At 36.9% G+C, this 102155-nt stretch overlaps 1 protein-coding gene across 4 annotated transcripts; it reads left to right on the plus strand.

Annotated features, from left to right (window-relative positions):
• The first annotated feature begins 3210 nt into the window (after window positions 1-3210).
• GREB1 (growth regulating estrogen receptor binding 1) lies at window positions 3211-98289 on the plus strand. 4 transcript variants are annotated; one of them, XM_084515699.1, is made up of 33 exons: window positions 3211-3352; window positions 38631-38787; window positions 45544-45663; window positions 46415-46591; window positions 52899-53081; window positions 53382-53525; window positions 54829-54954; window positions 56947-57069; window positions 57854-57991; window positions 58251-58436; window positions 58878-59228; window positions 59920-60048; window positions 61510-61635; window positions 62100-62297; window positions 62380-62560; window positions 64317-64509; window positions 65161-65297; window positions 66627-66966; window positions 68441-68556; window positions 69276-69475; window positions 71218-71307; window positions 72669-73279; window positions 79516-79618; window positions 80345-80503; window positions 82917-83059; window positions 83846-84007; window positions 85673-85877; window positions 86989-87163; window positions 88107-88325; window positions 91098-91233; window positions 92035-92235; window positions 93591-93729; window positions 95414-98289. In XM_084515699.1, the coding sequence occupies exons 2-33, from the start codon at window positions 38631-38633 to the stop codon at window positions 95575-95577; spliced, it is 5832 nt and encodes a 1943-aa protein (XP_084371825.1). In that variant the 5' UTR covers window positions 3211-3352; the 3' UTR covers window positions 95578-98289. The 4 variants fall into 4 exon arrangements, 3 of the variants coding, with proteins under 3 accessions (XP_084371825.1, XP_084371827.1, XP_084371826.1); XM_084515700.1 differs by lacking the exon at window positions 3211-3352 and adding an exon at window positions 27102-27215; XR_014691883.1 differs by lacking the exon at window positions 95414-98289 and having other exon boundaries at window positions 92091-92235; window positions 93591-93727.
• The last annotated feature ends 3866 nt before the right edge of the window (window positions 98290-102155 follow it).

The raw sequence follows: 102155 nt of genomic DNA on the forward strand, positions 1-102155 counted from the left end.
TCTCATAGCTGACCCTTTTTGACTGTGTGACTGGACTAGAGACCTCCTGTTGTCCCTTCCAACGTGAATCATCCTGTGATTCGATGACCAGATAGTCATGCATTATACAAGAAGTCTGTAGGTGTAGACTAATGCAATGTCAAACTGGTATTTTCTTTTTTATTCTCTGTTCTTCACAGAAAAGGCACTGTACGTGCCTTTTTGACAACTGCTGAACATTTAGCTGATGTTTTCAGAAAACTGTCTGCAGTTCTCAAAGACCTCTTTGCTAAGTAGGTAAGTGTCTATTATGCACATACTGTTACCAGCTGTAGCAAAAGCAGAGCGGAAAGAGCATCAAAAAGTGGTGTTGTGAAGGGCGGCTTTGACAGCAACATCTTTCCATTCTCTCTGCTGAGCTACTTCACTGAACTTAGACAAAAGCAGATAGCAAGGAGAAAAAATCTTTCTTAGAACCATAGAGTATCCTGAGTTGGAAGGACCCACAATGGTCATTGAGTCCGACTCATGGCTTCACCCAGGGCCACCTTAAAATCAAACCATGTTTCTGTGAGCATTGTCCAAATGCTTCTTGAACTCTGGCAGGCGTGGTGCCATGACCACTGCCCTGGGGAGCAACCCCTTTGGGACTGCCTGGTTCTGTGGCTGCTGCTGTTTGCTGACACTCTGGCAAAGTCACTGAAAGTGAAAGCTATTAGCTGTGAGGGCAAAGGATTGCACTCTGTGCCACTAGCATGCCTTTGCTATGCTCCTGGACTCTGAAGAGCTGGACATTTCTTTAGTTCCCTGATCAGCACTGGTAGCTGCTGCCTTCAGCCTGAACAGCCTCGTGCCATCCTTTCCTCCCCCTCTCCCTAGACAGGTGCCAAAGGCCAACTGCCTTTGCTGTTTCACTGATCTCCAGACCTCAGCAGGCTATTTGTGCTGTCAGCATCATGCCTCTGACTTGTTCCTTCCCGGAGCGCTCCTGTGGCTTGCTAGAGCTATAGGGCAGATCTTTTATTGCACATCCATTAGTTTTCATTTATTAGTACTTAATTGAATCTGCCTTTTAAATCATCCATTATTAGGAGATATACCTGCAACATTTTGCAGTCTGATTTTGGGCATCTTAAACAATATTCTGACATTTCACTATTCTGTGCTGTACAATCTATCAAGCTCTTTCACAACATTATTCACCTCCTTCTCCATATCATTGGAGACTATACCGAGAGTCACAGTCCCTCAGTTAGGCATTGGTATCCCACTCATATTTACCATTCCTCTGGTGCCGAAGTTGGTTTAAGCTATAGGTCACACGCCTTAGCCCTATAGATAGTAGTCCAACAGCTTCATATTTGGGTAAAAAATCTCTGGCCCTGGTGATCTGTTACTTCCAAATGACCTGTTTCATTCAGAAGTTTCCTTTGCTGACCATCAGGAAAAAGTTCTGACTTTCCGACATTGTGCTGATGTGTGACACCTCCAGAATGCCCCACAAAAAAGCATTTAGCTGATTCGTAGAGATCCTCATAGCACCAAAATATAAGATATGACATTTGATTCTCTCTCTTCATTTTTTTTCCCCTTTTTCTTTTTAACTTTATCTGCTATTAAATTAAAGACTTAACCAGGTTGTGAGCTCTGAGATGATTATGAAGGAGTAACTAGACCAGTTCCTTAATTACCTGCACTTCAGTCATTATGTTATCATTCTCAAAGTGGATCAAATCTGTATTGGTTGCACTCGTTACTTAGCTTGTCCTAGCACTGAATGAAGATGAAGGCTACGTTCTGATTCTTCTCACATTGATCAAGACCTTTACTAAGGTTGATCAGTAGATTGTTTTGGTATGGTTGATGTTGGTGTTGTGCACAGAGTCTCCTTAGAAAGTCTCTTTCTTTTATCTGTGAAATGATCCAGGGAATGCAAGCAGTTGTTTCTCTGCCCCATGGACCACTTTCTTCTGACCACTGATGGATCATGCCTGCTGTTTGCCATATGAGGCCACCAACATTGAAGAAACATGGGCTAAGAAAGCTAAATCTTCAAGATAACTTCTAGTTACTACACCTTCATTGTATCTGGCCTTAGTCATGCAGCAGTTAGTGTGCTGTTTTTTTTTTTTTTTTTTTTTTTTTTTTTAAATGGTATCCAGTAAAATAGACCTCTTGAAGTGCCTAATGCATCTTCTCACATCACTAGAGCAAGTCAGGTGCCTCTCAAGGCCTCCAGAGGGAGATCCTGTCCATGTAACTTTTTAACTTTAACCTTAGGCAAGATCTTTTAGAAGTTTTCAGCATCATCTACCTCCCTTCATAGTCTCTGTAACAACATAAACACTTTTCAAGGACTGTTTTTTTAGGTGTCTAAGATTAGGTCCTTAAGAAGAAATGTTGGCTAGCTGGAATTTTAGGTGAAGTTTTGACTGGTTTCCCAAAGGTGCTTCCAGTCTTCATAACTACTGAAAGTGAAAAAAGACCACTTGAATACATTTCATCCAAGCAGAAAAGTCAGAGCTTATTACTGTGCTTACCATGCGATTAAAGGCGATTATTTCATAGCTCATAATCTTTAAAGAATGCTACTAGTCACTTTCACCATTGCTGGCTATTGCATCATCAGATTATACTGGTATTTAAGTCTGGCTTTGCAGGGGAAAAGTTTGGAAGCTTCTTTTAAAAAGCTGTTTATAATAAAGATAGGGAAGCAAAGAGCTTGAACAGTGTATTAACTGGATTTGGGAGATAACTAGCAATCCAAGGCACTCTTCTTTAATCTGTATAGATTTTTAAAAACTAATCTCCAAGTAGCAGGCTTTGGCTACTGTGACTAGATTTCTTTCACACACAAATAATCCCCAAAAGTTTCCAGTTTTTCCAGGAGATTTCCTCTTTCCCTTCATATCCCTGGTCTTTCCAGTGCATCTTCTGTTTTATAACTCTGTTTTATTTTTTTTTTCCCCTAGGGCTGCTGAAATTGTCTGCGCTTTAGACCCTGGAGCCAAATAAGGCACGTCTAGTTGGGAAGATACCATATTCAGTGGGAAGCAGGGGTGAGGATGCATGAGGCTGGAGAGGAAAAGGCAGGGGGGAGGGCGAAGGGTTTGTATTCTTGACCTTAGGTAGCTGGTGCTGAGAGGTAGCGTATTGTGTTGAAGCACAGACAGAAGTAGAGTTTGTGGATGGAAAGGAGGGAGGAGGGAGGAGGAAGCTGGGACAGCGAGGGGGGAGGAGGAGAGAGCAGCATCTCTATCTTTCTTTGCAGACCACGCTGCTAAACAGCCAGGGGAGGCTCATGCTTCCCTAATATCCATCACTGCCTGCTTCCAACGTGGTCACAGACAGAGCAACAAAGAGGGTCTCAGAGGTAAGATCCATGCAACTTGCAAAACTGTAGCATCTGCTGAAATAAAGAGAAGGAACAGCAACAATACAGAGAAAAGATTATCAGCACCTGGGAATGCTGAGAGGCAGCGGGGGGGTGCAACTGGAAGCCCAGGTCCCCAGAAGGCTAAGAAAGTGTTAGCAGTAGCAGTGAGCAACAAGAATAGAGTAACAGGGGCACAGATCAGATCCGAGGGGATCAGGATACCAGCTAGCAATATTTAGCAGTGGGTAGTTTGTGTCCCAGCTGCCTGTGTAGGAAGAGGAGAAAATATGGTAGGAGAGCCATGAGAGCAAATAGTCTGTTACCTGAAATATATGGCTAAATAAGGCTTAACAAAATATATGAATGGATAGTTTATTTACCCAAAATGTAGTCTGGGAGTGAACAAAATATTTCATTAATTTGTGCATGTCAGAAGAAAAGATGTAAATTAAATGCAAAGCTTAAGCCTGCATATTGTTTTGACTTTTTATGTGAAAGTTTGATTTTTTACTTTAGGACTGTATTTCATTTCAGAAATGCACTTAATAGCAACAAGGAGAAACAAATGAAAAAAAAAAAAAAAAAAAAACACCTAAATGAAATGTGTATTGTTGAGTCAAACAGAATGTGCTGTTGTATTATTGTAACAAAATACTTGTGATACCAAGGCAAGGTATGGTGTTTGACCTGAGAAATTGTCTTTTTTTTTTTTCTTTTTTTTCATCTAGAAAAACACACACACACATACACAAACCTATAATTTCTTACTGGCCTGAAATGAAATTTATAATTATGTTTGATCCATCCCCATAGAGTAAAAAGCAATTTGGATAGATGTCTTTATAAAGTAAACTGTTTATTTTTAGTTGCTGGTTCTGGATGCACAGATCAAAGAGGCAGAAATGCTATCATGTATATATTGGAGAAAATGTTGCTTGCTTTTTCCCCTTTGCTTTGTCTCATTTACTTTGCTTTTTGAGGTATGAGCTACCTCGGTTTTGATCTAATAACTCATAGACCCTTCTGAAAATGATTAACAAGTAATGTCAGTATTAGTCGGCTCAACGTGTTTAACAACCATAAACAAAATTAACAGTCTTGTATGTCTTATGAATAAGATTCTTAAGGATTTAATTATTTTTTTTTTCCACTATGAAACACTGAAATCAATCTCCAAAGGTGGACATTCTGTTATTCTTATGCCTAACTGGAAGTTTCTGTTTACCTCCACTCTAAGTAACCAAAATAGTTCTAGTGAGTTGGTCGATCTGTGGTGTGAGTGAGGAAGTTAGAAGCACCATTGTCTGCTGCCTTAGGGAACTTGGTGGTTGTGGACATGATTTGGATTTGAATTTTCATCAGCATAAATTTCCTGGCACAAGAGTACATGGGATTAGTATTGGGTTGTGTACTACTAAATCATTTTCTGTTTTTTTTTTTTTTTTTTTGTTTTTTTTTTTTTTTTTTTCTTAGAGAAGTGAGCCACAAACTTTACAATAGGGCTTTTATTTTACTAGTTTTCACAATTATGTTAATTACCATTTCAGGGTTTACAGTTCCATTATTTATTTTAAACAATAAACAGCAGCCTGACTTTGGTCCTTGTGTGGTGTCGTTGTCAGCCATAGCTTTGAAATTGACTTCATTCACTAGAAAATCAGGGGTTTTATTAAAAAAAAAAAAAAAAAAAAAAAGGAAAACAAAAACACTAACCCAAAATAACTTATTTTCCTGTCAGCCTGCTGCTTGCTTACACATTTTTTTGTTTGTTTTGTTTGTTTATTAAATCTATCTTTTGGTTTAGTAGCTAGAGGAATGCCTAGTATATTTTTTAAACCTCATGTTCTGTCTTGTCCTTGATGTGCATACATCTAAGAAAACCTTTAATTTGAGGCCTTGAAAGTGATCTTTTACTTCTTGAGAAAAACTAAACTTACTACATACAAAATTGCTTTACTCCTGTCGGGGGATGGGGTGGGATGGGGTATTTGACTACTGTTGATTTTCTTTGGCTTCTATTTAGGAAATGGAATGTTCTCACTTTGGAAAGGTTTATCTGTGGTATGCGCAAAAAAAAACAATAACAAAACATCTAACAGTAAGAACCTACCACAGCAGGTAAATTTCATTTGAAGCTAATATTCTTTTCCACTTAAACAATAATTAGCTATTGTTCTCTTAAGACAACCTTCTATGAAATGTATTGTTCTTGAAGTTTATATGGGCTGGATGCAAAGCTCCCTGAAGTCAGGAAGAGACATTCCAGTGACTTCAAATAGCTTTGGATCAGGCCTGTCACGTGAGATTAGCCCCTGACAGGAGATGTTACAAGCACAGGCACAGAACAGAGAGATTTGGGGATGGAATTTCACTTATGCCCTGATCATCTTTGCCTTGTGAATATTTGGTAGACACAATGTTTTGAAGCAATGTTTCATTTATTTTGTATTACAAATGTCTGTAATTTGAGGTGACTATATAGTTTTACAGAAATTGTCATCTAACTTATGTTTTAGACCTATTGTCTATGTCTATATTTAACGGCTTCTGTTAGGGGAGTATGTTGTTGGATATGAGAGTCCAGAATCTCTTAGATGAGTTTTTTTATAACCTCAGGAATGCTATGAATGATATGCATAAAGTTAAGGGAAGAGTTTTCTAATGTGAAATGGCAAGTCAAAACCAACAGTTTGAATTCTATTTTTCTTGTTAAAGAACATGTTCTATATAAGAAACAAATGGCTTCCAAAGTTTCTCTTTAAAATACGAACCCCCTAAAAAAAAAAAAAAAAAAAAGTAGAAGAGATTGCTCTATAATTTGTGACAAGTGGCAGTCAGTTTGACATTTTCAGTTGTTCTGCAAATAAGTTTCTCATTTGAAACTTAACGCAACTTACAGAGTTTGAAAGTAACCCCAAGAAGACCTGTGTAATTTTGTAGGACAAAACAAAACAGAAGCATTTTATAGCACTCCATAGGTACAGCCAAATTCTTATTAAGAAGTTGTAAACTTTCAAAGGTGATTTGTGTCAATAAATGAAAGCCTATCAGACTCCTAAGCACTCTAGTGATGCTAGGCATAATTATCTTTAGGGAAAAATTGCCTTTGGTTCTTATTGATTGTGGCTCTTCTAATGAATACAAAGTCTGCACGGTGAATGATAAGTGATGTGTCACTCCTTTTCCACTCTCACACAAAATAAAGCATTTACTCTCATCTGAGATCAGGCACAACCTTGGGTTTATTTCATGTGAATAAAAGGCACCATTAAGGGTCATAAAAGGCCAGTGTAACTAACAGCCACCAAAATATACGCATAAACATCCCTACTTACACAAATATGTGAATGCATTCATGTATTACGTAGTTGCACAGGGAAAGCATTACATATTTGAATTCAGCTGAAATTCTTTGCTTTTTTTCCACTTAGACTGTGGTTAATGATTCAGTCAGCTGCAAGTCTAACTCTTCAAAATGTCTGTTATGACTGTGGCAGGAGATTCTGTTATTTACTAAGGAAATTTAAATATGTCACTTATGCTCATGTTGTAGAGATTTGTTGCTGTCCCTACATAATTACACGTAAGGATTCCAAAGAACTCTAGTTTGATTTTCAGTTTGCCTTAATTTGCCATTATCCATGTGTTGCATTTCATGCTTAAATGTTTATGTGAGGAATAAAGAGAGTTTAAGAAGCAACATGAGCAGTGATATATTTTTGAGGAAACAGGAAAGGATAATTGCCCTTTAGACATTGTGTATCTTAGAAAAAAATGCTGTTAAAAGAAATACTGATTGAGTGATGCGTGAAGAAAATTTCCTTTTTCTAGCTAAACAGCATAGCAGTATTTTATGCACTAAAAGCAATCTGTAATGATGTTGGAGGCATGTTTTACATAAATTTGTGGTAAATTAAAATTTATTTGTAGAAAGTGTATTTACATCACAGTCATAAAAATAAGCAGTACTGACAAAGAATTGTCATCAAAGACATAGGTAGGAGAATTCATCCTGATGCTTTGCTTATTGACTCTTTTTATGTTAACACTTTTTGTGTTGTTTTAAATGGTTGCCTGCAAAATGTATCCTTGTATGCCTAGCTCTCTTAGTTTTTAGAGTGCCGTTGTAGGAAATCGTGGTCTTCTAGGTCTTCTGTTTTTATGAAAAGGTTTTTCATTTATAGGTTTTTATTTCTGCCACTTTTCTGTCTGAGGATAAGCATTTAAGTAAAATCAAAATAATGATCCGATCCTGTCTGATGAAATTTTAGTGTCGTGATAAAGTGCTTTGAAATTTGATTATGTTTGAATTATGTTTGTGCTTCCGAGAATTATGTTTGCAGTACTATTATGATTTTATTATAGAGGTCCTCATCTACGGGCTATATGTATCAGTTCCAAGAAGACTCAAATGGGTTTATAGACAGGTTTAAATCACTGTTGCTGCTTCTATCAATTAGATGTTTATTATAGTCTTTTCTGATTTGGAACCACATTTTCAGAGCCTCTATGCCTTCCAGTTTTCTCTGTGAACTTAAGATTAAATTTATAAAGTAATACCTCATATACAAAGTGATCAAAAAACACACAGAGAATAGTGGATAAAATCATAGTTATTACTGGTGCAATAATTGGGGATGTTACTTGTAATAACAGCAATAAAATTATTTTCAGACACAAGAATGATTGTGAAGTTAATGAAAACTTCCAAAGATCATTTCATTCTCATCTGACAGCTGTTTTCATTATTTTTACCCCAGAGGTAATGAAATGGTTGATTTATGATGTAAGTGCATTTGTTTTTAAAGAAAACATTTGTGACTTGCTTGACTGCAATGTGACTCTGGTTAAGTGAGTGAGCCAGATCTCAGTGGTGTTTTGTACAGATGGAACTATAAATGGTTTGTGCCCTAACCGTTCGAAACCCATGCATGAATATGCTGTGGAGATATGCACAGACACACAGATGTCAATTTTGCTCAGTCTTTCCTGCCATCCCTGAAGAAGTCGCTTGTCACTCCTTTTAGAGGAAGAAATGCATCTTGTCACTTGCCAGTTCAGACTTACTTTAATAAGTAGTTTACAGTTTTATTTTTTTATTCAGCCGAAAATCTTTTATCAACAGGTGTTTGCTATACACTTCATTATTTCCCCCTTGTTCTGTTCTTTCACTTTTTTTGTCATTTGTCATCTTTTGTGTAAAGAAGAGCACGGTGTTAAAACCAGTGGTAATTATGTCTCTGCTGCTCAGAAGGTCCACGAGGCAAAAAGGCCTTAAAAAGAAAAGAGTCATTTGATCTGGTATCCAGCTCTCCAGCCAAGATTCTAGCATTTTACATGTTTACAGCACACCATTTTAATTTATCTCCTGCTTTGAAGTGCACCTGATGCTGGCAGGAAAAGCAGGAGGGGAATGTCACTGTAGTTGGTACTCTGCCTCACAGTAAGGTCCCCATTTAGAAGGGGATTTAGACCGAGTGTTCCCTAGGCAGCAAAAATACTCCAATCCCATGACCCAGCATGGTGGGGTTATCGTAGAATCATCAAGGGTGGAAAAGACCTCCAACATCATCTGATCCAACCATCACCCCACTACCAATGTCACCCACTAAACCATCTCCCTAAGCACCACGTCCAGCCTTTCCTTAAATGCTCCCAAGGACAGTGACTCCACCACCTCCCTGGGCAACCCTTTCCAATGTCTAACCACTGTTACTGAGAAGAAATTTCTCCTAATTTCCAACCTGAACCTCCCCTGGTGCAACTTAAGGCCATTCTCTCTAGTCCTATCACTAGTTACCTGTGAGAAGAGGCCGACACCCAGCTCCCCAAAACTTCCTTTCAGGTAGTTGCAGAGACCAATGAGGTCTCCCCTGAGCCTCTTCTTCTCCAGACTAAACAACCCCAGTTCCCTCAGCCGCTCCTCACAGGACTTGTGTTCCAAGCCCTTCACCAGCTTTGTAGCCCTTCTCTGGAAATGTTCCAGGGCCTTGACGTCCTTCTTGTAGTGCGGGGCCCAAAGCTGAACACAGTACTTGAGGTACTTGAGGTACTCACCAGAGCCGAGTACAGGTGGATGATCACTTCCCCAGTCCTGCTGGCTACACTATTCCTGATACAAGCCAGGATGCTGTTGGCCTTCTTGGCCCCCTGGGCACTCTGCTGGCTCATGTTCAGGGAGCATCGACGGACACCCACAGATCCTTTTTCTCTGCACAGCCTTCAAGTCACTCTGCCCCAAGCCTGTAGCTTTGCATGGGGTTGTTGCGAACAAAGTGCAGGACCTAGCACTTAGTTATGAGATACTGAACAGGCCTACTCATGTGAGAAGGTGACTGAGCAAAAAGTGACGTACTGTGCACATTCTGTGCTTCATTCTGTACTGAAGAGCATACAGAGACCTGCAAAATTCTGTGAAGCAAATCTGGGTGCAGAATCAGAGAAATGGTATTTGGAAAGCCCTGGTCTTCCACCAATGCTGCAATCCATTCTCTAGGGGCAAGTAGGCATCTGCAATGTGAAATGATGTGGCTCCACAAGGAGAAGCTGCTACAGTTGCTGTATTATTTATTACCTCATATAATCTGTGTATATTAGAATGTGTTGTATCCTACCATTTAAAACTTTGCTTAAAAAGTTGATTTTATTAATAAATTGAAAATTTGTTTTGGTCTAACCATGCTTGTCTAGGTCTTGCTCAGACTGAAAAAACAAGTGGGAAGTATCCATCCTGTAGTAAACTCAGTCTCAGTATGTTGGGCACAAGGCATAAACTCAAGAAAGATTTTATTGTGTAGCTTAGTAAATCTTCTGTTTTAATTCTTACCACTGAGGTGGATGTGGTGTACTGTTGCTCCAGGCCATACAAGATGGCAGTGCATAGTTCTTGACAGCTTTGCACGGCTGAGTACTGATCATGTACAGAACTACTGGTAAGATCCTTGTGTCTTACTGAGTTTGGTACCAGGCCTCAGAATTCATCAATAAATATTGGGTGTTGCTCACTAGGTTCAAATTCCTAGACTTTTATCTGTGATGTCAGGAGCATTTGATGACAAGCAGGCTCTTTGAAAGTCCATTTCTTTTTATGTAATGTGTGGGAGAGGCACTGTACCTTATGCTTCCTTGCTTATGGAACTCTTTAGAGGAAACCTGGATACAGGAAAGAAGCTATACAGTACAGCATGTCATCGTGTCTTCTTGATTTTGAGAAGTTTCTCCTCAAAAATAAAAAAACTTTTTTTTTTTTTTCTTTATAAACAGAACTTGTCCTGTAAAGTTACTGTATCTTGACCGCCTGTGAACAGCCAGCTGTAAATTTCATGGTATTGTAACTTAGAAAAAGCAACCAGCCTTTTTCTCCCTGCCTAAAATAGCAATAAAATTAACAAAACCATGAATAAATTATAACAACTTCAATATTTGGAGTATCTTCCATTTGCCTACTCTAGCCCACAAGTGAACATTAGTACTAACATCGCCAATAAAGTTCACAGTCTGAATCGTAGACTGCTTCTTTTACAAGCTGTATATGCGTAAACTGGAGCTCACAGTTTAAACAACCAAGGTGTGGCATGGATGTGTGTGTAAGTTACCATGGTTTAGCTGCTTGCTCAATCAACTGCTATGTGATAGTTACCCATAACTACAACCTTTTGTCTGCAAGGCTTTAATACAGAAGTAGTGTTACTTTGCACCAAGAATTTACCATAGACAACTAACCAGTATGGATAACACAATTATTACTTAATCCCACGTGGCTTTCTAATGCTATTTCAGTAGGCCTTGTAGCATGAGTGTACTGTGATGCCACATCCTGGTTTGTGTATGACATGCTTCAAGTTCCACGCCAAAAAATCAAGCTCTGCTGAAAGCTGCAATACAGCTTTCATAATAATTAAATTGGCTGGAGAAAGAGCATACACAAATAGTTATGTCAGGGCCAAAGATGCACTATAGAGGCCCAAAGACGCTTTGGCCAAACATCAAATAGTGTGAACATGGTCCTTCCAGTGACTAGACCTGAACAATATAGACACAATGGTTCTGCATCCCTTGGCTTAAAGGCATCTCTTCCTAGGCCAGGGCTTTTAGCAGTAGAGGTGCCACGTTGACAGGCCAATCTGGATGGGAAGTAATGCTGTGTAGGATGGCAACAAGAAAGCAAAATGTTGTGGGTCACTCTATTCCCCTTTCAAATTAGCTATGCAGCTTCACATAGCCTTTTCACTGCTAGATTACATTGCTTTGCATGTAATTTGTTTTCTTTGGTAATGTGTTCACTTTCTAAAGAAAAAAGGCTATCTTGAAATTAAGCTAAGTCTTACTATGTGTTAGAGCAATCCATTTACATTTTTCTAAGTGAGGTCTTCATCTCCAGGTAAAGGTTGCCTTAAGGTTTTGTTGCTGTTGTTTTCACTCTGTGTTTCTGTGGATCCAGGATGAAGTACATTTTTCTTTTTAAAGCAGCTTTTTGAATATATCCAGTTAGAAATTGCCTACACAGTTGTGTTTGTTGGGTTATGTGATGAAAGTCTGGCAACTTATAACAACACTGACATAATGAAGAAAGATTACTGGCAAGTGTACCAAGTAGCAGTATTGGAAAGGAATAATCTATGTGATCTTATATTTTCTACCTACAACAGAATAAAGTGTAACTGCAGCAATAACATTTGCTACACCAAATTCAGGGCCATGTATAAAACCATGCACATGAAAATCTAATGTGTTTTATGAAGGCTTTATTCACAGATCCTCTTCCAACTGCAACTGTGCTGGTTAAAAAGGTTACTGCCCCCAGTACCTCATTATGGCACTTCTGTCAGAGGTTATCACAGTCGACTCTGCCAGCTGAGCTGCTCACATGCACAATTCCTAATCTGTTTCTCTTAAAATGAATGGGGGTGATCAAGATCTATGATGTTAATAGTTTATTTTTATTTTTATTTTTTGACTAAAGAGGGACAGGGCTTGCTCACAGGAGTGACTGAGTGTGTAAAGCTAGCAGGACAATAATTTCCACCAGAGCAGTAATGAGCCTCTATAAAAATTATTGTAATCTTTTTAGGGGGACACTCCCAGATTTGTCTATGGCCTTATGTGCATTGGATTTGCATCACAGAATGTTTAATCTTTTCATATTGCTGTATAGATATAGCCTTAGGCTGGAATATAGCTTGTATGTTTGCATGTCGTTTGTCCTGTCCTGGACAGGATTCAGTTAAATGAAAATATTTACAGACTTGTGCCTCAGAAGAGGCACGTTTTTGTATTATTATTTTTTTTTTGGATATCCGTTTATATTCTTTTTTTTTTTTTTTTTTTTTTTTTTTTAGATATCTGTTTTATATTTATGCTGGGTCTGCTCTAGGGGCTCTATACTGATTCAGAATCTTCTGTTCTACCTGAAGACATGCTTTTTTTTAAAAAAAAAAAAAATTATTATTATTATTTATTTTAAAACAACTGCAAAAATGCTTTGGTTTGGTTCAAAACCCATTGAAACCAAGAGGTTCAATTCTAATAACCTTTGCATGGCCACCATTAGATTTTTGTCTGTGCACCTTCTGAATTCTAAAACATTATTATTTTTTTTTAACCTTCTACTGTTTGCTTGTATTTGCCTTCATTTTTATGGTAGTGATTTAATATAGAAGAGAGTTTCTAAAAGTGGCAAGATTCTTGATAATTCTAATAGCACTCTATTCTTTTTGTAAACTGAATTTTCTTGTTTTAGGTAACTAAATTTAAGCAAGTAAATGTTGGTTGAGTTGAGTAGATTGTATTAGGTGATTTAGAACTGTCTTTAAAACAAGCATTGTGAATCCAAGTGTTTGCATTATAAATTATGTATTACTTTATTTTAAAATGTTGACATGTATGCTTTGTGTGTTGTGTTATTGCTGATAATGTCATTGACTTAAAAATTGGGAAAAACATTGTTAGTGTAGGAAAAAAATTTATTAATGTCAGTTTGGGAAAAAAAATCAATACAAAACAGCTTACCATTTGGTCACAGATTTTTAAATTTAAGTTTAGAACAATATAAATTGAGAACGGTGCATCTCGAGGTGTTTTCCTGGCTGAGCTTATGCAGAAAATGTTTAAATGCTGCAGGGAACATATTGTGTTGTTAGGATTTTAGGGGACTCCCAGTGTTGTGGTTATATATTGAGCACTTTTATTTGATCAATTTGTTCAATTTTAGTTCCTCAGAAAGAGGAAAAATTCAACTGCTTGATTAAAAATACTGATGATCATCTCAGATTGTTTTGTGGAAAATTTTTCTCTAAAAGTTTTGGAAGGCAATGGGGCCACTTATCCATCACACCATTTAGGGAGGAAAATACTTTGAAAGCCATTAAAATCATGTTTTTTTTTTTTTTTTTTTTTTTTTTTTTTTTTTTCTGAAAAATATAAACAAAAAATAGAAATTGATATCAATTCCTAAGGTATGCACAGAAATTAAAATGCGTGCATTTATTGGGTGAAGTTACATTAGCAAGCTCATATATCTGTCTGTTTAAAGTGGACTTCTGTATAATAGAGAGTAGGTAGAAATACTGTGGGTGTGAGTAGACAGTGAGGTGTCATCAAAAAACTTTAGACAGAATGGTTTGTGAAATAAAGTAGGTGTTTGAGAGCAGTTTCCAAATCAGAAAATTGAAACAATTTTTTCTTGTTGGCATTTTCATTCCCCCATGTTTGTAAAACCTTCTTAGTGTCCTCACTGGTACATTAGGACACAAAGCAATTATGAAAAGCAAAAGAAATCCTGAGTTTCTTGGCTAAATTTGGAAAGATTTTTTTGACATGGCTGACCATCCTTCGAATAAGATCTTTGTGTCAGGGTGCAGAGGTCAGGGTATAGAAGCCTTGGGATATCAAAAGGTGGTGAGAAGAATGGCTGGGATTTCCAGCAGCCAAAGAGTGCTCTTTTGTCTCTGGTGGTCAGTTGTCGAGGATGATGCCTGTGGACATCAAAGAAATGTCTAAACAGTGTTATCTAGGCCTGTCCTTTGCCCCCTGCCATGTAATGGGCCTCTTTTCAGGAAAACATTGGGAAAGCTGAGAAAGCGAGTTGTCCTATGCTACTGCTATTAATTCAGCAAGAAAGCAGATCAATAACATTTGCAGCAACCAGTAAAACAATCTGTTAGTTTTAAAAAGTACAGATTAGTCAAGCCTATAAATTATATATTGCACATCCAAGATTTGATTTTAATGTGTGTTTTTTTTTGTTTGTTTTTTTTTCTTTTCGTACTCCACATGCTGTGAGACCGTATTCCTTTAAGAATTCAATTTCTGCTTGCTTTGACATATTATGGAGAACTGTTCTGAGAAAACAGACAAACAAAAATAGTCATAAATGAACTGATATTTTATGCATTATGTGCTTAAAAATTGATTTTGATGCCTGGAAGAGTGATGCCATCATTTTCAAGAAGGATGTGCTTTCCTCATCAATGAATGAAAGTTACAGTACTGAAGCAATCCTGTACCTGATATTTTTCAGCTCCTGTTTTGCCTGCTATTGAAGGAATAACAGCTGCTTGCTGTTCATTTGTGCATTCTGAATGTAATACAAAAATATATTCTGAAAATGTTATGAGGAAAGAAAAAAAGCCTATTATGAATATTTTCTATTTTGTCCAGGTGCAAAAGCAAAACACAGTGCTCTTTGTTCTTTTTTACATTTCTTTTTAAGGGTAGGAACTCTTTAAAATCCTACTTTTGCAAAGAGATCCTGGCTACTGCAGGGTTTAATGGTGAAAAAACAGGGGCCTGAGCCATGTGGGAGCTCATTGGACTGAAGTAGGTGGCAACTGGGAGGAAGTCAGACTAGAAATGGACTTTTTCTTCTAACTCCTGTAAATCTAACTCTGGCTTTTTGTTGATTCAAAAGGAACAATAGTGCCTATGTACAGAATACACTGATATACAGAATTGCATTATTGTCTTAAGAAGACTACGTGATCTCAATATCAGGAACTCAAGCCAAATGGCAATGTAGATATTAAAAATGAAACGAAGCTGTGGTTGAATCAATGACACTTTCTTAAAACAAACAAACAAACAAACAAACAAAAAAACACAGAAAATTGGAGCTGGGATTTGTCAGCAAATAGTTGTGTAACATCTTTAAATATAACTAAAAATGTAAGTGCAACATGTTTTCAAAAGTCTGAAATTAAACTGTTTAATGAGAATGTGTTTCTGTATCATATCTCATTCTTATGTAAATTAGGTTTATAGACAAAACTTTGATAAAAATGTCTGAGTTAACTTTAACTAGAATACGTATAATGTCACTGTTGCAGGTTAGAGAGCTAAACTTGAAACAATGGTAAGTAACAGATGTACCGAGATAATCATTATATATTTGGACAGATACTGCACTTGAAAACTGATACTTTGGGCTGCTAGATGATTCACCGTTACTTACTTTCCCGTATCCTCATCTAGTAAGGAAGGTGAAGAGCTAGATATTTTGCTATCATGCCTCAGTGATAGCAGGGAGGCTAGGTGATTGTATTCATCTGCACCACTACATTGAGAGTTCAAAGTCCTTCTCACTTCCAGAATATGGATCTTGAACATTGATACTATGGTCTCTAGATAATATATTTTATAATTTAATACATAATATAATATTATTTTAGAAAAACACAGAAAACAAACCTTTGCATCTCCTATATTATTATTATTATTATTTATTTATTTTTTTATTTTTTACTATACCTGCACTATTTTTTTCTGATCAGAGTTGTATCCTGATTTTGCAAATATATCTATCCCTAACTTTATTGAAGAGAATAGTTCATATAAGTGGAGAAGGACAAAATCAACAAAAAAATAGGAGTGTCTGCAGAACTGAAATCGTGATTCTGTAGTTAAATTGTGATTCTGTGGCAAAATGGATGAATTAAAGTTGTCATCAAAAGTGATTCATGTCTTCAAGCATCATATTTCAGCACTGGTTTAGCTAATAGACTTAGCTAATGAATAGGTCACTGTTTGCTAGCATAAGGCATATCCAGTTATGTCATGAATGCATAATTTATAAGTAAGGATAAGAAAGCAGAAGTCAAGGAAACAGGAGAAAAAATAAATTTCTCTCTTAAAGAGAGAAGTCAGACCATCTTTGATGTTTGCAGAATTGCCTCTTTATTTATCTGTACTGGACACTTATTCAGAACTTTCTGCTATCCAAATTTATGAACATTCCTTCCAGACAACTATTCAAAAATATATTAAAAATAAGTAAATGAATATATACAAGAAGCAGAAATTGTTTTGTGAGAACCATCCTGCTTAAAAGTTTCTCCTTGGACTGGAAACTTTTAAAATTAAGTTTGTTTTTACATTTTGTTTTGCCCAGTTGCTGTCAGGAGAGATGAAACTCACTCTGTGTTGCAATGCAATGACAACTCCTTTTGAAAGTCAGGCTTAAAAAAGAGGGGTCCAGTGGGGAGGACTTTTGTGTTGAGGGAGCAGGACAGCTTCTCCTGAAGCCTATAAGGAAAAATGTATGCTCTCACTTCCTTACTCTTGTGTGAAAAGAAATGCACCCATCATGGGACCAATCTGCTGTCATCTCCATATGCATGTCTTGGCTGGTTGTACAAGTTGTCCCTATTACACAACCTAACACATAAACACACATCCAATACAGCATCGGATGTGCACTGTCCTCTGCTGGGGAGCAGTTTTATTTTGGTCATACAATGGCTGAATTTTCAGAGTCTAAAGGCTGATGGGTAAAGGGTGATTAGGGAGCTGGTTTCCAGAATAATTCATATAGCCCATGAGATCGTCACTACTGGGTTCCCTGGAGAAGAGGCTGGAACAGAGCAGTCATGCTGGCAGAATGGGTCTAGCCATTTGCCGTGAGGTTGGTTGCTACCACTGAAGCTTAGACAAAAAACTGCCTCGTGGTATGTATGTGTAGTACACTGTCTGTGGTGAAGCTCTAATCTGAGGTTGTCTTGAAATACTTCGTTTTAGCAAAAAGTAGTACAAATAGGTACTATTAAAATAATAAATATTTAAATTTGTGAGGATAAGATTAATGATCCATTTTTTAGGATTATCACAAACCTCATTTTAAGGAATCTGAAACCTGTGATTTCACTTATATTTTCTTGGGAAACTCTTCCAAAAAAAAATCAGCTAGCATTGTACAATTAGTTCTTAATGATACAGCATAATGACTGGACAGAATAACAGATGAAATAAAGACAGTTAACATTTGCAAATGAATAAGATTATATGGAGAATATTGATGCATAGAAAGAATATGTGAAACTATTTGTGAGGAGAATGGGAATAGCTTTAAGAAACATATCGCTGAGTGGTCTGAGTGGCATGTCACAATCCAAGGTGCTGTGTGTGACTAAAGGCAAGACTTAAACCATAGGTTGGACAATCCACACACAGAAAATCAAGAGTTGATGTACAAAACTTACTGCTTTAAAGAAGGCAGATACTCAACTTGCTACTAAATACATATATTTATTTAGTCTATGCAGTTTAAGGGTAAACAGAATTTTTAGGATGTGTTATAACAAGCTAGGATAATCTTAAGCTTCCCAAAATCAGACATACTGAACAAAGACATGGGAGCAAGTTGCCCTGTGGTGGACAGGTAAAACAACCTGCTCAGAATCAAATTTAAATGTAATTTTCAAAGTTTGAATTAGAAGTCTAAACTTCTTGCCTTCTAATCTTGTGCTACCATTTCTGAATGCATCTTCCTCCTCCTTTCAAATTATATTATAATGCTAGTCTATATTTTTCTGAAAGAGCTTTTATCAAATGTCTAGGAAAAAGACTGGCCTTTGTAAGAATTTTTTACTGCTGTTGGACATGTGTGTGTGTAAAGTATCCTTGGTGCATAATTACAGGGAAGTGGAAGCTGGCAGATGTGAGAGAGTCACCCCTTTAAGCAAAGAATTTTGCTCTTACACAAATTACAGGATAAATGGATGCTTGCAGATATGAAGAGTAAGCCCTTAAAGGCAAGAATTTTGCTGTTACATAAAAGCTTGTTCCTAACATGTCAATTGGTACAATATGTCCAGTTGTGGTGTTTCAGAAATACCATTTTGTACTGTTCATGCTGTCTGTTAAGAGTGCTATTCCATTCTTTCATCTAGTCACATTAACTCTGTTCTTTTAAATCTTTCCTGATCATGAGAGACTGTTCTCTGCTACAGGGACAAAGTAATATTAAAATGTGAGAGCAATGCCCAGTTTATTTAAAAAATATGAAGATCTATCAACTAACTGAAGTAATGGGGCTAAAAATAATATACATGAGATAGACCCTTGAATTTTATACTGGAAGATACAGTAAGCTATCAGTCCTTATGCACTGTTGATGTATCAGTCATTATTTTGTTAGACTTCTAGCAAAGGTGCCTGTGTCACCTTTTTTTATGTGCTGAAGAATCTCCACCAAATAGATAGTCCTGAAGCTTGTTAACTCCTTTGGTGTTCGTTCTTGTCTTTCATTGAACCTTTTCAAGTTCTACAATGTCCTTTTTGACAAAGTGGACCCAAAGTACACACAGTGCAATCCAGTGCAAGCAGATTATGGATTTATCCAGTGGCATAAGAACATTCTCTGTTTTAGTCTCAGCTCCTTTCTTCTAAATTCTTAAAATCTGATTTGCGCTTTTTGTATTTGCTAATGAAAACAAAAAGAAAAATCAAATTTAATGTTAGAATTCACTAATATAGTCACTTAATATACTACTGAGGTTGCTTTTCTCAACCAAGGTATTGATGTTCTAGGTAATTTCTTACTACAGGAGTATATTGAGAAAATAATTTCAGGTACAAATAAATCATTCTTGAAAGGAATTTTCATTGATGACTATAATTACAAATTTAAATACCATAACCATTAGGATTATACAATGCACATTCAGAGAGAGAGAAGGTATATAATTACCATTATGTAGTAAATAACTGGCATTGTGCTATCTTGAGATTTTTATGGTGGAAAATAATTACTACTTGTAATTTGTATTGCTTTTGGTATAGATCTATTTTTCTGGGTTGCCTTTCGTATTAATGCATTTCATATTTGTGTTGTATAACTTGCAGTAATGATTTCCTTTCCAAACAGAATAAGACAAAATGTCAAATAAGGCATAATGTCATAATGACAGTGTTGTTTGTCTTCAGCTACAGCTTCTTTTCTGTATTATGAGGTTAAAACAATAGTAAGGATTTTAGCATTGCTTTCCACAAAACGTTAGAAATTATGCTTCTGACAAATTTGGTTATAATATTTTGAAGAATTCATTATCATCATGGCAGATTACTTCAGAACTGTTTTTTGAAAAATTCTGAGGATGAAAGAGCAAACATTATACTTAATCATTTCATTTTTATAATAAATCTTTTTTTTATTTTTTAAACTGATTTTATTATTATTATTTTTTTTAGAAGTCAACAGCATAATATATACGTGTTATACTATTTCAACACCAAATTTTGGACATGCAGAATATTAGGCTAGAATAGATTTTGTAGGACCTTTGTCTTAACAACTCGTCACTCAGTATTTTGTTAAAAGCTAAGTTTTGAGGCCTTTGGAAACTGCATTAAAACTTAAATACTTAAAGTATTTTCACATTGTTCATACTATGCATACAACTAATAATTTTTATGTACTCAGTTGAAAAGTACATTGATGTTAATATGTGAGAAAACTATGCGAAGCTTATTCTTTTATTTATTTATTTATTTATTTATTGCTCATTGATAGACCTTGTCAATTGTTTAAATGTCTGTGGTTTGAATTAGGTATAATAAAACCTACAGTAATGATGAGTTGATTCTCAGGAAGAGAATATGAGAAAAGAGATCTACATTTTGCAAAATAGTGTCCATTATTTCTCTGATTTTAGTTTTTAGACAATGAAAAAACAGGCAGCTAGATTCTCAGTCTGCTAATAACATTGTATGCTATTTGCAAATACCAGACCTGTTCTATAAAAAAAAAAGGAAAAAAAAAAAGAAAAATCCCTTTATCCAAGCAGCTGTACTGTCAGCTACAGAATTTTAATAAATGATGATGTAGGTTTTAATGATGTAGGTTCTCTAAAACTGTTTCATCCAACATGACATTTAAAATAAATATGGAATCCTTTATACTTGTCTTTTAGTTCTTTCATTTTCACCAAACAGTTATGTAAAACTGATGATATTTGTGTCATGTACTGTTGTCCTGTTTCTAGGGAGAGGGAAGAAGATATTTCAGCAGGGCTGGAGATGACATGCTTAGCTGAAATGCATTTAACCTTTTTTTTTTTTTTCCTTCTAATTTTTAGCACCAACAGGTGGGTCTCCACCTGCTAGAATTTACTCTGCAAAAGAGTTCTGAGTAAATAATTTTATTAACCTTTCTGAACTCACATGTTAGGATATTTGCATTTGGACTTCATTGTGTTGGGTGCTATTCTACTGAGCATTTCCAGGCATTACCAAAGGCAGCTAGTGTTGGGATTGTTCATAAGGAGGTCATGGATGCTGAGAGGGTCAGCATTTATATTGTCTGATGTATATCCTGTTTCTTATGTTAGAACTTGCTTCACTTTACAGGTGCAAATGGAAGCCAATTTAGCTGCTTACCAATCTTTATGTATCGATACTCAGTTCAGCAGGACCTAGCTGTATAACACCCAGTAGAAGAGCACACCTGGAAGACTACAGTCTGGCTGGGTTTACATGTCACGTACATAAGCTAGTAGGTTGTTTGAGACCTAAGCTGGCTTTCCTTGGAGTCAGGTTGAGGGCCACTGGCACAGGCAATGTCCAAAGCAGATAATACTTGCATGGATATTTGAGAGTTGCTAACTTTTTGACATTGTGTTTTGTATTTTTTCAACATTGCATGATTCCAGTATTGTTAATATTCGCAGATGTAATTTTCAGCATAAAAAGAATGTGGGATTGATTCATCTGTTTGCTAATGGAACTGTGATGACTGATAACTATGAGAGTTTCAAAACCAAATGAATTAGATGCTAGCTATGTAACTAACCAAATGCATTACAGAGGAGAACCTTTTCCTAAATTTCTGTAACACTTTTAGAAAGTCTGATATGATGATGAATTTTCATTGGAACGTACAATGTTTTAATGAATGAAAATCAATGAAGTTGTTAAGATCTGAGGACACTCATAAAACGTTTAAAAAAAACATCAGCTTTGACACAAACTGCTTGACAGAACTGTTGATTACACTGGGTTTTGATCTCTCCTGTTATTGCAGATCAGTTAAGAAACTCTAGAGGAAGAAGACAGGAGAAAAGAAAGCTGCGTGCTGTATTTTTCTTCAGCTATAGCTTACAACAATTTAGAAGCTGCAGGGAACTTCTTGTACCATTTACCTTAATAAGAAAAAAAAACACTTTCTATCAGAAAATATATTTCACAGGTTGTTTCTACATGACTCTATCTTTGAGTATTCCAAATGGAACTATAGAAAACTGAAAGATTAACTCCTCCACACCCTCCAAAGGTCACACATTTAATAGGAGTTTAAAATAAATAGCTAAATATTTATTAAGAGGCAAGAACAGATGATGATCCAGTACAAAGAGGTGTTGCAGGAGAACTACGTTAAAATCTGGGCTTTGCCACTGTTCTTATGTGACTTCGAAATATTTGAACTCTGTCTCTTAAAATTATTTAGCTAAAATTACCTGTGATGGACTTCGGTTGTAACTAGGGACTCAGAGGCTCATGGGATCTGTGCAAAGATCACTTCAGCCCTGTAATTTCCCATCAGTAAAATGGAGAAGGAACATATCTTGGCTTCCCTGCAGTTTTCCAAGGGTGTTATTAAACATTGAGCTGCTTAGGAATTACAGTACATAGGCCATGAATGAAAAACTGGAGATTCTAGTACTTCTAAAAACTAAGAAGGAGCAGTTTTTATTTAAGTGAGACTGAATTTTTTACTATTTTTAACATTATCAATTGATGCATCTAAAATGCACCAGTAAGCTCTTTTGTATCAGTTTTTAGTGCAAATGACCAGATGAGAGAGTTAAGAAATATATATATTTAAAATCAAGGTAAAAAAAATAAATTTAAACTCCAATGATTTCTAGTAATTAAAACAAGTTGTTCGGATAGCAAGTTGTGCACTAGTACTATACATTTGTTTTGCTTAGAAACAGAGATCTGTATTTATTTTTAAGTCATTAAATATGAAAAAAGCCATCCCTTGGCATTTGCATAGACATACTTTCCTAAAGGTATGTGAGGATTGGGAGCATACGTAAATGGCAGATTGGGAAGTAGGTACAAAACGTGGAGATGAAAATGGAAAATGTGTAAGCATCTGTAATAGTTTGTAATCGTTTGCAGGGGAATAGCACCATCAGTCTTTGAATTTAAAGATATGTGGTGAGTTAAAACAAGTGTATCAAACTGCACACAAAGCACAAGATTTGTGCAATCAGTTTTGCATCATGTTCCCCAACAGAGTGTGATGTGCCTGTTCCTCAGCTGTAAGACGGTGCCACTTCTTGTCTCCTGACCCAATGTACTGTACAGAGTCCTGCATCACATGGCGTGGTGTGTCAAGTCTTACACGCTGAGACTGAGGAAAGTTGAGAGTTGTCAAGAGGTGTTTTTCTGAGCACTCAGATGTTTCTCAGCCTGGAGGGTATTTTTTTTTTTTCATTTTTATTTTTATTTTTTTTTTCCCAGTATGACCAGATGAAGGAACACTCTTAAGGAAGCGTTTTGAACAGTTAGACCTGCTAATAGCTACAGAAGCATCAGTCAGGCTGCAGCTTTTAAGCTTTTAAAAAATGGTCTTTGAGCATTCATTTAAGATTTTTACACAGGTACAGCATGACTGAACAAGTGGCTGGTGCTTTTGTGCGGTGCATGAATCAGAATGAAATGTGAGTGAGATATGACAGTAGCAACAGTTTCTTTTATGGTTGAGAGTGGAGAGGAAACGGTTGTGACATTCTGAAATGTTCCTGTTGTGCACTGAGAAAACCAGGGCTTTTTTTTTCTGGCGTAGGTTGTGCAAGTTGTAAAACAATGTGTCAGATTAATAAAGCATCCTATTGAGAAGGAATGGGAGGTTTGGTGAGGCATGATTCATCCTCGTCTGGTGCAGTAATTAAGTCTGTTGCTTGCCTTGAGGTCAGTGTGACCCTGTTTATTTTAATTTTTCAGTCCCAAAGATCTGTGCAGTGGGTGTATAAGGAGGAATTAGCAAGAGATAGAAATTTATTGGTTTCTGTAGTTTTTGGCAAGTGTGTGTTTCCATTCATTATTTTCATTTTCTCTTCTCATTCATTATTGAAGCACTTAGCTGTTTTATAAAACCTGACTGACCATTTATTTTACTCTTTAATAACATTTTTTTTTTTGGAGATATTAAAAAACATATACCATCATGCTTAGGACCGTTGTAAATTCAGTGATAGGAAGAACAAAAGTATTTATATGACTTTAAACACAAAGCAATATTTAATAAGTATTTTAGGTTCTTTTAATACATTTTCATATGAAAGATAAATCTATTCCAGGTATCCTGTTACTTCTTAAGAAGCAGTTCACAACACTTGCTTCCTCAGTTTCCTTCACATTTGTAAGTATTTCACAATAGCAGTCCATAAATTATTTTGCAGTTCTCCTTAAGACTTTTTTTTCCCTATTTGTTTTGTTTTCATTTTTAATATCTACAAAAAATGAAGAGGAGTCTCTACAAAAACTGATAAGTGATCTCTTGACATGCCGTTTTTTTTTTTTTTTTTCTGACAGCACTGTTGGGATAGCTCACAATGTTGAGTGTAACTGTTCTCCATGCATTAGACAAGTGATATATAAAGGTATATACTCACATAGTGGAAGGACATAAGGGTTACAGAACAAGCACCTAAATAAATACATAAATAAAAAGCAGGCAAAAGGACTTAGAAAACTTTGTACAGAATGCCCCACATTGAAATGCTTGGAGCCCTGATCAGCTGTAGCAACCCCAGGTGAACCCATGCCATCTTTTAGGACAGACAACAGCCCAGGATGATGTAGCCCGTGGGCCATGCTGTGCAGTGGCTCTTACCCACATGGCTCAGGGTAGCGTTTTTCAGAATGGGCTGGCTGCTTCTGCTGCCCCCTTCTCCTGACTTTCGTGCCTCTGAGACAGTGTTTGCATGTGTGAAGGGTGCTTCAGTTCAGATGGCCAAACTGCTGTGGGGTGTGCTTTACAAGAATGGACTCTTTGACACCCCGGAGGTAAGGGATGCTATCCAGACAGACCTTGGTAGGTTTGAGAGGTGGACCCTGCAAACCTCATGAAGTTCAGCAAGGCCAAGTGCAAAAGCCTGCACCTGGATCAGGGCAATCCTGTTTTGTTTTGTTTTGTTTTTTAATGTAAGATCTTGTATACATAACCTCCATGTTTATCACCCATTCTTGGCATTCCTGCTCCAGGTACTAATCAATATGCCCTTCTGTGTTTGCTTGCCCTTCCTATTTCTCTTCTGGAACTTCTGCTCCATGCCTATACCCAAAGCAGACAGCTTCTTTCTCATTCTGCATTCTATCACTGAACATCAGATTAACTTATTTTTACACCTACATTCTGTTGATATTCTTTGAGTAGTGTGGTGCTTCCAACCCCAAAGGAAAGCTAGAGATAGGTGCTGAAACATCCTAGCCTTCATTCTAGATAGCACCCCATGCAGCTTCCTACAGAAATTTGTTTTGTGAATGCACTACAGTTATGGAGCAAGAATGCCTAGCTGGCATTAATCAAGTTATACCTCTTTAAAATGGGTATTTTCTGGCTTACGTTATTGTTGACCTGATTAAAAGTGACTCTTCCAAAAATCCCATGCATTCACACACACACACGTATTTCTTTCAGTGTTTGTTTTCCATCTGGATTCCTCTAAACTTTATACGCCAATAAAGTCTTTTAAGTGTCATCTGGTGAGGTTAGTATGTCTAAGGCGCACAACTGTGCACTGCTAATAGGAAATCAGACAGTTTCTGTGTTCCCCATCCAAACGATTTTGTATCCTACTTGAAAAATTGATGTAATAGGTCTCCCATACTTGGCACTAAGAGCATCCAGTTCTCTTGCATATGACAGAATAATGTGCTAGTCTCTCTCCCAGAGTATTACTTACTGCTTCCTGTACAGTTTGTTTTTCACATCATTTCATACAGTGCATGGCTTTAAGTATTGGATGTATAACTTTAATTTCCCAAATAATCAGTGAATGCTTTCCATTCTAGTTGAAAATTAATGTGAAAAATGTTTTGAATGAAAACAGTAAATCACCCAAGTCTCCAAGTGATTCCGAATCAGGCTTTAAAATTCAGATTTTTATTCCCAGAAAACTCTCAGAGGTTTTGCAATTTAAAAATGTTATTTAAAACAATTTAAATTGTCTCTGGAGAGAAAGTTTCTGTTCTCACCAGCATCCCTAACCATTTGTTTCTTTTGCAATGATTAATGGTTGTATACTTCATGCATAGATAGATGAGGGGTGTGATCTAGCTGAACATAACCTTGCAAAAGTGGCAAGTTTTCAAGCATATCAGCTCAGATCCATGCCACCGAACAACAACAGAGGGGGAATATATGGAAGAGAGTGGGAGACGTTGCTTTTCAGCTCTAACCGGATTTCAGAGCAGCTGGAGCCAGTCATGAAACTGCACCCTGAGGGTAAAGCTATATGCAAACTGAAAAGAAAAAGAAATACTCACTTCTTGTTGTTCGGTGCATCAAACATGCTAAGATTATATAGAACCTTAATTCCACTGAGCACCTAGGTAAGGGTTTAATTTTACTAATTTCATTGTTATTTAACTGAGTTCAAAATCAAGCACATGCATGAATAGTTCTTGGCCTAGAAAAGGCATAAACAAAGAAAATTAGAATTTCAGAATTGCTTTAATCTTTTGGAGGGATGTGCTACAATTTGTGACATAAGGAAATGTTTAGTAAGTCCACCCAAAATACACTTTCTCAGTGCAGGTGCTCTAGATGTGTGTTTAAGAGATGTAGCATTTGTTTAAATGTAATAGCTGTTTCTTTGTGTATCCAGAAGTATATTGAACATGATCTCTCACATATTGTTTTATTTCATATCCTTTTATTCAGAAGATAGAGGCAGAGCACCAATACAAAGATAATGTTGATACATATGTAATCTCTTTTCTGTTCATTTTATCCTCTATTAGCAAAATGAAGTACCCATAATATACACCTATGCATGCTTTCTTTAGTGGTTTTGTTATCAGAATAATGCAAAGGGCTCCCCTATTTCTTTAAAAAAAGCCACCCATAGTCCTTTCAAAACCTGCAACAAAACTGTTGACGTTAATAATGCTTCAAACCGACAGATTGATATGTGCCTGCCCAGGAGCACCATGACCCAGCACAGCACTTCTGTATTAATAAGACACAAAGTCAGGCCATTTATCATTTAGTATAGCCAGCACACAAATTATAGGACAGCTTGCCAGGTTATATTGTGGTCTCATTACTTTGTTTTTGCTGTAGCTGCAGAATAGATAGCTTTGAAACCTTCCTGTGTTCTACTGTGCCAGGAGAGTGTTCGTGTCATGGCGACCTGACTGAGTTGTTCAGTTGCGTACAGTACTGACTCAGGAGCCTTAAGTGTCCTAACCAATTCTTCAAGCAGCAGCCTCTTCTAAATCAAAAGGAGGAAAATGTCATAAAGATATAATCACTGGCAGTTGCTGCGGGTGTAAAATGTTCAGCAGATTTCAGAATATGAAATTTGGGGAGTAACTTACTGGATGTAATTGAGGAACACATGCTTTCATTACGGTACGGTATATTTTTTATTACATAGCTAGTATTGCCATGCTGAAAAATACTGTTAATGTTTAATGGAAACATTAACATAAGATAGATATGCTAATGGTAGATTCTCACACTGCCTTATACTGGTGACTGTTCAAATGCTGGTGTTGAGAGGAATTTTTAACAGTTGATATATTTTAAGTACATGCATTTGTCTACATTTTGTGTCCCTCCTGCATAATCAATTATGTGCTGTCTTTGGTGTGAATGATTTCCCTTCAGGATAACTTTGATGTATTTTGAAAAATACAGAAAAAAATAATTTTTACTTCCTTAAGATTGGCAATTTAGATCTCAAACTGCTGAGTTTACTTTCTTAAATGTATGAAATTTAAGCATTGTAGTGGTTCTTTAAGTAAAAATGCTTTTTTTTTTTTTTTTTTTTTTTTTTGGGAGGGGGGGGATTACACGTTTGTGTTTAGGAATTTTTCTGATTTGATGTATTTTCAGCATGCTGTACATGTGCAACTGATCTCCTGATTGAGTATACTTTGATGCTGAGTTTTGTCTTCACTTGTAATAAATTTACCTAAAGATGTATGTGGTATCTTCTATTATAACTCCAGAGATGGTGAAGTGTTTTTTTTGGACTCTTCCCATTGTATTTCTGTCTTCTTTTTGTTCATTTTGTAGCAAATATGATCCAGTTTTATCATAGTGTACTCTGTCAGAAGAAATCATCAAAGATCTCTATTTCAGTCAATGAGGCCCTTCTCCATGAAAGCAGTAAAGCTTCTAAACCTGTGCATGGAGAACTATATATCCATGGAGAGCTGTCAGAGACTGTCTGGCTATGGCTCTGCTGCTCTGAAAGAGATTGCTCCGAAGTGTCTTTAAGCCATGCACCCTGCTCTGCTTGTGTGCCTGTGGCTGCCCCATGGGCAGTTGCTGCGCTGCTTCCACTAATGAGCCTAGAAAGTTAGGCTTCGGTTAAGGAAAAATAAAAGCCTGGCTTTGAGGATGGCTCAAAAGCTAACCTTTACAATCAGCATAGGGTTACTCTGTATACTCGCGTTGGATTCTGAAGATTCTCCAAAACAGTCTCTAGCACCCATAATCTTAAAACACTGTATTGTACTTGATGTGGTGATTTCCAAAGAATTTTCTTTGGGAAACATGCATTTCAAGATAATCTCTTTGTGATGCACCAGTTTGTTTCCTACTGCTTTGCTCTAAGATCTCAAGTGCTGCTACACTCAAAAGGAACAGAGAACACGTGCGAGACAATTCTTGAGGAGACTTTTATCCCTGTCCTGGGTAACATTGAGAAAGCATTTGCACTGCCAGTGCTGGGAAAGGGAATGACCTAGACCTGTACAACTTAGGGAACATTTTTTACTAATTTTCCACTTGCCACTTTGATCATCGTTTCCTAGTGCTGATTTGTGGCACCTCCTTCCCTCCCTTTCTCCTCCCTCTACTTGGCTTCTTCCTGCTGCTTAACAAGCTCAATTGGTTTTATGTATGTAATTTTTTTTTTTTTTTTTTAAGAGAGTTTGAAGGTGGTCTCTAAAAGAATTGCTTTCATCCAGAGCCAGGAGCTGATCAAAGCAACACACAAAAGCCGAAGGGAAGCCAAAGCAGAGCTGCCTGACCAGCAGTAGGGTCAGGGTTCTGCGCTGTAGAAATAGTGAGGCATATCAGTAGAGCTACACTGGAAGCTGCTGATAAGGGATTTTCCCTCCAGTAACACCTGCAAAGTTTATGAGATCCTGCAGGAAAATCAAAGAAATCTGCATCAGAATGCATTGTTTCCTGCAGAGAAGAATGTGGAAGTGTTTACATTGAAGTGCCATTGCCTAAATGTATTTATAGCCATATAATATATTAGGCTTAGTCTGCACGATGATTACAGCACTGGAGTATCACCTAGCTCCATGTTTACTTTTAATTAGTTGGTCCAGTTGTCAGGTTATTAAGGAGTGACATGCATGATTGTCTATGAAAATAGGGTTCACCTTAAATCAAAAAAGCAAGAAAATGAAAATTGATGTGAACATTTTGTCTGAAAATAGATTTCCAGTGAAAGTCACAATTGCCAAGCAAGTTAATAATGGATGTTCTGTCATCTGTAAAAACTCTAATTAAGATTCTTTCTTTCTCTCTTTCTTTCTCTCTTTCTTTCTCTCTTTCTCTCTCTTTCTCTCTCTCTCTCTCTTTCTCTCTCTCTCTCTCTTTCTCTCTCTCTCTTTCTCTCTCTCGCTCTCTCTCTCTCTTTCTCTTTCTTTCTCTCTCTCTTTCTCTCTCTTTCTCTCTTTCTCTCTTTCTCTCTTTCTTTCTCTCTTTCTCTCTTTCTTTCTCTGTCTCTTCCTTCCTTCCTTCCTTCCTTCCTTCCTTCCTTCCTTCCTTCCTTCCTTCCTTCCTTCCTTCCTTCCTTCCTCTCTCTCTCTCTCTCTCTCTGTCTCTCTCTCTCTCTCTCTCTGTCTCTCTCTCTCTTCCAGTTATAGGTGTTTATCAGGCATCAGTCCCAATTATGATGGTTATGATTCTCTTTAAATTTGACTAGTAATCTGATGTATGACTTTCCACCAAGGGCTCTACTACAACCAGTTTGAACTTTGTCTGGCATTTTTACTTCTTTATTAAGATAAGCTAAGTTAGATAGACTGCTGTTTTTAAACAAATCATTATTTTAAATTTCTCAGAACAATTCAACTCAGGTTTGACAGTAGGCATAGAAGTTTATAGGGTGAAGGATGTTTACGTTTTTTTTTCTACTTGTAAAGAAGATTAAACTATGTCTTAAAATCAAAACAACCTTTCATCCTTAACTAATTAAAGGAATTTGGTTGTCATTGGAGTTTTCTGTTTCCCCAGAAAGCGACAATGTAAGCTGTCACAGTTTAGATTCCTTCTCACTAAATTGCCAACATGCCTGAGTCCGGATCTCCAAGCCTAATGCATAGCTGTATATTTTAATGAGTTTATGGCAAGTTAGAGTGCTCTGTGTTTAGTGGAGCTTTATTTTTTTTGGGTTCAAAGTAAAGTTGAATTTGTATACGAAGTTTAAAAATACATATAGGGTTTTCTTGTAGACGTAGTCTGGACATTCATTTTTTCCTTTGTCTATAGATAATATTTGTGTGTGATTTTTTGATAGTATTCTCTGCATGAATTATAGGATTTTAATTGAAAAATGGAAACTTTCTCTTCAAAATAATGAATGTTGGTATACAGTTGAAAATTTTCAGCAAAAATAAGAAAATACTTGTTTTTAGCTGAAATTCCTGTCTTTCTAATGGCCAAAATGAAAGTGAGATAATTTCGTATTAAGGGTGATTCATTAAATAGTTGGATTTTTTTCTCTGCCCAAAGAAAAAAGAAGGAAGCAACAGCTTGCTAATAGTGCTTTTACTAAGACTGCTTACCTCTGATTTGTTCCAGTCTGTTTTCATACCTATTGATATGGATCAGTATGGGCTTTTTTTTGGTTTGTTTGTTTTTTCCTGAATGCACAAAGGGCAGTTAACAAATTGGGCTTATTTTTTTCAATAGATGGGGAAAATACATACATTTGATTTCATTGCAGAGGTAACTGTATTAGTCTTTGCAGAGATCTCCTGATAATAAAGACATCTCCCTGTTATTTACTGCTGAATTGAGTGAGGGAACTGATTTCAGTGATTCATAGAAGCAAATTGGCTTGGGAGGTAAAGTTGCCAAAAAGCTTGGTGACTTCTTCCCACTCTTCCTAGTGCACTCGAGAGCTTGGCACCTTTCAGTCAGCACTCTTGTTCCAAGCTCCTGTTGCTTGGAAACATGAGTCATTGGAGGAAATCATCTCACCGTTAATGCAGGAGAAATCCTGTGCCTGGAGTCAGCCTAATTTTCCAAATCAAAGTAAGATGTCAGATAAAAATTAAAAGCAAGAGCAGAAGAAAAAGAAAAAGAAAAAAAAAAAGGTGGTATAGAGGTCTGGGCAGTAGTTTTCTTTCAGTATATTCTCTTTATGGAAACAGTAGCAGAATTGTTTTTGGCTGTATAAAGATGGTAGAGTTATGTTCTCTGTGACCTGTCATCAACCTTAATCAGCGCCTCTGTTTTTAATCATGAACCGCTTTCCAAAGTGGCATTATTAGGAAACCATTAAATTTAATCTGATCTGGTCTGCCCCCAGCATTTCTAATAAAATTCCATGGGAGATATATGAGTTTTAAGATCTGGTAACAGAAAATGAGCTGGAAATTCTGGCAAAGATAGCTATGGTTTAAGTCAAGGCTTTAATGTTGTCTTTAAAATGTAATGGCCAAATGTGGTGTGCTGAACTCCCATAACTTTATTCGTATATGAAACATTGATTAGCTAGAGACTTTTAAATGATTTGTCAGCTTTATTGCTATGGAACAAATGACTTCACTGGAGGAGTGGATTTCAATATGCAGATCCATGAGTGACTATTGATATTAATCTGATTATCACTATAGAGTTCAGCTAAGTAGAAATACCATCATCTCATTTCTCAGCAACTTTTGAAGTTTCAAAATTTAGCTTTATGGGTAAGGCTATCAGCAAAAAAAAGAATCATAGAATCATAGAATCATAGAATATCCTGAGTTGGAAGGGACCCTTAAGGATCATCAAGTCCAACTCTTGACACCGCACAGGTCTACCCAAAAGTTCAGACCATGTGCCTAAGTTCACAGTCCAATCTCTTCTTAAATTCAGACAGGCTCGGTGCAGTGACCACTTCCCTGGGGAGCCTGTTCCAGTGTGCAACCACCCTCTCTGTGAAGAACCCCCTCCTGACGTCCAGCCTAAATTTCCCCTGCCTCAGCTTAACCCCGTTCCCGCAGGTCCTGTCACTAGTGTTAATGGAGAAAAGGTCTCCTGCCTCTCGACACCCCCTTACGAGGAAGTTGTAGACTGTGATGAGGTCTCCCCTCAGCCTCCTCTTCTCCAGGCTGAACAGGCCCAGTGACCTCAGCCGTTCCTCATACGTCTTCCCCTCCAGGCCTTTCACCATCTTCGTAGCCCTCCTCTGGACACTTTCCAACAGTTTCATGTCCTTGAAAAAAGAATACTTTTTTTTTCATTATGATTTTGATGAAAAACATAGAAATAGTAAAACATTGCTCTGGAAGTGATCTGAAATGAAGAAATGTAGTTAAATGTTTCCCACAGTCCATTATTGTATCAAAAACCTCAGTCTTCTGAGCTCTTTTTTCCCTATTTCTTACTGCCAAGTCGTTCATGCAGAATAATTTGTGGAAACAGGTTTGACTTCCAGAAACCAATATATTTTACAGAAATTGGCAATAGTCCACCTATTTACTACACCCATATGACAAATAAAAAACTTGGTATATTGCTTCTACAAGTGATAATTACATGGTACATGAACAACCAGATTGTTTTCTAAGGGAATAAGTTTTGCTTTGTTCTTGCCCATAGTAGCTACAACTGTATTGGTAAATTGAACAGTTTCAGGGAAATTCCAATGGGCTAGAAAACAGTTTTCTGTTGTTAGTGTCTTGGCATGGCTGTAGTGCCAGCACCCTCTAAAACAATTCCCAGGCACACTTCTGAAGTTATGTTGGGCCAGTGACCATTCACAAAGGATATTTTGGGTAGAGTAACTTTGTTTTTTGTTAGAGTAACTTTATTAGTAAAGACATCACCTATATTATGTGCATATCCTTTGGGACTCAGAAACAAAAAATGGTCTGTGGCCCATTTTATTTTTTACTAAAGATGTAACCTCTCTGTTACTTGCTCGTAAAACAGGCCATGACTTTTAGTAAGGAAGAACTCTGCTGTGTCTTGCTGAGTCTTGTGGGGGGTTAATATCAGTAAGAAGCTCATTTAGTTTCCCTGCATTAAGAATTTGTTATAACTCGTGGTAGTAGATTTAACACACAATGTTAATTTATGTGAGACAAACATTAATGCAGAAGATGAAAAATAGTTCATTCTTCCAAATCCAAAGATTGAGAGTGCACTGTCTATAACTACAGACAGCTTCACAGAAATAAGAAAAAAATAGACCATGATTACGCAATCTTGTGGCTGAAGTGAAGCAGCCACATATATTCACATGTAGCCACATATATGCCATATATGTATATATATATACTGTTTATCATTGCTGTCAAAGGGAATCAGTGTTGCAGTGTCTCCAAATTTACTTTTCTTTCTGTAGTTACATCTAGAATTCTGCCGTAGGATTTATTTCTTCTTGTTGCTTTTAATACAGGTTTTCAAGAATTATTAGAGACTTTACCTAACTTTAGAAATATTGACGGACTTTGCATGTTAGTAGATTGCTCTGACTCATGTTCAGTGAGCAAATGGATCATGCTAAGTACCTTTTCCAATACTGAAGTGTGATCAAATTGTTAAGCTGCAGTCTCCTCTCAGACAAATATTAATACTTTTTGAATACTTAAAACCAAAATTTATACAAAGAAAACCTAATTTTATACAAGTTATGAACTGCCTCTTGTGATAGCAATGACAAATGATTTTGAAATAATAATGGGCTTGACGACATCGTACCAGTCTTCCATAAAAATATGATTTAATAGAACTTATTTTATTAGGCTGTTTCGAAAGTATGAATGCTCAGTGCTCAAAATGGGAAAATGTATCCATTTCTATACTGCTTTGGTCTGATATGAACACCTTCTGTATTGTAAATATCTAAAATGGCTAAAAATATCTCAGAAATCTTTTTATGTTGCCTGAGAAAGGAAATTAATATTGTTCAGAATTTAAAATTAAATAAATAGTAGAATAGTAGTGGTTCAGCTATTGGTACTCCATATATGATGTTAATTTCTTTTATCTATCAGAGAATATTTCTCATCACATAAAATTAATAAAGTAGAAATGTCAATGAAACTTTAAAATGCAAAAAGATGCAATTTAATGTAAAACTTTTCCTCTTGTAATAATTTGCAAGTCCTATGTAAGACTGATATTTATTTATTTATTTATTTATTTATTTATTATTATTTGGCCATCACACTTGAAAACTGGGGATATATTCCCCTTTTCTTCCCTTCAGACCTCTCAACTAAATGATTAACCGTGGCTTCCTAATTTCACTCTTAGATCCCTTGATGTCTTTTTCAAGACTTCTTAACACAGCCTCCATATATTTGCTTTTTCTCAGTTTCTGTTAAATCTAGACTTTCTCTAACAGTCTTATTTCAATGACAACTGTCAAAAGCTCCAGACTAATTTCTGTGCTCTAAATTTTCCTTAGGGACCTCAAGAGGTCCCTTCCAGCCCAACCCAATCTTTGATTCTGTGATACGCATTCTGTCCTAGGTATAGGATAAATTCTGTCCAGAGTTGCTGTGCTAGATCTTCAGTCTTCACAAAATCTTGTTGCTCCTTAGTACAGGCAACTGCAACTGAAAAGTCACCAGTGTGTTACAGTTGTCATTTCATTAATCAAAAGATCTCTCTCCAAACACTTCCACTCTAGGGACTGTATGTCCTTTGTGTTAATGTGACCAGACATGGTATTGTCCTCGTGGCTGAGAAGGAACTTATTTTCTAAATCACATCATCTGGAGTACGAAGCCATAGCAGAATTTCTTCAAAACCTGGCTATTTCAGCTGCAGTTGAACTTGAAGTTGACTCTGTATCTGACAGTCTGTATCCAACATTAACCCTTAAGCAGATCTCTGTTTTCCCTAGTTGTATAACCACTGTTTACCACGGGAACCCTGACAGTTCCTTGCTTGGAATTTGAGAGCTGCTCTCTTTAGACAAACATACTTCTACTTTTTATTTTTAGACTAATGTACTTTTACAAGCGTTTTCAGCTGTCTGGATTTGCCACTGTTCTTTGGCAGCATTTATGTGTGGGTTTCTAACACACTGACCTGACCCAGTCCAATTACATCTGCAGTGGTTTCTCAGGCACCCATGTGTACCCTCAGAGCACATTTTTTTCCCTTCTTCTTTTATCATGGTTTTCCAGGTCTTCTTTCTTTTTTCTTTTTTATTTTTTTTTTTTATTTTTTTTATTTTTTTAGTTTTTCCTTTGTATTGACTAGTATTTTGCTCTGCATGCTCTCCATGGAGACTGACTGCGGTATGGAGGTGCTTTTTGATTTATCAGTAGATGGGGTCAAGGACTATCCTTCTGTTGTGCACTGTGATTTTTTTTAATAGTTCAGGTCACCATCTATGTTCATGGCTTGGAATTTCACATGCATTTGAAACTTCATCCTGTGCCACCCACTTGTATCCAAGAGAGACATAAATCTGGGCTGGGAACGCTGAGCTCATTGAAGCAGGAGAATAGGACTCAAAGCCTTTGCTTCCTGGTGCCACAGAGTCAGCAATTTACAATTCAGGTACCACAGTCTGGGCGGCTTTAAAGAAAAGGGGATGACAACCATTACAGTGCTAGTGAGAAACAGCTTCTCCCCTGTTTGCTGCACAGAAGTCATCTCTCCCACAACTGAGAGAACTACTGGGATTCTGAATGGCAAAGGCTGATGCTGGCAAATCTCCTGCAATGGGCATTTTCTGGTTCCAGTGGTGTCTGTTTGATGATGCAAAATGGCTCTAAAATATTTTTCATATCTTCCAAAGTATGTTCCTGAATTTATGAGTGTATTTCACAGTGTAATTATAAGATCCCACAGGTACACAAGAGTTTACCACATGTACAAATCCAGAAAGTACTTTTTTTTTTTTCACTGTACAAAACCATTCAAAATTAGCACTACAATGGATAAACTTAATTATGTTGTGAAGGATTTCAGGATCTGTATGTTGCATAAATAGCTTAATCTTCATTGATTTCTTGTCTGTCACAACAAGATGCTGGGTTTTGTCATCCACAGCTTTAAGGGTTTTCTAACATGTCCACTAGTGGTCTCTATAAGTCCTAGGCAAATATGTTAGATACCAGTAAATGTTGTGTCTAATAAACTGTACAGAATAATATTTGTATGTACATATGGGATAAAGCTTATAAACTGGAATGTCATGGTGTTTTCTCATTCATCACAAATAGATGCAGATAGTAATCAGTAAAACAAGTAAGCCTCCATGCCTTATTGTGTAAAGCAGTTCTTAGTGCAAATTTATGTAGTAATGCTTTTGAGTTGTCTCAAAATATTGTGTCTTACTCTGGATGAATTAAAAAACTTCCTATTTTTCATGTGCTTTAAAGAAGCTCTTTTAAGAAGTAAGTTTGAAAATCAGGTAGAGCAGTTTTCTGTGCATAGTCATGTTGAGGATGGGTAAAACCCAGCCCTTTGTTAGACTAGCCTCTGCAACTGCAGTCAAACTTTTGGGTATCATCTGAGAGCTGTGTAATTATTTTTAAGTATAAAAATCTTTTGGATCTTACATGATTTTTTCTTACTGTGGCTCTGTGCTTAAATAAAGCAGTCTATGTAAAATCTCTGTGGAATTCATGATATCTAAATGCTGTTTCTATTCCTGAAAGTGTAGCTTTGAATGTTAACCATACTGAGTTAACCATTCATGCATTTTTATTTCTCTTTAGTCTAGAATTTCAAGACTGTGATGAACAGTCACATAGCACCATACTGTACCTGACCCTGAAAATGAGCAGACAGGTCCCTGACAAACCATATGTCTCCAACCTAATAAGAGAAAATATTAGTTTATAATCAGGGGAGGGATTTTAAAGAAGAATGAAATAGGAATCTGTCAGGTATCTTGATTATTTGTCTTTATTACATAGAGCTTGAAAGAAGGATTAGAATTAGAACTAAATATCATGTAGTGCCTTTGTGTAGAAACACTATTGGGTATAATTCACTTTAGACATTAACATTTAGACATGTTTTATTGCATTCATCTCTCATAAAGCTTTTTAGGGACAATACTGAAGTCAGACTTTCCTCATTGTCTTCAGCTGTGCTTGGTGTAGGTGAAGCAGCAGTGAAAATTTGAAACTAGAGGAGCCAGAGGGCTGCTTGTGTTGGAAGAGGAGATGCATCACTTGCATGTTAGCACTGAACCTAGCTAATGTGTTGTGGCTTCCCATGTACCCTTCAGCAAACAGGGATACATCAGTGCTGCACACTAAATTTCTTCAGTTGGCTTTTGTGTAGATAAACCTGTTTTTTTCAGTAATGCCTGCTCCATGATCATGTTCATAAGCGCTGCCTGAATAGTTATATAATTCTCATTATGCTTCTAATAACACCATACATAATGTATAGTTATATATATAGTATTAAAGTGGTACAAAAAAGTATACAGAGATATGATTATATATGTATAGTGGCTTTGTAAAGTCATAAAAATATATCCAAACTATCAAATTTGTATGTTATTTCTTTCAAATTTGTATGTTGCTTCTCCTCCTGACAAAAGCAGCATGTGATTTCAAAGTAGTTTTTCTTTTGCTTGACTGATTCCTACAGGATGCTTCTCAATAGGCTCATTTCCCAAGCAGTATCCAGTGCTGAGGAGGGGCTGTTCACTGTTTTAGGAATTACTGCCACAAACAGGAAGCGTTTCATGCTTTCTATTCACAGTTACTTGAGGAGGGAGAGGACATGGGGCCCAGGGCAAGAGCTACTTTGTGACAGAAAAAGAAAGCTGGCATGGCTTTTGGTTATACCAGGTCATTGTATTCACTGTGGAAAGCAGGCGGCAGTTAAATACGTGGGAAGTAAATGCTGGGATATTCAGCTGGAATACACTGACTCTTCAGTGACAGTCCGAGTAAATTATTTTGTTTCACTAGCAATAAAATCCTAAGAATGAAAGGCAAAATCAAATAGATGTGTCTCTCTCTTAAAAAAAAAAAAAAAAAAAAAAAAAAAAGTTTGCTTATATGGTAAAATATTGTTTAAGGTGAGAAGGAAAAGCCATTATCTTTTAGGATATGTTAGTGCAATGCTATTGTACTTCCAAGATTAACAACATATATGTTGAACTGCTTTAGCTGTGAGTTTTCAGCTGTGGTGGGCTATGCAAAGGTATATACACAGAACTGCACTATTCCCCAAATCCTTTACAATTTATTCTGTTCAAATCATGCAAAACAGGGGGGTTGTTTTACAGGTGAGATTGCTGACTGTTGAAAATGCATCTCCTCAATTGCTATATAAACGAAGGGATTACTAGAATCAGGCTTCTAAGTGTCAAAGTTTGCTGCCTTTCTGCTGGATTACAGAAAGCTGTTACTTTTAGATAACTTCCTGTAATTTACCACCAGGATCAGCACAGTGACTGCGGCAGTCAATGTTCTTTTCCTTTGCCTTTCTTTGTGGGCAGTGAAGCTTCTCTCTTTCATGAGAAATGGTGTAGCCTGACATCAACGTGCAGTGATTGAGTTTTGAGTACTAAAATTGAAATCTTTTTTTGTTTGTTTGTTTGTTTGTTTGTGTGTTTTTGTTGTGTTTTTCCTTGTCTTTTTGTTTGAGAAGATGGGAAATTCTTATGCTGGTCAGCTCAAGACAACAAGGTTTGAAGAAGTGTTGCATAATTCTATCGAGGCCTCTCTGCGCTCAAATAACTTAGTTCCCAGACCAATCTTCTCTCAGTTGTATTTGGAAGCAGAACAGCAACTGTCATCACTGGAAGGTAGGAATTTATGTTTTTGCTCAAAGACAATTCTGCTGTTTGCTCTCCCAACGGTCAGCACAAACATTTTAAATTAGAATACAGAAAAACAAAAGCATTGAAAGTTTTTGTTTGGATATTTTATGATCTAAAAATGTATATAAATGTGTGTATTAGAATTTGATTAAGATATTAAATGCATTGTCTTTTATTTTGACAAAATTAAGTCATCTGCTTCCTGAGATTTACTGTGAATTTTTCCTTTAAGTGTTTGGAGAAATCTTCAGAAATTTGGAACATAGATCTGTTATCCTATAATTTATCATACACTACTGAAAATTATACAGTAAATAATGGTAAATATGTGACAGATTTATAAATGAGATATAGTAAGAGTATTAAGTATATTAATTTTCATTAATAAATACAGCAGAAGTAAATATAACAGAATTATTTTAGTTGGTTATAAAGAAGGTTAATGATTACTTTGGGCATGATTTTTTTTAGTCATTCTGTTGCTGTAAAGGTACAAACCTTTAGGATATGTTAGCTCCAGTTATTATATATGGGACTTTTTGTGTGCTTTTATAGATGTCTTTTTTCTGATTTTGCTTTGTTCAGTCTTTTTTTCTTTGACGTAGTATGATTTAGACAAACTGTGTAGCTCTGGCAAGCAAACTCATTGGTACTTTGGTGTCCTCTAATATGTGTAGTCTAGAGGTGTGCAGTGAGTTTACTGGTGTGTGCAAAACTCTGGCATGCTTGTGCAAGGTTATGTTTAATAATTTTATTATTTATCCTTTTCTGTCATCAGGGTGGTGTTTCATTTCTTTTGACCAGGTCTACTTATGCTGTCATAACTCACAAAAGATAGCTTAGAAACATATGTAATGCAGAACCCATAATGATTAACAATCCACACTAACAGAAAACAAAACAAACAAAAATAAATGGTAATTGAAAAAAAAATACTTCGCACGTATTAAACCCTTTACTGTTACCTCATTGTAACTGCTGAGAAAATATTCCTTAAAGAAATAATCTGCTCACCACTCACACATGATTAAACATTTTTTTGTTTTTGTTTTTCCCCCTAGCGTAGGACATACACCTGATATACATTCATGTTTAAATATTTATAATGCTTTTTCATTACACAAAGTGATCCTTCTATCAAATCCTTCTAAGAAAATTTCATAAACCTTTCCATGGCAACCAACTGTGATGTCACAAAATGGATTTTGACATCAGTTGCGAACGCTGCTACAGGAGCAGACACATTTTTCAGGAACAAAAGCGCAATTTCACACTTCTGTAACTCCTTTCTTTCAGACAACTTTTTAGATCACGAGGGGCTGATTCTGTTTTCTTTGCAGTTAATGGCAACAGAATTGAACTGTAATTAATTAAAAGTCCCACAACAGCTTGATGGAGAACACTTATTTCATAGAAGTTTCAGACAAAGGGAACTGTGAATGGGACTCTGAAGGGACCTGAAATAGAGTTTATCCAAGGTTGTTCCTCAGGTGGAAGAGGTCTGCAATGTGGCATCCTGTACTCTAGCCTCACAATAAATAGAAATTTCCAGTTCTTCCAATTTATGAATCCTTGTACTCAGAGGAACAGGAAGCATCTAAAGCAGAGATCTATCCTTATGCATAAGCTCTTGTTCTCCCCTCTTGTTATTTTTCTTTACTCCAGCCTTCTGACATAGAATCATAGAATGGTTTGGGTTGGAAAGGACCAAAGATCATCAAGTTCCAACCCCCTGCCGTGGGCAGGGACACTTCCCACCAAACCAGGTTGCCCAAAGCCCCATCCAACCTGGCTTGAACACTTTCAGGGGTGGGGCATCCACATCTTCTCTGGGCAACCTGTGCCAGTGTAGTGGGTATACGTGGCAAGGTTTTGGTAGCAGGGAGCCATAGGGGTGGTTTCTGTGAGAAAGATCTAGAAGCTGCCCCATGTTTGGGAAGGGCCCCATTGTTTTCCAGATCTGAGCCAATAAGCGATGTTGTTTTGTGCCTCTGTGAGAGCATATTTAAGACAGGGAAAAAAACGCTGCACCACACAGCAGCCGGGAGAGTGAAGGGAGTGAGAGAACAGCCTTGCAGGTGCCAAGGTCAGTGTAGAGGGAGGGGGAGAGGTGCTCCAGGTGCCGGAGCAGAAGTCCCCTGCGGCCTGTGGTGAGGACCATGGTGAAGCAGGATGTCCCCCTGCAGCCCATGGAGTACCACGGTGGAGCAGGGTTCCACGCTGCAGCCCGTGGAGGAGACCACGGTGGAGCAGGTGGCCCTGCACCGATGGAGGCTGCCGCCTGTGGAAGACCCCTGCCGGAGCAGATTCTGGGCGGGACCTGTAGCCCGTGGAGAGGAGCCCACGCAGGAGCAGGTGACCTGGCAGGAGCTGCTGCCCGTAGGGGAGCCAGGTTGGAGCAGTTTTCTCCTGAGGGATGGACCCCGTGGTACGGACCCATATCTGGAGCAGTTCTGAAAGAGCTGCTGCCTGTGGGAAGCCCACGCCGGATCAGTTCATCAAGGACTGCATCCCGTGGGTGGGACCCCGCAGCACAGGGGACGAGAGTGACCGAGAAGGAGTGGCAGAGAAGAAGCGCTGTAGACTGACCATAACCCCCATTCCCCCGTTCCCCTGCGCCGCTCGGGGGGAGGAGGTGGAAGAGGGTGGATGGGGGGGAAGGTGCTTTTGGTTTGCTTTTTCCTTTGTTTTCTCACTTCTCTCGCTTGTTAGTCATAGGCAATAAATCTTACTATCTCCTTATGCCGAGTCTGTTTTGCCCGTTACAATAATTATTGCGTGATTTTCTCATCCTTATCTCAACCCTTGAGCCCCTTTTCACATATTTTCTCCCCATTCCTCTTTGAGGAGGGGGAGTGAGAGAGCGGCTGTGGTGGAGCTCGGCTGCCCACTTGAGCGGAACCACGAGAGCCAGTGCCTCACCACCCTCAGAGTAAATTTCTTCCTTGTATCTAGCATAAACCTACCCTCTTTTAGTTTAAAGCCATTACCCCTTGTCCGATCACTATGCCCCCCTGACATAGAGACCCTCCCCAGCTTTCCTGCAGGTACACTTTAGGTACTGGAAGGCTGCTGTAAGGTCTCCCCAGAACCTTTTCTTCTCTAGGCTGAACAACCCCAGCTGCCTCAGTCTCTCTTCATAGGAGAGGTACTCCAGCACCCTGATTGTGGCTCTCCTCTGGACTCATTCTAATATGCCCATGTCCTTCTTGTGCTGGGAGCCCAAGAGCTGAATGCAGGGCTCCAGGTGGGGTCTCATGAGAGAGGGGGGGAATCACCTCCTTGCCCTGCTGGCCATGCTTCTTTTGATGCAGCCCAGGATACAGCTGGCTTTTTGGGCTGCAAGTGCACACTGCTAGCTCATGTTGAGCTTCTTATCAACCAACACCCTCAGGTTCTTCTCTTCAGGGCTGCCCTCAATCTATTCTCCACCCAGCCTGTACTTGTGCTTGAGATTGCCGCAACCCATATGCAGGACCTTGCACTTGGCCATGTTGAACTTCATGAAGTTCTCACAGGCCCTCTCATGCCTGTCCAGGTCCCTCTGGATGTCATCGCTCCAGCATGTTGACCACACCACATAGCTTGGTGTCACTGGCAAACTTACTAAGAGTGCACTCCATCCCAGTCTCCATGTTACCAAGAGAGATGTTAAACAGTGCCTGTCCCAATACTGACCCCTGAGAAAAGCCACTTGTTACTGATCTCTACCTGGGCAGAAGAAATTTTCCATATGATTTTATTTTTTTTTTTTTTAAATTAAGGTACATCAACTGTATAAGCATAAAGATCTAATCAATTTTCATGAGAACTGAGAAGAATTCTTTAAAGAAACTAAGAAGAATAAAGAAAACAGTTGTGTTTATGGTATCTATTAATAAATCTAAATTCAATAAAATATGGACATAATCTTCACCAAAAAAATGTTGGTTAATGGAGTTATAACAAGTTAGATCAGCTGACTGCTTCATTCTGTAACATACAACAGAAGAACAATGGTTGTGACTCTACTTCTGCTATCATATTATCTCTGGTTTTGAGTGCTTGATTGTGTTCTTTAAGAATTGTTTAAAAAAAGAAGACATGGAGCAGAAATAAAAATAGAGAGGTCCTTGGAGGGATATTGTTTTAACAGGGAAGCAGAAGCTGTAGATCTTTTTTTAAAACAAGCAGCAGAAATCTTAATGATGCTCAATACAGGTGACAGCACTTCATTCTTGTATATTAATAGTACATACATACTCTTGTATTCTTTTCATTGTTGTCTTTTGAAAGTGCTGCAGCTCTCCTCTTCCTCGGTTTCCACTTCTATTTTTTATTTTTTTTTTTAAGTGAAATTACCTGTTATGGCTGAGGAAACCTAACAGCTTACCAGTGGCCAAAGGGGGAAATCCCACATCCTGCTTCCTCCATTTTTCCTAGCAATTTTCTGCCTTTCCAACAGCTTTGGCATTTCTTGGATCTTGCACTGATACATAAATACGTAATACATTAACCTGGTAAAAAAATAAAAATAAAATGAAAAGTTCATTTTTGTTTGACTGGTTAGCTTTCTGGGCTAGCAAGCTGGGATGGCTCCTCATGGGCTCCAGTGTCAGTGCTGATACAAAGAGGAAAGAAGGATCTTCATGGCCAGGAGTGCAGGAAAAGAGAGGAGAGCCAGATTCACCCCTTTTTCATAGCATCTAGATGTTAGTCAAGGTTAAGTCATAACACATTACTTATCCCTGTTTTAAATAGCAAAGATGGAGAGCTTTGCTTTTCTCTTTGTCCACTTTCAGCATTTTTATCTTTGGACTCCGCCCTTAAACAGTAGTGTTTAACATTCTGTCCTTATCTGTGCACACCAGCACTCAAGCTTGATGTTTAGATATTTAAAAGTAAACATACCTTTCAAATCCTCTTCTAGATTGGGATTTAAGTCTTAGTAACCTTTAAAGACAAACTTTCAAACCCGGATTTACTTTCTAAAAGCATCCTTTCTAATTCTGATTTATTCTGTAGTATTTGTTTAGCCAGTTCTACAATCCTTTCTCTATAGAAGAAAACAAAAACAACAACAAAAAAAAAACATTCTGAGGAGTGTCATAGGAAAAAAAATCCTTGAATATTCTGTGGGATTCTGAGTGCCTGATCCAAAAAGTCAGTTGAAGCACAGAGAATGTGTCCAGTTGGCATTGAACTCTGGAGGATGACAGCGAGCTTTGGTGTTGGTCTGTTTAAAGACTAAAAACTGCATCAGCAGAAGATTTTAGGACCCTAATTGCTATTCTACCTGCTAAAGTCTAGCTAGCATATCCAGCTTCTGTCTGATCCTCAAATAAAATATCAGCAGCCCTTCACCGCCAAATTTTGCCAGTGAAATCTCTTTGTATTGCAGGCAGGTCTCTATATAAGCCACGAAGCTGTACGACAAGACGTAAGCCCCAATGGATTTATCTAGTACTTTTTCCCTACCTTTGTCTTACGTAAGGCTGGATCCAGTCTGACATTTTCCGAAGTCCTGTCCACAGAAATGTTCTCCCCATTGACGATTTAGTTGTACTCCTCTGCTTGCCACCTTTTCCCCATTTGCTATGAGTGTGTCCTAGTCACAAGAGAGGATGGAGTCATTGTTCAGTGTGTTTTGCTGGAGGTGTTGCATTATGCATGGAAAATGATTGTCCCACAGATAGAGAGAGGGAGAGAAGCAGTCTCTAGCTGGAAGGCTGAAAAATACATTAAGGTTATGCAGGTGAATTCTCTTAACAAGAAAGCTATCAGGTAAAATTGCTGACTTATGTAACCAGGACACCAGAAAAGTGGTTCACAGCAGAGAATCTGGATAGAAAACACCTAAATGCCCCTTAAAAAGAATCCCAAATGATTCATTCTTTTCTTTAGCATTCAGTATGGAACACCTAGAATAGTGCAGTCCATGCACAGACCTCTGTGTATAGTCTTCCTAGACATCTGCCTTTCCTTGACGTTGTACAAGGGGCGACAGTGCTTTACTCAGAGCTCTGGATTCTGGCAGGAGACAGACTGCCTGAGAATTAGGTATTATCTTGATATCATCTGTGGTGAACCTACTTTTAGGCAGGAACTGTTTCTTCATCAAGGACACAGTCATCAAGGACATGGTCAGTACCTCGTTAATAAAATCTGTACTTGGACTGTTGCCAGGATGTTCAAAAGTGCTAAGAAGTAATGAATTTGGGTTTATATTGGCTATTAATGTTATAAACAAAGGATACAGTTACAGTGTTTTGATCAACAAGAGTTCAAGCACCAGGAATTAGAACTCCAAGAATCATGAGGTTAGCTTAAAAATGAAGAAGTTAATATAAATAAATAAATAAATAAAAGCCACCTTCATGTTGTCCCTTGTTTATTTATTTATTTATTTATTTTTGTCCCTAGTTTTATTTTTACTTAGCTGCACTGGTGTTGTGTTATTTATTTATTTATTTTTTACAAGGGCTAAAAGCCTTTTTTCTTTTTTTCTTTTTTTCTTTCTATCTTTTTTTTAAATTATTTTTTATTAAAGTTTTTCTATTGTAAGCATAAGAATAAGACTGCAAGTTGGAGCTTAAAGAAAACAACAAATATCTTAAGAGTTGGCAACGGTGAAGTCATTGTCAAAAGGAGAGAATCCAATTTTCTCTAACACTTTTCTGTAACTGGGTCACCTTGTTCATTCATTGGTTTGTTGCCAGCATTTTCTGTTTTCTAAGTCATATATGCTATTATAATTTGTAGCAGGCAGCAGAGCAGATAATGAGGAAGAGGAAGAAGAGGAGGAGGAAGAAGGCTCAGAATCAAGTAGTCCTGTTTCTTACCAGATGAAGCCTCCTCCAGAAGGATGTTGCACTACTGATGGTAAGAAATACACTAAACACACACTATCTGGGCATTTTTGCCATATTGAAAAGGATAGGACTGGGACTCTTTCCCCTGTAACTCATTATAATGAGATAATTTATATGGTGTAGAAATCAAAAAAATGTTAGTATTCATTATCTGCTAGACAAATCTATATTATTCTTGATTGCTTTTACACTTTTGTAAGTGTGTCAGATAAGCATTTGTGTTAAAATACTTGGCACAAGGATAGAATTTCTGCTCTGTTAGGCAAGGTTCGGTTTGCTGGCATGACATTTGCTAAAATGAGTGTGGCAATTTTTAAGCTTTATCATCACTTTTTACTACTTAGAATGTACCTTGTTCAATGTTGCTGTAATTTTTTTTTTCCTGAAAGCTATTGAATTTCTCTAGATATAAAGAACTATTATCTGCATTTTTGAATGGATGACCAAAGTTATGATGACATTAGTAAGTAGTCCCATAAATATGATGTGCAACATCATAATGAAAATGTTGATTTTCAGATTTGTCTTTTTTTTTTTTTTTTTAATTGTACTCATAGTATTTGTTTATGGCTGACCAAAAAGGCAGAGAAGAAAACTGTCTTTTAGTTTGCCCTTCACCTCAGAGGATAGAACTCTGCTTTTCATTAAAAAATTAAAATGATGTCAGAAGCTCTTTAACAAAGAAAATTGTGTGTATTAAATAAAAAATAATAATCTTGTCAATTTAAAATACACTGAATTGTTTTTTATTTTTTTTCTAGGTTTCTGCCAGGCCGGTAAAGATTTGAGACTGGTTTCAATTTCCAATGAACATATCGAGGTACCATCAGGGTTTTTACTTGTTGGTGCAAAGTCACCAAATTTACCTGATCACCTTTTAGTGTGTGCTGTGGATAAAAGATTCCTGCCAGATGACAATGGGCGCAATGCCCTGTTGGGTAAGTGTCTGTGGTTGGAGTAAGTGGATGTTTCTGTGGTCTACAATTAATTGGTAGTCTTTTTTTGTAGAGTGAGTTCAGCAGGTCTTATTTCTGTTCCATTTGTATAGTAATTCTCGGTGGTGATGCTCAACAAGATAACAACTCAGAGCTGGCTATGCTTGCTCTATTTAGAAAGATACAGAGGAAGCCAGTTCATTAGAAATGCTTCATCACCTTCTATCTGTTAGTCCAAGAATTAAGTCATAGTCTAGGCAGTTTATGTCCTAGTTGCTGAAACTACACATCTGGTCACTGGACTAGTTGATTTTAGCTTTCCAAATACTAACATACTTGGGCAGGCTGTAGGTCTGTCAAAGTAAACCTTTTTGGCTACTGTATACATGTGAACAGTTTGACAATAGTTTGTACTATAAAAAATTAAGATGATTTCCATTCATCATTTTAGGGTAGGGGTCATATTCTCCATTGCATATAAATAATAGAATTTCTTCTGGGTCCTAACCCATGACTTTTAGTTATTATCACAATAAACATAAAAATGAATGGTTACAAGTTGAAAAATTTCCTTTATGTATAATCAAGTAATACTGCGGTTTTGAATTCGATGTTACAATACACAGTATTTTGAGAAAATAAAAAAAAAAAAAAGTAAGATACTTACTAGTTTCTTGCCTTTCATCCATTTGTCTAACTTCTAACATAAACTAGGTCCTTCTACCTATTTTTGCTATAGCCCTTCTGATTGCTATTAACCTCATGCAAATCAACACAATTGGAGTGATCCACAGTCATGTGAATAAGTGAACTAAATACTGATGTAATTAAAATGGAATAGTTTTTACGTTGGGACAAATAGTATATAACCTGAGGGAGAACTCTTTTCTTCATCAGGCATTCTTGTTTTTTTAAGTATTATTTTTCTTAGTTAACCAAAAATGCCTCATCATTTATCTGTGTACCAGTCTGAGCTTTAAATAGCAAAAAGGAACCATTTGTCCTTGTTTCCTTTAACCATTTTCTCTCACAAACACTGAAGGATATGATGTGAACTCAATTGTTTTCTCAGTTTGAGCCACTCTTCAAGGCATTTGGGATGACAGCACAGTGTGAAGGTGGATAATGTAATTCTATGTACAGTGATTTCTTTCCTCATGTGATCTTGCAGAGTTGTGTTGGTCACAGTACATTTGAACAGTGATTGTAAAAGAATTAAGAGGATTATAAATCACCCATGTGTTGTCATTTTAAAGATAAAGACAGGAATGTTGTACCACTCAAGTCATTCAGTGCTAGCACTATTAACAGCTTAAGCTCCTTAGGCTGTTAGCAGGGAGGAAGTAGTGTATCTGTTAATTGCATGCTAAACAAGAACAGAAAAAGGCAACAGGAACATAACTGAGAGGTTTTTATATTACTTGTATCCTCAGCTTGCTTATTTAGTTTTAGTTTTCTGAAACCATTTATATGATTATTTTTGGCTGATTTACATTTAGACACCAGTGAATCATGATCTTTTGCAAAGCATTTTAGTAATAACTTTTCTGTATACTATAACAAGCTTAAATCTGTAAGAACCTGTAAGCTTTAAGATCCAAAGACCTGTAAGTTGGAAAAAAAAAATGTTTTCAGTCTCTATAATACGATGAAAAAACATGATGTATCTCATTGACATGAGTATAGCATACTGTTGCTACAATCGATTGTACTACCACATTGCTCCAGTAGATCTGGTAGAAATTATTGTTTGATTCTGATTTTCATACTCTGATGCAAGTCAAATCAGGGGAAGTAAAATTAGAAGCAGACATCAAGAGTCTCAGTTACAGACATGTAGTAAGCTAAAAGACAACTGTTTTAAACTCTCTGCCTATTAGGATAACACCTCTTTATTGTGCTAGTTTTAAGATGAAAACTTTTCATAGACTCCTACTATGAAGAGTGGAACCTCTTTTTATTATCTTTTATTATCTTTGTTTGAAAAGATAGGATAGAAGGCTTACTTTTGTATTCTGACTTTAGGCCATTCTGCCTTCAAATATCTTGGCCTTCCAGAAAGTGGTCCCTGAAGCATGTCTGAATTTATAGGGAAATTTAAATTAATTTGTTTAGAATTGAAATGAGATGTCATTGTGAGTCAGAGTATGTCCAACTATGTCCTGTTCTTTTGCTAAGGCTTATTGGTGATTCTGGCATATCGCTTGTAACCCTTGAACCACATTCTTTCGTAATTTTTTCTCTTAATATACTGTGTTTCTGTAAGGCAGTTATTACTCAGTATTGTAGGCTTTGTTGTTGTATGTTGTTGTAGTTCACTTTTTTCTTCCCCAAAAGAATGTATTTGTAGGGAAAGGCACAAATGAAATAACTGATATTTTCCTGATTTCTCATGGTCCACCTGCATACATTTGTGAAGATGCCTGTGGAACGTACAAAAATTCCGAAAGAAAACAAAATGTATCAGTAGTTTCCTGACCAGCTTTTGACTTATGGTCTTGTTCCCATTAGGGGCTGTTAATATGACTGTGGGGCATGAGTCAATTTATTGATTATGCTAGTAAGTTGTCCCACCAATCAAGGCATTTGTGCTTATGATTTGAAAGTCATTTTTGTTGGAGACTGAGGTTGTTTTGTTTCTTTGGTTTTACAGTTGATATACTATTCCACAGGGGAAAAAATAATAATAAAAAAAGTTTTCTGGAAAGGGCTATATTCTTCTTAAGTAAAAAGTTGTCTACATTTGAGAAGACTGAGAACGTACTGTGCATGTTTCTATTAATCAAATTACACACCAAGTTTCACTACTCTGCAAAGCAAATTAAAGTTTTGCCTTTAGGAAGCTGTTTCTTGTTCTTTTGTAGCCTGAAGGAATGTGTAGATGGAGGAAGAACTTCTGTGATAGTGCAATATTTATTGTTTTCTAATAAAAGAAGCCAGTGCAGCAAATATGTACCACTCCCAAAGGTTTCTCTCTTTTGTTACCCCCCACCCCCTTCCAGTTCTCACTCATAAGGAGAGTCTCTCATGATGAACAAAGCAGCTATTCACCCACCATTTTCCTTCCGAAAAGACCAAACAGCTGCCCACTTTCCTAGCAGGGAATAAGAAATCTTTTTTTTTAGAGTGGGTCCCTGAGGTCAGAATGACAGAGGAAGAGATTAGTTTGCTTGCATTTTAAGCTGTGTGTAAGATGAAAACATTTCAGTATGAAATACTGTGGCACTTCTATTAAAATATACAATGTTCTATTCAGCTTTTGTAATAGTAATGAGTTTCTGTACCATGGAGCTTTCTAGCTTGACCATGTTCATTTCATTTATTTTTAAAACGTAGTACTTCAGTCTTCAAATTTAGTGGCACTCAATGGGAGGGAAAAATGTGGAGCATTGTCAATGTTTTTGTGCTTTTTGCTTGTGTTTAGAGGTGAAGAAATATTTTTGTTGAACAGTTGAAAAAACAATTTTTTGTGTTAAGCAAGTTGCCAACTTTTCACAAAAACATTAACATTACATAAATGTTAACATTAATTACAACCCCATGATTCATTTAGAAGAGAAACAGGAAGAAAATTTTCAGTTGGACCAGGATGTGAAAGATTAGATTATGAAAAATTAGATGGATATCCTTCCACCTTGAATTCATCTGTTTATCCTTAGCACAAGCTCACTGTTAATCCAAAGGAACCATTGCCAAGTGATGAGGTAGGGCAGGCTTCATACCCTTCTAGTCCAAGGCCTCTACTGATCATGGTGTCCCTGCTGTGGAAGTGGTTTTTAAATTATGACTAATTGATCAATGTGATGTGGGCACATTCAAGCAAATACATATGATAAAATATCAGACACAAGCAAATACCTTCTGATTAAACAATCTTCAGAGGGTAACGGACTTAAGTCACTACTGAACTGAGCTGAATTTGAACTGGTGACCTAAAGGTGAAAGGCTTAGCCCCTAAACTCCAGGCATCGATTTCTAATTCTCTTGTGAAATCAATTGCATGACATAGATATATTGAGTTACCTTATGGCTGCCCTGACTCCCCTGACCTTTGTCCTTTCTATAATGTATGGAAGAATATTTAATGCAGCCTGTTTATGAAACAAGCTGTCCTCTCCATCAGCTGCTACCTCTGGTTATGGCATGTGAACAGGGCGCGCACAGAATGGGGGAGTCTCTCATGACAAATGCTGTGTTACTCAATCTGCTACGTAAGTGCTGTAAGCAAGGTTGGCAGTAGATGCTTCAGTCAGAAAGTTAGTCCTGAAAAGAGTAATGACTGGACATTATTGTATTGCATTGAAATTATAAAGTCATGCTATATCTGTGATGCCAAGGCTGAGCTGTGTTAGTAAGGCAATGACTGTCATCAGAGAAAGTATCAGTCAGAATGAATGGGATGAAAAACAGTGTTGGCAGGAGCTTACCAGAAAGGACTTAGTTCATCTCAGAGGAGCTGGGGAGGTTTGATGAGAAAGATGTTAGTTTGGTTTAAATGGAAAACAAACAAACAAATAAACAATGCTCAGTATGCCTCGAAGATCTACAGGAAGCTTTCATTTTCCAGCAGAAGCATTTTCAGTAGTTTCTTAATCTGCATAAAATACATACAAACTCTACAGCTTTTACCACATCCATTCTAGTTTTGTTTCCTTTTGTTGTTGCTTTTATTGAAGCAACTGAAGGTTCTGTGATGTTAGACAGATGCTTTTGTGTTGACTGATACAACACAGAGGATTCTGCAGAGTCATGACTTGTCCTGATTTTATGATCCTACCTAGTAGCATCAGTGATATAATAGGCAGCTTTCAGTAGTTATTATCCACTTGTTCCCATAGATACCAGACCAATTGCCACATTAACTTAGATTTTTAATGAATTCTTCTGAGCCCTTTGAAAACTAATGAAAGTACTCTGGTTATAGAGCAAGCAACAGGTGTTTACAAAGCACTATGCTTGCATTTTAGTTCACTTTTCTTAAGAAGAAAAATAAATACTGACCATTAATTTGAAAACATAATTTGCCTGAAATGTAGTGGAAATTATCATTCTCATAAATGGCTCTTAATTTTATCTACCATATTATTTAGCTTGTACTGCAGTTACATTGTTTACTTCCAATGGTATTCTCCATCGTTTATGTTAAATTGATTTCCTTTATTTTATTTTTTCTATCTTTCGATTCACTGAACTCACCCTTTCAATTTCAATTTCCTTTGATAACATATCGAGATGTCCATTAGATGTGATTAAAATAAAAGAAACCTTCATGCTTCAGGGCGTATGTGGAGAATAGAGATAAATGTTCATGGGGAGCATTATCTTCTAATTGCACACTACAGGATTTCTTTGGAAGTTGTAAATATTTTCAGATAGTTTCATTGGTTTTATGCAGTACTTATTTCTTATGGCAATACTTTAGAAAATGGAAAACTAAAGTTCGGTAAGAAGAAAAGGGAGATGGTCTTAATCATCTGTTCAAGGAATGTTCTTTATTTATGGTGATAATGCCATCACCATCATGAATTCCTCTTTGAGGCTCAAACTTTGTACCTCAGAATGAGAGGAAATGGCAGTATCCCTGGAAGTGCCCCATTAAGCCTGAGTACAATAAGCTCCTTTACGTGCAAGGACTGTGTCTCTGTCATGTTCTGTAAAGTTACAGACTTTTTTTTTTTTGTTGTTCATAATCACAGGTAGCTTAAACTGTTATGAAGTGCTGACACAGTCCAGCCATATAATTTGAGATAGCTACTTTAAATCAATAGCCCTAGAAGGCATTAGTATTTTTCCTCTCTAAACAAGCATCTGTAGTAGAAACTTGGTACTTAAATATACTTATACCTAATCAAATATAATAGATTAAATATACTTAATTTCTTGAGACTTAATTGCATGCTTACTATCAAAGAAAGTTAAAATATAAGTGAAATGCAGTGCTTTACATGTAGGAATTGTGATTTTCTTTTCAGGTGGGAGGAAATGGAGATATAGTTTATTTTATTTTTTCCCCCTCTCTCTCTTTTATTTATTTATTTATTTATTTATTTATTTATTTATTTATTTTATTTATGGAGCCCTGTTTTTGCAATTTCCAATTTGGAAGCTGAAATGCAACACAGAGACCTTGGTATATCTTTTTTTTTCTTTTTCTTTTTCTTTTTTTTTTTTTTTTCTGGAGGATAATATTAATAAAAAGCTCAATCTATTAAAAAGAATACTCTTTTTCTCCAGAGAATAGTCATGTTTTGATGTTACTAATAGTGACAAACCTGTCTCATTGGATTGTATGTATTATTTATTTTATCAGGCTTCTCTGGCAATTGTGTTGGCTGTGGCAAGAAAGGTTTCTGCTACTTTACAGAATTCTCAAATCATATTAATCTTAAACTGACCACTCAGCCCAAGAAACAGAAACACTTAAAGTATTATCTGGTCAGGAATGCACAGGGAGCTCTGACCAAAGGATCTGTAATCTGCTGGAAAGGAGCAGGTAAGATAATGAAGCTGTCTTACTTGGGCTCTGGTTTTCATCATCCAAGCTTAGATATCACAGGGGCTGGCGTCTGTGTAAAACCTAAGATGGATCAGTTGAAAGAAAGGCTCCTTAAAGTGCAGCTGTAAAAAGCAATTGAGTACCCTAGTACAAGGATGGCATGTGTGATGCCATCAGTTCCTCCCGTTTAAGTGCTGTAGCCTTTGAGTAATTCATGTGTGAAATTATCAAATCAGATAGACAGAGAAAAGCGACTGTCGCTGTTGTCAGTGGATAACAAGTTCCTTCTTTCTTCAGAGTTCAGAGGCCGACAGTCTTCTTCCAGCACCTGTTCGAGCACATTGTTCCAGCTGCCAGAAAGTTCGGGCCTCTCTGGAAGTATGTCAAGTGAGCCTCTCCCAGCAGCAAATCCAAATACTACAGCTGGGATGCAACAAACAGGTAACGCTTAGAAGGAAAACTCTCTGGGTAACTGTAGTTTTACTAATTTTTATTATTTTACTGGGCTACGTAGTTTTACTATTCTGTGTGTGCATATCTGTCTTTATTTATATGAACAGAGAGACAAAGAAATAAGCACACTACCACATAAAATAAAGAAAATTGAATATGTATAAAGGTATCATTCAATTTTTTTTTAAAAAAAGAATCATGCTGTCAAGGCTTCTTGCTGTCCATATTTTCCCCTTACGTTTAAGTATAAATGTTTAGCAAATAACAAAATAGCCAGGTGTTCTGAAGCTTGTTCATAACTAAAGCAAACCACATTTTTAAGAGCCTTTTTTTTTTTTTTTTTTTTTTTTTAAGTGGCAAAGATTAGGTATTTCTTGCAATAGGTGTTTTCTTGCTCCAGTCTATTTTATGTTATAATTAGAATTCCCTTTATTGCTGAGATTGTATGGATATTGGCTTAAAAGCTTCTGAGCCTTTTCTTCTGTGAAGAAAAGCAGCTTTAATATTAAAAGATAAAGTAATGATTAATATCTGTAACTTCTTTGTATTAACAATGCTTTCTGAAACATTTACTTTTCCATTAGCCTTACATAAATAAAAGGTGATGGATGGTAGAGGCTTAAGTGATCTCTCCGAGCTTCTTCATAATGAATAGTCTCTTGTGACAGTTACAGAGATCCACATATGAGAACGGAGACACAGCTGTTGGTGGTTATATTCTGTCTGAGAGACAGAAGCCAGTTAAATAGTTGTGATCTGGAATGCCAGTACCCCTCCAGAACAAATCATTAATCTCTTTATAATAGCAGTATTGGCATTTGTTTGCCAGAAGTTACATATTTAAAAACTACATTAATGACAAGCATATTTGGCTTGCAAAAATCTCTCTTTTTTTTAAGGCAGCACAATTAAAATGATGTTTGGAAGAAGGATGTCAACTTTGAGTTGAAGCTGAGGGCATTTTTAGTAAATTTTAAACAACAAAGCTTGGACTCTTTTACTCTCTTTGCTGATTCTTAAGTAAACTTCATGGAAGAGCTAGGGTGAACCTGCAAAGAATCTAAAGGATGGGAAATTATGTATTTAATTGCAGACTGGGATTTTACCCAGGCACTTAGGAGTCAGACAGCAATAATCTGGTAAGAGATCAGAAGTGGCTTTACATTATTCAGCATTGTATTCACTGAGCAGATCCTGATGACTCTGTTAAAGTCAATGGTCATTTAATTATATTAACTGGGGATCATGACCTAGAAATATTTATTGTATATAACATTTATTTTATTGCCAGCTGCAGGTATAGATCATATTCCTTCAACAGCAGCATTCAGCTCCGCAGTGTATAATGGCAAGGAATCTCCTAAACAACAGTTGGTGAAAAATAACCTATCTGCTTTGACAAGACCATCGGTGCTAGGTATTTGTATGGATTTGTTGTTTAATAACCCCAACGTCTATATTCCATGTGTGTAATAGATACCATGATTACAATTTTCTCTATGAATAGAAATTACTCTTCCCTTCCAAGTCTTTTGTGACAATTCCATTTTTTTTAATATGTTAATTTTCAGGAAAAAAAATGATATGATTTTAGCTGTAGCTTTATTAAAGTTCAGATTCTTAATTGGAAGTTTTTCATTGCACTTACAAATGGGTATCATTTTAGAGAAGTATAGACTGGACTATTACTCTAGATTCTTAAATAATGCATTTGTTTACACGAATCTCACCTAACAGGTTTTGTGCATGGAATTAAGAAAGATTTATAAGTAACCACACATAAGTAATTTCTGTGTTCCAGTCCACCTTGGGATGTACTTGCTACTTTGACAACTGGCTCCAAATTAAATAATTTTTCCTCATTGAATCACTATTATCATGATTTGTGTTGTTTTCTGTCACAAACGGTATGTTACGTCACTGACTTGTTTGAGCAAGAAAGTTCTTTTTAGTCTTGACTGTTCTTAGAAACATGTTATATCTCTGTTTTAGAATAAATCTTCCCAAGTTGCCCTGCTAGTATCTCAGCCAAATTCTTTCTCTCTGCCCATTCAGGTTCTTGATCTCTTTCTTGCATGCAGAAACATGTTCTCAGTAAACTGATCTTGCCAATTAATTTCAGGTGGATTATCTTCACATGTTAACATATTAGAGAGTCCTGTAGTAAGGAGTAAGGCATTTTCAAAAGTACTTTGTATTACACTAAATATCTTGAAGTTACGCTTTTGGCACAACCTCATGCCAGGAAGCTAAATGAATGAATGATCAGAACAAATGGCTAAATACTGCCCTCACATGGTAGTAGTTTAAAGGAGAAAGTGATCCTTAACGTGCACACACGCTGTTCTGCAAATGAACAACCTTATTCTAAATCTGAAGATTTCTGCTTTACTTTTGACTTTAATATCCTTTGCAAAAGGATTGTTAACAAACAAACAAAAAAACCCCACCAACAACATTTTATATATATATATATATAAATATAAATATAAATATATATATTTATATATATACATGTATATGTAATACCAGGTTCTCACTCCATTTTGATTTTTATATGGGACTAATCATTTGGCCAGCAGATATTGACCTGCAAGTATGAAGTAGTTAAGGGTTTTACATATTCACATGTATAAATAGAAATAACTCAGTCCTTCAAGCAATTCCTGAAGGACTATCAACCCTCAATAATTAGAAATACTTGATATTAGTGGAAACTCATCATTCTAGGAGTTTGGAGGAGTGCCCAAGAAGACTGAATAAAGTAATGAAAAAAGTTTCAAAAATGTACTGGTCATGGGCTCCCAGGAAAACTGTGAGAAAGTTGGTTATGGTTTTACAGACAGAGGTGTTGGAGCTAAAATTGGATAGGAAGAAAGTACAGAAGTCTTTTACTTGGAGTTAGTATAGGATGTCAAAATCAAAAACAATAACCACTAGCAAGTATAAAAATCCTGACAACAGAAAAATTGTTAAAAAGAACTCTGATCTTTGTTAATACAATGCTGAAACCATTGAAAATGTTATTAAATGTTACATGAAATGCAGTATCATGTACTTAGAAGTAAAAGGAGCAAAATGCCCATAGAGTTGACTTCAAAGTATTAATACAAATAAGTATTCTTAGTACACCTCATTACTCATTAGTACATTACTCTTAGTACAGAGTAAATGTTGATATAAAATAGATTAAGTCTCCAAGATGATTAAGAGATCTCTGAACCAAAAATTTTCCATGTCTTTAAGCAGAAGATAGAAAAGGAAAACAAAAGCCATAAAAAATGATGATGTTCATGGAGTTGACCTGTTTACCACAGTACTTAATACAGTCCATTGACACATATTGAATTATCATGCACACAAATGAATATTCAGTTCTAATACTTTCTGAAATGTTCCTGTTATTCAGGCACGTTAACAAATTCAGGGCCTCCAAAAAAGCGCCATAAAGGTTGGTCACCAGAATCTCCATCATCTACTGAAACTTGGAACTTGCAGCTCAACCCACAAGTTCCAAACAGAATTAAAAATGGTAAGCTATATCCAAGGTAATGATGATGTTAATTTCATTATTCAGAAAATAATGGGGGAAAAGAAGCAGTATTTTAAAGATACATACAGATTCTCAGTACAGTTTTGAAACCTGTTTAATACCTACATTGCCAGAATTATTTATGTGCTTCATTTGTATGTATTTGAGGTGTCTAGGCTTAACTCATTAGGATCCAATCATTGAGCCATTATTAATAAATTGCAACAAATGCCTGTATCTATCTTTAGACACCTAAACGCCTTTGGGAAATTAAAGTTAGTGTCATAAGTTAGGTCAGTATATCATCCATTGTTTCACTTATCTGTCACAGTCTTCTTGGCACTTACTTGGATTTTATAGCCTAAATACAAACTAAAATGACATGCAGTGAAACAAAACAGCTTAACCCAGAATTTTTTTTTTTCTTTTTCCCCTGTATAGCAAGAAATCATATTTAGAATCTACAAAACTAGATATATCATGAATCCATGAATCATTATGTTGTATTGGTATCATGTATATCATGCATTTGTTAGCTGAAAAGGTTTATAAATAAACTTCTATTTAAAAATCTTTGGATGCATGTACAATGTTTAAGGCCACAACAATACATTTTCCAAGAAAGTGAGCATGGGTTGTAGTAACAGTTCATGAAATGTGTGATATAACCACGAAATTATGTAACACTGATACTAAATGTGGATTTAAGATGATGCTGAATAACTTTTATTTGAGGAAATCATTATTAAACTTTTCTCCAGTAATATTATGTATACAATCTTAGATGGAGGAAACCTATCATCTCTACCACATTCTGCTTTGGTGGGGTCAGCCTCATCTCCGATGGTGGGCTCAGGAGAACCGGTCTCAGTTCCTGACAACTTGCTGAAAATCTGTAAAGCAAAGCCAGTTATTTTTAAAGGTAAAAACAAACAAACAAACAAAATACAAAAACAAACAAAAACCAAACAAACAAACAAACAAAAAAAAAAACAAGCAAAAAACAAGCACTCAACAAGACATTATGTATTTTTTTTTTTTTTTAAGAGATGCAAAGATAAATCCTACTGCCAAATACTGCTTAATCTCTCACTTGTTAAATATCGACTATTGGAATTGTTTAATTCACACACAAAAATATGAAATTAATGTGATATGTACAAATATTGTTCATTTCACAGGTCATGGAAACTTCCCATATCTTTGCGGGAACATTAATGATGTGATAGTGAGTCCTTTGCTGTACACCTGTTACAGAAATTCACAGTCTCTATCTAGAGCATATGAACAATATGGTGCATCCACAATACAGCCTATTTCAGAGGAAATGCAGCTCTTGCTGACTGTCTACTACCTTGTTCAGCTAGGTAAGATTCTTTTCTAAAGCTAAATAATTTGTTGTTCTTGAAGACCAGACACAGATTGAAATATAACCACAAAAAGTTCATCTTTTCCTATAATTTGGGACTTCAGCAATTAAAAATAAAAAGTAAACCAACTGTAATTAATTGTTCTTGCATACAGTCCATGGTTTAGAAGTAGTATTATGCTGACTCAGGCAGTACTTAACCACTTAAATATTTCTAATAGTCAGGTTCCAATTAAGGCAGTTTTACTTGAGCCTCACAACAACACTCCAAAATGAAAGAAATGGTTTGCATCTTCCAATGTCAGTAGGCATGCTTGCATAAACCTGAAACATGACCATCTCTAAAAAAAATACTTATTTTGAAAAACAAATGTTTTTAACTCTACAGCTTTGTTCATTTGTTTTGTAATATGAACACTTTCCTCTTAATTTTTTTTAGCCTCAGACCAGGTCCCTCTGATTGAAGATTTGGAACAAATATTCATGCGTTCGTGGCGGGAATCTCACCTATCTGAAATCCGGCAGTACCAACAGGCAATTCCACAGACCTTTCCTCAAGTGCCCAGCCAGATTGCACCAGTGACCTCAGCCCAGCTTCCCTGGCTGGCAGGTCTGGCAGCTAGCTCCTGTAATGACAGCGTCCACATCATTGAGTGCAGCTACTCTCTGGCTGAAGGGCTTTCAGAAATGTTTAAGCTGCTCATTGAAGGAAAATTAATAAAGACAAACTACGTGGTGATCATATGTGCTAGTAGAAATCGAGCCATTGATTCCTGCATTGTGATAACAGGTGAGATCCCAAGGGTGTATCTCCAGGCAAAACTGAATCATTCAATGCGGTGAGGAGTTTCTGTAAGCTGCCCCAGCAAACCAGAGCACTGAATCCAGAGTAATGGGTTTGAACCCAAGATCAAGAAGCACAATTGGGTTTCTTCCATAGTGATCACATTCTCTATGAATTATCTGTGTTCTTACCAAGGCATCTGAGACGGCATTACTACAAATTATGGCAAGTTACCAGCACACACACTGTGTCAAGCTCTCCTGCTCTGTGTGACTGGGATACTACTGTGAGTGGAGGCCTGAACACTTTCTTAGCTTCTAAAATACAGTCTTTCAACTTTATTGCCTTCAACAACCTGTTGAGGGCTATGCTGATAAATTACTTGAATAGCCATACAAAGATTCATTAATATCTTTGACTATTTGCATGCTCTTTTTGTATACTGTGTCAACAAGTACCCCCTAAAATGGAAAACAAACATAGAATTATAAAGTATGAATCTATCTGACAGATGGATGGTGCATAAGTGTGTAGGAAAAAAAAAAAAAAGATTGATCTCTTCCACTTTTATGGGGGGAAGATTCATTTAGCTGGGATTTATTATGACTTAGAACATTTTTACTTTAGATTGAAGTGCTTTCAAAATGACTTTTTTTCTTTTTTTTTTTTTTTCTTTTTTTTTTTTTTTTTCTTTTAGGAAAGTATCAGGCAAGAATCCTGTCTGAGGGCATGCTTACTCCTTCAGACTACCAAAAAGAAGTTAACTATCAGCTGGTCACAGGGAAAGTAGAAACTCTGGGGTCCTTCTTTAGCACCCTTTGCCCAGGTACATAATATGCTACAAACAGGCATGTTTCCAAGTCCCTGAATATTTTGAGTAAGTGAAAATAGATATACTACTTTTCCACTGGCAAGATACTATTAGAAATGAATAAAATATACAGGACAAAGTTGTGAAAGTATATTTGAATTGAAGTTCCTCCTAAAAGTGTCAGTTTCTAAAATCCCTTAGTTTCATTAAAATACGTCAGTAAGTAACTGAACATATTACACTTAAGTATGCACATCCATTCACAAAACATGCAAGTCTATATCCATGTGAACGGATATAGATTCTTCTGCCAAAAGCACATAATTCGTTTAGACCATGGTAGAAAGAATTATTTCATTGAAGGAAAATTTTGTTCCTTGAACTTACCATACTGTGAGCTTGATTTTAATGCATGGTAAAGAAAAGAAAATTTTGGAGAGCCAGGGTTACTGGATCATTTTTTAACTGAGCATACTGAGGATTACTACAAACAGGATTATCTAGGAATAGATTGAGCCACATGGAAAGTGTAATTACATCACACAACTAGAGCAAATGCAGCATGCTTGTCTGTGTAAAAGGCATGTCACAGTCCCCTTCTCCATGCATATCACACCAGTAAATCTGTACGCAGAAGGCAAGAACACTTATGGATAAGTCATGGTATTTTGACTAGTCACTAAAGAGAAACCTGTTTTTCTAGAACCATCATGCCTCTGTTCCCAGTATCTTCAAGGTACGGTTCTCAGAATCTCTTTTGCAGAGATTTTTACTTGTTTGAGCAGAACAAATAAATGAACATCCACATCCATTGGGTTGCACTTCACAGGGCAGACCCTGCCATTCTAAGCCCTGCTTCAGACATGTTCAAAAATCTTTTCAGCTGCTGAGAAAATACTAAATTCTCCGAACAGGCACACTGTATTTTCTGCACAGCTATCATCTGTAAGCAGCGTCCCTGCTGGATAGAATAGGATGTGTTTGCAGATATGCTTAGTTCAGTAAAACTCTCATTTATCTTTCAGCTTTATAGGGATTTTTCTTCTCTCTCAAAAATGTTAAAGATGTAGTAATATTTATGCTCTGCACCAGATTTTCAAATGCTTCTCATAATCCTTATTAGCAAACACTGCAGCACAATGGTCAGGACATAAACTAAGTCACTTTAAAGTCTTTGAAGTCTTTGTTGTTGCTGATTTAGATCAGAGCCTTGGAGCTAGTTTTCTGATATCTTCTATAAATGTCCTAGGCAGAGGTCTGCATAGCTGATCTGTCATTCCCTGGCCTGATATACATTTTATTAATATTTATACAATAGAAAAAAGATGAGGCTTCCTGTAAAAAGTAGCCAATAAGCTAAGAGCATGACAACTACCTAGCATATATAAAGCTCTTTAAGACCTACAAAAAAAGTCAGTATGAAATGCAGCTGTTATTAACCTGGATGTTTATACCACTATACTTTCAATTTGATAGAGGGTGACATTGATCTTTTGCTGGAGAAGTTTTATCAGGAAAACCAAGGGCACATCTCTTCATCGCTGTCTGCTTCAGTGAATAAATCAACAGCACTGAATGGAACTGGAGCAGCTGTGTGTACAAGTAAGAAATACCTTCTAAACAGTTAACAGTCGGGTACTTGAAAACAGGTCTTTAGGTGTGCAGGTAGATACTTCTGGGCAGAGTCCTAGACTCTTGAAAAATTCTGTTCTGTGGTGATCAGGAACTTACATCTTGGGATATGCAGGTTTACACTTGATGGATGCTCTGCTTCATTTCATCAGATACTGTACTCCCTGAAGCTCTAAGTCTTACTTCTGTGGTAGCAGAATGCTGTTGCTCAAGTTCAGTTTCAGGTCTTCAATATTTAAGGGATTTACAGGGCCAAAATGCCCCAGTGCAGCAAGATTTCTTTTAATTTTCCATATAGATTTTCATAAATTGGAACTCAGACTCATAAGCAAAGTATCTTAAAGTATAGCTCAATTATTATTAACCAGTCTCTAAGATTTTGCATTCAATTAGACTTTGCATGTATATCTAAACAGAATTTTGTCATTTTCCAGGTTATGAGATTGAACGGCATCAGATTCGTCCATTCCAGCTAGCAGTGGCTCAGAAACTGCTGTCTCATATTTGCTCAATTGCTGACTCCAGCACTCAAAATCTTGATTTGGGTTCCTTCGAGAAAATTGATTTCTTGATTTGTGTTCCACCCTCTGAAGTGACTTATCAGCAGACTTTGTTTCATCTCTGGCACTCAGGTGCTTATTTTATTTGGATTTACAGTAAAACCATTAAAAATATTTGTATCTGGAAATACTGATGTTTGTTCCATTTCTTTAGGTATTTTATTAGAACTTGGATTAGAAAAGGAGCATCTTACAAAGCAGAGGGTAGAACAGTATGTTATGAAACTAGATGCAGACGCCCAGATTAAGTTCAAAGTCTTTTTACAAAACTCTATGCAGAATCCACACACGCTGTTTGTCTTAATCCATGATCACGCACACTGGGATCTAATGAGGTAAGAAAACTGCAACTTCAGAAAAATTATTGTTTGCATTAGCTCTCAAGATCAGATTTATGATTTATGTCTTCCTTCATCTCTCTTTGCAACTTTCTGCTAACTTTCTCTTCCCATGCGTTGAATAACTGTGTTTTCTTCTAAGGTTCTTCATGACTTATTTTTGTTCTGCTTGTAATATTATGCTCCAGTGGAACATTTCAGCTTTCTTTGCTCACCATTCTTATCTTCTTTCAGCCACAGCTATCGTTTTTCTGGCTGGTTTTCGTTTGTTCAAAGGAAAGCTTCCTGTGAAAGTACACAGAATTCATTATCCTCTGTCAGAGTCCTCCGGACTGTAGAACATGCAAACACCCTCCACAGTGACTAGGCAGCTAGTGAGCCAACACAGAAGCTTATTTTTTATTTTTTATTTTTTATTTTTTTTTAACTTTGTAGGAATTGAATGTTTCTGCATGTACATGATTTCAGGTAAATGTCTCAAGGGAGCAGGGAGATTTCTGTTCAATGTTTACCAAATTCCCTGTCAGTTCACTTGTATAGCTCATTGTTTCTTTGCCTTCTTAGCAGTCTGCCTGTTGAGAAGATGGGCTGCTTTTGCTTTGTATCTCCTGAGGCACTGGGGAAGTTGGAGAATGTGCTGAATTCCAGAAACACCAGCATGTTCCAACATTGCAAACATCATAGTGTTTCTGAAACAAAAAGCCTTTGAATTTTGCTTGTGAATGAGATGACAAGACCTTGACTTTCACACTGGTTAAGAACCAGTGTTTTCATCAAACCTGTATTTTTGCATATGTGAGGGTTTAATGTTCAACTCCTCTATATCTTAGGAACTTGAACAATGGCCCTTAAGGCATATAACATCCCTGAGGGATAGAGATGTACCCGTATTGCTACTAACCTCTGATATATTTTTTTTTTTTTATCTAAAAAAGACATGTAAGTGGCAAATATTGAAGCGATTATTCTGTACAGCAGGATTCATGCCCCCTAACTGAAGTCAGTTAGTTAAATAAGGTGCCTAAAAGAGGAGTTTAACTGCCTGGGATTGCCCACATAGACCCAACAGAGACATGGGCATTTCTGAAAGCTGGCATAGGTCTTGGGTGGAAACAACAAATTCCTGGAATTACTTATCTCTATTTGTTGATAACAGGAGCTTGCACTGACTAGGATTGTAACTTGGTCACTGCAAGTAAATGCCAAAAATTAAATAGCATGAATTTGGACTGAAGTCTTACTCTGGAGCAATGAATTGACTGTAGGTGTTCTATGATACCAGCATTTGCCCTAACAATAGATCTGTCACAGGTAGCTTCCCTCTGTCTTTCTGTTGTACTGACTTACAGTCTGTCATTTTCTATCTTGATTTTGTAGGCAAGAATTATATTGTCTCAGGGGCAATTCTAACAATCTGGCCAAATTTAGTAGAGGACTATGTGATTATTTGTAACTGCCATAACGTCAGCTTTCTTTCATCCTTTCTCTTTCATATTCTGGTGGTTGTAAGAAACTGGTAATTTGCTAGCTAGGGAGTTAACCAGTCCTATGGAAATTTTCAGGTGCACTGAAAATTTGCATTTCTTTTCCCATCCTTCTATACAACAAAAGCAGGGTAAAGAATAGAGTCCTAAGTTCCTTGTATATGTTTAACTTCAATTTCACATCCAGGTTAAAGCTATCCCATGGACCCAAATGTTCCCTTGTGCCAATCACTTTGGAGAATTTTGGATTTTGGATTTCTTTTTTGCAGTGCTATGCATAGCCTTTATCCTCAAACAGAACTGTCTACAGGACTTGTCGATAGACTGTTGAACTGCAGGGAGGTGAAAGAGGCACCAAATATTGTGACACTCCATGTGACTTCCTTCCCCTATGCGCTCCAGACACAGCATACTCATATCAGCCCTTACAATGAGATCCACTGGCCTTCTTCATACAGCAATGTAAGATGGATGCTTTGAGATGCTTTTGCAAGCTTTTCATAAGTTATTTTACATTTATATACTTGGTAGAACTTTGGAGGCCCTATGATTTTTGTGGACAAGAATGAAGTTTGCATGGCATCTTTTTTCTTTTTTCTTTTTTCTTTTTTCTTTTTTCTTTTTTTTTGTTTATTTAGTCTGTGACTTTTTTTTTTTTTTTTTTTTTTTTTTAACCATTGCTTATTCTATCATTTCTTGCTTTTTTTTTTATATTATTATTATTATTATTCCTTTTATATCTCCTATTAACTGTAGTAGCTTTGCTAAAAGTCTTTGAGCTACATAAATAGAAAGCACCTGAAAATCATCAACATCTGAAATGTAGGTACATGAATTTTCTGGATATGTGTGCATATTTAACCTGCATAGATCTTCTGTCTGTGCTTATGTATATATGGGGAGAGAGTAGAGAGAAAAAGAAACAGGGAAAAATGAAGTCAAACTTCTTTCCTTTCAAAAAAATTAGTTGATTCTTTCTCTCTTTGTTTTAGTATGCATCTGAGTGTATGTATGCTTGTTGGAGAATGTGACTGCAAATATATCAGATAACAGTGATTCAATTGTACATTAATATTTGCTAGCTTTAAATTGGTATTGCTTCCTTTGTTTTAGGGTGTAGATTTATACCATGAGAACAAGAAATACTTTGGACTGTCAGAATTCATTGAATCCACTCTATCTGGCCATAGTATTCCACTGCTTCGGTATGACAGCTCTTTTGAAGCAATGGTCATGGCTTTGGGAAAGAGGTACAGTACACTTCTTGGTCTAATGCAGGAAATTTAGGAAGCGTATTTTTCTAGTGTCTTGAGTTACTAGCTAGAAACCTTTTTTTTTTCTTTTTTCTCACTGTTCCACAAATCAACTCTGTATACAAGGGTATTTCACTTGTTCATATTTTCTTTAATCTTTTTTTGCACATTTGGTGTGTAATCTAACTAGTCTAGGCTGCCCCCTACCATGAACATGCACATTGTTCAGCCTGTTTTAATGTGTGTACTTGGATGGGACCAGTAGCTACTTCTATATTACAATAATCTGAAATTACATTATCAGATTATTATAATAAATTCAAACACATTCTCACTTTTGTCCAGTATTATCACTTGCTGACCCTGGCTAATTTTGTTGTATTATTTGTGTATACTGCATAAAAGGACCAAAAAGAGAAGGACGTATATCACTATGTTTGATACACTTAAGTCAGTGGTAAAAATCTTCTGAGCATCATCACAGTTTGAAAATACACCAACAGTTAAGTTTCCTTGGTCCTTGCAAGACAAGTCTAGAATCACTGCACATGAATGCATGCAACTGTGGATAAACTCTTTGGGATCTATAACAAAAATAAGTCAGGACAAGTAGAATCTTGTGAATTCATATTGGTAACTGACAGACTGAGCATGTCCACACAACTTATGGGGCTTGCTACCAGGTGCTGTGGAGCTCTGATCATGAGGTGCATTTCTGAGCAAGCCATAGTTTCTCTTTGTACTGCACACTCAGGTTTCCTTTCTGTAAAAACCAGAGCACAGGAAGCTCTTACATATCCATGTTTCTCCCTACTGTAGAATGGGGATTGAGACAGGGTGTACCTGGGCTGGGAAGCATGGAGTGCTCATTGAACGTTGCCTATATATTGAATCTATTGGAAACAAGTTTGGGGCTTTAGTAAGAAAACAAGAGAAAAAAACACCTAAAGATAACATATCATGAAGAATACTGTTCTTGTTGACAAATGCCTTGATTTTGATTGATGGTATTACTGAGTGCATTAGCAAATATTCTGTAATAAATTTTGTAACAGCAGTAAAGTATTGGTTACTTGAAGTGATGTAACATTACTGAACTCTTTGCTTATTAAATCTGTACTGAGAAATAGAGAGACAACATCAGTTCTGATTGTGTAATGATGCATTGCAAGAACTATCAAACTGCACTTTGGTGAGAGTCTGTTGTACAGTAAATATGAAGGATTCTTTACAGGAGGAAATCTTAAGTTTACTATATTTTGGAGAACATTAGCTTTTTCACTCTAGTCTTTAATACTTCACTATTTAATTCGCCATTTATTTCAGGTTTCCCAGATTACACAGTGCAGTGATAAGGACTTTTGTCCTCATACAACACTACTCTGCAGCTATGATGGCAGTGTGTGGTCTTTCTCAGATGAAGAATTACACCTCAGTTGAAACTCTGGAAATCACCCAAAACCTAATAAACTCTTCAAGACAATGTCCTAGTGGTCATGGCCTCATGGTAGTGTTGAGAATTCCATGTACCCCGCTGGCTGCAGTGGCATATGAACGTCTGTATAATGTAAGGGAAAGACTAGCCCTTGAAGATAACTTTGAAATAATCTTGGGAAATCCTAATTCTGGAATCACAATAGGGAAGCACTTTGTGGAGCAACTAAAGGTAACTTACAGAATGAAATATACTGGGAAGCTTCATTAGATGGGTAGGTGGGGAGACTTTATCGGTGAGAGTTATGGTTGTAAGCTGAAGTGTGATTCTTACTTGTAAAACTCAAAACTACTGTAAGGAGCATGAGTTTTATCTTTTAGACATACAATCTGTGATTCCTTTACTCTCCTCACTCTGGTTGTGTTCTGGTTACTCAGCTGAATATTAACTCATGTAGCTAGAACTTGGCTGCCAGCAGTAACCCTCCCAAGCAGCTGAACTGCTTTTATTTATAACAATAGGGAAAACAGCCAAATAAAATTATCACTTTTCTCACAAAGTTAGTGTAGTTCTAAAAGATTTTAATCAGTGACCCATTGAGGTTTATATTATTCTTCTCACCAGCAGATGGCATGAAGGCACCAGATCAGTGATGCCAGCTACGAGTCCTAGAACACCCTGGTATTCACAGCTCAGGATTTGCTTTATGTTTTCTGGACCTTGTGTTGTTTCATGGATTCATTTATGTGCTTTAGGTCTAGAGTCTTGGGTCATCTATGTAACAAAAGCCTCTGATATTTCCTTGTTCTTCATAAAATTACCAACATCTGATCATCAAAGCAAAAATGTATATTACACTCTGTACTGTGCCTAATGTGATATGTTAGACAAAATCATTAGAAATCCAGGGCCTAATTCTAATCTTGTACTGCTATTTGTAATTTTTTTTTTTTTTCTGAAAAAAAAGACAAACAACTAGTATTAATTCTGAATCACATCCTGTTTGTCTTCACAGTCATGCACAACAGTGGTAAATGTACAAATAGAAGCTGAATTGTCTTACTGTTGCTCCTGCTGTGTATTCCTTATCTGTAGTAAGTCAGTCTCACAGCAAAATGTACTGACTGATGTGAGTAAAGTTTTATAGCCTGATGCTAAAGATTCAAATCATATATCTAATTATCGAACTTCTCATGAAGTTACCAGAACTGACAACTTTGGTGAAGAGCAGGAGTTTTCAGAGGGTATTAAGTGAGGGCTGTGGTGTATGCGTGTTCAACACTTTCAGCTATTGCTCTAAGGTCAAAAGATTTCATTCCTAACTCATTTCCCTCCTTGGGCTCAGACACCCATACTTTATCTGCCATAAGAAGCAAGTCTCTGTTTTCTTCTGTCTCCCAAAGCTCATCCTCATCATCTCATGCACTATATCCACTCTATCTGTGTATGCTCTAGCCTCAGCAGTGTGCAGATGGAGTCGAGACTTTTCAGACCAGAACATACTGTCCCAATTTCCTCAGGCTTATAACAGTCAGACTGCTACCTGAAAGTCTTTAGGAACGGTGAAATCTACCTGTAATTGGCTCTGCTATGTGGCTTACCTTGGTGGAATTTCTATCAATGTACAAAATGATTCATATAATGAATGATAAAATGTATTTTTATCTGTGCCATATCAGTATGTCCAACAGCATATTTTATGCAGGTCTGGCAGAAAATTGAAGATGTAGATTGGAGGCCACAGACATATTTGGAGTTGGAGGGTTTGCCTTGTATATTAATATTTAGTGGTATGGATCCACAGGGGGAGTCTTTGCCACGGTAAGAAGATCTGGTATTTTCTCAGTGGAAGTTTTTTATCCATTGCTTTCCAAATGTTTAAAAATTAACTGTTTAAATGCTCGTGGGAGATGAAAGCAGATTTCAGTGTCAAGATATTGCTTTTCCATTTTTATATCACAAATACAAGAAGCTTATTATTAATAATAATCCCCTGCTTATAGAAAGATACAAATAACTTAAAAGTGGTAGGAGAGTTGTCCCACTATACAAGAGAGAGTAAGGATATATTAAAAAAAAATAAAAATCTATAGCTACTTCAGACACCAAAAGGTAGATGAGACCTCTGCAGGATGCTGGCATATGTGCTACAGGACATGTGAAGAGATCCACACCTTCTGGAGTTAAAGCTGGGAGGCAGACAGGATGTCCTGGGGCCACCAAAATAGCACGACATGGTTTTTTATGTTCAATTGAATCCCATTCTGTGTATTAGGCTTAAAACCCAAATGATACTCTTTTTCTTGTGCTGATGTTAATGTTCAGTGCACTGAACATTAAGTTAAGCTGCTTAACTGGATTAAGAAAATAAAACTGTGCACACCATAGTGGTAAACCTATTAAGCACCAAAGATATACTGTGCTCTATCTCATCCATAGTTTAAGTATATCATTAAAAAAATTTCACTTTGGCTGCATCTGGAAAAGAAATAAAGTAGATTACAGTGAGTTTTCATATTACCATATCTGTTTCTCTCCAGATCACTGAGATACTGTGACCTACGTTTAATAAATTCATCTTCTTTGGTAAGGACAACCTTGGAGCAAGAACTTGGTTTGGCAGCATACTTTGTGAGCTCAGAAGTTCACACAGAGAAAGCAGTTATGAACGATGTGTTAGAAAGTGACCCAGAGAAACTAAGCAGCACTGATAACGAAGATGAAGAAATAGCAACAGAAGGTATTGCTAGTAGTAATAATAAAAGAAGCTGTAAAATAATTGAGTTGTATTAGAAAATATGAAATTATGTGTGATATCTAGTCAGTAAAGGTTAGCCAGTGTTAGCTTTACTGAGTTACCTCTGCTCCTCACTTTTGCTTTATCTTAGTGAACCACTGTTCTCTCACCCTTACCTGCCCAGAGTGCTGCTGCTGAGGCATTTTAATCTGTCACAGTTATGCTTCTGCATGTATTATTTCTCTGCTAATTGGTTCTGTCCTCTCTCCCTCTTTTTTTTTTTTTTTTTTTTTTTTTTTTCCCTCTCTGTGCTTTGCCATCTGGGAAGCAGTGACTTCACAGCAGGGACATCTCCACCAAAACTCCCTCACTGATCCCGCCTAACCTATCCTTACATACTGACAGTGTTGAAGATTCCTCCCAAGGGAACTGTTCAAAGTCAAGCTGAATAGTCTCTAGTTTGTAAAGAATTAAACATCATGGCTAGAAGAAATATCTGAATGTAGCAACTTTAAAGTGCTTCTTGAGTACTCCTGAGTGCTGTCCATGAATTCAAATTGAAATGGTAGAGTTGCAAGTTTATCAGTTTTTAAGAGCAATTAAAACATATCATATGTAAACATACAGTGACTTACCCAGAAAGCGGATTTTTTTAATTTGTGTGGGAATTGATGGATATTATGAGATACCATTAATTTCTTAACATTTTTTCTTTACTGTTTGTTGTACCTTGCAACTGGGGAAAACTAGGAATTTTAGTTCCTGTAAATTAGTTAAATCTCAAACTACTTGCTTTCATTTCCTTTTTTTTTTTTTTTTTTTTTTTTTAACTAATGAAGAGGAAACCTTGTTACTGTTCATTTATTGAGCTCTTACTCATTGATAGCAAAGAGAGCAGAACAAGCAGAACAGAAATATTTACTTTAATCAAACAAATTCTTTTGATGTACAAATGAAACACCTATGGTCATGCTCTGACTGTTTACAATAGAAGCCTGCTTTAAGTGGGATGAATACCTCTGCCCATTTAGTTGAAGAAAGCCAAGATTATACGTGATCTGAGCCAAAGGTGCACTGACATTAGGTACCTAAGTTGTAAAGCTATTTTCCTAGTCCGTTAACTATGGTATGTTCCTCAAGGGCTCAATTCTGAGCAGCAAAGAAGATAGACTTATAGCAGTGCTTATGTATCTGTTTATTGTGGTAAAATTGTACAGAAACAAGCATTTTGACATAGAAGCCTAAGCTATGAACCTCAAGCAAATATCCTTGGTGGCTGTCTAAATATAGACTGTCATTACCAAAAGCTGAGATGTAATTTGCCCACAGAGTTGTAACGTAAGGGGTAGGAGGTAATTTCTTAACGTACTGACAAAGTGGAGCTCATTGTCAGTTGGCTTCCCTGACACTTGATTTGTGAGGAAAGTAAGGCATGGGTTTGAAAGATAAAATGTGGTTGAGACATGCCTAGAAATTGCCAACTAATGGCAGCAGAATTTATTTTGTGAGGCTATTGCAGCTAAGCGTAGTTAGATCAGACCGCAGGCTAATCCAAAACTGCACAGCAGAAGCAGATACTCTTCACATTGTAAATGGTGTCAGGATGAGGACAAAATCCAGACAAACTTGGGTTCTTTTTGCTGCTTCAATAGCCATAGAAGTTATGGCTATTAGCCATAACTTCTTACAGGCTTATTTAAATCATGTTTTGTTTTTGCTTTCCCCTGCTACCTTTCCTGAAACAGGTTCTACTTCAGAAAAGAGAAGTCCTATGAAAAGAGAAAGATCTCATTCCCATGACTCTGCATCTTCATCTCTCTCTTCAAAGGCTTCCAGTAAGACCTTAAGATTATCTCTGTTAAGTTATTGTTAGGATATGAAAGAGACCTTTTATTCAGCTTGTTAGGGAAAGAATTAAAGTCATAAATCACCAAGCTTTTGGCAACGCCTATTTTAATAGTGTCGCTAAAGACAACTTAAAAAACCCACCCTTAAGAATCAGACTTCTGAACTATAAGAAATAAAATGTTTTGTTGCTTGAAAAGTAATCATAGGCTGGGGTATCTAAAACAGGCACTTTTTTTAATGTGGGAAACCGAGGTATCAGTCCTGAGTTAGTACTGCAACGGCTGACTGTATTCACTGAAGCTATGACAATTTATGAACAAGAAAACATGCCTCACATTAAAAAAAAAAAAAATCTTTTGAGAATCTGTGGGAGAAAAACCATGCTCACTCTTGTTTGTGGGTTCCCCCCCCCCGCCCACTCCAGAATGTTCACTCATTAATTTTGCACTGTTTGGAATCTTCTTTAGAAGTGGATCATTTTAAAATCTTTGTTTCCTTTGTAATCTGCAAATTGACATAGAAAGCATGAGCCAATGTTGAGAACTACTAGGGCTTTTTGTCAGATAAATTTATTTGCATGCTTTTTATGCCGATAATATTAGGAGAGTTGAGTGAAGTGCAGAATATAAATTGTACCATAACTATATAGGAGTTGAGATGTCATGCAGCTTTTTAAAGACATGTTGTTTTTTGCCAGTGACAATAAAATCTTTTTGATCTAATTGTAGTTTTCACCATGCTGACATGCATATTTGGCCTGATTTCTTTTCTGTAGACACAATGGTTGTTACAAAAGAAAAATAAAAACAAAACAAAACAAAAAAAAAACCCCACACACAAACCCACCATCACCAAAACAACTTGAAGAAATTTTTATAAACTTTCTCACCACTTGTTTTTCTTTTTTAAAATTGTGCTGTTGTTCAATTCACAGTGTCCATGTGGCCAAAATTTGCCTGTGATTAAGGAAATCTTCCTCTCCTGTTAGTACTTATTTTCTTGCATTCCTTTAAACAACAGTTTACATAATTTTATAGTGGTCTTGAGAGATGATGGTATCTGATGAACTCCTGAGTCAAGCAGGGAATGGATGAGGGAAGAAGAGGACAAAACAATCACTGACAGCTTTCCTATGCAAATTCAGTTTTTGTAAAGGTGGTTGCTGCATTGAGACAGATATTCCAAACTAGTCCCATTAATACTTCCTGTATGATTAATTTGAAAGCAGGAACAGGGGTGAGGTTGCATTACTTGACAGGCACCATATCACAATGATTTTTCAGTGTTTAACTATGACATTGACTAGATGACATTGTTGCCCTGTATTGAAATAGAATTTTTCTTTTAGTTACAGCATTCTGCAGTGAGTCATCACCTCCTTTCGTAACAGCAGGAGATACAGCAAAATCCCCCCACCTAAGCAACAGCACTGAAGAAACTACAAACAACCATGAAAGGCAGAAGCAGAAGGTAGACAAGGGGGCACAAACAACAGTCAGCAAACACTTATCACCAGTAACAGAACAACTGGATACAAAACAAAACATAAAAAGTGCCCAAGTTTCCATCACCTCCTCATCCTCTTCACCTTTTTCCTCCTCCTCTTCCTTCTCTGCGCCTACTCACAACTCCTTCATCCTACAGACCTCTCAATGCTCCATGACCAAAGCATCAAAACAGCCTCCTATAGTTTTCTTGCCCAAACTGGTTTATGATATTATTACCTCTACGGACAGCAGTGGACTTCCCAAATCATCTTCCCTTTTACCTTATCATTCTGTTATGTGGGCAAGTTCTTTTCGTCCTCTTATGAGTAAGATGATGACTTGCACGGAGCAATCTCTATACTACCGCCAATGGACGGTGCCCAAGCCAACCCATATGGACTACAATAATAGGAATGAGGGCAGAATGGACACCTTTCACCCAAGGAGGCTGCTGCTGAGTGGGCCACCACAGGTGTGTAATAAGAGCAAGGTATTATCATTCATTTATTTTGTTTAATTTTATTCTCTGAAAAAATATACTAGTTAGTATTCATACTTGAAACATCTTTGGTGAAGAATTAAGTTGCTTATGTTTTATTTTATTTCGTTATTTCCTAACTCCCTTCTAATAAAATAATCTCTCTTTACTGTTTGTTAGTCTAAGTTCAAAGACAATGAAGCTGCAGCAATGTTCATTTTCTGTCAGGCTCTCTCACTTAAAATGCTTTAAAATATAGTTTTCTCAGAAGATATATTGCATGTATTATTTCAGTTTGCTAAAGATGAATAATCATTTACATTTTGAATAAAGATCAAAGATCTGAACAAAACCACTTTCTTATGATCAATCTAAAGATAGTTGAGAGTCTGCAATTAAGGTATTTCTCTGTCTCCTCCACGTGGCAGACAGAAATAGAAGCTGTTGTAAATAACACATGCAAGAAAGTCTGTTCACTAGCAAAGCTGTATTTACAAGATGAGTGGCAGACTCAGAATTTTAAAATTTTATTTCAAAGGATGCATGGAAATCATGCAATGATCTAAGAAGTTCCTTGTCTTTTAAATTTTCTAATCTCTGAGCAAGGTGGCTCTCAGTTCAACTCATGTTACACGCTAAAGTTAATATTGTGCCTCTTGTTCTGCTGGAGTACCAAGAAATGAAGCTAGGAGTACCAAGCTAGAAAGAGACCCCATGCCTACAGAGAACATATAGACATCCTGTGAACATCAGAAGTCAAAAAGGATAAATCAAAACAGGGCAAAGACCCATGTTTCCTGTTATTCTAACATCAAACGAGATAATTCATCTAAAGATAGTTAATGAGTTAACACTCTTCCATGCCAATCCATTTCAAAAAGAAAGTATATATTACTATTTAATAAATGATTTAATTTCATTGTACATCTGAAATGAGGGTTCAGTAGAGTAGGAAGAGCATAAATGGACTTTCCATGTTGGAACTTCCTGCAAATGTTACTGTAATGCATAAAGGATTCCAGAAAGTACTCTGATGAGAAGTTTTACACTACTCTCCATTCCTTTGATCTAAATTATCTGTGTTTGCCTGCCAAAGACTGAGGAATTACATGATCAAGAAAATAAATATCATACAAAGCTGCAGCACAAAAATGAATACATTCTGGAACAGATTGCCAATTTGCATCTCTAAGAAAAACACAGGCTGTGACAATTTTTGATAGAATTTTATATGTATACACATCAAAACCCACAAAGATACTATTTCCAGAGACACCTTAAATATCCAGATTTGCTGGTAAGTAAATACCACTTTAGTATTCATTTGATCATAAAGCATTTGGTTTGGGGTCACAATTGCAAACCTGAGGTTCTCAGAAGAGTCATTCAGAAATTTCTGAAAGCATACTACACATCCATGAGAAGGATTTATTGCTTAACACGTATGATATGTGCCGTTTAACTAATTATAACGAGACAGGCAACTTGCTTATTCACTGGCTCCCTACCAGGGTATGGCAATCAACACTTTTTGCAACCAGGTGAAACCTTTTTTTTTTTTTTTTTTTTTTTTTTCCCAAATACAGAATATGTCTCCTATAGACCTTTTGTACAGCAGTGAATTTCACCCTTGATATCCCTTCCTTTACATGAAATTTCATCCCTTCTCCAGCTGTTTGCACAATACGGGTTATTTCCTAGTCTGTTAATTAGATCATACAGTTGGATCAGTTCCTGAAAGACACTCTTTGCATTTATATCCAATTTATATTTTCCAGTACTTTCTGAAGAATATAGATGTTTGACACAGAACAAATTCACACACTGATGTCACAATTCACAGTTTAGGGGTATATCTTAATTTAATTAGGTGGGAAAAAGCAGCTTTGCTTATTTTGGTATTTTAACCTCCCAAAGTACTAAAAACACCTGTAAGCCCCCAAAAGAGCTGTAAATGTATGTTGACTGTTTATTGATTTAAGGTATAACAACAGAGGATCTCTTCTAGTGTGTAGTTACAGTAAAATTTACAAAAATAAGAATTTCCCTTCTCTTTTGGGGAATTTTCCTTACTGATATAAGTTTTGCTCATGTGTGATCGATAGTACTATCATGTTACATGGACTCATGATTAATGCATGAAGAGATATAGGCAGAAAACTGTGGCATCTTAATAAAAGACAATTATTAGATAGTACCTATTGGAGGATTGATAACATCTCAACCAAAGCATTAAAGTTCTTTTTAAAAAATTAGGAAGTAGTTATTTTTTTTATTAGACAGCAATTACTTTATTAAAATTCAAATCAGGAAGCAATTTGTTGGTTAGAATGAAAAAAATATGAAATAAACACATGAAGAAAATTAGATATATTAGTGAAACAAAATTACATTTCTCACTGTCAGGGCAATTGGTAGTAAAGTACGCTTACCCTTCACAGAGACATTTTACCCTCTGGACTGGTCAAAATGTTCTATCATAAGGCTACTTTTCATCTATCCACACAGATGATTAAATTCTCAAACACAAGTGATTCTTATCCTGAAAGGTGCCTCCTGACATCATTTAAAATACTAATAAAACAGTGGGCTTAGAAGTTAAGTTATGGTCTGAGTGGATCCTTTGGAATGAAATGATGTTGTAGGCTTTCTGCTGTATCATTCCAATATTTTGTTTTTCGTAGCTTCAGATTGAAAGCAAGTTTGTTATATTGAATCCTTACTGAGTGCTTGGAGTTTCTGCATTATAAGCTGTAGATAAATCCTGAAAAAGAGGATCTTCAAGTTTTGATCTCGCTAAAAACTTAGATACGTTTAGAATTTCCTCTACTCTTATTAAAACCTTATTACAATGGGCTTATATGCCATTCTTCTAATGTAATAAAAGTATTAGGGAAATATTTAATATATCTTTTGTTAGCTGTCTTCTAGCAGAACATAGCAAGTGGAAACAAGGAGAAGAGCCAGCACCATTTGACCAGCTGTCTGTGGACCATCAGCATATTTTCTATGAATCACTACTGGTTTGCAGACCACAGTCTGAAAACCACTGCTGTGGTATGTGAAGAACTATCTTGCCTGGAAATTAAAACAGAAAAGCCTTATGGAATTATTTCCCCTTTGCCACATTTCTCCAAATGTGAAGACTGAAATCATTTGGTACTTTCTATCAACATGTAAGAGTAATAAAATACTACCAGTGGTCCTGGAACAAGTTAAAAAAATAGGCACTATGTGTCTTTGACACACACACAAAAAAAGGACCTTCATATCTCTAGAATTTTCTGCAGGAAGAATTTGAATTCATATTCTTTCCTCTTGCTCTTCATTCACAAAACTCTTTGTGAATGAAGAACTGCAGAGTAAACATGCTCTTAGTTTCTCATAGGCCAAATCACACCTTCTGTTTAGGATACAAATAGAAACCAAGATACAAAATCTTTGCAGGACCCACAATCCTATCATAAGTTTTCTCAAGATTTGAGATTTTTGTTTATTAATCTTCTGTGATTTTCTTCTTTGGAGTCTACTTCATCATACTTTTGTCTTCCAAATTCACATAGCCAGAAACAAAAGAGTAATAGTTCCATTGCTTGAGTATGTCTGGCCCCCAAGTGCCTTATCCTGCTTGCAGGATCTCTTTGCAGATGCCCCATAAAACTGATCCAAAAGAGTGACAGATGAGATGAGAACTCTTCAGAGAGATCTGGAAGCTCTGTTTGTTGACAGCTACTCTGTATTTTCAAACAAGCAAAGACACTTTTTGCATTTCTGTTTTGTCTAGAGATGGTGCATAAAGAAAACAATATTATTAAATTTAAAGTCACATTTACCCATCTGGGTATGCTACGAATTCAAATGTTCACGGCTCTTCCCTTCTGGAGTAAACATTGATTGTCAGTAAAAATTCATTTTTATTTTTTCTTGTTCTCTAAATGAACTGGGAAAAGTGTTCTGTATTACAGCAATTCATTTCTTCAGCAGAAAAAGGCAGGTAAATGTGCAACTGAGTGGAGTCAAAATATGAATGTTGTCATGTGTTCAGCCTAAGCTTTCTGCTAACAAAAAAAGATCCTGAAAATGAGAGATATTTGCTTGTTCCCACCAGTATTTTTCATACAGTGCTGCAAATATCTAACAGTCCATAAAGCTCACAGTATTGTCTTAGTCAGTTTTTATGTGACAGATAATGAGATGTGATGCACAGAATATCAAAAGTGCAGACGTTTTAGTTTCCTGGTTTGGGAGTAGTATTTTAGTTCTGTGGTTTTCAACATTTCCAATTTGTGACCCTACAGCTTTGTAAATTTGAGTCAATTGACACCTTTCATCCAAATACCACTTAGAGGTAGCCTGCTGACCCCAGATACATTGTTGAAAACCATTGGTGAAAACCTGTTTCATGAGGGAAAGGAAAAATACATGTACAGAGTAAGTTTTAAACAGTTACTGAAGGGGAGAAGTAAGGTTTTCAGCCTGTTGATCTGTTGACAATTCTAAATATATACTTCAAAAAAATTAGGAATTACGGCTGTGTACTTTTGACAATTCGTCTCTCATTTGTTCAAAATTAAGGAGCTCTTAATCTGTCAGGCCACCCAGTGTTTAATGAAAGGATGGTGGGAGGCACTTAAAAAGAGTATGTTCATAATGGCACATAAAGGTAAACTCTGATGTGAGAAAAAACGTAGAAATCATTTTCTAACAGAACAAATTATGATCAAGTTTTCCTCAGATGTGGGAAGATAAAATGTTCTTTGTCTGCTTTATCAATAAATATCCATCCCAGTGAACCCTAGAGCCTTATTCCAAGGTCAGTAGAAAGAATCTCATCAGTCTTAAGGGATTTTGCATGAAAACCTAGACTGGGAGTTAGAAACATCTGGTCTGTGGGCCGAGTATAGCCCATGCCGTAATTTCCGCTATTCAGTCGTGTTTTTTAATGTGTTACCCCTGGATAACATGGGGTTGTGTGCTCTTGCAAGGTCTACCAAGTGCACCTGAAAGACTTATTTAACCCTCAGCAGGGAACAGGGGACCCTTTTCCACCGTTGGCAAAAAAATGTTTCATGTGCAATCTGATTTATTAAGGGCAACAGACAGTGAACTTTGACAAAATAAATGCTTACTTGCTCTTGCTTCATCTGCAAAGCCTTAAATTAAAAATTAAAAAATAATAAAAATCATGGAAAATATTAAATACAATACTATTTTTAATAATTCAACGCCATATGCTTCTGACGTGTCCTAGAAGTAATGGCAGTGAAAGCTGGACTTTCAATTCAGTAGTAATGTAGATGTAGTCCAAAATCAGACAGTTCCAGCAGGAGAATGTGCCATAGTGGTCTACATGTTAACCTCACTCTGTATTCTCCTGTGAGAATGGCAGGAGTTTGCTGGTCTCTTTTTGATCATTGAAACCCTGTATGTTCTGCTCTCTGTTAAAATGTAATGGTTTGCAAAGCTGTCTGCTTAGACATGGCATTATTTTCTTGATGTTATCATCAAAAACTTTGTATAGAAGACAGCAATTAATTGAGTAAATAGCTGGCTGTGGCTTGCACCTTTTAGCTAAAAAAAGCTATAAAGGGACAGTGATACTGTGGGTGTAAGATAAAATATGTATTTTGTGTTGGTAAAAAAGAAAGGTTAAAGCTACAGTCTTAAAGTAACTTTAAAACAGGTTTTTAAATGATAATTTGAAAACAAGGGAAGGAAAATAATATCTTTTCAGCTCAAGAGGTGAAAAAACACATTATTACATATGCCAGGTCCTCCAGGAGTGGATGTGGCCTGCACAAGTTCTCCAACAGAGGTATGACACTGTTATTCAGAATAATCAATGTACTTCAACAGCAGTCAGTGTGCTGATGAATTGTACAAGTACGACAGGGTTGAAGTAACTCTTTAGCTATCTTGTATATAAAGGAGTAATTTTTGAAAGATTTTTTGAGCTTATATGGATTTTTAGAAGTTCACTGCCAATGTAGCAACTATAGAAGAAAGAGAGAAAATTCTAGCTTGTTAGATTAGACCTGTGATATAAAATGCATTTTCCAAACTAATTTCCTGCAGAGAGAGCACAGAAATGTTGGACATTTAAGCATGTCATTTTGGCTTATGAATATACAAATATAGGGATATGCAAACACCAAATGTTTCACTGCAGGTGCAATTTCCAGATGAAAATGAAAGTTTTCTTTTGTATTTTCTGATTTATATATTTACAGATAGGGAAAACGGGTGCCTATCTGCAGTTCCTTAGTATTTTGTCCAGAATGCTGATCAGACTGACAGAAGTGGATGTTTATGATGAGGAAGAAATCAACATTAGTAAGTTCTTGTTATAAAAATATTTGCTTCTGGAAAGTGTAGACATTTGTTATGTTAATTCAAGAAGTAATTTGCATGCATATTTGATGCTGTTCACCTTTGTAATTGATTTACTTTATTGAAATATGTTATACTGTCCATTTTACTTGTCAGATCCTTCATCCTCTTGAAAAGGGTAGAAAAGCATTTAATTGGACTAGTGCTCTTTTTTTACCTGTTTCAAAAAAAGGCCTGATTTCAGTGCACATTCTCTTTGACTGCTCTAGGCTTATCACTAGAAGGTGTAGCAAGCTTTAACTATGCACTGGACTTAATACTGTGATTTCTGAAGTAAGGTTTATTTTCTTTAATGGGAATAAAGTATCTTTCCTCAACTGAGTTCACAAATGTGGTGTGGAAATACTGCAAATGCCTGGATCCAGGTAGATCAGACTTACTAGGACCTTGACATTGTTTTCATTATCATTCCACCAACTGTTCTAAAAAGAGTATTAAGGTATTAAAGTGAAAAGAAATGTTTAAAAGCCAGAATTTTCTTGAGGTATGAGGTTCTTTTGTTCAAAGGTACACATCTTTATGCATAATAATATTGCTTCATCAGAATGATGAAATTAAAAAAAAAAAAAAAGATTTAAGAATTGTAGGCATAACAAAACCTTCTATAACAGTATAAAGAATGTTTAAAATTGTAATTCCATGAATTTTTATTTTTCATTAATACCATAGACTTAAAAGAAGAATCTGATCAATGCTACCATCAACCTGGAGATACATGGCCAGATTTGGAGACATTTAAGAAGATCCCTTTTAACTACACTATCCATGACCCGAAATATGAAGATGCAAGTCTGATTTGTTCCAAGCTTCAGACAATAAACAGTGAAGGTTAGAATGTGAAAAATTTAGAATGGCACACACATATGTATTTATTTGGTTTTAATGTGAGAATTCTGTTTATTTTGAACAGAATGAAATCAGAATTGCACTTGACTAGGTAATAATGGAAAGAGATTTGTAGTTTGTTAGATGAAACACCAGAGTATGAGACTTATCAATAGTTTATGGAATATTAAATGGGTAGCGTCTCATTGAAAACTTTCTGATCCCACAAAAATAATTGCATACTGGAATGTTTTTATGTAGTAACATTGTCTTGTTTTGTAGCAATGCAGTGACATGTATTAGTTATGTACTTAAATTTGTGTTCTTAAAAGTGTTTATAGGTTTATTTAGTTTAGGTTTTGGAAATGGTGAAATGCATCCAGATTCCTGGAGTACTGAGGTGTGAATTAGTCCTCTGGACACCCTTAAAAATATTTCATGAGAAATAAGCTCTTCTAAAGTATAAATTATCTCATGATAAAGTATACATGTAAGGTAGGTCAGGTCAGTTAGAGGCTAGATGTGTCTGTTGCTTTCTGTGGGCCATAATACTCTTACAGGCAAATTAATAAATGAAAATGTCTATGGTCAGGTGAAATAAATCTCTTACTATGGTCCTGTACATAAGCCAGCTGGACATACACAGGCCCATGAAACTGGGTAGGATGCATCCAAGCACAACAATGGAGCTGGCTAACATCCAGCTCCTGTTGTCTATCATCTTTAAAGGTAATGACAATTGTTGGGGTTTTCTGATGACTGGGAAGAGGTAAATACCATGCCTTTCCTCTACAGAACTAGAAGGAAGATTGAAGAAAATACACCCTAGTCAACCTATCCTCAGTCCCCCAAACAATTATGGAACAAACCCTCCTGCAAGTCATGTCCAGACTCCCACCCTGTGATCACCCTTGTGGCCAAATACTTATGCATGGTAATAATCAGGGACTCAGTAGGGCAAATGCTGTTTGAGATTGCTATTTATAACCTGGTCAAAGGGACAGAATGCAATCTTAGCAAGTTCATGGATGATGCCAAGCTGGGGGAGCAGTCAATATGCTGGAAGGCAGCACAGCCTTTCAGAGAGCATGACAGGCTGAAGAAATTGGCTCACAGGAACCTCACACAGTTCAACAAAGGCAAATACAAAATCCTGCGCTTGGGGTGGAATAACCCTCTGTACCTGTACAGGCATGGGACTATCTGTATAGAAAGCAGCTTTGAGGAAAGTAACCTTCTGATCCTCTAGACAGCAATTTGAACATGAGTCACCAGTTCTCCATTGAGTTATTGGTTTACTAAACCAACCAACTACAAATCTAGCAAGCAACTCAAAGAAAGTGATTATTCCTCTATGCCTTCCATTTGTAAGACCACATCTGGAGTATTGTGTCAAGCTTTGAGCTTCCCAGTACAAGAAAGTCTTTGCCATACAGAAGTGCGTCTAGTGGGTAGCAACCAAGATGGATAGAAGCCTGAAGCACATGACGTACATAGAAAAGCAGAGAGAATGGGGTTTGTTAAGTCTGGAAAAGTCTCACAGGACTATTTGATTACTGCTTCATAATGGGAGCTTGTATTCACAAACTAATATAGATACACAGTGTAAGGACAAGCGACAATAGAAACAAGGTGCAACATGTGAAAATACAAGCAGATAGTATGAAAAATACTTCCAGAATAAGAGTGATCAAGCTCTGGAGCAAGTTGCCCAAGCAGACTGTGGAAAATCTATACTTAGTGATTTTTAAAATTGATAGGACAAGAGCAGCCTGATTTGATGCTGAAAATTTGAATGAAGTATTTGGCCAGATGACAGACATAACATAAGCCCTTTTCAACAGAAATGGTTCCCATTTAAAGGCTGCATGAAGCTCATGTAGTCATGGTCTCAACTCTGCATAGGTAGGTGTTCTCATCATAGGTTATCATTAAATCTCATTGTTCTTCTGTCTCCCACAAGAGAAAACTTTTTATTTAACGTGGTTATACATTAAAAAGCAACATCAGTAAGTTTATTGAGTTCATTTCACTTAATTACTGTGATGTCCATCACAGGACTGCAGATGTCTGTCTTAAGACCCTTTTTTACTATTTTTTAATTTTCAAAGTGTTCAACCAGTAATAACAGCAGCAGCAATATTAATTTTAATAATCTAGATTTGCTTATGCCTCAGCTTTATGTACATTTGTACAGAATTACCATAATCATGAACTTGCAGATACATCTTTGTAGTGCTCTTTGGTGTACGCATTAATTTGTAAAACACATCAGAATAATTTCCTATTTTGTTTTGCGTGTATTTACTCATGCCATTTTTCCTAGAAGATACGGTGACAGAAACAGTCTGTCACAAGGGAATACATTCTGGACTTGAATATATGTTACATATATGTTGTTTCTTTTTTTTAATAGATAGATCAATGAGCAGGAGACAGGAGGATATGTATACACGCCGTCAAACAACTAGAATGAGATTATCCAAGTATGCAGCGTATAACACCTATCATCACTGTGAACAGTGCCATCAGTATATGGGTTTCAATCCCAGGTACCAGGTAAAGATTTCCAGATGCTACTCTTCAGAACAAAAGCTGATACAGAGACTGAACTCAGTTTTGTGTTCATTCACTGTATTTGAATTAGCTTACAAACTGTATCTATGTATTAAAAACAAAGAAAGAGCTGATTGACAGATTTTGTTATTTCTTGGGGTTTGCTTGCCTTGACCAGACTGCAGATATGGGTACTTCACAGGACTGTTCCTCATCTCATTTACACTAACTTGTTTCAGTGCTGTTATGAGCAGTCTACATGTATAATATCAGTGAAAACTGCTCTCCCAGTAAACTTTTTCACTGGGATTTGCTTACATTTTGGTCTCAGTTACCACAAAAGATGTTACTTCTGAAACTGCAGTATTGCAGTATGTGTTTTATAAATGGCATGCACGTTGTTATTACTCAGTGTGACCCTCCAATTTCCTGCCTATTAGCTTGTGAGGAAGAATGTATTAGTGATGTCAGTACTGTTTTTTATGGGTCAGATAGCGTTTCTGTAAGCAGAAAGTGGCCTGTAGCATTGGTACTATCTACATACAAAGCTGAAACAATGGTTTCAAAAGAGGGAGACATAACTTTTTTTTTTTTTTTTTTCTCAGTGTAATATATCATAGGGGGAATTGTTTAACATATAGTGAATCATTAGGTAAAATATAGTGCAATACATTAAGTGATTGTTATGTATTTGGTAATATTATGAATGTGTATTAAACACAGCAAGACCTTGTAGGAAATGTTTGATTCTAACCACCTGAATTATCTTATTTTTTTTTCCATTCTCAGCTTTATGAATCCACTCTACATGCATTTGCCTTTTCCTATTCCATGCTGGGAGAAGAGATCCAGTTGCATTTTATCATTCCAAAGTCAAAGGAACATCATTTTGTCTTTAGCCAACCAGGAAGACAATTGGAAAGCATGCGGCTACCACTAGTCACAGATAAGGTAGATGGATTTTTATTTTTATGTCCATGTATGGGAGAGCAACATGACCGATTTTTAAATTTGTTAAAATAGGATTCTTTGTACTTCTGGTCCTGCTATCAAGAGATAATAAGGATGTCCTGACACTAAGCTTGTATTTTCTGCCAGAAAGGGAGACATGAAGCAAAGCTGTCAAACAGCTAATAAATTATTTCTTTTGCTCATTGCCAAGGCTGATCCTTCAGTACATACTTTCTTAATCTGGGGCAAAAGTTCTTTGGTTATGAGTTTAAGATGTTAAAGTGAGAATGGTTTCAGCAATGAGCCTCAGACATGGTTTTAATTATTAAACAGTTTACTGTAAAGAAGCATTTTTTGTTGTTGTAGAAGATGACAGTAGATTATCTATTCTATTCTGCATAAATGCTTAAATGCTTTCATAAAAAAGCAAGGCTTTCAAAGAATCTTTGTCATGGCTTTAAAACTGTACAAAGAATTGCAGGGTGCTCTTGCAGAAAACACTTTATATGATCATCCATCTGACAGGCTATGCAATCTTGAATGCTGGCCTTTACAGAGACTCCTAATATCTATGCTTATGATGAAGCTCTGAATGGTTCAGGCCACACTGTCTGTATTATTGAAACAATTTGTGGAACAATAGTAGCACTTCTATATTTGAGAAAATAAGCTGCTTCCAATAAATGATAATCAATCAATATGACCCCCCAGTTTGGGCATTTATGCCCAGCTCAAGATTGAAATGGGAGACCCCAAACAGCAACTGAGTCACAACTGTATGATGTAAGAATGAAACTTCAGTAAGCCTGTGCTTGGCTAGGTAATTTGAACTGTGCATTGGGTCCTTGTGGATTTTTTCTTGCTTCTGCTAGTGGCTTGCTCTAAGAGTTTGCCAAAACTGTTTATTCTTTCTTTGCTTCTTTATTCATCTGCTCCAAAATGGTGCCTTCAATCTTTCTGCAAGCTTGAAAAGTGCTATGATCTAGATTGCAACCTAGATTATGAAACCTTTACAATATATATATATTTTTCTCAAAGTGTTTTAACTTCTCCGTTGTAGAACTCCATGGGCATCAAACACACCATGTTGTACTTTGGCAGTTTTAAATCTGGTCTGCTTAATTGTGAGGACTTTGGAGAGTCTCTGTGAAGAAGCACACATTCATTCTGCATCCTTAATGGTCTTAGTAGGGACCAGGCTGAAATCAGTTGCCCTGACTGTAATAGTCCTGGAAGTCTGTAGAAACAGGCCTCTAAGGAGCTGTACTATCAAACTTGAAGGTATCTAGTGAGTTTAAATGCATTCAAGTTTGGATGATAGCCAGTCATAAGACTTGTATTGCAGTTTTGGACTAAGATGTTTCGTACCTTCTTAAGTCATATGGACCTGAATCCTTCTCCAGATCTAACCTCAAGGTCCATGTACGTTTGTCAGGTCAAGTTTTTAACAATACTGTCCAGTTCACCCCACTCTCAATGGTCAAATAATTTAATAGAAAGAGTTTTCTTCTTTTTTCTAACTTGTGCTTATTTCCCTATTAAGCTAGTTTAAAATGTAAAAATGCAGTGTCACTGAATCTGACTTACTCTGCTGACAGATTTGGTTCTCCTTGTTTAAACATCATCTGGCTTAATATAGAAATTCACATTTCTATTTATTTACAGAATGAAGATTACATAAAAAGCCCCACTTTTACTCCCACCACTGGGCGTCATGAACATGGACTTTTCAATTTATACCATGCAATGGATGGAGCCAGTCATTTGCACGTTTTAGTTGTCAAGGAATATGAAATGGCCATATATAAGAAGTACTGGCCCAACCACATCATGCTTGTTCTTCCAAGCATTTTCAACAGTGCAGGAGTAGGTAAGTATAGCCAAAGGTTCTAACAAATGAGAACACATGATCTGGGCCCTTGAGGTGGTGTTATTCACCAGTGAAATGGAGATATACATTATATAGATCATATTATATGCAGAGCTACCATATCTGCTCTCGTGACCTGGTTTTTCTTTGAAGACAATGTGTCACAGTCTCGGGTGCCATTCACTTAATCCTAGTCACCTAGGAAAAGCTAGATGACTCATATATAGAAATATTTACTTTTCACTACTGATTTTAAATGGAAACAGAGATGGTTAATTCAGATGGAGTTACCTCCTCTTTTTTTTTTTTTATTTTTGTTATTTTTATTTTTGGAAGTAAATTGTGTGCTATCTCCAGAAGCCTGTGTCACTGCTAGTTCTGTGTGGATATCTCAGGTAGCACGGGGAGCCTCAAATATCGCTAGATGCTTCTGTTTATTCAACTGAGTCATGCTCAGGCTTATTGGTAGAGGAGGGAACTACAGGATCTCACAGAAGTGGATCATGTCAATTTATAAGGCTGGAAGCCCTCTACTACAGTCTCAGATGTGTGTAGGGGAGAACAGAGATGGGGGAAGATTAGTAAGCATGCTGATCATGTGCATCTCTTAGGTAGATTCTGTTAATATAACACCTGTGAAATATTCAGCACTTCGATTTACTGCTTGAACAATTTATAGACAGCAGTAGTGACAAGCATTCAGAATTGACAGTCAAGGGAAATTGTTCCTATGTTGTTCAGCTAGTTAATCATTTCTAGATGTTCCTACTCAGATATGATAGTGGAGGCAAATATCTGTTATTTATATATATATTTATATATATATAAATCTGTAAGGTGTTAAAAGAATCGGTGACTAAACCCTTGAGACATTAACAAATCTTTACCACAGAAGTAAAGGCTTCATTTTGTGTGCTTCCCAGTGAGGTCCTGTAAGTCACTTACAGCAAGTGACATGGGAGATTGGCTCCAGGGAGTGTGAGGGTGTTAAAATCTTCACAGTGAGTCATACCCTGGGCTGCAGAAATGTTCTCTTCAAGAGTTTTCCAAGCTAAAAGCAAACAATTTCTGTCCCTATTTTTGATCATATGGTTTATGCCCTTGGTTTCAGGTGCTGCACACTTCCTGATAAAAGAGTTGTCTTATCATAACTTGGAGCTAGAACGAAATCGGCAGGAGGAGCTGGGGATAAAACCCCAGGATATTTGGCCTTTCATTGTCATTTCAGATGACTCCTGTGTTATGTGGAATGCAGTAGAAGTTGATTGTTCAGGAGACAGGAAAAGGTAAATAGAGGAACACAGGCTTTTTCAGCTGATCTCTTTTAAGCTTTCACTGCATATCAGTTTTGAAATTGCATGTTTGATATACTTTTACCCTGTACAAGTACAGAATAATATTTGCCTAATGAAACAAGTGTTTTCCTTAGATATCTGGCTTTGCATAGCACAATGTTTAGTGCCTGCTTTTCATTCCTGTCCCCTGAGGATTTAAGTGCCTTGCAGTCTTTGCTGTATAGTGTAACACTGTTTCAAACTAGAATAACTGGGACTGCAAATTTCAAGTTCTTTAAACAATCCCTGATACACTGGGAAAACAAATGCATTCAAATTTACATTTTTGTCAGATTTTTTCCAAGGAAGCTAAAAGATATTTCTGTGAAAATTGGGCATCTAATTTCCTAGTCTGTGTGTCTCTGTCATTATTTCCCCAAATTTCCGAACAAATGTTTTTATTTTCATTGCTTTAGAACATTATTTGTACTAGGTATTTCTGTCTACTCCCATAACAGTGTTATTCAGGTTTTATAGCAAACCTTGAAAGAGAACTAAAGTCAGTGAAAGCTTTGGTATTTATGGACTTGAGTGGTAGGCTAGGAGGATCTTATGCTTTGCTCTTGAGTTATAGCACAAAGTCAGCAACCCTTGAGTGGTCATTTGGAACCTTATCCAGGTAACTTGAAAAGTTTACAAACCTGAGTAAATATTTTGCAAGATTTAAGATAAATTTCAGACCTAGTATATCAGTCCCCAGTGCATAAGTATTAGTTAATTGTAAGTTTTCACTCTATCCTGGAGTAAGAGGTGAAACATTGCAATAAAGTAAGACAACACTGAAGTTATCTACTTGATGCTCATAACTACTTTTGACTGTTGAGAACTGTTGTTCACATAACTAATATTCTGATCATTCTCTATATACTTTAACACATTTTCCTAATTATTATAGTGACTATACATGGACTGAAAGGAATGTTTCCTTGAAGCAAATTCTGCAACGTATTGAAGCAACTCCCAATGTCACTCACTATGCCTTAATTGGGATGAGAAAATGGTCTAGTAAAGCAAACAGTACTGAGTTCAAGGAGCCATTCTCCTGTTGCCATGTGCATGATTTCATTATGCTAAATGTTGATCTGACACAGAATGTACAGTACAATCAGAACAGGTAAGTGAATAAATAGCATCTTTCAAAAGACATAACGAACCAAATAAAAGAAGTTTTACAAATAATCTTGTTGGCTTTTGGGGGAAGTTGTTAATGGGAAGCAAGGAGATTTTCTTATTGAAGGTTCAAATTCTTTCCAAATTACCATCAGTTCGTAAAAGACATTAATCTCTATAGTTTCAAATAGTTTCAAATATAGGTTTTAGGTTGGATGTTAGGAAGAACTTTACTGAAAGAGTTGTTAGACATTGGAACGGGCTGCCCAGGGAAGTGGTGGAGTCACCATCCCTGGAGGTCTTTAAAAGACGTTTAGATGTAGAGCTTAGGGATATGGTTTAGTGGAGGACTGTTAGTGTTAGGTCAGAGGTTGGACTCAATGATCTTGAGGTCTCTTCCAACCTAGAAATTCTGTGATTCCGTGAAATAAGCAGTCATATTTGAGTTACAGAGTAAATGCATTCAGTAGTGTGCCCTGTAGTGCAAGTCCCCCAGGTGTCTAGTTCAAGTGGCCTTCTGGCAAACACCATATGTCTGGATGGTACAAAACCAAGTCTTGTTCTGACATGGAACTGAGGTATAGCTGGGCTTTTTATACTGAGCAGCACAACACAGAGCACAAAAAAGGACAAATTTCCTTACTGTGAAGGTGGTCAAACACTGGAAGAAGATTCCTTGCAGGATGGTTGATGCCCCATGGCTGTCAGTGTTCAAGAGACATTTGGATAATGCCCTCAATAATTTTCTTTAACTTTTGGTCAGCCCTGAAGTGATCAGGCAGTTGTACTGTATGATCCTTGAAGGCCCATTCCAACTTAATTGTTCCATTCCATTCCATTCCATTCTGTTCCATTCGATTCTGTTTCGTTCTGTTCTGCTCCATTCTGTTCTGTTCTGTTCTAAACACTGGAGCATACTACATGCATGCTCATCAACAAATTCAGAAGGAGTAAATGAACGTCATTAACATTAGTGTTTTTTCTTATATTCTTCTGTCTCTGATTTCCCATTTTTTTTCCCATTTATTATTTCACATAGAGTATTTCAGATTAAAATACTGCCATACACAGTATCACCACAGTTGCCAGAATTGTATTCACTAAATATATATAATCTCACAGAAATTCACTGATTTATCTGAAAGAAATATTTTTTGTTCCTGTTTCTGAGGGACAAGCATTTATCACAACAGAATGAAGTAGCTATTGCTAAAGGTGGGAGTCACTTGTCTAAAGTGAGACTTTGGCATCTCTGGATGTGTCCACATGGGGCTGGCAGGTATGACATGAAATCTCAGACACTTATTTTTCTGTGAGCTATTTGGGATAGCCCAAGTCATCTAAAATGGCACTGAGTACCTACACTTGGATAACCAAACCCCGCTGTTTTTCTCAGTAAAACTGACTCAGGAAGATGTCTTCTGAAGTCCAAATTTATTTGTAACTGTGGGGAAGCGCTTCTGCTTCCTTTAGTCTGGCTAAACAGATGACCTAAATTTTTATCATGACCAGTCTGACACTTTAAAAGAACATTTTAAATTTGCTCCCATCCATATTCTGGCACAGAGTTGTTCTCCCACACTGTCTAGCTGTATTATCTTATGAAGCAATATGAAGGGCTAATAGAGAGAATGACAGTGCAATAAAACACAATGACACGAGTACAGGCAGCAATGCTAAAATGTCAGGAATGCGAGACCATGCCACTCATTTCCTGTCTGTGTCTCTAATCCATGAGTGGCTCACCATAATGCTGTATGGGGGTGCTGTTAAGGCCAAAGCATTACATGACATGCTGAGCTGAGCTGGCAAGGAAAAAGGTATATTTTAAAACACAGAGGCACTGACAGTCAGGGATAACAAGTATCCACATAGATCAAAGAGAAGGTTTTCAAAACATATAATTAAATATCATTTTTCTCACTAATGCTCGCTGTTGCAGTAATGGCTTAGCTCTCATAAATCCAAGCCCTGGATATTAATCCCACAGTTCTGCATATTATCCTGTTTCCTGTGTAATATCTACATTCGAAATGGAGAAATGAGTTTGAATTTCCCAAAGGCCAGAGGATTTGCATGTAGTCAGCTCTAGAAGCTTACCTTCTGTTCCATTTTATTTCTGAAGTGGGCCAAATTTAGCTCAAGGATGTTTGACCTCTGTGTGCTTTATTCCTATGTCTCAGCAGTTCTGTTGGACTATGAAAAGAGAAATCGTCTTAAAATAAATTTGTCTGTAATGTAGAATGACATTATTTCTGTAGAGGACTATATAAACCACCACCACCAACAACACATATTTGTATTCTAAAGGAAAAAATAAGTAATCAGACCTCTTTGAATTTAATAGATCAAATGTACATCATCCATGTCCTTGTAAGTCAAAGGAGTTAATTTTCTTGACCTTATTTGGGATAGTAATTTGTGTATCTTTTTTCTATGACTGCATTACTGTACGATGAGGCAAATAAAATAACTCCTAGGTCTTTTCCCTGGCATTTTGCTGCCTTTCTCCTTTCACTTTCTGCTGTTTTTCCAGTCCTTTTACTCTGTAAGTGGTTCTTCCCTCATTCAGATTTTCTTAATCTCAGCTCAGCCATTGTTAATGGCGTCATTTATTATCAGGAAAATGAAGCCTCTTTCCCTGACTCTTAGCTACTGAGTGGAGGGTTTGTATGTTTGACAGCTGTCCTTTCTATCGTACTGATCAAAGACCATGAGTTTGTTAGTCTGTGATGAGAAACATTGCTCTGAATTGCTATGATTTTCTTCTTCCCAGGTTTACCTGTGATGATGTTGACTTCAACTTGCGTGTCCACAGTGCGGGCCTTCTCATCTGTCGGTTCAATCACTTCAGTGTCATGAAGAAGCAAATTGCAGTAGGAGGACAGAGATCCTTCCACATTAAATCTAAGGTGAGAACCGGCACCTCTGCTTCACTGTTGTTAAATTTCTGTTTTCTCTTTTGTACCCTATAACCAGGAGAGCTGAGGTATTATGGTGCATCACCAGTTACCAGTAATGGGGTATGTCTGACATGTCTTTTTTGTCTTTCTTCCTGAAATCCACAATATTCTTGGTATAAACGCACCAGTTTGTAATCATTTTCTCTAAAACTTTCAAAACTACCTAAAGTATCTCTACAATTCAGATAACCATTCACTATACCTTTTTTTTCTATAGCTATTTGATTACTCATCTTCACATGATTTCATATTTAGGAGTACCTTGGGTTCAAAGAAGAAACCCCAAAGACTCTATAAATACAAATATAATTTTTTGAACCATTGAAACATTTTTGGTAGCAGATATTTTTGCCTGAATGACTTTGTTTCTTATATAAATCTTAGATATATAGGATATATATCTATATAGGATATATAGATATATATAGGTCTATATATATATAGATCCATATCTATCTAGATCTATAAAGATTTATATATATATATATATAGACCCATATATATAGACCTATATAGATCTGTAGACATATAGATCTATATCTAGATCTAGTGTATCTATAGACATATAGATCTATATAGATCTGTATATCCTATCTATATATATATAGACCTATATATAGAGATCTATATAGGTCTATATAGGATATATAGATATATAGAATAGAGATGTGTTTTGTACAAACCAAAATTCAGATAAGTGCAACTTGATTGATCATGATTCATCTGTGCCAGAAATGTTTTTCCTCATAGGTGTCTGACACTCCAGTTTCAATCTCACCTGCTCAGTACATTTGTGCCCCTGACAGCAAGCATACCTTCTTGGCAGCACCTGCTCAGTTGCTTCTTGAAAAATACCTCCAGTATCACAGCCATCGCTTCTTCCCCCTCTCACTGAAGAATTACAGTCATCCAGTGCTATCTGTGGACTGTTACCTTAACTTAGGACCACAGGTATGGAACAAAGTAATCTTCAGTCAGCTCTAGAAATGTATGGCCTATGTTGAAGCATTCATTCATAACAGCATTCAAACAATCAGATATTGAATCCTCATGTTGTTAAAATAAAATTCTTTGTCCTATAGAGATACTGGGAGAAATTACATATAAAATACAGATAGAGCAATACCAGAGCTGTCCAAAATACTCATATAGTCTGTGAGTGGTGTTAGTCTCAATTAATACAAAGCACTTTTTGTTGTTGTTGTTTTTTAAATGTGTTGTTACAATTTGACCCTTCCTATAACAAATTTCTTCCAAATGAATGTTTTACAAATGCTACCTAGTCCTGAGAAAACACTTCAGAGTATGTATGTGTTAGATTACTTATGACTGATTTGCTGAGGCAAAGAAGCAAATACCAAGACACGCAGCCAGAATGGGAGAAGTTGACATTAGATCTCAAGAGCTGTTGACTCTCCCTAGTGGGTTTGGATCTAAAAGCAAGGTCATATTTAAACACAAATGTAGGTCAGATAGAAGTGCAATAGTGAGGTGGTGGTGTTTAGTAAAGTTCTGGAGTTTTAACCTGAGTTGGTATATGATACAGTAGGATTGAAGGAATTCATGCATCTATTTTATGCATAAATATAGACATCTTGGGCCAGAGTCTCAGTTGTTGTGGGTCAACCTTCCTCCACTGAATCATGCTGATTTATGCTAGATATGGGTCTGCCCCAAGTAAGTAGAATAGCACTTTGGAAGTCAGTTCATGTGTGAAAGTTTCCTTAATTTTAAACTTATAAACCCTGAAAGGGTGCTATAAATATTCCTGGTGCCCTGTGGATTGGGGGAATAGCTATAGAAACAAAGTAACTAGACAACAAGAAACCTCATATGCACATATGTATATGCACAGCTCTACTGACTTGAGTAATCCCATTGTGATGTAAATGAAATTAGACATTTTCAAAGGCTTCCTCTTGTGTCAGACTGCACAATTACTGTATTTGCTCTTATGTAGATAAACTGTGCTGGGTAGATCACAGAGTTATGGTTGTGGGGAGCTGTCATTACCACAGCTTTCAAACCCTATCATATCTAAACTTCATGGTAATAATAATAATGAATAATTAGGACTAATGAATAGTTCTGAATACTGTTTTTATATAGCTTTTTAATAACTAGGAGGATTTTTAGAAAAGAACTGTAACAATCACAATATTTGGAGTTGGAAAGCAAGTCTGAATACGAATCAGGTGTGAATACTACAAGGTATGAAACCTTAGCTAGTGGTGTTATATAGAAGCCTGAAGAAAGCTAATTTACGTATGTGTGTGTGTGTTTTTTTTTTCTTCTCTCCCAATTAGATTGCAGTTTGCTATGTGAGTTCTCGGCCTCACTCTCTGAATATCAGTTCCTCTGGTTTGACATTCAGTGGTCTCTTGCTGTACCTCTGTGATTCCTTTGTTGTAGCTAGCTTTTTGAAGAAGTTTCATTTTCTTAAAGGTGAGCTGCAGTAATTTTATTACAGACAATTTTATATCCTGGTCTCTAGGAATCTGGGTAAAAATGTGAAAAGTACTATTGTTTTTGCATTTTATATAAAATTTTGCATATATATTTATGTATATATTTATATTTCTCTTTATATGTTCTAGCATCTTTGCTGTTTGGTCATGCTGGCCCTGTACCAGTCTATAACTGTGTTCTGCAGATTTCGAAGTGGAGAGGCAATGTTGGATCTCTATCATTATGCCTAGTGTATATTCATAACTCATTACCTTTTGCTTGAAAACTGAGTATTTAAGATTTATGTATGAAGAATTTTCCTGTTGTGTCTTGCAAGTGATATTTTCTAATTTTCAAGAGAAAATAGATGATGGATGTGACTCCATCAAAGTTTATTTGCTGTCCTTTCAAATTACAGTGTCTATTTCCAATTTATTCCCAATAATCAATTTCTCCATGTGGTGCTTGTGATGATGGACAGTACTGGAGACAAATTATCTGCACTGCAGGTCACATTGCTAACTTCTTTTGGATTGTTCTGCTACTATTGTAGACATCTAATGCTCTGGGGATTTGTTTTACTTGGCTATAACTGCTACTGGAGTAGGAACACTATTGCAAATGCCTTGCTGAAACAGGCAGAATTATGGACTGCTATGTTCTTTGTTGTAGTTAATACAATTTTGTATAGATATGTGTAATAAAATGCAAATTAGTGCATACAGTGCTTACACCTGCACATGTTACTGAAGCCATGTAAGTTCCAGTGTCTATTCTCATTCTGGACCAATGCCCACATTTTAATCAGCCTTTAGTTTCTCTGACAAGGCTGTCAGAATAACGTATAATGAAAGAAGTGCTTTTGTACTGCATTTCTTCAAGGGAGTGACAAGAAGCTATCAGTTTCAATTTGCAAAAACCAGCCAATTTTTGTGCTGTGTAGCACATAGTGTGTTTGATCCAGGATTTCTCTGTCTCCACTGGCAGTCCAATTGACCTTCTAGCCAGCTACCTGAGTGTTAAACACCACCTGACTGTCTTGTTTCTTTTTACTGTATTCTCAGCTGGTTTTGTCTTGGGTATCTCTTCCTACTTCACTACCTCTCTTTCAGAGTATTGGGTGCAGGTGAGGTTCCTCTTAATTGAGCACTTCTTTTCATAAGACAGGAAGTCATGCAAGAAATGGTATCAGAATGCCAGTCAAAACAGTTGATATTAAACCATCTCTGGTCAGCAAAGCACACAAAGCTTAATCAGCCATTATGGTGATTGTCTTGTGGGTTTAAGTGTTTTGTTGATTGAGGTTTTACTCAACGAGGTAATGATGATCAGCAGGGCTAGGACAGTAATGGATGTAGGGCGTTACCTTGCTTTCTGTCAGGATCTATCACCACCTGCTTAGACTTGACATTTTTATGCGTTTTTACCCCAAGGTGTAAGGAATGTATTGCTTGTCCTGTTTACCAGATGAGTACTAGGCATCTCAGGCTACACAAGAAGACCCTGATTAACAGGGAGCTAAACGTAGCTCTCTGAAATCCAATGTGTCCTAATTTTCTCTTAAGAACACCCGTAACTCCTGTTTTGAAAGTGGTGGACATTCCTTCTGCTAAGGGGTGGTGGGAGCTGGGTGATTTGAGAACAAAGTTGATACTCACATTCTTTTTAATTGTTTGCCTAGGTGCCACCCTGTGTGTTATTTGTCAAGATCGCAATTCTCTTCGCCAGACTGTTGTCCGGCTAGAGCTGGAAGACGAGTGGCAGTTCCGACTGAGGGATGAATTCCAGACTGCCAATGCAAAAGAGGACAGACCACTTTTCTTCCTGACCGGACGACATATTTAATAGGAATTAGACAAGTTTTCTATATAACTAGGAAAAAAATAATGACAAGAGACTAATTGCCACCATCTCACAAGATGACTTCTGAGAGGCTCTGCTTTCTTAGGAAAAACAGGACTGTTTGATGACATTGCTTATTAGAATCAATCAATTTATCCTCTTATTTCCAAGTACTATAAGTGACTCTTCTAATTCAAATGTCTGATGGAAGTAATTCTTGATTCCTGGGAATGATGCAGAAAGTTATCATTGCATGTGGCAGAAATTATTTTGGATCAGAAAGAACGTCAATGAATGCATTTATTCTGTAGCAAAAAAATCACCACAAACAAGTTTATAAGCAAGAGTTTTAGAAAACTTTTTGTACATTCCCAAAATAGGAAATGAAAAACTAGGTGCAGATTTTGTTTTATGAGTCTTATTTATCTAACAGTTGGCACAAAGCAACAGGTTATTGTTAGTCTTGTAGTATATTGCTACTGATTGATCCAGGTAGGTTTTTTATATGAAGTAAAGTCTATGTAAAGTATAACTCTTAAAAAATAGGAAACCCATTGGAGCCTTAATTTTTGAACAGGTACCGTACTGGATAGTTTTACCATAGAGGAATTGTGGGTTGAAATCATAAATATATGTCTGATTTTATTAACTTAAAGAAGAGTCAAGAAAATAGACTTAACAGTGAAATCTGAACAATTAAACCTGAAAATGAAATTACCTGACACAACTGAGAATACCAAACGGTGAGACTGACCTGCAAGTAACTTTTTGCACCTAAAATGATGGTGTTTTTTGGCCTCTGACTGAACTGTTGCACTGACTACAGACTTCAAGCTGGGCCCAGTGCAGTCAAAACAGAGAAGAGATGGTTCTGAAACCATCCCAATACACTTTCTGGGGATATTTTCTCGCCAAGGTGCTTCAAAAGAGTGAGAAAATAGAGACTGTGACTCAGAGGAATTTAGGTGGCAATCTAAAAACATGTTATAGAAAGGCATGAGGCATCATGGTATTTTGTACACTCTAAATGTGAAGTCAGTGATCACAGTCCTTGTTTAGATTTTTGGAAATGTTCTCTGAGTTTTGGACATCATTTTTGTCTTTACGGAATCAGTGTTTACTTTGCTCAGTCTGAGTGCAGGAAGGATGAGTGTAGACATTGCCAGAAGGTGTGTAATATTTGGGCAATCTTTCTTGCTAGGTATGCCAGTCAGATGGTCATTGATTTTTATACTGATGAAATGCCATTAGGTGGCTGAAGCCATGATAGTACTGGTCTTGAAATGGAGACATGAGTATGATTGTGCCAAAGAGCAAATTTAGGTTCCTTCACAGGGAAAAGCTAATTACAGTAACTGTAAGAGATTTAGACTGCTGTTTACAAGATAACTGGTAGAAATTGGCGTGCATGTATATTTTATTGTTTTTTTTTTTTTTTTTTTTTTTCTTTTTTTTTTTTTTTCAGAGATTTGCTTCATTTAAATTTTGGGAATAAAGGTCGGCACTGTTTTATGTAAATAGCATCACCTGGGCAGTTTTCGACAGTTAGTCAGTTAATTTAAACTTTTTAAAGGAGTGTGACATTCATGTCTAATCCATCCTTTATAAATAAAGCTGACACTGCATGGATATCTGTCTTGGTGATATATAGCACTATCAAGCATACTTTTTTTGGGGGTGAGGGGAAAGTTGGATGAAAGGAACTCACTATTAAAGAATTCCTGAAACGGATCAAGAGAAAAAACAGTGTTATTTAATGGCTTGAAATGTAACATGGCCTCAAAGGTACAGGAGCTTTTAGAAGAAATCAAGACTAAAGACAGAGGGTTGAAAACTCCTGTCTTGTACTCAAACAAATTATGCTAAATGTCTGTAAACTTTCCTTATTTTTTAGATGTGAGATTTGCTTTGCAAATGCTTAGACATGCATCTTTCTCCAAGATTCATCCTGAAAAAAAGCCTTAAGTATTTGTGTTGAAACAAGAAGCTTTCCAGTTTTGCTTTCAGAAGTGGTGGCTTTGCACAGTAATATTTCTCTGATCCTCACATCACAGTGCTGGGAAAATCAGAGTGCCTTCTCAGTGCAAGCTTGTGTATCTTCCCATAAAGTTGTTGACTGGTTTGTTTTGCAGTATTTCTGTGAACGGTACTCTGATAAAATATAGGTTCACTAGTGTGGCTGTCGAAGTTCCTCAGACCTTTGCAACGCTGCTGGGTGCTGCTTAGCCTCTGTATTTTTTCATGGAATTATCCAGCACACAACCCCTTCTGTGTCCCATGCTGTTAGTCGTGTTCAGCTCTACAAGTAATGGCCAAACCATTTGGAAAGATCACAAGCTCAGAGCTTTCCATTAAATATCTGTAAGATTAAAAAAAAAATGCATTTCAGCTTCCTGTTCATACATCAGGTTTTTATTTGTTGTCTTTGTTTGCTCGTTATGAGGACAATTCCCTGCACTGGTTAGAATGGTTGTTGGCATTGTGGCAGTCTAGGCTCTGTACTTGTGTTTGAACAGGTACATTTACTGTCTGAAACACTGAGGTAACTTCACACGAGAATTCTGAACTTCACATATTGAGGTTACTTGTTAAGAATTGAGGTGCTGACACACAAAGGCAGAAGCATTATGAAAAAGTAAAACACTTTAACTGCATAGTTATTTAAAAGTATTCTGCATGGGTAAGATCACTACTGTTGCAATTAAGAAATTATAAAAGTTTGGAAATTTCACCAGAAAATGGCCAAATTAAAACATTCAGTATCTTGTATTGTTTCATGTACAATTGTTTCAAGTGAATGGGGAATAGTTTAAAAGTAATTCCAGAAAGGCATATTTACTTGATTGCTGCCACAAGGCTGAGCTTTAGCATTCCTAATTCAAAACTGTTCTCATGTGTGAAATTAAAACATATCACTAAATCAGATGGAAATAGTAAATCACATCCTTTCTTAACATTCTCTTTTGGTATGACATCTTCAAGATTTTCACAAAATGCAGCTGTGGGTGGGCTGAAACCATCATATACTTAAGTAACGTCTCACTTTTAACCTTTTGTTCTGTGAGTTACCTACCCACAGTATCCTGCTTACAGGATAGGGGTCTCGGACCTGGCCTCACCAGACATGTTTCCTGATGAAAAGGAACAGGTACAAGTCTATGGGACCCTATGACATGCATCCCAGAGTCCTGAGGAAACTGACTGGTGGAGTTGCCAAGCTACTCTCCATCCTATTTGAAAAGTCATTGCAATCAGGTGAAGTCCCTGGTGCCTGGAAGAAAAGGGTAACATCACTCTCATTTTAAAAAAGGGTAGAAAGGAGGACCTGGGGAACTACAGACCAGTGAGCCTCACCTCTGTGCCTGGGAAGATCATAGAATGGGTCCTCCTGGAAGCAATGTCAAGGCATATGCAAGACAAGGAAGTGATCCAAGACAGGCAGGAAGACTTTACCAAGGGCAAATTGTGCCTGACCAATCTGGTGACCTTCTATGATGGATTGACTGTATCAGTTGACAAGGGAAAACTGATCGATGTCATCGCTACAAGAAGGATATCGAGGTGCTTGAGCAGGTGCAGAGAAGGGCGACGAAGCTGGTGAGGGGCCTGGAGAACAAGTCCTACGAGGAGCGGCTGAGGGAGCTGGGCTTGTTCAGCCTGGAGAAGAGGAGGCTCAGGGGCGACCTTATCGCTCTCTATAGGTACCTCAAGGGAGGCTGTAGCGAGGTGGGGGTTGGTCTGTTCTCCCACGTGCCTGGTGACAGGACGAGGGGGAATGGGCTTAAGTTGAGCCAGGGGAGTTTTAGGTTAGATGTTAGGAAGAACTTCTTCACTGAAAGGGTTGTTAGGCATTGGAACACGCTGCCCAGGGAAGTGGTGGAGTCACCATCCCTGGAAGTCTTCAAAAGACGTTTAGATGTAGAGCTTAGGGATATGGTTTAGTGGGGACTGCTAGCGTTAGGTCAGAGGTTGGACTCGATGATCTTGAGGTCTCTTCCAACCTAGAAATTCTGTGATTCTGTGATCTATCTGGACTTCTCTGCAAGGTCTTGTTTTTATTATATCCTGCTATAAGACTAGATACACACCTCTTGCGTGACCAAAATGCAGTTACTTCCCTTCAAACGACCAGCTGTGCACCTGACATAGCAGAAGAACACAGCACTTTGTTCACATGATGCCAAATATTAATGGTGAATAAGTCAGGGAGAGCAACTCTCCAGACCTCTGTACAAAAATTTTTTCATCCCTGACATAGTTTACAAGCAAAACTCCTTTAATCCGTAAGCATTCAGATATGGGGAACACGTGGGGTTTTGTGTCCAATTGAGATTCTGAGGTGACTACAGTAATGCAGATAAATAATCATGATAAATAAAATCAAATTTGTTTGGGTGGGACTGACATCTTGTGCTGTACAAAATACAGCAGCTTCTTTGTGCTAATGTTTTTTACCAGGTCTGCACAGGGAGGTAGGGAACCTAGGTCCCAGCTCCACCCTGTTCTTGTCTTGCCTGTTGTGGGAGGGTCCATTACAGTGACCATTGTGAGAAAAATTAGCCTGCATTCATGCAAACATTTAGTCTCTCCTTTCTGACTTTGGATGCAACAAGAACATAGAACTCTCCATCATGTGGATTGACTTGATAATGTAATAGGAAACAAAATGAAAGGCAAAATGGAATTGACAGCATGCTTTTACAGACCTTTATCCAGCCCCTGCCTTCTTCTCTAGTGCCTTCCATGCTTGCTGGCTTAGTCATCCACCATTATCACCTGCTGATAGTATTGTTATCGTGTTCAGTACTGTGTGTCAGGGGGTGAAGCATTTTATGATTCGGCTTCTGCAAAAGACAGTATCCAAATATAGAGAAGGTTACTGGGAAGGTGACATTATTTTCCTTCTTACCATCTCTCTCCACTATCAAAAAACTCTTCACAAGCACTTAAGCACTAATGTCTGGCATTTGAATAGCACAGGCTTTACAGATGATTTGAACGCTACAGGATGTAAGAGATTTCAGCCTCCTTCCCTTAGTAAGCACCTCCTGGTGTTATGGGGAATGTACAGATCTTGGCTCCTACGCAGCATCTAAAAGCAGCTGCTAAATATATCAAAAGCTAGATCTGTGATACTCTGTGGTGATAGGTGTCAGTCAGACAAAAAGAAAGAAGTACAAGAGAGATAAACCCAAAATAAGTGTCAGGGGAGAAGTTACAAAACGGAAAATGGAGAGCAAGGGAAGGGGGGCTAACAATGGAGACAGAAGAGCCTCTGCATTTGCCCCTCAGTGTACAGCTTCAGTAGTTCATCAGCTTTCACTGAAATACCGTAGCTATGCTGGTGAGAAATAAAATTCATATTATTCTTTCCTTTTTTCCTACCTCCTTAAAGACCCAGGTCTTCATTGAAAAGCAAACTAATCTCATATATCCTCTGCCTGTTGACTGCCTTCCACCCCTTATATCTGTTCTGCTTTTCATCTGAAAAAGAAATGTCAGCAGTTCTGGTCACTGGCAAATGCTTTTATAGCATTTCCAGTCCTGTTTTGGCAGCCCAAAAAGTAAGCACTGATGGTTGTAGAGGAGACAGCTCAGGGAGTTTTGAGGCATTGTCCATTTGCTGGCATTGCCCACTGCTAACATATTATTCAGTAAAAGAGAGAGGGGATGTCAAATGTAACAGTGAGAGTCCTGCTCAGTCAGAAAAAGACTTTTGGAATTGACTGCCTTGATTTTTACAAAAGCTTCATAAAGCTACTTCATATGCAAATGTTGTTTTGATTAAAATCATCAAGAAAACTGACATGTTTGATTTGCATAGTAGCATAAACAGAAAGAAATTTCTTTGTACTTGTTACATCAGTGATGTATTTTAAGCTCTGAACATATTAAGGAGGATTGTTCTGGCAAAGTGCATGCTGAGGTACTACAGAAAAAGTGTAGGGGCATTGCTATCAGCAGGTGAAAGATTTCCTTTTACTTAGAGACAATGGGATTGACACAAAAGCGAGTTTTTACTTCTTTCTGCCTGTAGGGACCCAGTGACCATGGAGAACTACTGTTTGCTCACAGGGTATTGTGGTAACCACTGGATTCTCTATCGACACAGCAGATCATTCTGTAATCTCACAGAACCTGTTTTTGGTGATGGTATCATTTTTTTCTATTTGAATTTTATTATTGTAAATGCCCCTGGTGTTTCAGCCAAAAAAGGCATGGATCTTTCCCAGACTAAATGGCACCTGTACTGGGGCATGATGGCAGCCCTGGGTACCAGCCTGAAGTCCCCCACTGGGCTCCTGTTCAAGCCAAACCTGCAGCATCTTGAATCTTACCTCTGCCCTAACTGAGTGTCTTTCATTCCTTTTTCTCTTTGTTATTTGTATAGCTAAAAATCCCCAAATCTGCTGCTATTTAATTTTCTTTTATTTGCCTGGTGAATCTCCCCAGCTGAAAGAGATGACAGTTAGAAAACCCACCAATGTATCTCATGTATTTACTTAGTCTGCACATTGTACATTGCATTTGCAGTAACCATAATCGGAAACAGTGTCCAGGGAGAAAAAACAAGTGGTGTA

The sequence above is a fragment of the Aythya ferina genome (assembly GCF_964211825.1).
Source record: "Aythya ferina genome assembly, chromosome: 3".
Classification (NCBI taxonomy): Eukaryota; Metazoa; Chordata; class Aves; order Anseriformes; family Anatidae; genus Aythya; species Aythya ferina.

Coding starts and splice junctions, on each gene's coding strand:
- GREB1 (XM_084515699.1), top strand. CDS start 38,631: ATGGGAAATTCTTATGCTGGTCAGCTCAAGACAACAAGGTTTGAAGAA. Junction 65,298..66,626: donor GTCATGGCTTTGGGAAAGAG/GTACAGTACACT, acceptor CATTTATTTCAG/GTTTCCCAGATTACACAGTG. Junction 85,878..86,988: donor TTTCAACAGTGCAGGAGTAG/GTAAGTATAGCC, acceptor CCTTGGTTTCAG/GTGCTGCACACTTCCTGATA.